Source organism: Scyliorhinus torazame, chromosome 5, assembly GCF_047496885.1.
Source record: "Scyliorhinus torazame isolate Kashiwa2021f chromosome 5, sScyTor2.1, whole genome shotgun sequence".
NCBI lineage: Eukaryota > Metazoa > Chordata > Chondrichthyes > Carcharhiniformes > Scyliorhinidae > Scyliorhinus > Scyliorhinus torazame.
The window spans coordinates 209,732,303-209,849,718 of record NC_092711.1 but is presented as its reverse complement, the minus strand read 5'-3'; the positions used below and the strand labels follow the sequence as shown (position 1 = coordinate 209,849,718).

The 117,416-nt window shown below is 47.9% G+C and overlaps 1 protein-coding gene across 1 annotated transcript; it reads right to left on the bottom strand.

Moving 5' to 3' along the window:
- Window positions 1-10,246: 10,246 nt before the first annotated feature.
- LOC140418104 (sodium- and chloride-dependent neutral and basic amino acid transporter B(0+)-like) lies at window positions 10,247-90,865 on the bottom strand. The gene is made up of 14 exons (XM_072501523.1): window positions 90,833-90,865; window positions 87,617-87,770; window positions 86,643-86,774; window positions 64,993-65,160; window positions 52,917-53,055; window positions 51,435-51,567; window positions 47,601-47,741; window positions 37,414-37,642; window positions 34,126-34,251; window positions 23,801-23,919; window positions 20,438-20,537; window positions 17,460-17,569; window positions 16,108-16,278; window positions 10,247-12,035 (listed from the first exon to the last, which is right to left on the bottom strand). Exons 1-14 carry the CDS (start codon window positions 90,863-90,865, stop codon window positions 11,943-11,945), a joined length of 1,848 nt encoding a protein of 615 aa, XP_072357624.1. The 3' UTR covers window positions 10,247-11,942.
- Window positions 90,866-117,416: the final 26,551 nt, after the last annotated feature.

Sequence of the window (117,416 nt, the reverse complement as noted above, 5' to 3'; positions counted from 1 at the left end):
TAAAGAATATTAGTGACCAGATGGGTTTTTACAAAAATCACCAATGGTTTCGTTGTCACTATGAGACTTTTAATTCCAGATTTTTATTCCGTTCATCTTTGCCATGGTGGGATTGGAACCTGGGTCCCCAGCATCTGTGGATCAGTGGCGCAATGTCACTACCACTATGGCACTGCCTCCCTGCGGGTGTGCCTACATCACCGGGACTGCAGCAGTTCATGAAGGCAGCTCACCACCACCTTCTCAAAGACAATTCAGGATTGGCAATAAATGCCAGCAATAAACACACCCTATCTATGAATAAAATAAGAACTGTGAAGGCAGAAAGGGCTCCTCAAGAGTATTTCCATGAGTGATTATTTAAATGTGGTACATGTTCCTCTAATGGACTTCACTGTCAATATCCTGCCTGAGAACTTAGTGATTATAAATGGGAGGATAATTTCTGTGATAAACATATGGGTTGTGGTAGTCACCACTGTTGTATATATCACATATGAGATGTAATACAGTAAGGCATGGGGGTAGATCCCTGCCTGCTGGTTCCGCCCAGTAGGCGGAGTATAAATGTGTGTGCTTACCGAGCTGCAGCCATTTCAGCAGCAGCTGCAGGAGACTACACATCTCTGCTGAATAAAGCCTCGATTACACTCTGAACGTGTCGTAATTGATAGTGCATCATGGGTTAAATATTTTTCTCTTTAATATGAATTGTTATGCACTGGATCAAACTGCAGGAGAGTCTGATTAGTATCAGGGTTTCTTATTCATTTGGAAATTAAAGGTGGGTAAAAACGAGACTGAAATTATTATCATTTCATTTTTCTTTCCACAGAAAATTTCTGCCACCTGCGCATCAGCTCTGATTGGGGTCTGTACTTGGCACAACATAGAGGGGAAAAATATAGAGAGAGTGCTAATTCTGCAGAAGCCTCTAAACATGTGCAACTTCTGGCCACTCCTGAAACATGAACATTGTCTGTTTGCAGGCTAAGATGACATTAATGCCGCACAAGTGGCAGGCAAAGACCATCTCCAATAAAAGAGAATTTAAACATGGCCAATTGATATTCATTGGCATAATATCTGTTTTTGGCAGGTAGGAATGGCAGAAGGGGGCGGGGGGGGAGGAAATCGAAGGCGAGTCCCAAAAAGGCTTTCAAGCAAGTACGATTTCTCCACTTGATTGTCCCACCAATGACGGGATGGGATATGAAAGGTCCAGAACCCAATTACCACCCAAACAACATCCTAGGGGTTACCATTGATCAGAAACTGATCTGGTCTAGTCATATTAATACTGTGGCTACCAGGGCAGGTCAAAGGCTAGGAATCTGACGGCGAGTAACTCACCTCATGACCCCCCAACATGTGCCAACCATCTACAAAGCACAAGTCAGGAATGTAATGGAATACTCTCCACTATCCAGGATGAGTGCAGCTGCAACAACACTCAAGAAGCTCAACAACATCCAGGACAAAGCAGCTCACTTGATTGCTCCTCCTTCCATAAACATTCAAACGCTCCACCACCAATGAACAGTGGCAGCCATGTGCACCACCTACAAGATGCACTTCAGTAACTCACCAAGGCTCCTCAGACAGCACCTTCCAAATCCATGAGCACTACCATCCAGAAGGACAAGAGCAGCAGATACCTGGGAACTTCACCACCTGGAGGTCCCCCTCGAAGTCGCTCACCAGCCTGACTTGAAAATGAAATGAAAATTGTTTATTGTCACAAGTAGGCTTCAAATGAAGTTACTGTGAAAAGCCCCTAGTCGCCACATTCCGGCACCTGTTCGGGGAGGCTGTTACGGGAATTGAACCGTGCTGCTGGCCTGCTTTCAAAGCCAGTGATTTAGCCCTGTGCTAAACAGTGGGTGGTTGCCCCACACACTCACATAACTAGTTGGCAGTTAAGTGTCAGTCACTTAAATTTCCCTTGATCTAAAAGCAGGTGGGGGAGGGAAGTCAATTCAGGACAGTTTAAAAAAAGCAACTTGTAAACTCACTCCCAGTGAGACAGAGAAGACACAACCAGAGTGAGACAGAACCAAAAGTGAGTTTGGGAATTTGAATCTAGGTGGGAATTCAAAGCTGGGTGGGGAGGAAGTGATTTGTATCACTGGTAAGTGACTGGTAAGTAGTGTTTCTGTTTTCTTTTTCTTTTCATTGGTATATTGATTTATTTTTTCTTCGTTGTTTATTTATTTATTTAATTTTTTTTTGGTAAATTGTAATTGTTGAAGTTAACCGAAGGTTTAAGACATGGCAGGAGATCTCAGACCCATGTCATGCTCCTCGTGTGCGATGTGGGAGCTCAGGGACACGTCCACTGCCCCTGGCTCCTTCACGTGCAAGAAGTGTGTCCAGTTGCAGCTCCTGTTAGACCGCTTGACGGCTCTGGAGCTGCGGATGGACTCATTTTGGAGCATCCGCGATGCTGAGGACGTCGTGGATAGCACGTTTAGCGAGTTGGTCACACCGCAGGTGAAAGGTACTGAGGGAGATAGAAGATGGGTGACCAAAAGGCAGATCAAGAGTAGGAAGGCAGTGCAGGTGTCCTCTGCGGTCATCTCCCTGCAAAACAGATATACCATTTTGGATACTGTTGAGGGAGATGGCTCACCAGGGGAAGGCAGCAGCAGCCAGGTTCATGGCACCGTGGCTGGCTCTGCTGCGCAGCTGGGCAGGAAGAAGAATGGCAGGGCTATAGTGATAGGGGACTCAATTGTAAGGGGAATAGACAGGCGGTTCTGCGGACACAATCGAGACTCCAGAATGGGATGTTGCCTCACTGGTGCAAGGGTCAAGGATGTCTCGGAGCGGTTGCAGGACATTCTGGGGGGGGGGGGGGGGGGGGGTGAACAGCCAGCTGTCGTGATGCACATAGGCACCAGCGATATAGGTTAAAAAATGGGACGAGGTCCTACAAGCTGAATTTAGGGAGTTAGGAGTTAAACTAAAAAGTAGGACCTCAAAGGTAGTAATCTCAGGATTGCTACCAGTTCCACGAGCTAGTCAGAGTAGGAATGTCAGGATAGATAGGATGAATGCGTGGCTCGAGAGATGGTGCAAGAGGGAGGGATTCAAATTCCTGGGACATTGGAACCGGTTCTGGGGAGGTGGGACCAGTACAAACCGGACGGTCTGCACATGGGCAGGACTGGAACCGATGTCCCAGGCGGGGTGTTTGCTAGAGCTGTTGGGGAGAGTTTAAACTAATGCGGCAGGGGGATGGGAACCGATGCAGGAAGTTGGAAGGTAGTAAAACAGGGACAGAAACAAAAGGCAGTAAGGGGGAAAGTGTAAGGCAGAGAAGCCATAGTCAAAAATCAAAAAGGGCGACAGTACAAGGTATAGTGACTGAGGGGAGCTCAGTGAATAGGACCGGGAATACTAAAAGGAATAAAACGGGAAGTGAAAACATTAATGGTAAGCGACGCGGCAGGTTGTTGCATGAAGATATGGGTTCAACGACAAGGAAAATTAGGAGAAAGGTTAAGAGGAAATATAACTTAGGAGACGTTACTGATCGAGGTGTTAAGATTAAGAACAGAGGTAAAAAAGCCAACATAAGTGTACTTTACCTGAATGCTCATAGTATTCGGAATAAGGTAAATGAGTTGATGGCGCAAATCATCGTGAATGACTATGATTTAGTGGCCATTACTGAAACATGGTTAAAGGATGGTCACGACTGGGAGTTAAATATCCGAGGGTATCAAACTTTTCAGAAGGACAGAGTGGATGGTAAGGGAGGTGGTGTAGCTCTGTTATTTAAGGATGACATCCGGGCAACAGTAAGGGATGACATCGGTGCTATGGAGGATAAGGTTGAATCCATTTGGGTGGAAATCAGGAATAGTAAGGCGAAAAAGTCACTGATAGGAGTAGTCTATAGGCCACCAAATAGTAACATTATGGTGGGGCAGGCAATAAACAAAGAAATAACTGATGCATGTAGAAATGGTACAGCAGTTATCATGGGGGATTTTAATCGACATGTTGATTGGTTTAACCAGGTCGGTCAAGGCAGCCATGAGGAGGAGTTTATAGAATGTATCCGCGATAGTTTCCTAGAACAGTGTGTAATGGAACCAACGAGGGAACAAGCGGTCCTAGATCTGGTCCTGTGTAATGAGACAGGATTGATTCAGGATCTCATAGTTAGGGATCCTCTCGGAAGGAGCGATCACAATATGATGGAATTTAAAATACAGATGGAGGGTGAGAAGGTAAAATCAAGTACTAGTGTTTTGTGCTTAAACAAAGGAGATTACAATGGGATGAGAGAAGAACTAGCTAAGGTAGACTGGGAGCAAAGACTTTATGGTGAAACAGTTGAGGAACAGTGGAGAACCTTCCAAGTGATTTTTCACAGTGCTCAGCAAAAGTTTATACCAACAAAAAGGAAGGACGGTAAAAAGAGGAAAAATCGACCGTGGATATCGAAGGAAATAAGGGAGAGTATCAAATTAAAGGAAAAAACATACAAAGTAGCAAAGATCAGTGGGAGACAAGAGGAAATATTTAGGGGACAACAGAAAGCTACTAAAAAAGCTATAAAGAAGAGTAAGATAGATTATGAGAATAAACTTGCTCAGAATATAAAAACAGAGAGTAAATGTTTCTACAAATATATAAAACAAAGAAGAGTGGTTAAGGTAAATATTGGTCCTTTAGAGGATGAGAAGGGGGATTTAATAATGGGAGATGAGGAAATGGCTGAGGATCTGAACAGGTTTTTTGGGTCGGTCTTCACAGTGGAAGACACAAATAACATGCCAGTGACTGATGGAAATGAGGCTATGACAGGTGAGGACCTTGAGAGGATTGTTATGACCAAGGAGGTAGTGATGGGCAAGCTAATGGGGCTAAAGGTAGACAAGTCTCCTGGACCTGATGGAATGCATCCCAGAGTGCTAAAAGAGATGGCTAGGGAAATTGCAAATGCACTAGTGATAATTTACCAAAATTCACTAGACTCTAGGGTGGTTCCGGCGGATTGGAAATCAGCAAACGTGACACCACTGTTTAAAAAAGGAGGTAGGCAGAAAGCGGGTAATTACAGGCCAGTGAGTTTAACTTCGGTAGTAGGGAAGATGCTGGAATCTATCAACAAGGAAGAAATAGCGAGGCATCTGGATGGAAGTTGTCCCATTGGGCAGACGCAGCATGGGTTCATAAAGGGCAGGTCGTGCCTAACTAATTTAGTGGAATTTTTTGAGGACATTAACAGTGCGGTAGATAACGGGGAGCCAATGGATGTGGTATATCTGGATTTCCAGAAAGCCTTTGACATGGTGCCACGCAAAAGGTTGCTGCATAAATAAAGATGCATGGCATTAAGGGGAAAGTAGTAGCATGGATAGAGGATTGGTTAATTAATAGAAGTCAAAGAGTGGGGATTGATGGGTGTTTCTCTGGTTGGCAATCAGTAGCTAGTGGTGTCCCTCAGGGATCAGTGTTGGGCCCAAAACTGTTCACAATTTACATAGATGATTTGGAGTTGGGGACCAAGGGCAATGTGTCCAAGTTTGCAGACGACACTAAGATAAGTGGTAAAGCAAAAAGTGCAGAGGATACTGGAAGTCTGCAGAGGGATTTGGATAGGCTAAGTGAATGGGCTAGGGTCTGGCAGATGGAATACAATGTTGACAAATGTGAGGTTATCCATTTTGGTAGGAATAACAGCAAAAGGGATTATTATTTAAATGATAAAATATTAAAACATGCTGCTGTGCAGAGAGACCTGGGTGTGCTAGTTCATGAGTCACAAAAAGTTTGTTTACAGGTGCAACAGGTGATTATGAAGGCAAATGGAATTTTGTCCTTCATTGCTAGAGGGATGGAGTTTAAGACTAGGGATGTTATGCTGCAATTGTATAAGGTGTTAGTGAGGCCACACCTGGAGTCTTGTGTTCAATTTTGGTCTCTCTTACTTGAGAAAGGACGTACTGGCACTGGAGGGTGTGCACTAGAGATTCACTAGGTTAATCCCAGAGCTGAAGTGGGTGGATTACGAGGAGAGGTTGAGTACACTGGGACTATACTCGTTGGAATTTAGAAGGATGAGGGGGGATCTTATAGAAACATATAAGATTATGAAGGGAATAGATAGGATAGATGCGGGCAGGTTGTTTCCACTGGCGGGTGAAAGCAGAACTAGGGGGCATAGCCTCAAAATAAGGGGAAGTAGATTTTGGACTGAGTTTAGGAGGAATTTCTTCACCCAAAGGGTTGTGAATATATGGAATTCATTGCCCAGTGAAGCAGTTGAGGCTCCTTCATTAAATGTTTTTAATATAAAGATAGATAGTTTTTGAAGAATAAAGGGATTAAGTGTTATGGTGTTCGGGCCGGAAAGTGGAGCTGAGTCCGCAAAAGATCAGCCATGATCTCATTGAATGGCGGAGCAGGCTCGAGGGGCCAGATGGCCTACTCCTGCTCCTAGTTCTTATGTTCTTATATCGGCCGCTCCTTCACTGTCACTGGGGCAACATTCTGGAACTCCCTTCCGAACAGCACAGTGGGTGTACCTACACCTGCAGGACTGCAGCGGTTCAAGAAGGTAACTCACCACCACCTTCTGAAGGGCAACTAGGGATGGGCAATAAATGCTGGCCTAACCAGCGACGCATACATCACATAAATGAATTTTTAAAGAACCACACACTTAGGTACCATTAGCGGGCCTTCCCCTGTATTACCCTCCATGTAAGGATTCTCTCTCCTAGCCGGGGTGATGCCATGTAGACAGGATTTACAGCAGGCTTTGACAAGCAAGGACCTGGCAAATGATCCTCATCCGGTGGTGCACAGAAACATACAGGCCCCAGGGGAGAGGAGTCACGCCTGGGCAGTATTCTGGCATTGCTCCCCAGAACTGTCCCCTGGCAGTGCCCCCCTAACACTGTGGGGGCAATGCCACAAGGGAGCTTCCATTGAGGAGGTCAGAGCCCGCCCTGCCAGTGTGAAAGTTGTGGGTCACGCCTCCATGATTTCTTTTGACCATGTACAGCTTTTCCCACATGACTGGACACATTTTCAAAGAAATAGAAAATCCTGTCATTGGCTGGGATTTTCTGACCCAGATTACGATGTTTCTCTGCGGAGTAAAGGAGATTTCAGCTTGGTAAGATTATGTAATTACTGGGAGAAACCAAGCTATCAGGCATCTTGCAGAAAAACAGTGTTAGTTGAATGTTAGTTGGTGATCTCAGTAGAAGTCAAGCATATCAATGCAGTTAATAGGTATGCCTGCAGATGGATTAGCAGTTTCCTTCCAAGCAGTTCAGAAGAGTGTGAATAGAAGATGAGCGGAATCAAGCTGAAACAGTTTCTGAACGAATACAGCCAGAGTTTCTGCATGGTTCTGACAGGATTTAGGTCTTTTATTTAAAGCAGCGTTACATCAGGTCTTCCTGAGGGCTAATTGTATTGAACAGTCAATTGAGAGTGGAGATGGTTTTGTGTGAGTGACAGCTTTAACACACAGCTGCCTGCATTGTTTCATTCATGTCCCTCCACACTTGAGTGACTTTCAAGTAGTCAGCTGTGAAACTAACCGCAATTTTTATAAACATCAAGTTATGATTGACAGCTCCTGGACCACATCAAAGAGAGTAAAGTGTTTTCTGTTACTTTCACTGCTGAGCACTTTAAAATCACTCAAGCATGAAGGGAGAATCCAAAATCAGAAGGCAAATGGAATGTTTCTTCAGAGGGGAGCTTCACTGGTACAGGGTGATTCACCTTTCCAGAAGAGAGACTTCCACCAGGAGGGAAGTCAGGTAGAGTTGAGTTGAGTTAGTCATGAAGGCACATGTTCCAGTGTTCCAGTAGATTGCGGTTTTGATGAGGGTTAAGAGTTACATATATAGATACATAGAAGATAGGAGCAGGAGGAGGCCTTTTGGCCTTTCAAGCCTGCTCCGCCATTTATCACGATCATGGCTGATCATCCAACTCAATCGCCAAATCCTGCTTTCTCCCCATAACCTTTGATCCCATTCTACCCAAGTGCGATACCCAGCCGCCTCTTGAATATATTCAAAGTTTTAGCATCAACTGCTTCCTTTGGTAATGAATTCCACAGGCTCACCACTCTTTGTGTGAAGAAATGTCTCCTTATCTCTGTCCGAAATGATTTACCCTGAATCCTCAGGCTGTGACCCCTGATTCTGGATACACGCATCATTGGTAACATCTTCCCAGCATCTACCCTGTATAGTCCTGTTAGAATTTTATAAGTCTCTATGAGATCCCCACTCATTACTCTGAACTCCAGTGAGAACAATCCCAATCTAGTCAATCTCTCCTCATATAACAGTCCCGCCATCACTGGAATCAGTCTGGTAAACCTTTGCTGCACTCCCTCGAGTGCAAGAACATCCTTCCTCAGAGAAGGAGACCAAAACTGCACACAATATTCTTGGTGTGGCCTCACCAAGGCCCTCTCCAATTGCAGCAACACATCCATATACCATTCGCCTTCTTTACCGCCTGCTGCACCTGCATGCTTACCTTCAGTGACTGGTGCACAAGGACACCCAGGTCCCGCTGCACACTCCCCTCTCCCAATTTACAACCATTCAAGTAGTAATCTGCCTTCCTGTTTTTGCTTCCAAAATCTCACACTTATTCAAATTATATCTGCCATTGGTTTGCCCACTCGCCCAACCTGTCCAGATCTTGCTGTAGGATCCCTGCATCCTCGTCACAATTCACCCTCCCACCTAATTTGGCATCATCTGCAAACTTTGAGATGTTACATTTTGTTCCCTAATCCAAATCATTAATAATCAGTTCTTTCAGCTGCCACCGGTTTGATGCTAAGATGGTCAATACTGCAGGCTGTTGCCTGGAGACACTGTTCTATCCGAGATACTGATTGTAAGATCCAAAAGCTGTATAATTGACGGAGTTCAGACAGCTTAAATCTAGGTCATACAATATCGGCTTCAGGTTGTTAAACAAGGTCCCCTTGATGAAAACAATTGTGATTTGGAACAGGTAATGCTCAGGCCATTAGCACCATATTGGAGACTAAGAATTGCAAACCGCTGCCTTTGTTCATAGCTGACTGGGGCATTGTGCGTGCTTGGCTGAAATGTTTGAATGATGCAAGGAACATTCCATTCCAGGAACTTTCTCTGCCTTTCAGTTGGCTCAGAAATGTCCAGAAGCCAGCATGTAGCCAACATGCCAGCTCAACAATTGTCCATTTTGAAAAACAGAGAAAAAAAATTATGAAGTAGCCCGGCTGAGGGAGATATAGGGCGGGATTCTCCCCGACCCGGCGGGGTGGGTGGTCCCGGCTCCGAGGAGTGGCGTGAACCACTCCGGCGTCGGGCCGCCGGGAAGGTGCAGAATCCTTAGCACCTTCAGGGGCTAGGCCGGCGGCGACAGGGTTGGCGCCGCACCGACCGGCATGGAAGGGGTTTGGCGCCGCATCAACCGGTGCCGAAGGGCCTCCGCCGGCCGGAGCGTGTTGCCGCATGGGCGGGAGTGCCAGCGTTTCTGGCATCACCCCAGCGCAAGTGCAGGGGGGTTCGTCTCTGCACCGGCCATGGCGGAGGTTCACAGCAGCCGGTGCGGAGGGAAAGAGTGCCCCCACGGCACAGGCCCGCCCGCAGATTGGTGGGCCAGGCCACTGTGGGGGCACCCCCCCCACCCCAGGCCAGATCCCTCCCGAGGACCCCGGAGGCTGCCCGGAGAGCCAGGTCCCGCCGCTAAGTACCAGGTCTAATTTACGCCGGCAGGACTGGCCTAAAATGGGCGGCCGCATGGCCCATCACGGCTGGAGAATCGCCGGGGGGCACTGCCAGCGGCCGCCGACCCATGGGGCGCGATTCCTGCCCCCGCCATAAGCCCCGTGCCGGAGAATTCGGCAGCCGGTGGGGGCGGGATTCATGCCCCCCCCCCCCAACGATTATCCGGCCCAGCGGGGGGTCGGAGAATCCCGCCCATATTTCTTCTCAACCCGACTGGGATTCAGTGGCATTCCTGGACATAAAACAGTTCCAATTATCTGTGTCTGATATTGTTGCAATTGTAATTGAACACGTCATTCTATCCAACCCATCGGCTCGGGAACTGAACTGATGTAACTCTTCAATAATGTGCAGGTGCCAGACTGAGACTTGCAGTGATCACAATATGGCACAATGTGTGAGACTGTCTTGTTAATATTTTCCATCCAAGTTTCAGAGGTCAATATTGATGCTCTTCAGACCAGTTTTAGCTTTTTCTAGTTTAATTAAAACCCACCACATCCATTGCGTGAGTAGTGTTTCAGATTATAACACAATTTAATACAGATTATTAAAAGATTCTCCAAAATTGTACAAATTTCACCTGTAAATACTCAACATGAATTGATAAAGATGACATTTAATGATCTGACAACCATTCAGTTCCTGGGGAGAGTTAAGGCCAAACAACAAGTCATGATTGATCTGTGTCAGCAGACACACCAACCATCAGCATTACACATGGACAGGCAGTGTTTTTGTTTTACGAATATTGTATTTCCAAAGCAACATTTATTGTTATAATTTCATAAATTTTGTACAAGGTTGAACAAAATACACAGTGTGCTTCTGATGATGGTCATTCTTCTGCAACATATTGCATTCAGCATTAGTTCACCCGATTCTGGTACAAGTCCATGTACGTCAGTAGTGATATCAATGCACTTGACTGCAAGATTTGTCTTTCACTGCCTTTTAACCTCCATATGGTATCCTGTAGGACAAGGCGGCCATGATGGCTGAACTCGGCCATAATTCCCATGGAGAAATGGCATAGGGTTTCATTAATGACCACCATTCTGCAATAGCAAGACAAGCCGTCGCCTCTTTGCTGCTCCAGTCCCAGGAAGGTGACCAACCCCTTACACCGCTTCAACTGTATGGTCGGTGCAAGAGTTGTCCACAGTCAGTGTTTGGAGTCAGTGTGTCAGCATTTGGTGAGTTAACCTCAGTGTGGAACAGGTCCCTCAGTGTCAATCTTACCCACATCCTGGGAGGGGAACCCAGCCATTGTGTACTGCAGGTGAAAATTGCTGTGAGGACAGGAGCTCTTGTCCACAATGTTCAGTGACTGGAATCCTCTGTATTGCCACCAGGACTGAGGTGGGAGAATGACTGAAGGTTCACAATGCAGGAGCTCTGATGATCATTAATTCTAATCTGCACCATCCTGCCTCAAATTAATGCCCATGTTTGCAGTGGTTAGAGGAAACTTCAAAGCAAGTTGTATCTGAATCCTGGCTGAGTTACAGACTATTCTGTAGAACTCGCAATAAAGTTACAGTGGGAGTATCATAGAACAAGTGTTTGAGCCTTTTGGCTCAGATCTGGTATGTCTCCCTTGTGGGGACCATGAATTGGATTCAATTTGAATTTGAATTGGTTTTTGGAGCAGGCAAGGAGCTGGAGTAGGGGTTCACCCCTGACCGCACTCTGAGCCCTGGCTTTGTAACTCAGAAAAAGTAATAAAGTTACAGTGGGAGCATCATAGAACAGCTGTGGATTTTAATTATTTACAAATTGAACAATTAAAATTTCACATTTCAGGAGGGGCCCAAAGTTGCACATGTTTAGGGGCTTCTGTAGAAACAGGGGCAGCACGGTAGCACAAGTGGACATCATTGTGGCTTCACAGCGCCAGGGCCCCAGGTTCGATTCCCCGCTGGATCACTGTCTGTGCGGAGTCTGCACGTTCTCCCCGTGTCTGCATGGGTTTCCTCTGGGTGCTCCGGTTTCCTCCCACAGTCCAAAGACGTGCAGGGTAGGTGGATTGGCCATGATAAATTGTCCTGAGTGATCAAAAAGGTTAAGAGGGGCTATTGGGTTATGGGGATAGGGTGGAAGTGAGGTCTTAAGTGGGTCGGTGCAGACTCGATGGGCCGAATGATCTCCTTCTGCACTCTATGTTCTAAGTCTGTAACAGTATCTTTTCCCTCTGTGTTGTTTCAAGTATGGACCCCAATCAGGAGCTGATGTGCAGGCGGCAGAAATTTTCTATGAAAGGAAAAATGAAATGATCAATAATTTCAGCTGGATCCTTACTCAGCATGAACTTCCAACGAGAAAAAAACAACCTGATCCCAATCAGGCTACCCTGCAGTTTGTGCCAAAATGTGTCAGTTCATATTATACTGAAAAACATTTAACCTGTATGTTTATCACAGGCCATTGTGTGTTGGGCCAGGTAACGCTGAGGCCATTAGCACCAGATTGGAGACTAAGAGTTGCAAACTGCTGCCTTTTTCCATGGCTGGCTGGGGCAGACATATCACCTGCTAAGCCGTTAAGTATGCTTGGCTGAAATGTTTGTACAATGCCAGGAGCATTACCTTCCAGGGCCTTCCAGACATACTCGCAGAAATGCCTCAGGGTGTAGACTGGCACTGAGGTACACTAAAAATTGTATTTTGCATCCAAATTATCACTGGTGAAAATACTGCTCATTGTATCTTAAATATGTGTGAGATGGGGAGAGAGGTAATTAGGTTTGGGGGTGGAATTCCAGGTCTTAGGGCCAGGCCAACTGAAAACAGTCACCAGTGAAGGAGCGATTAGGACAACAGCTACACAAAGTGTCAGAATTGAAAGAAATGTTGATGATTTATATGGCTGAAGGATATTACAGAGACAGGGAGGAGTGGGTCATTAGAAGGAACTCATACAAGAACGATTTTTTAAAACTGTGATGTTGTTGGCTGGAGAGCCCATGTTTGTCAGAAAGCACAGCAATGGCAGGTGTACAAGACGTGGTGTGGTTGAAGAGATTTAAGAGTATTGGAAGGATTGTTTCTTTGAGGAATATGTTATGGAGCAAACAAAGTAGCCGGCTATTTTTCAATTTAGTATTATGTAACAAAGAAGGGTTGATACATGGTCTTGTCATTAAGGATCCTCGTGGAAGGAGTGATCACAGAATGATGGAATTTCAAATGCAGATTGAACAAGAGAAGGCAGCGTGCCATACTAGAGTTTTAGCGTTGGGCAGAGGTAAGTAGACAGGCCTGAGGAAAGAGTTGGCTCAAGTAGACTGGGTATTGCAGCTGAGGAACAATGGTGGATGTTCAAGGAGATATTAAATAAATCTTAATTAAAGTACATTCCTGCGAGGAAGAAGAATTGTAAAAGGGAGAAAAACGTTCCATTGCTAAACAAGGAAGTCAAAGAGGATATAAAGGCAAAACTAGGGCATACCATATTGCAAAAGCTAGGAGTAAGCTGGAGGATTGGGAGATCTTTAAGGTTCAGCAAAAGGCTACGAAAAATAACATTAAAAGAGCAAAAATGAACTGCGAAAGGAAACAAGCAGAAAAAATAAAGACTGGTACCAAAGTAAATCGCGAACGATTCATCTGGGATTCGTACCCTTAAATTAAATTTGAATCTCTGGAGTATAACTGATGATTGAGGTTGCAATTGACCTCACTAAATCACAAGCTCACCAAATGATTTGAGGTTTGACATGCCTTGGGGCTGCAAGACTTCAAATAAGGTCCTAGGTCTGAGTTCCACAAATATTTGTGAGAATTGATTTGCCTTTCGCCTCCTCACCTATTTAGTTTGTTTGGAAATAATACTCAAGGCACTCGACATATTGTGCCCAGTCCTCCATGAAGGAATCAAATGGGTCTCTATGACCATAGAGAGGCATTCTGGTGAGTATCTTCTCTTAGACTTCAATTAAAACATGATACTCACAGGTATTGGAGCAGAAACAGCGTCGGGATAATTTATCCTCATCACCAGATATAAAACACCCTTTTGCACACTTCATTAGTGAAAATAAAAGGTGTTTATTAATAAGAATTGTACAGCAGCCTCATGGCTGTAGCTAGCTCCCAAAATATCTCTGCCTAGGAACCTGTCTCTCCATGGGGTGATGCCATACTCTGATCCCAAATGGTTACATAAGCCATATGGCACTTACTGTGCTGTGTTGCCCTTAAAAGCGACAATCACCACAGGGGTGGACCATTTGGGACTGAAATGAGGAAAGATTTCTTCACTCGAAACTTGTGGGGTTCCCGACCACAGAAAGCTGTGGAAGCCAAGTCACTAAATGTATTCAAAACGAGGTAGGTCATTCTTTAAGATTTAAGAATTCGATTCCACTGGCATCAAGGACTATGGAGGGAAAGTGAGAATTTGGCATTGAGATTGAGGGTTAACCATGAGCATATTGAATAGCGGAGAAGGCACAAAGGACCAAATGACCTAGTCCCGCTGCTAGTTTGTATACATGTTTCTATGACATGGTGAATGTGCAACAGGTATGTATAAAACTAATACGGATCTACTTTCTGTGTGATCTCAAATGGGATTAGCATGTGTATGAATGGCACTTAAGCGATAAGGAAGACTTCACATGCTATATTTTCTCAAACATCACAACTTACCTCAAATTGACTTATTCATTGTGACAAATAGTTACATCTGACTCATTGCTGAATACGTGTCGGTCCCGAAAGCTGATCTTAGAAAAGAGTATGTGAATATTCTCAACAGCGTTTGGAAAGGAGCATGAAATTAATCCCAGGGAACAGGGACTGAGAGAGTTGTCTGAGACAATTGTACAACTGAATTGTGTTCACTTGCTGATAGGCAGGAAATGCTCTGTCTGAATTTCACTTCTCATTGCCACTAACTGCAGCCACAACCACACAAAAGTGAACCTGCGTTAGAATTTAGGAGAAAAGACACCATTGTGCAAATAAGATATAGAACAAATTGACTACGAGACAGACCAATCCCCAACCTCATAAAATTCATGAATAATATGTAAATGATTAAGAATTTAACAAACGCAGCCTGACAATATACGGTTTATGGACAAAGTGCACAGGCAGCACGGTGGCGCAATGGTTAGAATTGCTAATTCACATCTCCATGGACCCGGGTTCAATTCTGGCCTTCGGTGACTGTGGAGTTTGCACATTCTACCCATGTGTGCATAGGTTTCCTCCAAGTGCTCTGGTTTCGTCCCACAGTCCAATGATGTGCAGGTTCGGTGGATTGCCCATTCTAAATTTCCCTTAATCTCCAAAGGTTAGGTGGGGTTATGGGGATAGGGCAGGGGAGTGGCCCTAAGTAGGGTACTCTTTCAGAGGATCAGTACAGATTTCATGGGCCGAAGGGCCTCCTTCTGCACTGTAGGAATTCAATATAGGAGGACTGCATTCTGCAACATATTGTAATGAGTGAAATATTCAAACTTGTGCAAACCTCCTATTATTTTCTACTTTGCTTTTATTAATTTTATTCTAATTATTATCGATAACTATATTATAAACTATGAATAGTTGATTTATTGATCTCGTCACAATTCAGCGTCTGTCACCATGATATTTTAATAAATCAATCACCTATCTCTGCAACAAGCTATACTCACGTTATCATTTTTCCTACTCTGACCTTAATTGATGCTTGTCCATATTGTCCAAATCACCAGATAGTATGAATTATTCATTCCCGTTAACATTCTAAATGACCTCACATTATAATCTCCCCACCTCCTACTTCTGGTGCATTTGCATCACACCTGCATTAATGCACTTACCAAGATCGCTTTCATAGAATGATAGAATTTACAGTGCAGAAGGAGGACATTTCGCCCATCGACTTTTCATCAGCCCTTGGAAAGAGCATCCTACTTAGAGCCAAGCCTCCACCCTATCCGTGCAACCCAGTAATCCCACCTAGCCTTTTGGACACTCGGGCAATTTAGCATGGCCAATCCACCTAATCTGCACATCTTTGGACTGTGGGAGGAAACCAGAGCACCCGGAGGAAACCCACGCAGACACGGGGAGAGCGTGCAAACTCCATACAGACATAGAATTGAACCTGGGTCCCTGCAGCTGTGAGGCAACAGTGTTAACCACTGTGCCTCCCTGCCACCCCATTAGTTGTGGATCAAACTGAAAATGAGGACCAAGAGCACAATAAGGACATTTTTGGCTTTAAAGTGACAAGCTCTATGCTTAACTGTGTACTTAACTCAGTGCTCCTCCTCGGCCCTAATGTGCCATGAGTTCCTACCCCTTTAAAAGATGTCAAGGTGTTTCCTTACCTGGCACAAGGTGGCACCCTCAGCTTGGACAACTCTCACAATGGCAACAATGGGAATCCACATAATACAGAAGATCGTCATACACCAGCCAAGTACTGTTGCCCAGACTGGGTACTCAACAGGTCCATATGTTGGAGAGGTAAATGTTGCGAAGGACCACATCAAGACTGCCTGAATGAAATAAATGCATCAAATAGAAGGTTCCATTCGATTGGGAAACAACTGATGTAACTTTATTCAAAAAGGGGCAGGCAGAAATCAGAAAATGATAAGCTTAATACCTGTCACAGGGAAAATTTTGAAAGCTATTATTAAAGAAATTTTCACAGTAATCAGGCAGAGTCAACATGGTTTTATGAAAGGGAAATCAAGTTTAACCAATTTATTGGAGTTCTTTGTAAGAGCCCCACGTGCTATGGAGGCAGTGGTGTGGTGGTATTGTCACTGGACTCGTAATCCAGAGGTGCAGGGTAATGCTTTGAAGATATGGCTTCAAATCCCACCAGGGCAGATGGTGGAATTTGAATTCAATCAAAATTAGGAATTAAAAGTCTAATGACGACCATGAAACCATTGACGATTATTTCAAAAACCCATCTAGTTCACTAAATGTTCTTGAGGGAAGGAAATCTTTCGTCCTTACCTGGTCTGACCTACATGTGACTCCAGACCCAAAGCAATCTGGTTGACTCTTAAATGCCTCTCAGAGATGGGAAACGAATGCAGCCCAGCCAGCGATGCCCACATCCCATGAACGAATAAAGAAAAAAATAAAGGGAAGCGGTGGATGGACCATACGTTTTCAGAAGGCATTTGATAAGGTGCCACATCAGGGGCTATTGCAGAAAATAAAGCTCATGATGTAAGGGGTAACAAAATTGGCAGATCTTCACAGGTGAGGCTTTTATCTGCTGGAGTAAGAGGCGACTTGATTGAAACATGTAAGTTCAAAACAGAACAGGGTCGATATGGGAAGGATGTTTCCTCTTGTGGGAGAATCTAGAACTAAGGGTCACTGTTTAAGACAAAGGTGAGGATTTTGTTTTCTCTCCGAGGGATGTGAAAAGGTGGTTGAGGCAGAATCTTTGAATATCTTTAAGGCAGAAGTGGATAGATTCTTGATAAGGGGGTGAAAGATATTCGGAGGTGGGCAGGAATGTGAAAATTAGGTTCAAATTAGATGAACCATGAATGGTGGTGGAACAGACTTGAGGGGACAAGTGGCCTACTCGTGCACCTAGTTTGTAAGTATGATTGGATATATGTAAAACCAGATCAAATGCTGATTGGAAGATTGCCTGCAGTTTGATTATTTTCAGTTCAAGTCACACAAAAAAAATCTAACATCTTACTGCCAGCAAACACGGGGCGATAAAAGTCCAACACGCTCTCCACCACAGCCAGAAGAGCCAAGTTCTTTTCCCAATCATCATCTCAATGTCCTTGATGAATCTGTTTACCCCTGTGAACAACAAGAAAGCAGAGAGACACAATCACTTGGTTTGTCCAGTCTTCAGGACAGTTTGTTTACTGCAGAAGTTCATCTCATACTGGGTGTCTCTAATGAACAGGTTAAATCAGAGAATCATAGAATCCCTACAGTCAGAAGGAGGCCATTCGGCCCATCGAGTCTGCACCGACCCTTGCAAAGAGCACACTGCCTTGGCCCACATCCCCATCCTGTCCCCATAATCCAGCAACCCCGCCTCACCTTTTGGATTCTAAGGGGCAATTGAGCATGGTCAATCCACCTAACCTGCACACCTTTGGACGACGGGAGGAAACCGGAGCACCCGACGAAACCCATGCAGACATGGGGAGAAAGTGAAAACTCCACACATACAGAGGTCGCAATTGAATCTGCGTCCCTGGTGCTGTGAGGCAAAAGTGCTAACCACTGTGCCACCGGGCCAGGATCACTAAGGATTTCCCAGTCAAACTATTGGCTGAGATCTTGGCCTCGAGAATAGAGGATTGTGTGCCAGGGGTGATAGGGGAGAACCAGACGGGGTTCGTGAAGGGGAGGCATCTGGCGGCCAATATCAGGAGGCTACTCAGTGTGATCATGATGCCTCCAGAGGGACGGGAGGTCGAGTGGGTGGTCGCCATGAACACAGAGAAGGCCTTTGATAAGGTGGAGTGGGAATATTTATGGGAGGTCCTGGGGCTGTTTGAGTTCGGGCAGGAATTTGTGGACTGGGTCCGGTTGATATACCACGCACCGATGGAAAGTGTGGGGCTGAATCGGATGGGTTTAGGTTACTTAAGGCTGCACCGGGGGATGAGGCAGGGCTGTGCACTTTCCCCACCACTGTTTGCCCTGGCTAGAGAGCCATTGGCGATGGCACTGAGAGCGTCGGGGGTCTGGCAAGGGACAGTGAGGGGATGGGGGTGGAGCACAGGATCACGTTATACACAAATGATCTACTTCTGTATATTTCAGAGATGCTGAGGGGGATTGGAGGGATCAAGGGGATATTTGAGGAATTTGATCGGCTTTCTGGGTATAAATTGAATATCAGCAAGAGCGAGGTCTTTGCGATTCAGGCGAGGGAGCAGGAGAAGAGATATAGGGAGATATCATTTTAAGGTGGAGGGGGTGTAGCTTTCGGATTTGGGCATCCAGGTGGCACGGGAGTGGGAGCAGCTGCACAAGCTAAATCTGGATCGGGAGGTCGAACAGGTGAAGGAGGCCTTTTGGACGTGCGCTGTGCTCCCGCTGTCATTGGCATGGAGGATGCAGACAGTGCAGATGATGGTGTTTCCGAGGGTCCTGTTTGCCTTTCAGAGCTGACCAATTTTTATCCCCAAGGCGTTCTTTAAAAAAGTGAATGCAGTGATCTTGGGGTTTGTGTGGGCGGGAAAAACCCCACGGGTGAAGAAGGTGCTGCTGGGGCGGGAGGGGAGGCGACAGCGAAGATTGAGAGATTTGGAGATCTCTTTATCGATGAGGGCTTCCCGAGCTTGGAGGAGTTAGAGGAAGAGTTTGAGCTGCCAGGTGGGAATAGGTCCCCGTTTCTCCAGGTAAGGGAATTTGTGCGAGGCAGGTTTCGACCTTTCCACACCTGCTGCCTCAGGGGATACAGGAGAAGGTAGTGTCGAGAGTAGGAGTAGAGGAGAGGAAGGTTTCAGAGATCTATCAGGGACTGATGGAGTGGGAAGGAGCCCCGATAGGGGAGGTGATGGAAAAATGGGAAGAAGAGCTGGGTGGGGAGTTGGAGGTCGGATTATGGGAGGAGGCCCTGAGGAGAATTACTGCATCCTCTTCGTGTGCCAGGCTCAACCTGATACAATTCAAGGTGGTCCACAGATCCCCGAGCCCAGGGGTTGAGAGAGGCTGATGTTCTGGCCTTTGCCTCCCTGGTGGCCCGGAGACAGATGGTACGAGGATGGAGGGACTCAGAGCGGCCAAAGTCGGGAGTATGGGTTGGCAAAATTGCAGCGTTTCTCAGATTCGGGAAAATCAAGTTTGCTTTGAGGGGATCACTGCAGGGGTTTGCTGGGAGGCAGCCGTTCATCGACTTCTTCGAGAACAATGAGGCTGTCAGCTGGGGGGTGGGGGCAGAAAGAGAGGCATGGGGGGTTAAGTCAGGTTAGATTTTCTGTAGAAGACGAGTGGAAAGGAGGTCTGGGGTAGAAGGTCCTGATTGTGTAAGCCATGTTGGCTGGAGTTTGTATTGGGTGGGTGTACTTTTTATCTTGTTTTCTTCCTTTTGATACCTGGTGGTTAAAATTAGAAATACCTTTACAAAATATTTTCTAAAAAAAAAGCAATTGGTAGGAAAATGGTTGCAACAAAAATAACCAGCTGTAACCCAGCTAGATGAAGGAGATCATGAGTGTAGAATGCTGAAGGCACCGTCTCAATTTGGACTCAAATGGAGAAAGATCTTCAACAGGTAAGCAGAACATTTGAAACCTACTCATCTTCAGATATGAGGAACTATCTGCCCCAGATCACCCAATTCATTCAATTTGATGTTTTAAAGAAACCTGAAGGTCCACGAGAATATCTTCAGGAGTCCTGAGTGGATTAAACAATGAAAGTTCATTTCGGCAAATAAAAGTAACGGCCGCATCTTAGCATACAGCAGATAAGTCCCAGCCGGGGCTGCTGATCATGCCAGCCCCAATCCTGGCCGGCTTTAATCCTGGTTCACGAGCCCCAGATGCCAGGCCTCTGCCCCTCAGTGAAGAGCTCGTATTCCACAAACCCCATGGGGGGATCAATTGTATCGTCCCCATGGGTATGGTGAGGGTTATTACATCCACCAAAGTACTTTAAAAAAATTATTTGATTTTGGTTCAGTGTTTTTCCTGTTTTCCTTACCATAGATCCAGTTGAGACCGATAACTTCCAGCAGAGCTGTTATAATGAGAATCCACCCAGTACAGAAATAATCCACGAGATTTAACCAGTAAATCCCAGCCTAAAATTAGATGGAGAATTAGAAGCAGTTACTGGGGAAAATCATAACACTCCAACATTCAGAATAAGAGATCAAAGGATATGTAAAATGTTGCACTCGCGCTCATTTGCAAAACATTCAATTGTAATTTGTCTTCAATTCTCCCTTATTATTTTAAGCTCTGGAATGAACTGGATGTTCACCAGACCCATTCAATAACTGAACATCCTTTTTAAAATGAGGAAACCCACAATGCATGCCGGAATTCTACAGCCGTTGCAATTCACTTTTCCCGTCAGCAGCGCACCGTCGCTTGCTCGGATTTTCCGGCAGTGTGGAGTGGCTTCCATGGGAAATCTCATTGACATGCGGCGGGAAGATTGAATCCCGCTGGCAGCGAATGGCGCGCTGCCGAGAAGAATCAGCTAGGGAACCGACGAATCCAGCACCTGATCTCACGAGAACCAAATATCTCTCTGGATTTAGATGGTTTGACCTTTCTTATATATTATCATGATCCTTGACTTGACACTTTAGTGTTTGGTGAGATTCGATTAGAGATCAATAATGCTTTGTTTAAATAGGCAAAATTTGAGATTAAGACACTTTCTCAATGAATAAGGCTATAAGATTCCATCGGTTTTGAGCAAACAATCAAGTCAGAAAAATGAAGTGAGTTGCAAAATCTACCTTATACTCTTACATTTAAGATTAATATGAGGTACATGTGATTTAACAAGCAAACTGTGGTCAAACATGCCACACTGTACAATGAAGAGCAGACCCAACCTTGACAGAGCTCAGGGCTGCCTCAACAACCCACACAGATGTCAGTAATACTGAGTCAACCAATCTCACTGAAAACCTGCTTCTCTCTTGAGTGGCTCCAGTCTTCACTTTCAAGGATCTTACCCGAGAATTCACTCCAAAGGTCAATCCAACTTGGAAGGCATCAACAATGGGTCACCTCGCAGAGCTTCAATACCATTTCCCAAGATTTTGTTCCCCTAGAATAAACTCACATGCACAATGTCAGCTCGTTGGCTGCGCCAAGCAGAACACTGCTGCTTCAAAGAGATATCTTTGCCCCATTGGCTGGCAACACAGATTTGGTTGCCTTATTGGATCTTCAGGCCTTTCTCAGAGTCCTTGAAGTCTGCGACCCGTAGCCTTTGTTCTGTTCGGAGCCTGTTTTTCTGCTTGTCTCTTTTTAACCAAACTGAAATCTTTTCCTGTTCCTATCCCTTCTCTGAAACTCGGCTTTTGCGACCTCTCCATGCCCCTATCTCCCTTTGGGGCTTGACCCAGTCCATAATCTCAATCCCGTGCCTACAACTCTTCTTCTCGATGGCTTTCCACTCCCGGTCGCCGAACTGAGTGGGAGGGTGAGCTGTGAGGAGGATGCAGAGATAGCACAGCGGTTAGCACAGTTGCTTCACAGCTCCAGGGTCACAGGTTCGATTCCCGGCTTTGTCGCTGTCTGTGTGGAGTCTGCACATTCTCCCAGTGTCTACATGGGATCCACCGGGTTCTCCGGTTTCCGCCCACAGTTGTGCAGGTTAAATGGATTGGCCATGATAAATTTCCCTTTGTGTCCAAAAAGGTGAGGTGGGGTTACTGGGTTATGGGGATAGGGTGGAGGTGTCGGCTTAAGTAGAGTGCTCTTTCCAAGAGCCGGTGTAGACTTGATGGGCCGAATGGCCTACTTTTACATTGTAAATTGCATAAATTCCTTGATTCAGTGTGATTTGGACAAGTTGAGTGAGTAGGTAAATAAATGGCAGATGCAGTATAATGTGGATGAAAATGAGGCTATCCACTTTGGTCAGAAAACGGGAAGGCAGATGATTATCTGAATGGCTGTAAATTAGCAGAGGTGAATGTACAACCAGACCTGGGTGTGCTTGTGCACCAGTTGCTGAAGGTAATCATGCAGGTGCAGCAGGCGGTAAAGTATACACAGGGTATGTTGGCCTTCATAGGGAGGGGATTCAAGTAGAGCTGCAGGGATATCTTGATGTAATTATACAGGGTCTTGGTGCGGTCATACCAGGGATATTGTGTGCAGTTTTGGTATCCTCATCTGAGGAAGGATGGTCATGCCAGGGAGTGGAGAGAAGATTTACCAGACTGATTCCTGGGATGCCAGGACTGATGTACGAATGATTTAGATCAGACATTGCTGACACAGTCATTCCTTGCTGTTGGGGTTTCTTATTCATTAATTTCATTTTTTGTCGCACTTGATTTGCCTGATTTTCTCTCACCTCAAACAACAATTAGATATTTTTTCTTTGCGCATTTATTAAGCATCAATGTAGTGGAACATCATATGGAGCCTGTGGATGGGCTGCAGTTGTAAAATGTACAGCACAATTTGAATGACAGCTTCTGTGCAAAGGGGAAATAATCAATTTCTCCAGTTCAGGAAGTACTGACTTTTTGCATTCTTCATTGAAAATTTTAGACCAGCATTTCAATCTGAATTTTTCTTGAGTTGTTGGTAGATGCCTAATTGGTTGACAAATCCTGGGGATAGTATCATTCATGCAAAATGGACAGGTGCCATTAATGATATGTTATAGGTTGGTGCTGGAGAAGTCAGAATGGTAAGGTTGTATTAGCTACAGAGTTGAATTGTTCTGTAAATGTAGTGATTTATTTGTAGTCACTTTGTTCACATAAGTTGATTGCTCCATGATTAATTATTCTTATATTGGGCCTCCAATTTCCCCATTTCTACAGTAACGCTGCCACTCCATGTAGGCATAATGAAAGAAAGATAGGTTTTAGGTGACACATGCAGCACGGCCGGCGCAGGCTTGGAGGGCGACGGGCCTGTTCCTGTGCTATACTTTTCTTTGTTCTTTGATAAAACATGCATTTATATAACACCTTTCACAATTTCTCAAATTGCTTTTCTACCCTCTATAGATTTGAGATTATCTTAAACTTTGTCTCCTGTGTCCTTACACCAGGTTTCATTCACATTTAATCCCTGTCTTTGTTGACCAACATTGGCTTCTGTGTTTAATATTCTTGTCCTTGCTTCCATTCCCTTTGCATGGCATGTTTGCTCCCAATCACTTTAACCTCCTTCTGGCGGACGATTACTCAATCTCACACTGTCACTGCACATTATTAAACAAATGGAAAAAAAAATGAGTGGTCTCACCATACCATAAGGTCATTCTTTTTTCCTTCAACCGATAAACTTTATCATCTTTTCGAGTTATAACCAGTAATAAATGTGGAAACGCCCAAATTGCTCAAATATATCATACCTCTGTCACGAATAGGAGGCCAAGGAAGTAAAATGCAAAACTAAGACCAGTTGTCAGGTAAAGCCGCCTTGATCGTAGGAACTTTGGAAACTGGTCCAGTAAGGCTGTCATAATTGTTTCTGATTGAAGAAAATAGTGAATGACATCAGTAATGAACGAATAATTTACATAATCCCAGAGAAATCCACCCTTACAGTCAAGGGAGCATAGGACATACAAACATGAAGATATATGAATTAGCAGCAGGAGTAGGCCATTTGGCCCCTCGAGCCTGCTCTGCCATCCAATAAGATCATGGCTGATCCGATTGGGGCCTCAACTCTGCATTCCTGCCATCCTCCAATAACCTTTGACCCCCTTGTTAGTCAAGAATCTATCCGTCTCAATAGTCATTGGCCCTGTCTCTACTGCTATATGGGGAAGAGAGTTCAAAGTTTGGGCAGCACGGTAGCATAGTGGTTAGCACAATTGCTTCACAGCTCCAGGGTCCCAGGTTCGATTCTCGGCTTGAGTCACTGTCTGTGCGGAGTCTGCATGTTCTCCCCGTGTGTGCGTGGGTTTCCTCCTGGGTGCTCCGGTTTCCTCCCACAGTCCAAAGATGTGCAGGTTAGGTGGATTGGCCATGCTAAATTGCCCTTAGTGTCCAAAATTGCCCTTAGTGTTGGGTGGGGTTACTGGGTTATGGGGATAGGGTGGGGGTATGGGCTTGGGTAGGGTGCTCTTTCCAAGAGCTGGTGCAGACTCGATGGACCCAATGGCCTCCTTCTGAATTGTAAAGTCTATGAAATGATTCACAATCCTCAGAGAGAGAAAAAATCTCACCGCAGTCTTAAATGGGAGACCCCTTATTTTCAACCTGTGTCCCCTAATTCTAGCTGCCCCCTGAAGGGCAAAGATACTTTCAGCATCCAAACAGCAATTCCCCTTCGGGTATTTTATGTTTCAATAAGATCACCTCTCAATCGTTTAAACTCTAACAGATATAGGCCCAGGTTGAAAATGAAAAGAAAACCAGAAAATCTGTCCAACCATTGGTTTTAGAACATTTTGAATTGGTTATTCCTTCTGGATTCCTTCTGGATAAGACCATCAGATTGAGTAGCAGGTACAGGAGTAGATATTGTCATGTGAGAGTGCCTTTAAGAAATGGATATTTAAGCAATGTACCTTTAAGAAATGCATTGATGGCAGATTGTGGGTGGAGCTGGGTTTTAGCTCAGCCATTTTGAAATTTTTAGTTTTTAGTGCCTGGCTGGTTTGAGGAGAGCAGCTGGAACGTGCCTGGCTGGTTTGAGGAGAGAAGCTGAAAAGTGCCTGGCTGGTTTGAGGAGAGAAGCTGAAAGGTGCCTGGCTGGTTTGAGGAGAGCAGCTGAAAAGTGCCTGGCTGGTTTGAGGAGAGCTGCTTGAAAAGGAGAAAGCCAGTTTGAGGAGAAAGCTGAAAAGTGCCTGACTAGTTTGCTGAGAGCGGTTTGAAAAGGAGAAAGCCAGTTTTGAGGAGAAAGCTGGGATGTGTTTTGCAAAAAGCTGCAATAAGAAAACACAGAACTGGTCTGTTGAGCCTATAAATATATTGAATGTAACCTCATGTCTGTTGTTAAAGGTGAAGTCTTTTGGAAGTTTGAAGGAACATTTTGAGGGATTATTTACTGTTGTATTATTTTCGGAGTTATCTTTGAAGTAAGGGGTGTTAAGTGATCCAATGTTTATTTAAAAGGTTAAGTTGAGTTCATGGAATAAACATTGTTTTGTGTATAAGAATCACGTGTCCATAATTGTAATCCCACTCCTGGAGAACAAGCCGTGTGCTTCAAAAGCTAACAATCCATTAAAGGGGGAGGTTGGTTAAACTGCATGATACATTTTGGGGTTCTGAAAACGCCTCTCCCATAACAATTGGGGGCTCGAGGGGGATAAAAGTCTATCTATGGGATTGGCTTTTGTGAACTTAAAGACAGTGAAGGATTGTTGCTTTTCCGGTGTGGTATTTTAGTTTAAGTGGGGAGTGTGTTGTGGACAATGGCTCTTTCAGAGGCTCAGAATTTTTTGGAGGTGGACACGATAACACGTGATACCTTACTTTCAGAGAGTAAAAACAGACTGTTACATTTGGCAAAAGCATTGCAGTTAACACTGCCTGGCAAAATACGAAAAGTTGAGGTACTTAACGAGGTATCTGCGCATTTACGTTTGCCTGTGATACACTCTGACTTATTAGATATGGCATCAATTCAGTTGTAAATTAAACAAATTGAACATGAAAATGAGTTAAAGCAGCTTGAATACGAGAGAGAACGAGAGGAAAAAGAGAGAGAAGGAGAGAGAGAGGAAAAAGAAAAGGAGAGAGAAGAAAGGCGAGAATGAAAGAATACCCCGAGCAGAACAAAAAGAAACAGAAAGGGAGATACTGATCAGGGAAAAAGATAAAGAGAGGGAGTTTGAACTTCAGAAAATGGCCATGAAACATGTCAGCCAATTAAAATTGTCAGGCGTAAATGGAAATGTACAGATGGATGATAGTGATGAGGATAGTGAGAAAATGGGTAATAGTCGAAGCCTTGGTGGAAATCTATTTAAATTTGTCCAAGCATTGCCAAGGTTTGACGAGAAGGAAATGGAAGCCTTTTTCATTTCATTTGAGAAGGTAGCTAAACAAATGAAATGGCCACAGGACATGTGGATGTTACTGATTCAAACAAAGCTGGTAGGTAGAGCTAGTGAAGTATTTGCATCACTACCGGAGGAGGTATCTGGAACGTATGAGGAGGTGAAGAAATCCATCTTAAGTGCATATGTGCTAGTGCGTGAAGTTTACAGACAAAGGTTTAGAAATTTAAGGAAAGAATTTGGTCAAATATACATGGGGTTTGAAAGGCTCAAACAGAGTAATTTTGGTAGGTGGATAAGGGCTTTGAAAATAGACCAAACGTATGAAGCTCTCAGAGAAATTATACTTTTGGAGGAGTTTAAAAATTCAATTCCTGATGTAGTGAGAACTTATGTGGAAGAACAGAGGGTTAAAACTGCGAGATTAGCAGCAGAAATGGCAGATGATTATGAATTAGTTCATAAATCAAAGATTGGCTTCAGACATCAATTTCAGCCGGTGAGGGACAGAAACTGGGGACATGAGAAATACTCAAGTGGTAAAGGTAAAGGTGATCTGATGGGAGACAATAAAGAGAGTGTACTTCAGATTGAAAAAAAATCCAGGAGGGTGGAAAAGAGATGAAAAGTTTCAAATGTTTTCACTGTAATAAACTAGGCCATGTAAAGTCACAGTGTTGGTAGTTGAAGAAAAGCACTGGGAAGGCTGATGTGGTAAAACAGGATAAGACAGTGGGATTTGTTTGAGTGGTAAAGGAAAGCCCAAGGGAAGCGACGGAGGTGCAAACGATTGTACAATCTGTTCAAGAAGCAATTGTTAAGAAGGTGTCAGATGTCTTTAAAGAATTTACTTGTGTGGGTAAAGTTTACTCATGTGTATCAGGAGGAGCAGGTAAAGAAGTCACAATTTTAAGAGATACGGGGCTGGACAATCTTTAATGGTAATAGATGAGGAATTATGTAGTTTGGGAAGAATGTTGCTAGAAAAGTTGGTGAAATGTGGAATTCAGGGTGAGAGGAGTAGCGTTCCATTATATAAGTTAAGGTTGGAAAGTCCAGTGAAGAGTGGTGAAGTTGTAGTAGGAATAATAGAGAAACTATCTTGTCCAGGAATAGTTTATCTTGGGGAATGATATAGCTGGATCACAGGTGGGAGTGATGCCTACTGTGGTTGATAAGCCAGTGGAAAATCAGACAACTGAAGTGTTGAAGGACGAATATCCTTGGATTTTTCCGGATTGTGTAGTAACCCAGTCGCAAAGTCACATGTTAAAAGAGAAGAGAAATCAAAGAATGAAGATAAAGTTGAAGTGCAATTATCAGAAACGATTTTTGATCAGATGGTTGAAAAAGAACAAGAACAGGTGGAGGATGAGGCGGATATTTTTAGTTCATTAAAATGGCGGAATTACAACAGAAAGATGTAGAAATAAAATGGATATATCAGAAAGCATATAAGGAAGAGGAATCTGAGAGTATACCAGAGTATTATTACCGTAAAAGTGATGTCTTGATGAGAAAATGGAGGCCTGTACATATGAAGGCGGATGAAAAGTGGGCAGACGTTCATCAAGTAGTATTGCCGGTAGGGTATAGAAAGGAGGTGTTGCGAGTTGCACATGAGGTACCAGTGGGAGGTCATTTGGGAATAAGGAAAACTCAAGCTAAAATACAAAAACATTTTTATTGGCCTGGACTACATAAAGATGTAGTTACATTTTGTCAATCATGTCAAGTGATAGGGAAACCTCAAGCAGTGATAAAACCAGTGCCCTCCATATCCATTCCAGCATTTGAGGAACCTTTTACAAGGGTCCTAATCGATTGTGTAGGACCGCTTCCTAAAACAAAAAGTGGGAATCAATATCTTTTGACTATAATGGATGCATCTACTAGGTTTCCAGAGGCCATTCAGTACCTAATATTGTGGAGGAGTTACTTAAATTCTTCACTAGATATAGACTACCCACAGAAATTCAATCAATCAAGGATCGAATTTTACTTCAAAGTTATTCAAAGAAGTTATGGATAGCTTAGGAATAAAACAATTTAAATCAACTGCGCACCATCCAGAATCGCAAGCAGCATTAGAAAGGTGGCATCAGTCATTAAAGACAATGTTGAGGGCGTATTGTCAAGATTATCCAGAGGATTGGGATAAAGGAATTCCATTCGTATTGTTTGCAATTAGGGATGCACCCAATGAGTCTTCCAAATTTAGTCCTTTTGAACTAATTTTTGGTCATGAGGTAAGAGGATCACTTAAATTGATTCAGGAAAAATTGGTGTGTGAGAAATCGGAAATTACACTATTGGATAACGTGTCAAATTTTAGGGGACGATTAAATAGAGCAGGTGAATTGGCTAGACAACATTTGAAAGTTGCACAAAATGTGATGAAACGGGTAGCGGACAAGAAATCCAAAGTTTGTAGTTTTGTCAGTGGAGATAAAGTTTTAGTGTTGTTACCAGTGGTAGGTGAACCTTTAAAAGCTAGATTTTGTGGACCGTATCAGATTGAAAGGAAATTAAGTGAGGTGAATTATGTGGTAAAAACACCAGATAGAAGGAAGACTCACCGAGTGTGTCTCATGTGAATGTGCTTAAAAGGTTCTTTGAAATGGAAGGAGAGAAAAAGGAGGTTTTAATGGTTCTAACTCAAAGTGATGAACCAAATCCAGATGACTGTGAATTTGACATACCTCAAATTCAATTGGAAAATGAGGATGTTCTTAAAAATTGGGATGAATTGTTAAGTTACCTTCCAGAGGAAAAACAAACTGACCTGACAGCGTTATTGATATCACATGAGCAAGTTTGCAGAGATAAATTGGGAAGTACTAAAATGGCTATACATGATGTAGATGTGGGAAATGCTGTTCCTATCAAACAACATCTATATGGACTTAATCCTTTAAAATTGGCACAGATTAACAGACAGATTGAGGGTATGCTGAAGAATGGCATAATTGAAGCTGGTTGCAGCCAATGGAGCTCACCCATAGTGATGGTACCTAAACCAGATGGTACCCAACGGTTGCGTGTGGACTATCGAAAGGTGAATGCAGTTACAAGAACGGACTCTTATCCTGTCCCACGTTTGAAGGATTACATTGAGAAAGTGGGACAATCTGCTTTTATTTACAACTTCCAGACATGGAAAGAACATTTAAAACATTGTATGGAGTTCTTCGATCGACTTCAGGAGGCGGGTTTGGTGATGAACCTAGCCGAAAGTGAATTTGGAGAAGCCCAAATCACTTTCTTTGCGGAGTTTCCGATACCCTAAAGACGAAGGGAAATAATGTGATTTTTTAGCATGAGTGGATTTGATCGAACATTTGTGCAAAAGCTTTGTGGCATGATTACTCCACTGATGGACATCCTAAAGAAACGTCAACAATTTCAATGGACAGCGGACTTTCGACAGGCGTTTGACTGCCTGAAAGCAGTGATCATCAATGTTCCTATATTGGAGAATTGCAAGGGGCTCTGTGGTCAGATTGAACTACAGTATCTGATTCTAAAGAGAAATGCCGAGGAGTAGAGGAATGGATGGATCGTGCAGAGACTTACTTGTTCAAAGAGACTGTCAATCGAGAAGGATTTCGGTTGGAGGAAGAAGAACAAAGAAAATGGACCATATTATTATACCTGTTTGCGTGTAAACAAAAAGTTATATTTACAGTGTGCATTTTTAGTGGATTGTGCAAAATTGAAACCATCTTGAAGTTGATGGGTTTTTTTTTCCTTGGGGGGAGGTGTCATGTGAGAGTGACTAAAAGAAATGGATGTTTAAGCAATGTACCTTTAAGAAATGCAGTAATGTCAGAGTGTGGGTGGAGTTTTAGCTCAGCCATTTTGAAGTTTTTAGTATTTAGTTTGAGAAGAAAGCTGAAATGTGCCTGGCTGGTTTGAGGAGAGCAGCTGAAAAGTGCCTGACTGGCTTGAGGAGAGAAGCTGAAAAGTGCCTGGCTGGTTTGAGGAGAGCAGCTGAAATGTACCTGGCTGGTTTGCTGAGAGCTGCTTGAAAAGGAGAAAGCCAGTTTGAGGAGAAAGCTGAAAAGTGCCTGGCTAATTTGCTGAGAGCGGTTTGAAAAGGAGAAAGCCAGTTTTGAGGAGAAAGCTGGGACGTGTTTTGCAAAAAGCTGCAATAAGAAAACACAGAACTGGTCTGTTGAGCCTATAAGTATATTGAATGTAACCTCATGTCTGTTGTTAAAGATTAAGTCTTTTGGAAGTTTGAAGGAACATTTTGAGGGATTATTTACTGTTGTATTATTTTCGGAGTTATCTTTGAAGTAAGGGGTGTTAAGTGATCCAATGTTTATTTAAAAGGTTAAGTTGAGTTCATTGAATAAATATTGTTTTGTGTTTAAGAACCATGTGTCCGTAATTGTAATCCCACTCCTAGAGAACAAGCCGTGTGCTTCAAAAGCTAACAACCCATTAAAGGGTTGGTTGAACTCCATGATACATTTTGGGGTTCTGAAAACGCCTCTCCCATAACAATATCAGAGTAAAATTAGGCCATTTGTTCCCACGGTCTGCTCTGCCATTCGATCATGGCTGATATGTTCCTCATCCAAATTCTCCTGCCTTCTCCCCAGAACCCCTGATCGCCATATCATTCAAGAAATCTCCTTATTAATCAAGGACACCAAATTTGTGCTTCAGGTGCTGTTGCCTACAGGTTTACAGACTAAGAGCTGGATCATGAAATCAGACAGAATAGTATTTTCTTAGAACATCAGAACTAAGGGCAACAGTAAGCTATTTAGCTCCACTGTTCAGTCCATTCATAGCCAATCTCATCATGACCTCAACTTCACCGTAAGATACTCCACACCCTCTCTGTAAAATAAAGTAAATTAGCGCGGGCAAGAAAAATGTAATGTAGAAACACAACAACTGTTTATATATATCAGTAAAGCCAATAAAAAGATTTTCAAAAGAAAAAGATACTCTACGCCCATCCCCCCACCACTACATCAAGCGTATCAGCTGAGTGGCCTTTCTCTGAAATGCTCCAAACTAGATTTATATCCTTACTTCAAGAAGGAGACCAAATCTGTACACAATGTGGTCTCACCACTCCATGTACAATTGCAGCAAAACATGGCTATTTTTAATGTTCCATTCCCTTTGCACTAAACAGCGGGCGAGATTTAACAAATGAAACAGGGTCCCGTGTCAAGTGCGTTTAGCCGGGTGTTTCCCAGCACTGGCTTCACTGAGAGTGACCCGGCTATTATGTGGAACTCTGGTTCATTTTTGGGCCATGGCGAGGAATGTCCCGCCAAGGCCGTACATGGTCTCGTTTTCTGCACTAATGAGCTTTGCTTGCCAGTGCAGGAAGTGATTGGAGCCCCAATCTCGAGACTCCTCCACCTCGGCCTCCAGACCCCTCAATGTCTCAACTCACCAATGAGGGGGTAACTGAACTCCCCGCATCCCACCTTATAAGAGCAGGGCACCCCAGGCCTAATCCCTGGCATGGGCATGATGCCACCTGGGCACTGCCAGGGTTCCAGACTGCACAGAGCCCAACTGTCCAGGAGCCGCAATCATCTGCGATATCCCTCCAAGTCTCCGGGGAGTGGCCATTAGGTCCGATGTAGACATATTCAAGTGAGACTACCTGTTCACTTGAATCAGCAATTCAGGATCCCAGCGTCAATGGGTAGGATCCAGATCACAATGCCTCGCGAGGTCTCGTTGGAGGCCTCTCGCAAGATTTACCAGTCTCTTTGCATCCTGAGTCGGGCGAGGCCAATAGATTGTGCCCAACAACATTCCATTTGCCTTCCTAATTGCTTGCTGCACCCGCAGACCATCGTTTCATGAGTCATGTACCGGGGCACCCAGATCCCTCTGTAGCTCAGAATTCTGCAATCTCTCTCTATTTAAACAACATGCTGTTTTTCTATTTTTCCTGCTGAAGCACTTTGAAAAATGCACTTCACCCAGTTCTGTTCCCATTACTCTGGTTTGTGGGAACGTTTTGGGGAAATTATATCATTATTATCCCTAGTCATCTGCCAGGATGTTTTAAAAAGTGAGTGAGGTTTATGACCAGCCTGCTCTCGGCGAGTCAGTCAGAGGTTTAAAAGTTGCCTCCGTGCTGCAGCAATATCAGCCAGAAAGAAATGCGAGAGAATGGAATTTGGGAGTAAGAATAGGGAAAGGAAATGTAACCTGAACACTTTAATGTTCTTGTCAGATGGCTTGATTAATATTACAAGAACACTTGTAGCTAAAGCTATGAACAATTTGTTCACATCAACTGTGGGTCCACTATATACAAAACAACAGACGAAGAATAGTATGATGATGCACAAGCAACCTCTCCAACAGCCCCCTCGTCCGTCTGCCTCTAATAGTCACTTCTACACTAATGAGACTCCTAGTGGTCAGTCAGTGAATTACAGTGCAACTATGATATCACTATAAACACAAGGGTTGAATTTCCCGGACCAATCAGGGCCCGCCAATGGTGATCCCCACTGTGTTGTAGCTGCCGAACAACGTAAAATGCATCCTCCTCTGTCCGCCCCCCAACCCCGCCACTGGAAACCCCCATCCTAAGATTCAAATCCATGGCAGCGAATAGCTACCGGAATTTGTATTCTGAGGCATTCCAGATACTAAGGTGACATTTCCTTGGAATGTTAGAGGGCGCAATTTAACAGAAATGAAACAGAGTCCTATGTCGAGAATGTTTAGCCGGCTGTTTCCAGGCACTGGCAGCGTCGAGAAAGACCCCGTTATCTAATGGACTCTGCGGGGAACGTTCCGTCGTGGCCACACTTAGTCCCATTTCCTGCACTGAGGAGCTCCCCTCCAGACCTCCAATGTGACCCCCAATGCCCCAACTCACTTTTAAGAGGATTATCGAGCCCCCACACACCACCTAACAAGAGTAGGGCACCTCTGGACCCAATCCCTGGCTCAGGCAAAATGCCACCTGGGCACCATGGCATTGCCAAGGTGCCACTCTGGCAGTGCCAGGGTTCCCAAGTGGCATCAGGGGTGCCACTATCCCACCCTGCCCAGAGCCCAGCCATCCTGAGGCCCCTGATTCCCTGGGAGATCTCTGGACGCCCCCCCCCCCCCCCCCCACCTCCTGAAGTGCCGGTACGCCTGGTCACCGTTTGTGGAGACCAGTGCCAACCGACACCTGGAGATCCCCTTATATCTTGTGAGAGGCCTCTCGGAGGATTTACCCAGCTTGCCACACCTCATGAACTGGGGCGCGTTGCGGCCAGTAAATCTCACGAGAGGCCTCTCGCAGGATTTACCCCGCTAACCACGCCTCTTATGATGTACCAGCCATGTCGCACCCCCATTCGGAGGCGGCCGTTACATTTGGCCAAGAGTTTTAATAAGTCAGGGAATCCAGGGTTACGGGCATAAGGCGGGAAAGTGGAGTTGAGGATTATATAATATCAGCCATGGTCTCATTGAATGGAGCAGACTTGATGGGCCGAGTGGTCTATCTCTGCTACTATGTCTTGCAGATTTATTCTAATGCAGTTGTTAACCCATTTAAGTGAAATAGGTTCGAGCTTCATTAAGACAACAGTTAAAGATCTGTTACAAATACATCCGATCACTCACATCACCAAAGTAATTTCTAACCCGATATGATAAACAGAATAATTTAGAATAGCTTCTTTCAGTAGAAAGAGATTGTTTAAATACAGCAATGTCATTCTTACCGAAACCTCCAAACTGCGTATCGGCTCCCAGAGTGAGCAGCATGAGGAAAAATAAAATGGACCACAAAGGTGCCCAAGGCAAATGGCTAAGAGCCTCTGGATAGGCGATGAAAACCAAGCCGAAACCTAAACATTGGATACAATTGGAATTATTCAATTAATGGAGCTGAGAGGAGACTTACTGTAAACTGATGTAATTTCCTTACAATCCATTCATTTATTCAGAATCCAGATTGTCAATATTTTTCAAAATTTGTTAAATTGATGATCAGATGAAATTTACAGTGATTCAATGATCTGTGTTTCAAATATAAATCACCGGCTCTACATTATGGCTGGAATTCTCAGGCTGTTGTGCTTCACTTTTCCCGGCGACAGCCCACCCCCGCCAGCGGGTTTCACGGGGGTGGCTTCAATGGGAAATCCCATTGACCAGCATTAGGAAGACAGAATCCTGCCGCCAGCGAATGGCTTGCCTCCGAGAAACATGCAGCTGGAGAACCCAGCCCTCTTTCTTTGTAACATAAATCACTCAAAATTAAGTGTTTATAATATTTAGAAGCAGCGACCGATTGTGAGTTCTGTACAATGTTCTTGTGCGAGATAGAATTCTCCAGATCTGTTTGGTGAGACTGGCATTAAAAAGCCAAGCCTCACGGGGGACGAGGGTATGGGGATTGGGAGGGTAATATCTGTGAAGCGAGTTTACTGTTCAGGTCCATGCTGTGGAACCAGCCAGTACCCAGTGTAGACTGTGTATTCATGTGTATAGTGTGATGATCTGCACCCAGGAAATGATGAGTTGATAGAGCAGGCATGGTCACACTCTTGACATGTAAGAGCTGCTAACGAACTTTAAGGAAATCATTTAAGTTATGAGTCTTTTGTTGGGCAGCACGGTGGTTCAGTGGTTAGCACTGCAGTCTCACGGCGCCGAGGCCCCAGGTTCGATCCCAGCGCTGAGTCACTGTCCGTGTAGAGTTTTCACGTTCTTCCCGTGTTTGCGTGGGTTTCGCCCCCACACCACAAAGATGTGCAAGGGAGGTGGATTGAATGCACTAAATTGCCCCTTAATTGGTAAAAATGAATTGGGTACTCTAAATTTTTTTTAAAAATGAGTCTTTTGTCATCGTTTCCATACAACCTAGCAACTTTGCACCCAGGATATTAGAATTGCCAAGCTGAATATGTGTTTGTGACATTACCTGGTCATCATTCTGATTACTTATCACAGCACCATTGACAGATAGAATTGGTATTAAGCAGAATGTTGATGTGGATCTCATTTTTCATATATATACATTATTTTGACAAAATGTTTCACCAGCAAATTACAATTTGAGTACATAATACATTGCCAGAAATTGATATTGTCAATCAATAAAACAACCTCTGATTCACTTGGAAACATCCAAGATGCGCATAATGGTTCACATTTGAAATATGTTAAGTTGAAATGTAGAATTCATTCAACATGTTCCTCACAATACCTGGCCCTACATCGTGTAATATAATGTTAATTGTTTGCTTTGTGGCTGTAGACAGAGTGGTCACCTAATTACATAACGCCGCAATGACAAAAGAGGTTGTGTGCCGGGGGCGCGAGAGTAATATCCAGGAGCGGGGGAAGAATACAAGTGTTGAAGTAGCTGCTGAGTTGGTGAATAAATTATTTTTTGCTGTTGTTTGTGATTTGGCAACCCAACACAGTTACATGGTATCAGGAGTTGGCAGTGTGGCACGAGGACTTCCCTGCATCGACCCACTCGTCTTTGATGAAAATATTGCAGAGAGTTTGGAAATGTTCCAGAAGGAGTTACATATTCACTGTGCTGTTGTACTCCCTGACAAGTCAAAAAAAGTGCAGGCTTACTTTCTATTAAACCTAACAGCACCCAACCAAGGCCGCGTAAATATTCAAGTCACTTGTTTTCCAGATTGAGGGGAATAAAAGAGGAAATAATCCCCAAAAAGTTTGAGAATATCTAGGCGGGATTCTCCAATAATGGGGCTATGTCCCCACGCAAGAAAATGATCCACGTCTTCATCTCATCCTCGACAGCAGCCAGAAACAAGGCCACGGAATCACTGTGCTGGTGCTCACTGTAGAGACATGTGGAGCAAAGTCTCCAGATGTGCACCATGAGACGTACTCGAGCCACATCAAGCATACAAACCACTGCAGTTCCCAGACCTCCCCTGGTCATTCACAGGAACTGACATCGTCAGATGGAAAGATAACAACATTTAGTCTTTGTCGGTTCATATTTCGTCTGGTTTGAGCACGACTACATACAATTAAAATGGGGTAAAGGGAGATGTGATGAACTATTCACTAGCTGCAACAGCTTAATCCGTGCCTCACTGGATATGTGAATAGTTATGCATTGCTAACGTGTTTAACCTGTAAGTGACACATTTTCAGCACATAGTTCGCTATTACTCACACTGTTCTATCTTATGCCACCGGATGATCCAACTCACCGGGGAAGATGGTCACGTGAGAATGTGATAACACGGCTGCAAAAGAGGTCCCATGTCACAGAAATTATCATAGTACAGTGCAGAAGGAGGCCATTTGGCCCATCGAGTCTGCACCGGCTCTTGGAAAGAGCACCCTACCCAAGGTCCACACCTCCACCCTATCCCGAGAACCCAGTAGCCCCACCCAAAACTAAGGGCAATTTATCATGGCCAATCCACCTAACCACATCTTTGGACTGTGGGAGGAAACCGGAGCACCAGGAGGAAACCCACTCACACACGGGGAGGATGTGCAGACTCCGCACAGACAGTGACCCAAGCCGGAATCGAACCTGGGACCCTCGAGCTGTGAAGCAATTGTGCTATCCACAATGCTACCGTGCTGCCCTAAGTCGTGAGTGTGGGACTCAGAGGATGTGATGAAGTAGCTGCTAAGCTAGTGAACAAACTACTCTTCGTCAAAAGTCTTTGTTGTCTGTGATTCTGTATCTCATTTACAGTGGCTTCCAGTTCTGTGCCTATTTAAAAAGCTGCATTTGAGAGGAAAGGTTAAATAAACAAGTCGGCCAATTTCCAGAAATTCCAGCTTATTGATCAGCTCCAATCGCTGTCCAGTATAATCCAAACCCCATTTCATTGTGTAGTTTTTCAGAACCTAACTATCAGTGTCCATCAGAATGACTGTTGTAAATTCAAGTATTGATTATCGTGTCTGTACATTGGAACAATCTCGGAATAAATCATTTGAGAGAGATGGTGAAAGCTTTGTGACCCTGCTTGATATTTTTCCCAGTTCTGGTTTACCTGACTGTGCAATCTCTGAAACAAGCTTGTCTTGTACATGAGCCATGTGTCCCAGGATGGAGAAGATGACAAATCCAGCAAACACACTCGTCGCACAATTAGCAATGCAGACAATGATGGTGTCGGTGCAACAGTTGTTGTGGAATTTGTTGTAGGATGACAGTGCGATTAAACTGCCCCAACCCACCGAGATAGAAAAGAAAATTTGTGTTGCAGCATCTTTCCAGACCTGGTAAACAGAAAGTAGAATTAGTCCATGGTGGGCAGCTGAAACACATTAACCATGAAAACTGTCAGCCGGTTAACCTAATGTGAACAGATTGGATAAAGCACCTCCGGTCAATAGTATCTCCCTTAAACAGCAGCACCTTCATTTTCCCTCTCTGTCTATTTCTTGCTGCTAAATTCTCTCAGGGAGTTTGAAATTCCGTCCCACTTGACATGTTTCTGGTGAGTGACTCAATTTCTTCATTTGCAGAGTACACACTGTCACGCAGTGGCGTCCGTTCATTTATTGAAAGCAACAACAAAATAAAGCCTTTCAGCGTGAAATCAATTTTCATATCTGAATTGCAATAAATACTGGACCAAATTTAAAAATCTCAACGTCAATAAATACCCTGGCATCTAGCTTTTAGTGCCAACTTCAGAGCCACAGTGTAAACTACATACACAGGAATCGATGTGGATCCTGTCAAAGGAGGTTAAATGTTTTAAATTTAAATCAAAATCAAAATCTGTCAGAATAACGCTGTCACATATATTGCTCACCAATCATTTATGTGCAAATGCCGCAACAATTTTAAATTAAACACAAAAGTTGCTCTCTGATGTGCACAGCTCCACTGTCAGCTTTGTGAAAATGGTGCAGCTTGCACAGTAGATACAGACTAAACTTAGAAGTTCACTTCAAGTCATTTCAAATTTAAGGAGTCTTTTGACAATGTGCTGACTGTTCTTTTCTGTCCGTCAATATCGCAGGCATCCAAAATTATCATTAGAATTGTGGTGTCAGGTTTTAATTGTGTTGGAAATTTGGATAAAAATTAAAGTTAACTGTTTTATTTATTTTTTCTGTCTGTCTCTTTTTCCACTGTCATTTAATCCAACCATTCTTTTCCTTGCTTTTAATCATAAAAAATCTTTATTGCCACAATTAGGCTTACATTAACACTGCAATGAAGTTACTGTGAAAAAACCCCAATCGCCACATTCTGGCGCCTGTTCGGGTACACCGAGGGAGAATTCAAAATGTACAAATTACATAACAGCATATCTTTCTGGACTTGTGGGAGGAAACCGGAGAACCGGGAGGAAACCCACGCAGACACAGGGAGAACGTGCAGGCTCAACATAGACAAGACCCAAGCTAGGAATCGAACCTGGGACCCTGGAGCTGTGAAGTAAGATTGCTAATCACTGTGCTACCATGTTGCCCCACCTCACTTCATCTCACTTTCCTGATTTAACATTGAATTCACCTGCTCTAACTTGCTCTTCATTCTCTCTGACAGTCGTTGTATAGTTAATTTCACAATACTGCAGCCTGAGTGGATAAGGAGATATGGAGTTTTCTTTTCCATCTGTTAAGATACTGGACCAGACCCCAAACAATTTTTTAAAAATTTGTAAAACTTTGAAGAAAGGATACTTCACCTCACGAGTAATGACCTTGATCAATAACATAGAACATAGAACATTACATCGCAGTACAGGCCCTTCGGCCCTCGATGCTGCGCCGACCTGTGAAACCAATCTAAAGCCCAACTACACAATTCCATTATCATCCATATGTTTATCCAATGACCATTTAAATGCCTTTAATGTTGGCGAGTCCACTACCATTGCAGGCAGGGCATTCCATGCCCTTACTACTCTCTGACTAAAGAACCTACCTCTGACATCTGTCCTTTATCTATCTCCCCTCAATTTAAAGCTATGTCCCCTTGTGCTAGCCATCACCATCCAAGGATAAAGGCTCTCACTGTCCACCCTATCTAATTCTCTGAGCATCTTGTGTGCCTCTATTAAGTCACCTCTTAACCTTCTTCTCTCTAACGAAAACAGCCTCAAGCCCCTCAGCCTTTCCTCACAAGCTCTTCCCTCCATATCCTTTGCACCTCTTCTGCACCCTTTCCAATGCTTCCACATCCTTCCTATAATGAACTGCACACAATACTCCAAATTCGGCCGAACCAGAGTTTTGTACAGCTGCAACATGACCTCATGGCTCCGAAACTCAATTCCTCGACTAATAAAAGCTAACACATCTTACGCCTTCTGAACAACCCTCTGAAGCTGGGTGACAACTTTCAGGGATCTATGTACATAGACACCGAGATCTCTCTGCTCATCCACACTACCAAGAATCTTACCATTAGCCCAGTACTCTGTATTCCTGTTACTCCTTCCAGAATGAATCACCTCACACATTTCTGCATTAAACTCCATTTGCCACTTCTCAGCCCAGCTCTGCAGCTTATCTTTTTTTTTAATTTTATTTTTCTTTTTTTTTTACAGCATGGAAACAGGCCCTTCGGCCCAACCAGTCCATGCCGCCCAGTTTTTTACCATTAAGCTAGTCCCAGTTGCCCGCACTTGGCCCATAACCCTCTATACCCATCTTACCCATGTAACCATCTAAATGCTTTTTGAAAGACACAATTGTACCCGCTTCTACTACTACCTCTGGCAGCCCATTCCAGACACTCACTACCCTCTGAGTGAAGAAATTGCCCCTCTGGGCCCTTCTGAATCTCTCCCCTCTCACCTTAAACCTATGCCCTCTAGTTTTAGACTCCCCTACCTTTGGGAAAAGATGTTGACTATCTACCTTATCTATGCCCCTCATTATTTTATAGACCTCTATAAGATCACCCCTAAGCCTCCTACGCTCCAGGGAAAAAAGTCCCAGTCTATCCAGCCTCTCCTTATAACTCAAACCATCAAGTCCCGGCAACATCCTAGTAAATCTTTTCTGCACTCTTTCTAGTTTAATAATATCCTTCCTATAATAGGGTGACCAGAACTGCACACAGTATTCCAAGTGTGGCCGTACCAATGTCTTGTACAACTTCAACAAGACGTCCCAACTCCTATATTCAATGTTCTGACCAATGAAACCAAGCATGCCGAATGCCTTCTTCACCACCCTGTCCACCTGCGACTCCACCTTCAAGGAGCTATGAACCTGTACTCCTAGATCTCTTTGTTCTATAACTCTCCCCAACGCCATACCATTAACTGAGTAGGTCCTGGCCTGATTCGATCTGCCAAAATGCATCACCTCACATTTATCTAAATTAAACTCCATCTGCCATTCGTCGGCCCACTGGCCTAATTGATCATCTATGTCCCTCTGTAACCTGCAACATCTTTCCGCACTGTCCACAACTCCACCGACTTTAGTGTCATCCGCAAATTTACTCACCCATCCTTCTACGCACTCCTCCAGGTCATTTATAAAAATGACAAATCAGATCCTTGTGGTACACCACTAGGTGTAAAAACTGAACTCCAGGCTGAACATTTCCCATCAACCACCACCCTCTGTCTTCTTACAGCTAGCCAATTTCTGATCCAAACCGCTAAATCACCCTCAATCCCATGCCTCCATATTTTCTGCAATAGCCTACCATGGGGAACCTTAACAAACGCTTTACTGAAATTTTACTGAAATAAGTATCTTTTATGTTCAAACAAACTTTAATTTAAACACATAATTAACCACATTAACATCAATGAACTAGCTTTACAATTATCAGTTAAGCAGTTCTTAAACAAAAGGAAAATCTTGAATTAAAATCTATACCTGCTATTAACTCCAATTAAGCAACACAGTACAGTTCAAACGCCACTTATAAATAAAGTTAACAAACAGGTTACTTGCTAAGCTGTGCAGCGACATTTGGAGAGGGACACGTTTTCAGGACCAGATCCAACACACTTTTGCTCAGCCGAGTAGCATTTGGCAAAACTGCTGTTCGACTTAAAATCTTATATCAGACTGAAGACCTGGCTCCTCCCATTAATTGCATCATCTGTATCCCGCTAATGTTTTGCTTAACTTGGACTAAAAAAGTTATCTACACTCCAGGGAATCTCCAGCAGTTGAAACACGATTCCACTCTCGTCTCTGTAACCAATGAAGTGGTTGGAATGAATGATCACCTCACCTTTTACACCTCTTAATTGCATCTTTAGCAGACACGTAATCTGGACACCTTAACTTAGGTTCTTTAATAATATTGCTGCAACAAATATATACCTTAATCCAGGCTTTCAAAACCTTACTGGAACAGATATAAAGTACTATAAATAGCAATTTCTTACATTCATCACATATGTTTACTCAGATCCGAAATGCAAATGATATTTTGACATTTACATCTCTCTCTTTTAGCGATTTGCAGCAGCAAATATCATAATCAATAAATTCATCTGGACATGTCTAAATCAAAGCAGACAGATTTCTTGGCTCTGCTGAGGCCGGGCTTGGACCAATATTTACCCTGCACCACAACCCAGAACATCCGTTCCATCCAGCTGCATCAACATGATAAAACATACGAACACACAAACAAGAAGCAGGAGTCGGCCATTCGGACCCTCGAGCCTGCTCCGCCATTTAATAAATCATGGCTGACCAGATAGTAACTCCAAATCTGAATCCCACCTACTCCCCCCCCCCCCCGGTAACCTATCACCCATTTGCTTGCCAAGAATCTATTCGTCTCTACCTTAAAAATATTCAAAGGCTCTAATTCTACCGCTTTTTCAGAAAGCGAATCCCAGAGGATCACAACCGTCTGAGAAAAAGAAAGTGCCTCATCCCCGTTTTAAATAGGAAACACATTGTGCGGGATTCTCCAGTCTCCGACGGCGAAATCTGGTTTGGCCGGAGAATCCCGGTTGGTGCAGAAATTGGGGGCGCTGCCGCTTTTGCAATGCCCTTCCCCCTACAAAATGACATACTCGCAGAGTACGCCGCATGCCATCGGGACAGCATCAGGACGTCACCTGAGGCCCTGTCATGTGAGAGTGCCTTTAAGAAATGAATGTTTAAGCAATGTTCCTTTAAGAAATGCAGTGATGTCAGAGTGTGGGTGGAGCTGGGCTTTAGATCAGCTATTTTGCAGTTTTTTTAGTTTCAGCTTGAAAAGAGCTTGGGAGTGTCTGTATTTGCAGTGAGCTGGAACTGCTGTGATCTCTGTCATGAAAGACTGTCTCTGGATCATTTGGGTGATTTAAACGCATAATAGTAAAGTCTTTAACCAGATGTGTTTCTGTTTAAAGGTGTTAAGTCTCTCTTGGATGTCGAAAGGAATAACTGAAGGATTATTTAGTGTTGTAATATTTTCGGGGTTATCTTTGAAGTAAGTGGGTGTTAAGCGATCCAATGTTTATTTAAAAGGGTTAAGTTGAGTTCATGGAATAAACATTGTTTTGTTTTTAAAAAACATTTGTCCTTAATTGCTGTATCACACCTGGAGAACATGGGGTGTGCTTGGAAAAGCAACAAATACATTAAAGGGGGAGGTTGGTTGGACTCCATGATACATTTTGGGGTTCTGAAAACGCCTCACCCATAACAATTGGGGCTCGAGGGGGATAAAAGTCTATCTATTGGATTAGCTTTTGTGAACTTTAAGACAGTGAAGGATTGTTGCTTTTCCGGGATGGTATTTTAGTTTAAGTGGGGAGAGTGTTGTGAACAATGGGTCTTTCAGAGGCTCTGAAGTTTTTGGGGTTGGACTCGGTGACATGTGATACCTTGCGGACAGAGACTAAACACAGACTGTTGGGTCAGGCAAAAACATTGCAGTTAACATTACCTGACAAAATGTGAAAAGGTGAGGTAATTATGGCGGTGGTAAAGCATTTAAAGATGCCTGAGATAGAGTTTCATTCATTGGGAATGGCAAAAATTCAGTTGCAAATTAAACAAATGGAACATGAGAAAGAAGTAAGGCGGTTGGAATTCGAGAGAGAGAGAGAGAGGAAAAAGAAAAGAAGAGAGAGAAAGGAGAAAAGAAAGAACAGCTCCAGCAGAACAAAAAGAAAATGAAAGGGAGATACAGATCAGGGAAAAAGATAGAGAGGGAGTTTGAACTTCAGAAAATGGCCATGAAACATGACAGTCAATTAAAATTGGCAGGCGTAAAGGGAAATGTACAGTTGGATGATAGTGATGAGGATAGTGAGAAAGAGCGTCATAGTCGAAGGCTTGGTGGGAATCTATTTAAATATGTCCAAGCATGGCCAAGGTTTGACGAGGAGGAAGTGGAAGCCTTTTTCATTTCATTTGAGAAGGTAGCAAAACAAATGAAATGGCCACAGGACATGTGGGTATTACTAATTCAAACAAAGCTGGTAGGTAGAGCTAGTGAAGTGTTTGCATCACTACCGGAGGAGGTATCTGGAACGTATGAGGAGGTGAAGAAATCCATCTTAAGTGTCATGAACCAGTGCCTGAAGCTGAGAGACAAACGTTTGGAAACTTAAGGAAAGAATTTGGTCAAACATACATGGAGTTTGAAAGGCTCAAACAGAGTAATTTTGATAGATGGATAAGGGCTTTGAAAATAGACCAAACGTATGAAGCTCTCAGAGAAATTATACTTTTGGAGGAGTTAAAAAATTCAATTCCTGATGTAGTGAGAACTCATGTGGAAGAACAGAGGGTTAAAACTGTGAGATTAGCAGCAGAAACGGCAGATGATTATGAATTAGTTCATAAATCAAAGATTGGTTTCCGACATCAGTTTCAGCCGGTGAGGGATAGAAACTGGGGACATGAGAAATACTCAAGTGGTAAAGTTAAAGGTGATCTGATGGGAGACACTAAAGTGAGTGTACCTCAGATTAAAGAAGAAATCCAGGAGGGTGGAAAAGAGATGAAAAGTTTCAAATGTTTTCACTGTAATAAACTAGGCCATGTAAAGTCACAGTGTTGGTGGTTGAAGAAAAGCACTGGGAAGGCTAATGTGGTAAAACAGGATAAGACAGTGGGATTTTTTAGAGTGGTAAAGGAAAGCCCAAGGGAAGCGAAGGAGGTACAAACGATTGTACAGCCTGTTCAAGAAGTAATTGTTAAGAAGGTGCCAGATATCTTTAAAGAATTTACTTGTGTGGGTAAAGTTTACTCGTGTATCAGGAGGAGCAGGTAAAGAAGTCACAATTTTAAGAAATACAGGGGCTAGTCAATCTTTACTGGTCAGAGATGAGGAATTATGTAGTTTGGGAAGAATGCTGCCAGAAAAGATGGTGATATGTGGAATTCAGGGTAAGAGGAGTAGCGTTCCATTATATAAGGTAAGGTTGGAAAATCCAGTGAAGAGTGGTGAAATGGTAGTAGGAGTAATAGAGAAACTATCTTGTCCAGGAATACAGTTTATCTTGGGTAATGCTATAGCTGGATCGCAGGTGGGAGTGATGCCTACTGTGGTTGACAAGCCAGTGAAAAATCAGACAACTGAAGGGTTGAAGGACGAATATCCTGGGATTTTTCCGGATTGTGTAGTAACAAGGTCGCAAAGTCACAGGTTAAGACAAGAGGAGAAATCAAAGAGTGAAGATGAGGTTAATGTGCAATTATCAGGAACGATTTTTGATCAGATGGTTGAAAAAGAACAAGAACAGGTGGAGGATGAGGTGGATATTTTTGGTTCAGGAAAATTGGCGGAGGTACAACAGAAAGATGTAGAAATATAATGGATATATCAGAAAGCATATAAGGAAGAGGAATCTGAGAGTATACCAGAGTATTATTACCGTAAAAGTGATGTCTTGATGAGAAAATGGAGACCTGTACATATGCAGGCGGATGGAAAGTGGGCAGAAGTTCATCAAGTGGTATTGCCGGTAAGGTATAGAAAGGAGGTGTTGCGAGTTGCACATGAGATACCAGTGGGAAGTCATTTGGGAATAAGGAAAACTCAAGCTAAAATCCAGAAATGTTTTTATTGGCCTGGACTACATAAAGATGTAATTAAATTATGTCAATCATGTCACACATGCCAAGTGATAGGGAAACCTCAAGCAGGTTTAGGTTTAGGACCCCACTGAACAGAGGATCATTGCAGCTTTTGCGCCATTTTTTCGGGAGTAAAATGCTCCTGTTCCCACGCCGCCGAAGCACTTAGTCTCCCAAACGGAGAATCCAGCCCTTTATTTTTAAACAGTGACCCTATTACAATGCTGGAACAGACCCCGACATCTGTTAGGGTATTGAACAGGAACCCCAATCACTTTTTATTAATTTGTAAAACTGTGAGGAAAGGATACTTCACACCAGGAGTGATTACGTGTGGCACGGTAGCACAGCGGCTAGCATTGTTGCTTCACAGCGCCAGGGATCCGGCTTGGGTCACTGTCTGTGCAAAGTCTTCAGAGTCTACCTGTGTCTGCATGCGTCTCCTCCGGGTGCTCCGGTTTCCTCCCACACGTCAGGGCAGCACGGTAGCATTGTGGATAGCACAATTGCTTCACAGCTCCAGGGTCCCAGGTCGATTCCGGCTTGGGTCACTGTCTGTGCGGAGTCTGCACATCCTCCCCGTGTGTGCGTGGGTTTCCTCCGGGTGTTCCGGTTTTCTCCCACAGTCCAAAGATTTGCAGGTTAGGTGGATTGGCCATGATAAATTGCCCTTCGTGTCCAAAATTGCCCTTAGTGTTGGGTGGGGTTACTGGGTTATGGGGATAGGGTTGAGGTGTGGACCTTGGGTAGGGTGCTCTTTCCAAGAGCCGGTGCAGACTCGATGGGCCGAATGGCCTCATTCTGCACTGTAAATTCTATGAAATCTATGATGTCCCAAAGGACGTGCTTGTTAGGTGAATTGGACATTCTGAATTCTCCCTCTGTCCCCGAACAGACTCCGGAGTGTGGCGACTCGGGGATTTTCACAGTAACTTCATTGCAGTGTTAATGTAAACTACTTGTAACACTAATAAAGATTATTATTATTCAATGCACCAATAGGGAAATGGCATATTAAAACAAACTTTATTATAGTTTGGTATATTATTAACACAGTATTATTATCATATAATTCTTAACTTCACAGGAATATAGCGTACAATTACCAGTTAAACAATCTTTCATTGTTGTTGACTGGGGGGAGTTTAAATGTGCTTTCCGTCTGGGGAGTTAATTTGTTTTCAGCTTAGGTGGAGCAAAGGTATTCAGACACTTTGAGAAAGATTTTGAGCTGAGCTCTAATCTGGTTAACCCTTTAGACCACAAGTAAGGTATTTTGCTCTCACCGTAGGATAAAAAAAGATTACTAGTATTTAAAGCAGTGCAGACTTGTCTGAAGACAAGTGGGAAGCTGAAATTGACTAGTGGGAAGCTGAAATTGACTAGTTGAAACAGCTTTTTGAAGACATCCAGCCAGAGTCTGCAAGGATTCTAACAGGAGCCAAATCTGTTCTGGAAAGCGAGTATTACTCTGTACTATTGGGATGTAGGATTGTTTGAGAGCTGTAAGTTTTTTTCTTTCTTGTTATTTAATTGGGATAGTAAATAGTGATTAAGGGTATTGCATTTACTGTAGTGAGTAGTATTGTTTAAGGAGCATTTGAAAGTGATTTTCGGACGTGATGTTAAAGAGTTTAATACTGTGTGAATCATAAAGTTTTGTTTTAAAATACTAAATCCATGTTACTTCATGCAATCACTCCTGGATGGAACGAAGTATTCTTTCCGCACAGTCTTACAAAGCAAACTAAATTATTGGGGTTTTGACCAGAATCCAGGCCATTGTTGGGGTCTGGCCCGGGATCGTAATAGTTAACCTAATCTGCCAATTCAAAAAGTGCCACCTAACTCATTAAAATCCACCATGAGGTTAAAGTTTGGGGGCAATACCACATTTGCACATAAATTCTAAACCAACACAGGGTGGAATTTCCCAGCCTTGCATGGTCAGCTTGCCATTGTGCCTGGCAGGACCTACCAGTCCCGCCAAAGTCAATGGCAATTTACATTCCTCACCCTTTGGGGAACCTGCGGTGGGGATGGACTCTGGCAGGATTAGAAAATTCCGCAGGTGGGAAGGGCTGGAGAATTCTGCCCTGTGACTTCAAATTGACTACCCAAAGCAAACAAAAAATAAATAAGTTCAAGCATTAAACAATTCAACTAAAATTAAATAAACACCAAATTATATCAATGGTATTGTTATATTTACCTCGGGATCAGCAAGCTTGGAGAAGTCTGACTGGCTTCCAATGTAGAATTCAATTCCTTTATAGGCTCCCTCCAGGGTAAGGCCTCGGATCAGGAGTATGGTCAGGACCACATAAGGGAACGTCGCAGTGAAATAAACCACCTGACCATGGAGAGGAGCTTGTTAGATTTCTCTGTATTGCTGGTACAATAGAAGAATAAAAGAGAGGGGAATAGGGAAAGAGACTGCATAAAATTAAGGCCACTATCTGATGAGCCATAATCTTATTGAACAGTGGAACGGGCCATTTGGCCCCTCAAGCCGGTTCCGCGGTTCAATAAGATTATGGTTGATCAGACTGTGGCCTTTAGTCTATTTCCTGTCTGCCTCCAGTCCCCAAAATTCTTGACTCCATTGCAGGTCAAAAATCTACCGAAGTCCAGTTTTGAATATCTCCAGTGACACGACCTCCACTGATTTCTTGGGCAGAGAAATCTAAAGATTAAAAATGCTCTGATAGAAAAGGCTCCTTGTCATCTCCGTCGTAAATGGAGGCCCCCTTGTTTCGAAACTGTGCACCCAGCTCTAGGTTCCCGCATGAGGAGAAAAATCTTCTCACCATCTATCTTATCAAGACCCCTTCAACATCCGTTTCAACAGATTACTCCACCTTCTTCTCAGCTCCAAGTATCATTGGGCCAGTCCCGCCCAATGTTTACTGAAACGACAACTCCTTTATCTGAGAAATAAGCCAAGGAAACTTTTCTGCACTACTTTCAATGCAAATATATCCCATAAACGAGGAGACCAAAACTGTATGCAGTGTCTTGTTGCGTTCAACAGGCAAGTTATTACATTATCCTTATTGTCATTTGTTCTCTTGTTCAGTTCACTTGCGTAGTTCCACCGGAGCATTGACATGTTGTCTTTGTCAAGGGGTTGAATATTTGACATAATTTTTGGTAGATAGAAATGTTTGATATACTCATTGGTGTCACCAGTTTCTGTGTTGGGTGTGCAGTGAATTTACAAGCTGGTCTTTTTAGAACATTGTTTTCTCTGGGTGGATCATATGAATATGACTGCATTTTACAAGAAGTTTGTTGTCAGCACATTTGGCTTTCCTTCATGCTTCGCCACCTTTATCCATCCTCGTCAACACTATTCAAAATTTCTCTTCATTTTTTAAGCCAACCCTCCCCCCCCCCACAAGTGTTCACTCAATTCATCCTATTTTGTAGTTTAAAGGGTTAATGCTAAACACGTAAAAAGACAGCCAACATTATCAATGATGCAAGATCAGAAGACAACAGAATATGATGAGAAATCATTCTATGTAGAGCCTCGTACTAAGCCTGTACTGTATATAATATGATGTTCAATAAATGGCAAAGTTTAACAACACAACAAAAACAGAAAATTCTGGGAAAGCTCAACAGGTCTGGCATAAGATGAGGAGGGAAAAACAGAGTTAATGATTCAAGTCTGTCTGACGCTTCTTCACAACTAAAAAGAGCGAGATTTGAGATGGGCTTTATAATGTATAAGAAGGGTGGAGCAGGTGGAACAATGTAGAAGGTCAGGGATGGCTGAGATCTGAGAAATATTGGACAAAGATGGCATGAGTACAAGACAAAAGAAATGTTAATAGTAATGTTGAAGACAAAAGCATGTGGTGATAGTGGCATCAAGGTAAGATAGCAGGATATAAGAGGGGGTGGAGCAGGTGGAACAAGGTAGATGGTCAGGGATGGCTGAGATCTAAAAAATATTCGAGAAATATGACATGGGTACAAGACAACGGAAATGTTAATAGTAATGCTGAAGACAAAAGAATGTGCTGATAGTAGCATCAAAGTAAGATAGCAGGGTACCTCAAAAGGAGAACGAAGATCAGTGTTCTTCAAAATGAGGTGATCAATGCTCAGTGAAAATGTTATCAACAGTCTAGACTCTAGCATTGTCTGTCAATACAGATGAACAATAACTTCATCAAATGTACAAAACCGATAATAAAATATATTCTTCATGAAACAAATGTTGGTCTAACCGCCTTCCTGGATCTGATCAATAAATTTTACTTTCTCGGCAATGATGTAAGATTACCTCTTCCATTTTTTTCGTCTATATGCTTTTGCATTGATCATTTTATGCATTTTAATGCAAGTATTTATACAGAGAAAACTGGCACCTTAATTAAACATGTTATTGTCATTTCATTGGCAAGTTCTAAACCATTTACAGACCATTTATACTTCAAACATATACTTAAATTACTCTGAATACTAAACACAGACAGAAATGTTGGTGTTCATGATGGACTGAGTTTCTGCTATACTAGGTTGAATTAGAGTAGGGTCACAATGCACTTAACCCAGAGCTGCACATTGTAAATAAATTTAAATAGCACAAATTTATTCCAAATTATTTTTAGGTCATATGCAGGAAAGCAAAATAATGGCAAGTGCCACAAGAGGGTTAACTAAGAACCCAGAAATCCATCAGAATGTTGAAACAGCAAAGCCCCAGGGAAAACATTGTTTGATTGGCATACTGCAAAATGTATATTTGCAAAACATAACCTAGCTTCAAGTGCTTGCAGCTTCAGCTATTGCCATATTAAAGGGGCTGGATGTTTGACACATATATTGGCCAATAAGAAAAAAATTGAGTTTTTTAAAAGAAAATGGAAAGTTAGCTGTGAACGACTGTTAACTTCACACGTTTTTTATTCAATCTATTATTCGCATAGGACTCATTGGTTTGTGCAGTGTAAAGTAGGTGAATGGGCATAGCGGTGCCATAGCTTTTCATGAGGGACCGTAGAGGTTTGGGAGAGAAGTGGTGCATGAATGGCATGGATGTAGCATGGGCTATGTGTGCTAGTAAGAGACCAAAGAGAAAGGTACAGGTGAATGAGAATGTCAAAGAAATGGGCACAGAGGTGGAAGTGACAGGTGATGAACTGGGTGTGACACTGAGCTCATCATTCATTGAGGAAGTGGAGAAAGTTGTGGCCTTTGTTTGACCATTTTTTTTTAAACCTTGTATCCTATCACAGACCTTCCTTTTTGTTCTTCCTGCCCCCCTCCTCCAAGCCCAACCTTCTATTGGATTAAAAACTCTTACATTTCGAGCCTTCTTCAGTTCTTATGTAAGATCATCAACATGAAATGTTGGGCAGCATGGTGGTGCAGTGGTTAGCACTACTGTCTCACGGTGCTGAGGACCCAGGTTCAATCCCAGCCCAGGGTCACGGTCTGTGTGCAGTTTGCACATTCTCCCCATGTCTGTGTGGGTCTCATCCCCACAACCCAAATATGTGCAGGGTAGGTGGATTGCCCAATCAAAATTGCCCCTTAATTGGAAAAAAATTAATTGGGTATTCAAAATTTATTTTTTAGAAAATAAGTTAAATGCCTTTGCAATGTTTTTGCTTTTACCTCATGTTTACTCTGTTTTTTTCATTCTCAATGTCCAGACAAATCTTATTTGACAAAGATTAAACCATGACCCGAATCTGCTAAATCACTGGGCCAGTCTGGCCCAGCCTTCCAGAGCAATTGAATATTCACCCAAAATCCCTGAATCAGGGACTGAAACACGTGGAATGAGGAGCACATTTCAGGGGTTTAGGGAATTGCTGTTGTTCTTTTCCTCAGCAGAAAGGTCTTCAGATCTCACTCAGGCCTGAAGTGCTCATGAATTATGGCTCTCCCACTCCCCAAAGAGTCACTGTTGCCGTGAGATAAACCTTCCCAGTTCACTAATGATTCATACATTCTAGTTTTATTCTTTCTGAAACTTGTACTTTATCACTAGTTTTAACCCAATAATTTTATCAAATAATTTTACCTTTCCTGAAGATTTGATTCCTTTCGATAACGCTGCTCCAACAATCAACCGGGCCAGAAACAGACAGAGGGCCAAATACCAGACTATCTCCCCAGTCTTATCTATTGAGCTGGTACGGCGCAAAACAACTTTACTAAATAAATAACATAAACACAGACATTATTAGACACAATACATCTGAGTAGTCCATGAAATGTATGGGGATTTGAACAATACCAAATTTAGATTGTGTTTTTTAGAAGCAAATTGTTACCAAGAATTGAGATAACATTTAATGTCCTTCATGATTTCTCCCTTTCTGTTGATGTTTTAAAAGATAAATCTTTGTTTAAACAGCGAGTGCTGATGAAAACTCTCGAGAGATGATTTGATTGAATTCCAGACTGTCCTTCACTGACTTTCTTACATTGCACTGTTCAAACTACCTGGGTTAGTTGTGTATCCCAATGAATTCAGCCCCTTCATATTGTTTAACATGCTCCCTGCTCCCAGGCACTTTCCCCCAATTCAATTACCAGGTCTAGGGGTTAAACGGCTTAAACACAACACCGGATTCAATTAAACACACAGAGAAAGGGACACCAGTCACTGATAATTGAAACCATTTCATGTTTAAGAATTTGAGTGGTTCATCTATTCTTTGTTCAACAAGAAAATAAAAAAAGTCCAAGAAGGTTTTCACTGCTGTCATGTGAGAGCACCTTTAAGAAATGGATGTTTAAGCAATGTACCTTTAAGAAATGGAGCTGATCATATTACTGAAGTGATGTCAGAGGGTGGGAGGAGCTGAGCTCACTTCTGTTTTTGGTTTCAGTTTGAGGAGAAAGCTGGGAGTGTCTGTGTGTTTTGCTGAGAGCTGCAGGAAGAAAACACAGAGCTGGTCTGTTGATGTCTGCAAATCCAAAGACTATAAATCTATTGAATGTAACCTCATGTCTGTTTTTGAAGGTTGAAGTCTTTTGGATGTTTAAAGGAACAGTTTGAAGGATTATTTAATGTTGTCGTCTTTTGGGTTTATCTTTGAAGTAATGGGTGTTAAGATATTCAATGTTTGTTTTTAAAAAGGTTAAATTGAGTTCATAGAATAAACATTGTTTTGTTTTAAAAGCCATTTGTCCATAATTGCTGTATCACACCTGGAGAGTACGCCGTGTGCTTCCCACACCACAATCTATTAAAAGTTGTGGGTCGGTTGAACTCCATGAAACACTTGGGGGTTCTGTAAACCTGGACCCACAACACTGCATAAATATTGTTAAAGTGAACCTGTAGTGTTAGAAACCAGGGAGCTGTTAACTCACGAAGGTGCCCCTGTTGTGATGTTATTTTGTTACAGGTGTATGATGTAAATGCTACCTCTTTCTAAATCAAGCAGCTTTCCAGTCATTAAACAGGACATTCCCCCAACGAACCTTCCCAAGAGGAAGCTACTGGTCCAGCTGTGCAGGTTCTAGGTGCAGCTATCTTTAGTCATTTACTTACTCCCAGTATTGCTCACTTGGACCCTGGTGAGGAACGTAGATTTCTGATCCATTTGGACAAGTTTCATTGTTTACATGTAGCCATGTTGTATTCACAATTTCAGAATATCCATCATCCAGAGTGAGATTGCAGAGTGGATCTAGAAAATGGGGAATGTGTTTTAGAATTCCATTTCACTGGGAATGATGCTAACATTTCTAGTGATATAATCAGCATAACTTTCATTCTGACTGAATCAGTCCAATCCCTTTTATTACATGGGGGAGGTTACAGGCGGGTCAAGTTCAGTCTATAAACTCCACGCAAGGCACAGTCCTGCTCTGGTGCTCACTGTGTGTGTGTGTTAGGATATTTTATTTGACAGCACCTGCAATGCTGGTAAGCATAAAAACATGTTAATACATTAAAGTATAAGCAGTCCCTTCAATATAATTATTGCAGATGTATTTAGGATATTAAAGACAGTCGGGATTATATGTTTCAAAAGTTGTTTCAGATTTAATTCATTCACTGCATAAAACTTTTACAGAGAATCAGCTGATGAGCCTATGGGGCACATGACTTATGGGTCTCACATGATCCTGTTCTGCCATCCTGGTGGATGACAGGCAAAGAAATGTTAACTGGTCCCCATATCTAGCTTTACATTCCATGGGGGTTAAATTGAATGGACTTGATAGGTTTAGAGTTTAGCCATGTAAAATGGCTAACTCCCGATTAGAATGGCCAAACCCCGATTTAAAATGGCGAACGGAAGAGGCTGATGGGAAAATCAGCCAAAAGGACTCAAACAGACAGCTGCAGGTAAAACAGTGTATTCGCCTCTGGGGAAGCCAGACCGAATCGATACCTGCAGCCATCAACATAACAACACCCCAACCATCTGCATATAAAGTAGCAATCCCGGGAACAATATGCTACAAATTAGCAACACAAAGCCGACCCAGACCTTTCGGCGCCAGCAGGAGCTGACACAAAGAGAGGTAAACGACCACCCCTCGATCAAGGAATCGCTCCAGCATTGGAGAATATCGAACTAAGTGACTGGGACCAAGTCCAATCACTTGGAACCACGTACAAGGTCCGCCCCGAGAGGTGGGAAGCCCCTGGGGACTATAAGAATAGGGGCCAAGTTCAAATCGAGCCGTCTTCCCTTCTCCTCCCGGCTGCACCCTTCTTCACTCTCTCCAGCAACAGCCGAACGAAACGTAAGTCTTACTCCAACGATCGCTACCAGATAGACACTCCTGACTATTGACCTGTACCAGCTTTGAATCCCGCAGGCTCAGAACCCATACGAAAGGCCATTTGTTTCCCTGACTTGGTGGGCCATTTCCAAAGTTAAGTATTGGCCTGTTAGTTGTAGGAAGTAGCTTAGAGGTAGAATTAATGTATAAGTATTAATTGCTGTATATAATAAATGAGCGTTGATTTAACTCTTACTAAGCGGTGTGTTGGATTATTAATCATTACTCAGACTTGAACCACGTGGCAGTATCAGAAGGATACCTGCCGACTCAAGAGCAAAGGTGACAGAATAAGAGCAATTAAACTAAGGCTAAAACGAGCAACAAGAGTCAATGCTGAGGACTCTCAGGGCCATTTCCTCCTAACGGGGAGGCGGAGGCATAGTGGTATTGTCAGTGGACTAGTAATCCAGAGACCAAGGGTAATGCTCTGGGTCCCAGGCTCGAAACCCACCATGGCAGATGGTTAAATATGAATCCAAGAAAATCTGGAATTAAAAGTCTGAGGATGACCATGAAACCATTACCGATTGTCTTAAAAACCCATCTGGTTCACTGACGTACATCAGGGAAGGAAATCTACCACCTTTCCCCGGCCTCCCCAACACGTGACTCCAGATCTACACAGCGATGCAGTTGACTCTGATATAGTCCAACAAGCCACTTAGTTCGAGGGCAATTAGGGATGGGCATCAAATGCTGGCTCAGTCAGTGACGTCCACATTCCAAGAAAGAGGAAAAAAAATCTAGACACCAATGTACCACCACTTAGAATCAGCAAATTCAGAGTTAATATAATAAAATGGCCCAACATGTCACAGCTTTGACAATCTCTTTCGGTAACTGAAGCCTCTCATCCCCAGAACTATTTACATCATTCTTTTTTGTCCCATTTCCAGTTCCTTGACACCCTTCCAAAAGTGTTGTTCCAGGATTGGACACGATACTCGTTAAGGTCAAATGTGTTTTCTAAATGCAAACCATAACATCTTTTCCTTCTTACTCAGAGCTTGTTTATGAAGACGGAGTTCCAAAGAACCATAGAATTCCTACATTGCAGGGGGTGGCCATTCGGCCCATCTACAGTGTGGAAGGAGGCCATTCGGCCCATCTGCAATGCAGAAGGAAGACATTCAGCCCATCTAGTCTGCAATGATTCTCTGTGAGGCACCCTACCTCAGCCCACTTCCCCACCCTATCCTTGTAATGGCATAGCCCCACCTAACCTACACATCTTTGGATTTTAAGAGGCAATTTTTAGCATGGCCAATCCATCTCACCTGCACATCTTTGGACTGTGGGAGGAAACTGGAGAACTGCAGGAAACAGACAGACACGGGGAGAAAGTGCAAATTCTACACAGGCAGTACCCAAGGACGGAATTGAACCTGGGCCCCTGACGTGTGAGGCAGCAATGCTAACCACTGTTCCGCCCTAATCAGCCTTCTTAACTAATTTGTCAACCTAACCCGCTACTTTCAATAACTTACGCATAAATACTCCTAATTTCCTCTCCCAATGCACTCCCAATGGATTTGCTTCCTTTATTTTATATTGCCTCTCCTCATTCTTTCTATCAAAATGGATCTCTATCAAAGTCCCTGCATTATATTTCATAAGTCACTTCTCCACACATTCCGCCTGTCTCTCTGTGTCCTCATGAAGTCCTCTCTTATTTCCCAACAGATAGAATCTTCTGGTGGGAGTAGTGTATATCCCAACATAAGCTGCTGATATATGACAGGATCCTGGGGAAACCCCAATGTGCACACATTCGAGGTACTTAAGTGGCAATTCTGAACTTCCAATTGCCAGTATTACGCTGCCTGGACTGCTCGGTGATCGGGATGAGGAGGTCATACAGACTTAGGCTGCTTGCCTTATACCTGCTGTGAAATGTTTACTGATTTACTCCAAAATCAATGGTGTGACTCTATCCAATCAGCAGATGGCAATCAGTTCCTCATGTGAGTCTCATTTATTGGGCAGAGCACTTCTGCAACCTCCTAAATCAACAGTGCACAGAGTGCAATGGTAAAACTACTGTCACTTCCACAGCACTGCAATGGGGGTCTGGATAGAAGATTGGCTAGTTAACAGGAAACAGAGAGTGCTCATAAATGGTCTTTTTCTGGATGGCAGGTTGTGATGAATGGTGAGCCACAGGGATTGTTCATCAGAAAACTGAATGTGTGGCTCAAATATTAGTCTGGGAGAAATGCATTTTGATTCACAGGGCACCGTCCTGGGACTGGGAAAAGAGAGAGCTGTACCTTTGAGAGAGATATCACCAGAGCTGTGCTGAGATGAGTGTTCTGGTGAATCCAGTACCCAGAGGGTTCTAAACAAAGTAATACGGGGGTGGGGATGGGAGCAGAAGAGGAAGATACTCAGGAGGGAAGGCTTGGAAAGTTGAAGACGAAGGACAAGGCACTAGTTTAAGGTAGCGATGTGGTTAATGATAATCGGGGTGTGACAGGAAGGAACTGAGTGCACAAACACAAGAGTGCATCAGCAATTAAGGTCAGCGTCGGGAAAATGATAAAAAAGGCAGAATGAAAGGCTCTTTGTCAGAATGCACGCAGCATTTGTACCAAGATGGATGAATTGTTAGCACAGGTCAAAATAAATTAGTGTGATATGGTGACCACTGCCTGGACCTGGATATTCAAGGGTAATTCGTCTTTTCAAAGAATAGGAAGCAAGGGAAAGAAATTGGGATAACTCTTTAAATAATGGCAGTGAGACATGATTTTGGCTGAGAGAATCAAAATGTACAATCAGTTTAAATGGAGTAAGAAATAGCAAAGGAAATAAATGACTGGTGGGGGTAGTTTAAAGGCCACTCGGCAATAGCTACAATGTAGAACAGAGCAAAACTCGATCACAATGGTAGTTTGTCAGAAAGGTAACACAATAATCATGGGAGACTTTAATCTTCATAAACATTGGACAAATCAAATCGACAAAACGTACTCTGGAGGATCTTTTTGGTAAGAGTGATCAAAACATGATGAAAATTTGCATTTGGTTTGAGAATAAAATAGGTGGGTTGGAATCTAGAGTCTTAAAATTAAATAAAGGCAACTACAAAGATATAAGGGCAGAATTTTCTAAAGTGGATTGGGTCAATAGGTTAAAATAATAAGAATTTATTAGTGTCACAAGTGAGCTTACATTAACACTGCAATGAAGTTACTGTGAAAATCCCCTAGTCGCCGCACTCCAGTGCCTGTTCGGGTACACTGAGGGAGAATTCAGAATGTCAAATTTACCTAACAAGCACGTGTTTCAGTACTTGTGGGAGGAAACCGGAGCACCCGGAGAAAACCCACGCAGACATGGGGAGATGGTGCAGACACCGCACAGACAGTGACCCAAGCCGGGACTTGAACCCGGGTCCCTGGTGCTGTGAAGCAACAATGCTAATCACTGTGCTATTGTGCCACGTTATAAGAGGCAGGATGACAGTTAAGCAGTGTCAGTCATTTAAGGAAATATTTCATAACTCTCAACAAAGATAAATTCCATCGAGAGAGCCTCTACGAGAAGGATGTACTATCCGTGGATAAGTAATGAAATTAACGTTGGAATCGAATTGAAGGAAATTATGTACAACACTGCAAAGATTTGTGATAAGTCAGAAGATTGGGAAGATTGGGAATTCCAACTTAAAACAATCACACTCTTAGAGACATGGAACTATGAAAACTAATGGTACGAAAGGTTAACGAGTCCCCTGGACCTGATGGCAGAGTTAGAGGATGTATTGGTTGCAATCTTCAAAATTTCCAAATTTTTGCAGAAAACCTCAAAAGTAACATCTGTATTTGAACATTGAGTACTAGTAAAGGAGAACTTAGTAAAGGAGAACTACAAAATAAAGAGGGATAAATTTGGAGTTTGAGAGAAAACTATCTGGAAATATAAAAAGCTTCCACACAAATATGAAGAAGGGGAAGGGGAGCTCTATCACTCTTCCGCTGTGCTCTATGTTAGCTTTCTAGTAATGTTTTTTTCTGCCTTTGCGAGCCTGCTGCTGGGAGCTGCCAGTGGTGGGGGGAAAGAGAGATAGAGTGACATGAATAGTGTTGTAGCTATCTGGAAGCTGTGTGTTTGTTTCCTGCCACCTCTTTTGTTTCTGTGGCCTGGAGTAAAGAACCTAAAGCCTATTCTGATGAAGGGGAAGCGTGGCAGCATGATTCAATGGAGCAACTTGCTAGAGGCATGAAGAATTGCTCTTGCAGCTTGCTGGTGACTTTGTTGTTTTGCTGATTGTTCAAGGTTTTAAGTCTGGAAATATGTTTGCTTGCTACCACCTCTTTTACGTCTGTGGTTTGGACCAAGAACAGGGCGGAACACAGGTGATCTTCTGCCAGTACTGCAGGAAGGCAAGGGTGATGGCCTGATTCAACTGAGCAACCTGCTGAAGGTATTGAGGAACTACTCTTGCAGATTATTGGTGACTTTTTTGCATTGCTGACCGTTCAATGTTTAATGTCTGGAAGTCACGTGCTTGCTTGCTACTGTCTCTTTTACTTCTGTGGCCTGGACCAAGGACAGGGTGGAAGTCAGGTGACCTGCTGCAGGTACTGCAGGAGGGGAAGAATAGTGGCCGGAATCCACTGAGCAATTTGAACGTCTTGAAGAAAGGTCTTTGCAGATTGCTGGTTGCTTTATTGTACTATTGACTGTTTACTGTTTAACGTTTGGAAGCCATGCAGATTAGTGGTTACTTTTTGTACTGTTGATTGTTCATCTTTAATGTCCGGAAGCTGTGTGTGTTACTGCTTACTGTTTAAATACCTGGAGGCCATGTGTTTGTCTTCTGCAGCCCCTTTCGCTTTGTGGCCTGTAGTCCGGAATCTACTGCCAGTGTTTCAGCGGGGGAAGGGGAACTCTCTGAATATTCAGCCACACTCTGTGTTGGTGTGACTTATCCGGTGTATTGTGATGCTCACCCCTGAGTCGCTTTCCACTGATGTGGGTTCACTGCTGGGAGCTGCAGGAGGGGGTAAGCAGCAGGTTGATTCAGATGCTGGTAACTTCCTTGTACTGTTGACTGTTTAATGGCTAATGTGTATTTGGATTTATTTGTATATCTACACTGTTGTAACTTTGTATTTCTCCCGATATTTTGTAGCAAAAAGGTGACTGTGCGTATGGCACAGTGCTTTTTCCTTGTCGATTAATGGTTAGTGTGACTGCTCAGTAATTTGTTTTTGTTTTTCGAAAGGTATTGTTGACAGTTAATAAACAAAATATTCTCAAGTGGTTTGCAAGTTGCGTTTGCTGTTTGCAGCTGCAAATGCTTGGAGGCTGCTGCTGTTTATTTCTTTTTCTGTAGCCTGAAATAAGCACACTTTTTTCTAACACACCTGGAACATAGACTACCGGGCTCAGAGAGGTGCAGAGTCCAGAAGACAATCAGATTTGAAAAAGAAGACGCTGCAGGACCTGGTGCGCGACATTGATCTAAATGAGCAACTTGATGAATATGTTGAAGAAATGCTTTGCAGATGGCTGATGATTTTATTGTTGGTGTGGTGAGTGACACATCACCGCGCTGGAAGTCAAGGATGTTCAACTACACATTGAGCGCCAGTGAAATATGTGGATGCATGCGTGGCATGGTGGCACAGTGGTTAGCGCTACTGCCTCACAGCACCTGGGACCCGGGTTCAATTCTGGCCTTGATTAACTGTCTGCGTGGGTTTCCTCCGGGGGTGCTCCGGTTTCCTCCCAGAGTCAAAAGATGTGCAGGTTAGGTGGAGTGGCCATGATAAAATTGCCCCTTAGTGTCCAGGGATGGTACGGGGATAGGTCAGGGGAATGAGCCGAAATAGGGTGCTCTTTGAGGGTCGGTGCAGACTCAATGGGCTGAATGGCCTCCTTCTGCACTGTAGAGATTCCATGATGCCAGGATTTGGTTCCGATGAGATTGGGTTGTGTGGGAGGGTCTGCACAGCTGCCGCTCCTGGAAGGAGAATGGCACTGAGACGCTGAACAATTCACACATTAATGAACAGATCAGTTCTGGACGTGATAACACATTCTCAGGCTTATCGTCCAATTGCGCTGAAAAACATGCAGGGGTGATACCCTGGGCTGGAATCTCCGCAGCCCCGTGCCGAAATCGTGGCTGGCGCCGGGGTGGAGAATCCAGTTTCACGCCATAATCGGGCCCGGCACCGGCCCGGCGATTCTCCCGGCACCGGAAATCGGCGTCGCCATGGAGTACACGGCACGGCCGGGGGCCCATTGACAGAGGCCCGCCCAGCAAACCTCCGCTCCCGATCAGCCGAGTTCCCGACGGCCTGCAACTATCCACCTATTGCCGGTCGGGGTGGTGGCATGGCGGCTGTGGACACAGTCCGCGGCTGCCCTGGTCGGGGACGGGTGAATCGGAGACCAGATGGGTCTGGTGGGCGGCCAGCGATTAAATGTGCGGGTTAGATGCTCGGGTGCGCGGCCGATCGGGGGGTTTATTATTTTGTCTGGCTCCGCGGTCCAGGTTCGCCATAGAGCACGGCCGCTGGAAGTCGCCACCGTGCGCATGCACGGCCTCTGACCCAGAAGTGCGGGGACCCATATCTGCAGCAAAAGCTGCAAGGCTCCGGGTCCCTGCTACCACTCTGCAGGGCTATGAATTCGTCTAACTTTTCCCAAGGAATTTCAGGAGTAAAACTCCACCGTTTGTATGCTGGTGTTTGGACATAGTCTCATTTTGGAAGAATCCAGCCCCATGTGTTTAGGAGGCCGCACACAGCCTGCAGACCCAGACGCCCAGAAAGCTGGCGAGGGGGGTGTTCCAGAGGGGAATGCGGACGACGGCCCAGGATGTCCAGGCGTTGTTGGTAATTTCCGAAGATGACGAACAGCATGTGACACAGGGGGCGTCATTCTCCGACCCCCCGCCGGGTCGGAGAATGGCCGTAGGCCGCCGTGAATCCCGCCCCCGCCGATCCCGGTACCGGAGATTGGGCGGGGGCGGGAATCGGGCCGCGCCGGTTGGCGGGACCCCCCGCTGGATTCTCCGGCCCAGATGGGCCGAAGTCCCATCCAGAAATTGCCTGTCCCGCCGGCGTACATCAAACATGGTATTTACCGGCGGGACCAGGTGGCGTGGGCGGGCTCCGGGGTCCTGGGGGGGGGTGCGGGGCGATCTGACCCCGGGGGGTGCCCCCACGGTGGCCTGGCCCGCGATCGGGACCCACCGATCCGCCGGCGGGCCTGTGCCGTGGGGGCACTCTTTCCCTTCCGCCTCCGCTACGGCCTCCACCATGGCGGAGGCGGAAGAGACTCTCCCCACTGCGCATGCGCGGGAAACTGACAGCGGCTGCTGACGCTCCCGCGCATGCGCCGCATTTCCGCGCCAGCTGGCGGGGCAACAAACGCCATTTCCGCCAGCTGGCGGGGCGGAAATCCCTCCGGCGTCGGCCTAGCCCCTCAATGTTGGGGCTCGGCCACCAAAGATGCGGAGCATTCCGCACCTTTGGGCCGGCGCGATGCCCGTCTGATTGGCGCCGTGTTTGGCGCCAGTCGGCGGACATCGCGCCGTTGGGGGAGAATTTCGCCCAGGATGCTTTGTCTCAACAAGGAAATGGCGCGGCACCTGTGCTATATCCGTGCAGACCTGGCATCCTGTGGAGGAGGAAGAAACCCGCTCCTAGTGACTGTGAAGGTCAATGCAGCTCTGAGCTTTCATGCAATGGGTTCATTCCAGGGCTTGAGTGGGGACTTGTGCGGCTACAGCCCATATGTTACAGGCCATAAGTCACAAGCTACAGCCCATTAGTGCATTTATGAAGTCATGGATGCTCTGTATGCCGGAGCAGCTGTCTGTATAAACTTTGAGCTGGACCATGCCCATCAAGATGCCCGGGCAACTGGATTCTCTGCCATCGCTGTGTTTCCTGAGGTCCAGGGCATAACTGATGGCACACATTGCAACTTACGCACACTGGGACATCAAACAGGAAGAGGTTCCACTCCTCGAATATTCAACTTGTGGACAACCACTGCGGATCATGCACATGTGTCCACATTTCCCAGGGAGCGTGGCAGCTACATCCTGGGACATTCAAATCCTCGGTATCTTTGAGAACCACCCCAGGATGATGGGTTGGTTCTTGGGGGATAAGGGGTACCCACTGAGATATTGGTTGATGACGCCAGTGCAGAAGCTGGAGACCGATGGGGAGACTCAATATAACTAGGCCCATTTTGCTACTTGAGCTGTCATTGAGTGGTGCAAAGACTACTCAAAGTATCTCCCGCTTTCTGATGTGCTCCACAACCTGGTGCAGCAGCATGGTGACATACTGGAGGAGGAGGACCTCATCTGAGGAATCATCTCGCTGGGGGACGAGCCTGGGGAGGACCTGTGGCGGAAGCCAGAGGAAGGAGGACAGGCAATGACGATGGTCTGGCAAGCCCGGAGGGCAAGGGAGGCTCTCATCCTTTCACGCTTCTCATAGGACGAGTCTTTGTCCATCATCTCACCCCTCCCTCCCTTATTGTCTCTTCTCCCCCCCCCAACTCCCTTCGATCACCTCCCCTCTCCTATTGGCCACCCCCACCCCCAATCCTCCCACCCATTTACCCCTCCCCCTCTTCCCCCAATTCTTGACCCTCCAGCACGACCTTCCCCTCCCCACCTACCCGGTTCCATCTTCCCAGGGTCTGTGTAACATCACCCCAGAGTAATGGGCCTGTGTCGGCACTGACACGGGGTCAATATACAAGTGATGAGAACCTGCTGTGAAACAAGTTCTGGTTCTCTTTATGCCATAGCCTAACTCCTGTCTTTCTGCTGACAGCACAGCCACACCCATCACCTACATGTAGTCTGCATCAGGGGCTCATGCTGTTGGTCCACTGTACCTGGGTGGGTGGGTGGGGGGGGGGGGGTAGCAGAGGGAAACGGGGTGGGGATCAATTGAGGCTTTGCATGTATCAGGTATAACAAGTTTTAATTGTGAACATTTGGTATCCTCATTGTCCCTAGGTACAGATGGGTGCCAGCCCCACACACCCCTCCCCCCACCCCCACGCCTTACGATCGTAGTTTCAATCTAGCGTTCAATGTAGCACCGAGAAACACCCTGCTTTTCAACAGCACTTTGCTGTTTATTTGGCCTCAATGTCGCACTTCGAGGAATTTTCTGCTGGTGAACAGGAAAGTCTCCTCGCAGATCAGGGTGCCATTTTGGTAGGGTCCCCTGATCACCCCCTTGCAGGCATTGCTAGGGTACCACCCTGTCCTGTCCACGACCAACCAGGGGTCTCCAATGGCCTGGAAGTCCCCACCATGATTGTGTAGACCAGTATTAAATGACACACTGGCGAAGCGAAGTGTCCCAGGCGCGGCTGTTGAATCCCGAGCACAGGTGATTCCGGCGAACGAACATTTAAATGAGTCTGATGGCTAGATATGCTGATCTGGATCACGTTCATTGAGGGTAAGATCCAGATCGCGACATCTGCCGGCTGAATCACGCACAATGTTTCCTCTCGTTCAGGAGTTTTAATCTGACCAATCACAATTAAGATTTTTGATCAATTCAAAGAGAATTAATCTTCAATATCTGAAGAAAAAATTTTGAGTCTTCAGTTGAACAGTGCGTCTCTGTGGAAGGATGAGAAGAAAGAGAAAGAGACAAGACTGAAATAACATGAACAAAAAGTTTGTGCAAGGCTGACAGAGTAAGAAATGCACGGAAGATGGAAGATATTTGGGGGAAACTCCCATGATGGGAAAAGTTTCCTGTACAAACACAGAGATACACAGACAAGAGAATGAATGTAAGAACAAATAGAGAAAGAGAGGGGGAGTGGGGGGATATAATAGACAGAATGAGAAAGAACACAGTGACTGGGATTCTCCAATCCTGCGGCCACGTTCTGACGCCTGCGTGAAAAGTGGCGCGAGCCACTCCAGCGTCAACGGGCCTCACCTGGCAACTATACACACCTTCCCAGGGGGCAAGTATGGTGCCGGAGTGGTCTCCACAGCTCTGGTGCCCGAAGGCCTGCCCGCCACGGGCGGCGCGAGTTAACGCATGCACGCCACGGACAGTGTGAGTTTGCGCATGCGCATAAGTTCCTGTCTCCGCGCCGGCCCCCGGGCAACATGGCGCGGAGCGGAGGAACATAGACCCCCACGGAACCAGGCAGCCAAGGAACCAGCCGACCCGCTGATCGGTAGGCCCCGAATGCGGGCCAGGCCACCCTGGAGCCTCCCCCGCACCCCCCCCCCCGCCCCGGGGTCGGATTTCCCCCCCTCCCCCCGCAGACAGAACTCTGAGGTACCACCGGGTGGGACCACATGTAACCCACGCCGGCGGGACTTGGCTGAGTGCCCGCCGATTCCAGAGAATTGACGGGGGGGGGCGCTTCCAACAACCCCTGATCGACGCGGTGGCGATCCCGCGGGTGCCCGAAAATCAGCGCCGGAGAATCGGTGAGCTGGCGTCGGGGCGCTGTGGCGCGATTCTCACGCCTCCCTGGGGATTCTCCGACCCAGCCAAGAATTTTCGAATGGGTGAACAGCTGAGTGATCAAGAAGAGTGACATTAATTCTCTTTCATTTTCCTCATAAACAACACTGGAAGATTTTCTTTTCTTTGTTTCTTCCCAATGTTCAAACTGATTGTCCTGCAATCCCGGTGACTCAGTGACATGATTGCTGCTGCTGATTTCTATTCCAGATGTGTGATCACAGTGAAGATGGTCACTGAAATGATTGTCCATTTTTCACTCCCATTTAGTCTGACAGAATGAACAGTCGATCTCTATACTTTACCCGATAGACGTTTAGACAGTACCTTTAGGAGTCCTGCTACATGTTTCATCTGCGCCCCACCAGCTGAAGCAGTCTGCCCACGGCAGGGGGGATTGGAAAGAGGCGAACAAGTAGTACAGGCTGTAGGCGATGATGACGTTGTACGAAATGTTGGAAATGGTAATCAGAAGGACCATAGTTATACCCAGACCTGAAAATAGAAAAAGGAGCAGGCAGTTAGATTGTATTACCATCCCAGACCAGGTCCTAACAATGAATACGATACTGGACAGAAACCCCAATATTTTCATTTAATTTCCTAAGACTGTGAGGAAAGAATACATCATTCCCGGAGTGATTTCACACAAAATAGGGATCTGGGGCGAAATTCTCCCCCAACGGCGCGATGTCCGCCGACTGGCGCCAAACACGGCGCCAATCAGACGGGCATCGCGCCGGCCCAAAGGTGCGGAATGCTCCTCATCTTTGGGGGCCAAGCCCCAACATTGAGGGGCTAGGCCGGTGCCTGAGGGATTTCCGCCCCGCCAGCTGGCGGAAATGGCGTTTGTTGCCCCGCCAGCTGGCGCGGAAATGCGGCGCATGCGCGGGAGCGTCAGCGACCGCCGACAGTTTCCCACGCATGCGCAGTGGGGAGAGTCTCTTCCGCCTCCGCCATGGTGGAGGCCGTGGCGGAGGCGGAAGGGAAAGAGTCCCCCCACGGCACAGGCCCGCCCGCGGACCGGTGGGCCCCGACCGCGGGCCAGGCCACTGTGGGGGCACCCCCCGGGGTCAGATCGCCCCGCCCACCCCCCCCCAGGACCCCGGAACCCGCCCACGCCGCCTGGTCCCGCCGGTAAATACCAGCTTTGATTTACGCCGGCGGGACAGGCAATTTCTGGGCGGGACTTCGGCCCATTCGGGCCGGAGAATTGAGCGGGGGTCCCGCCAACCGGCACGGCCCGATTCCCGCCCCCGCCCAATCTCCGGGATTCACGGCAGCCAACGGCCATTCTCCGACCCGCTGGGGGGTCGTAGAATGACGCCCCTGGAGTGGGATTTTCCGACACCCCCAGCGGGTTGGAGAATCACCGGGGGGCGGCGTAAATCCAGCCCGGCCGTCCCACGATACTCTCCGGCATGCCAAAAATCCCGTTATCATGAATCGCGCCGCGCCTCGGAGAATGTCGAAGACCGGCGCGATGCAACGGGCCCCCGGGCCGCCCCAATTCTCCGGGCCGGATGGGCCATAGTCCCGCAGACGTGACCACGGGTCATGCCGGCGTAAAACAAACCACCTATTTAACGGCGTCAACCAGTCGTGATGGTTGACACGGCCAGCGCGGAGGTAGGGGGCGGCCGCCGGAGAAGTGACGGCAGGGCCACAGGTGGTGGTGGGGGTGTCGCAGGAGCCGTTGGAGTGTGCGTGCTGGGGGGGGGGGAGGGGGGGAGGGGCAGGGGGGAGGAGCTAAGGGAGGGGAGAGGAGGGGGTGTTGGAGAGGGTGCGTGATGGAGATGGTGCGTGCCGGGGAGGAGAGGGGGTGGGTTGGCAGGGTGCATGCCGGGGAGGAGGGGGGGTGGTTTGAGGAGGGTGCGTGCCGGGGAGGGGGAAGCCGGGGAGGGCGAGTGATGGAAAGGGTGCGTGTCGGGCAAGAGAGTGTGGGGGTTTGGGGAGGGTGCGTGCCGGGGGAGGAGAGGGGTGGGGGGTTTGGGGACGGTGCGTGCCGGTGGAGGAAGGGGGCGGGTGTCTGCCTGGCCATGTGCCAGCTGACAACAGTCACGACCATGCAGCCCATGGCACATTGCTGCGGGGTGGGGGTATGGGCAATGGTGACATGTCGTCTATCCCCCACCCTCTCCCCCACTCCCCCACCCCCTGCAGGTCGTTATGTTTGGTCATCACCCAGCGAATTTGTTCGCCGTGGCGGGAGCCACACTTCTGCATGTTGCCCTGGGGGAGCTGAAGTAGGAGCGTGCCAGGGAGGTGGCGGAGGCTGACGCAGAGGAGCGTGCCGCAGGGAGGCAGGAGACAGCTGCCCAGGCTGGAGGGCCACCCGCACGACAGGACGAGGAGGAGGAGGAGGTGGTGGTGCCACGGCGACGGAGACGCACGATGAGGCCCCGTGTGTACCAGCCCCGCTCATCGTACGAGGACCTCACGGACAGGGCATGCAGGAGCAGACTCTGGATGAGCTGGGAAACCGTGGCACACATCTGCCTCCTGATGGCTCATCTGGCACCGGGTGGCACTGGGGGAGGACACCCTCTCCCTGTGGCCGTCAAGGTTACGGTGGCCCTGAACTTCAATGCCACGGGGTCATTCCAGGCGCCGAGTGGGGACCTGTCCGGCATCTCGCAGGCATCGCTGCACCGGCGCATCTGTGCAGTGATTGACGCCCTATGTACCATTGCGGACCGCTGCATCCAGTTTCCTGTACACTGGGCCAGCCAGGATGCCCGGGCAGCGGGCTTTGCTGCGGTGGCCAGGATGCCCGGGTCCAGGGGGCGATCGATGGGATGCACGTCGCCGTGCGGTCACCTGCGGATAACAGGGCTGTGTTCACATATAGGCCTATTCCATGAACAATCCAGGTGGTCTGCCTCCACCCCATGATGATCGTGCATGTCTGCACTGGTACCCGGGCAGTGTACATGACTCACTCGTATTGGCGCAATCTTTCATCCCCGGCATGTTCGAGGCCCCCCCCCCCCACCCCCCCCACCCCCCCACCCCCCGCCCCCCACCCACCGGCCGAGGGGCTGGTTGCTGGGCTACAAAGGTTACCCGTTGCGGCCGTGGCTGATGACGCCTATACGGAGGCCACAGACTGACGCGGAGAACCTCTACAACGGTGCCCGTGCAGTGACCAGGGGTGTGATAGAGAGGTTCTTTGGGCTGCTAAAGATGCGCTTTGGGTGCCTGGACTGCTCTGGAAGGGCCCTCCAGTACCCTCCTCCTCCCTCGGGATGCCTGATCCGAGTCTGTCCCTGGCTTGTGACTGCCCTGGAATGTCCTGGGGGCAGCGCCCACCTGATGGGCCGGGTCTGTCCCCCCTTCCCCCATATCCCCACTCCCCCCATATCCCCCTTCCCCATATCCCCATCTCCCCCTACACCCATCTCTCCTTCCCCATAACCCCCTTCCCCAACATCCCCTTCTCCCAAATCCCCCTTCCCCTGCCCCCATATCCCCCTTTCCCCATATCCCCTTCCCCCATATCCCCCATCCTCTATATCCCCCATCCCCCATATCCCCCTTACCCATATTCCCCTTCCCCATATCCCCCTTACCCCATATCCCCCCTTCCCCCATATCCCCATATGCAGGGATATGGGGGAAGGGGATATGGGGAAGGGGGATTATGGGGGAAGGTGGTATGTGGGGGAAGGGGAATATGGGGGAAGGGGGGGTTATGGGGGAAGGGGTAAGGGGGGATATGGGGTAAGGGGGGATATGGGGGAAGCGGGATATGGGGAAGGGGGATATGGGGAAGCGGGATATGGGGAAGCTGGATATGGGAGAAGGGGGGATATGGTGAATGTGGGATATGTGGTAGGGGGATATGGAGGAAGGGGGATATGGGGAAGTGGGATTTGGGGGAATGAGGGAATATGGGAGAAGGGGATATGGGATATGGGGAGATATGTGGGAAGGGGGGATATGGGGGAAGGGGGAAAGGGAGAAGGGGGGCAGGCAGTGTGGGGTCTCACTTGGCACTGCGTGGCAGGCAACCATTTTGCCGGGTCTCCGGGGGTGGGGGGGCGTCTTTTGTGCAGGGACGCCATGCGGCGTCACTGACAGCTACTGCGTCCGTGACGGGTGATGCGTCGCGAATGGCGTCACGCCGCTACTAGCCCATTCGGGGCCGGAGAATTCGCGATGTTTCGGGAGGCCCGACGCCAGAGTGATTTACGCCGTTTTTGGCACCGGTTTCGGGCCATCGCGCCGATTCACGGAGAATCGCGCCCATGGTATATTAAAACAAATTTCATTACTGACACAGTATGCAAATATCTTCAACATCACAGAAGAAAGTAGCTTAAAGTTACCGTTTAAACAATGCTCATCAATTCTGTGACACAATAACCCTTAACCTCTATCTTTACTTGACTCAAGCAACAGAACCATCTCAGATCCCAATCCACTTTTAAATACAGTTAGCACACAGGCGTACTTGCTGTCTAGTGGTGTCTTGAAACTCCATTTGGAAAAAGAGAGAACCCTTGAATCTGCTGTAAAGAAAGAGACTTAACCCTGTCAGAATAACGCAGGGCCTCTCGCTGAGGTCTTTAGAAACTGCCTTCATAGCTCTACTTGTAGCTCCCAACTGAAAACTCTGAAATGCTTGGAAAGAAACTGCTCGTCTGTCTCCCGCCGACAGAGCTTTAACTGAACTGTATTGAAAGCAGATACTAGACTTCTGTTCACAAGCCAATCTAAAACTGAAACCTTAACATCGCACAGCTTCAGCCCTTTGTTCCTCTCATTAACCATCTTACCAAGCTGGAAAACAATGCCTCGAACGATGTATTCCCCAGGGACCCCTTTAAGTCCAAACAAAAATCCATTAGCCCAAGCTTTTACGATGCTGTATTCGCACCTTTGGCTCCCAAAAAGCCTTGCTGTCATTCAAACTCGGATTTTTAAAAACACTACTGCAGCAGTCATACGCATACTAACTGAGGCTTTGAACCCTGACTGCACCAAATACATATAATACAATGTATCTGAAATTCCTACGTTCATCACAATTGAGAATGATTGATTTGAAATCAATTCTTCCACCTGGATTCTGCTGGCCAGACAAACCAATTGTGTTTTTCTGCAATCGAGCACCATGCAGACCAGAGAGACTGACTACACCTGGCGTAAATGTCACTGCCTCAACTTACTCCCAATCAGAGTCGCTGAGTTGGAACGTGAGTTACACACATTCTGGGCACAATCCAATGCCCACGCTGTGCTTGAAAAGCAGCTCGCTGTGGAACAGTGCGGCCGATAAAAGCCGGGAAACCCCGCTCCCGGGATCTCCTCGGTTTTCAACGCCTCACGAGATCCGCCATGATCTTGTGAGACGTTGCGATGTAAATCCTGCCCATTGTGGGCGGGATTACTTTTTGGCAAATCTGCATATTAGAGCAAGACTGCTCGCTCACTCTAACGTGCAGAGTTGCCAGGTACCTGAGACTTTGGGATTCATCCCTTCACCTCGGGCCAGCGCCGTTCAGCATTGGTGTCCAGAAACAGGAACCAGACGGAATTGCATTCATGAGGATCTCCCAGGGGATCAGAGGCCCCCAGCTGCATGCCCTTTGGGCACCCTGGCAGTGCAAGCCTGGCACCCTGGCTGTGCCATCTGGGTGCCAACATGGCATGACCAAGATGCCCAGGTGGCACTGGCAGCCAAGCTGGCATTTTTTCACACACGCGGTCAGGCTGGGGGTGCCCTATTTGGGTGTTGTGGGTGGTCAGGAGATTTAAAAATGCCGACCCGATTTCTCACTACACTGGGGCGTTCCGGCGAGTGGAGCTCTTCAGTGTACAAAATGGGACTATGTGTGCTGCCGCGCATTCCCTGCTGAGGCCCCTTTTACAATGCGATGTGTTTCAAGGCACTGCGAGCACTGGGAAACACACAGCTAAATGTGCTCGCTATTGGACTTTGTTCCCAATTAGTTGAATCATGCCCTCTGCCACATAAGGGGGAGGGGGTGATGATTGTCCCTTTAAGGGCAACACAGCAGAGTAAGTGTCTCCTGGCCTGGCTGACCATTCGTGATTCCGAGTAGGGCATCAGCACAGGTAGAGTAGTTCTCTGAGGCAGAGATATCCTGCTGCTCTTGTAAATCCCTGTAAATAAATCCATTGTTGTTCATTAATGAAGTCGCTGTAAAGTGTCTCATTACAGAGGGCCCAAGATTTATGGGTATAGTTACATTTAATATTAGGATTGAGAGGGAGAAGCAAGAGTCACCACCCAAGTTTCAAAAGAATTAAGAACTATCCATGAATGCAACCAAAATTGAAAACAGTAAACTTACAGGAAAACTGGAACATTTTGAAGTACCAAAAATAAGAATTCTACTTGTCCAGTGAAACAACTATGGTTGCCATCGTCCCAGAGGGCCATAGGCTGCGCTCCCCTTTTGATCAAAAGCTGACTGGTGAGGATTTAACCTGAGGGTCAGCAGACCTTAGACGAGGGGAAAAGTTGCAATGACCTCGGTCTGTGCGGGAATTGAACCTGTGCTGTCGTTGGTGTCGCTCTGCATCACAAACCAAGGGTGGGATTCTCCGACCCCCCGCCGGGGCGGAGAATCGCCGGGGGGGGGGGGGGGTGGCGTGAATCCCGCCCCCGCCAGCTGACGAATTCTCCGGCACCGAAAATTCAGCAGGGGGCGGGAATCGCGTCGCGCCGGTCGGCGGGCCCCCCCCGGGCGATTCTCCAGCCTGCGATGGGCCGAAGTCCCGCTGCTGTCATGCCAGTCCCGCCGGCGTGAATCAAACCACCTGCCTTACCGGCGGGGACTGGCGGCGCAGGCGGGCTCCGGGGTCCTGGGGGGGGCGCGGGGTGATCTGGCCCCGGGGGGGTGCGATCGAGGCCCACCGATCTGTGGGCGGGCCTGTGCCGTGCGGGCACTCTTTTCCTTCCGCCTCGGCCATAGCCTCCGCGATGGGCGATGTGGAAGTGACACCCCCCTCCTGCGAATGCGCGGGGATGACGTCACCAGCCGCTGACGCTTCCACGCATGCGCGGACTTCCGCCATCCGACGCAGTTCCTTCGGCCCCGGCTGGCGTGGCGCCAAAAGCCTTTCCCGTCGGCCGGCGGCGCGCCACCCACTCCGGCGCAGGCCTAGCCCCTCAAGGTGAGGGCTTGGCCCCTAAAGGTGCGGAAAAATCTCACCTTTGGGGCAGCCCGACGCCGGAGTGGTTCCCGCCACTCCATCCCGCCGGGACACCCCGCCCCGCCGGGAAGGGGAGAATCCCGGCCCAACTGTCCAGCCAAATGAGTGAAGCAACCGCATTTGTTTGGGAAATGCTGCCACAATAGATCATTGTGCTTATTTGGCTTATTGGATCCAAGGTCAAATACAACCCACAATGATGCATCTGCTGATGTGCGGTTTGAACCTGCATTACAGGAGAAATTAGCAAGCCAAACGAATAGACATCTGCAAATGTTAAGTGGTTATTTGCTCCTACTCACTGTCTGGCGAGAAGACATCCTCACCCACTCCTCCTGTCCACCCTCTGTCCAACCTGCTTTCTCGCCTGTTGAACCACTTCCCTTTTGCTCAGAGGCTGTTCTCCAGCCACCATCAACATCTGCTCGATCCAGAATATACCGCGTCTTTAGCAGATGCAGACTGGCTTTCAGTGGTGCTAGCTTTGCACAAACCCTGTTCAGAGGTGCAACCACTGAGCAGCTTGCTGAACACTGGGCTGCCTGCTGTAAATATTTCAATTAGCAGGAGGCATGAGTTTACATGCTCTCTGCATCACTGCAGTCAGGTGTGCGTTAACCTCAGATCAGGCTTCAGGGGTGAAATTCTCCGTTATCGGCGCAAAGTCCGCCGATCGGCGCAAAAAACGGCGCAAATCCGACCTGCATCACGCCGCCAAAAACGGTGCGAAGTCTCCGGCCCGAAATGGGCTAGCAGCGACGTGACGTGATCCGCGCTTGCTCACGTTCACGCCGTGCGGCGCCATACGCGCCGCACGGCGTGACGGCTCATAAGGACGCGCTGCTCCCCCCCACCCGACCGGAACACCCGACCGGATGGCCGTCCGCTGCTCAGCCCCGAGGTTCCAGTCACGGGATGTGGAGGCGCTCTTGGACGTGGTGGAGCAGAGGAGGGAGGCCCTGTATCCCGGGCACGGCCGCAGAGTTGCCCCACGCCACAGCCGGCGTCTGTGGAGGGAGGTGGCAGAGGCCGTCACCGCTGTGGCCCTGACACCACGGACAGGCACCCAGTGCCACAAGAAGGTGAACGACCTTGTCAGAGCAGCCAGGGTGAGCCTCCCCCATATCCCCCATATCCCCCCTCCCCCATATCCCCCCTCCCCCATATCCCCCCTCCCCCATATCCCCCCTCCCCCATATCCCCCCTCCCCCATATCCCCCCTCCCCCATATCCCCATATCCCCCCTCCCCCATATCTCCCCTCCCCCATATCCCCCCTCCCCCATATCCCCCCTCCCCCATATCCCCCATATCCCCATATCCCCCTCCCCCATATCCCCCTCCCCCATATCCCCCATATCCCCCCTCCCCATATCCCCCATATCCCCCCTCCCCCATATCCCCCCTCCCCCATATCCCCCCTCCCCCATATCCCCCCTCCCCCATAGCCCCCTCCCCCATATCCCCCCCATATCCCCCATATCCCCCCTCCCCCATATCCCCCCTCCCCATATCCCCCTCCCCATATCCCCCATATCCCGCCCATATCCCCCATATCCCCCCTCCCCCACATCCCCCCTCCCCCATATCCCCCCTTCCCCATATCCCCCCTCCCCCATATCCCCTCTCCCCCATATCCCCCATATCCCCCTCCCCATATCCCCCATATACCCCCTCCCACATATCCCCCCACCCCCATATCCCCCATATCCCCATATCCCCCCTCCCCCATATCCCCCCTCCCCATATCCCCAAGTGAATCCAGCCCTAACCTTAACCTCTGCAATACACGCGCAACCGATGGCGTGCATTCATATACCTGTCTAACACTGTTGCCCTTTAACCCTGCCACCAACCCCGCCCCCCCCCCCCCTCCCCGCCACAGGAGAAACGCGCACACAACACCAGGGAGCATGTGAGGACTGGAGGAGGCCCCGCTGATGAGAGGCCACTGACCGAACACGAGGAAAGGGCCCTGGAACTGGCTGGCGGACCTGAGGACCGGGAGGTTGCTGATGCAGAGGCCGGGGGCGTACTAGCAAGTGAGCCACCGACAGCCCGTCCCCATATCCCCCCTCCCCTATATCCCCCTCCCCCATATCACCTGATCACTGCCTGCGTGTCTAACCATGCATGCTTCATTGTGTATCGCAGGAGCAAACGTCCAGGCACCCATCCCCGCAGATGCAGACCGCCCGCAGGATGCCCCTCGGAGGCCACGGGAGACGGAGAGACCCGGACCCTCCGGCATGCGACGCCCGCAGGATGCCCCTTGCACCCCACGGGAGACGGAGAGACCCGGACCTTCCGGCATGCGACGCCCGCAGGATGCCCCTCGCACACCACGGGAGACGGAGAGACCCGGACCCTCCGGCATGCGACGCCCGCAGGATGTCCCTTGGATACCGCGCGAGACGGAGAGACCTGGAGCAACAGGGAGACGACGCCCCCGTCTCGTGCGGGTGCGACGACGCAGGCGTGTGCCACCCAGCGACGAGAGGGGCAGTCACAGGCCCTCGTCACAGCCGAGCCAGGACACCACTACCCAGGACACCACTACCCAGGACACCACTACCCAGGACACCATTACCCAGGACACCCCTACCCGGGACAGCACTACCCAGGAAGACGAAATACCGGAAGAGTGACTCAGAGTGGATGGGTGGAGACGAACCCCCACCCCAAAGTGCCATGGACTCAGAGTGGGACGAAGAGCACGACACAACGCCACTGCTGTCACCAACACCCTCCACCATCGCAGAAACACTCACCTCGGTTGGGCACTTTAGTGATGAGGCGTCTGGTACACTCACTGGTGCGCACAACACAGCCGTCCCGGTACAGCAGGCGGAGGTAGGAGCAGCAGAGGGGCCGGGCGGTCGGAGGGCAGCCCAGCCCAAGCGAACATCTGCCGCCCAGATGGATCCCGGGAGTTACCACACCCACCCATAGATCCGATGCAACCACCGAACCGGAGACGAGCGAAGAGGGTGACGGCCGGCTTGCGGCGGCTGCAGTCGCAGGTGGAGGAGTCCACCCGCGTTCGGGAGCTCGGAGTGGTGCCGGTCATACGTGCCACCCAGGCCGACACCGCACAGGTGGCGTCCGCGGTGGAGGCAATGGGTGCGACGGTGACAGACATGGGGAACGGTTTGCGAGGCCTGGGGCTTTCCGTGCAGGCGGCGTTTGTGGCCCAGGACATGGCTGCCCTCTCACAGGAGGCCATGAGCCAGTGCCAGCGCCAGATGGCAGAGGCGCTCAACGCCATGGCCCAGTCTCTGCAGGCCATGGCCCAGTCTCGGCAGGCCATAGCCCAGTCTCAGCAGGCCATAGTCCAGTCTCTGCAGGCCATCGCTGAGGGCATCGGCGCCATTGGCCATGTGCGAGCCGGCGTCGCACAGTCACAGACAGGGTTTGCCAATCCCCTGAACTCCATGACTGCAAACCTGCAGACCCCTGTCGATACCAGCAAGGGCCTCCAGGACTGGCAGCGCCAGATGTCGGGGGGCGTCGGATGGCCAGTCCGTTCGCATCCCCCACCCATGTAGAGGCCTGGGGGCCATCGGGCACCCCGAGGGAGGAGGAGGTGCTGTGGTCCGTCCCGGGTCCCCTTGTAGGGGAGGTCCCGGAACACCAAGACACCCCGGACTCCTTCCCTTCTGTCCCAGGTGCATCGGGTGGGCAACGGGCAGGACAGGCTGGCAGCTCGCCATCCCAGTCGCCCGGGCCGCAGCCTGGCCCATCTAGGCCAGGACGCCCAGGAAACGGCCGCCAAAGGGATCCAGTGTCAGAGGGCAGGAATCACAGAAGTCCACCTCCAGTTCTGCTGTACCGTCTGGGGAACCACGTAGACATAGTCATAGGGTCCGTAAGGCCAAACAATTAGACACTGAATAAGTTGGCACGGGTGCAGGGCACAGATGAGTTTTAGGGGCTAGGGCATGTGCATGAACTACTTTCGTTATTAAAGTCAATGTTACACCTACAGAAGCTGTCTTTTTGCTCTGTCCAAAGCGTGCGGGGGTGTCATGTATGTCGAGCGCAAGTGTGTGTGTGAGGGGTGGTCTTACCTCAGCCCCAGGTGAGTCTGCCCCCTTCCCCCTGGGCCGCCAGCAACATCCCCCGGGCAGAGGACGGGACCGTGCGCTGCAGTGTCACAGCCGCATGCAGGGATGGTCCGGGTGGATGGTGGTACTGTGGCCATGGGTCAGACATAGTCCAACGATGTAGAGCCAGGAGCTCATCGCAGGGCGGGTTGTCATCATCCTCCATGGCCTGCAATAGACACGCGTCCACCGGCAACTGTGTGAGCCCTGCCGTTGTGCCGCAGGTGGATCGGCAATGGTGGGGGTGGTGTGCATGCGGGTGGGGTGGGTGGGGTTGGGGAGGGGGGGTGAGGGCGCTGGGTGGGTGGATGGGTGGGAGGTGTGGGTGGTCGGCTGTTGCCATGGTGGCGGTCTGTGGCCGTACTACCCGATTCCCACGCCCATCTAGTCAGTGAAGCGGGCGGCTATCAGCCTGTCCCGTGCCCGCTGGGCCAGCCGGTAACAGTGGACAGCCACCCGCCTGTGTCTACCCCGTCTGCCCTGACCATTGCCCCCATCCCCCTCATCTGGGGAGGACTGCGCCTCTTCCTGCTGCTCCTCCACTCCGCCTCCTCTGCCTGTGGCTCATCGCCCCTCTGCTGGGCTACATTGTGCAGGACACAGCACACTACAATGATGCGGCCGACCCTATCTGACCGATACTGCAGGGCACCCCCAGAGCGGTCCAGGCACCTGAAACGCATCTTCAGCACGCCAAAGCACCTCTCTATCACTCCCCTTGTCACTACATGGGCATCATTGTAGCGGTTCTCCGCCTCATTGCGTGGCCTCCGTACAGGCGTCATCAGCCACGAGCGCAATGGGTAGCCCCTGTCGCCCAGCAACCAGTCCCTCAGCCGGGGATGGCATCCCTCGTACATGCCGATGATGGATGACCGCGGCAACACGTATGAGTCGTGTACACTGCCCGGGTAACGGGCGCAGGCGTGCAGGATCATCATGCGGTGGTCGCAGACCACCTGTATGTTCATCGAATAGGTACCCTTCCTATTGGTGAACACGGCCCTGTTATCTGCAGGTGGCCGCACGGCGACGTGCATCCCATCAATCGCGCCCTGCACCATGGTGAACCCGGCCACGGCAGAGAAGCCCACGGCCCGGGCATCTTGGCTGGCCCGGTCCACAGGGAAGCGGATGTAGCGGTGCGCCACGGCATATAGGGCATCTGTCACTGCCCGGATGCACCGGTGCACCGATGTCTGCGATATGCCGGACAGGTCCCCACTCAGTGCCTGGAATGACCCCGTTGCATAAAAGTTCAGGGCCACCGTAACCTTGACGGACACGGGGAGAGGGTGTCTCCCGCCAGTGCCACGCGGTGACAGGTGTGCCAGCAGGTGGCAGATGTGTGCCACGGTTTCCCGCCTCATCCGGAGTCTCCTCCTGCATTCCCGGTCCGTGAGGTCCTGGTATGACTGCCGGGGCCGGTACACACGGGGCGCCCTCGGGTGCCTCCGTTGCCGTGGGGCCGCGACGTCCTCCTCCCCCTCTTCGTCCTGTCGGTCAGGTGACCCTCCAGCCTGGGCGGCTGCCGCCTGCCCCTCTGCGGCAGCCTGCGCCGCCTCTCTGGCACGCTCCTCCTCCTCCTCCTCATCCAGGGCAACATAGACATTAGCGGCTGCCACCACGGCGGCCAACATCGCTGGCTGATCGGAAAACATGACGGCCTGGTAGGGGGGGGGAACGACGACATGTCATCATTGCCCATGCCCCCTCCTCCCCCCAGCCAGGTGGCATGGACCGCATGTGTCCAACTGTTGGAGGCTGGCACCTGGCCAGGTGGACCAACTCACTTGCCCTCGCACCCCCCGTTCCCATCACGGACCCCCCCATCTCCACGGCACGTACCCCATCCTCCTCCCCGGCACGGACCCCCCCATCCCCCCTCCCCGGCACGGACCTCCCCCATTCTCCTCCCCGGCACGGACACCATCCTCCTCCCCGGCACGGACACCATCCTCCTCCCCGGCACGGACCCCATCCTCCTCCCCGGCACGGACGCCCACATCCCCCCTCCCCGGCACGGACCCCCCCATCCTCCTCCCCGGCACGGACCCCATCCTCCTCCCCGGCACGGACGCCCCCATCCCCCCTCCCCGGCACGGACCCCCCATCCTCCTCCCCGGCACGGACCCCATCCTCCTCCATGGTACGGACCCCCAATCCCCCATCCCCAGCACGGACCCCACCATCTACCTCCCCGGCACGGGCCCCCCCATCCTCCTCCCCGGCACGGACCCGCCATCCTCCTCCCCGGCACGGACCCCCCATCCCCCTCCCCGGCACGGACCCCCCATCCCCCTCCCCAGCACGGACCCCCCACCCTCCTCCCCGGCACGGACCCCATCCTCCTCCCCGGCCCTCCCTGACACGGACCCACCCATCCCGCTCCCCGGCACGGACCCCCCATCCTCCTCCCCGGCACGGACCCCCCATCCTCCTCTCCGGCCCTCCCCGGCATGGACCCCCCATCCCCCTCCCGGCACGGTCCCCCCATCCTCCTCCCCGGCACGGACCCCCCCATCCTCCTCCCCAGCACGGACCCCCCCATCCTCCTCCCCGGCACGGACCCCATCCTCCTCCCCGGCACAGACCCCCCCATTCCCCCTCCCCGGCACGGACCCCCCCATCCTCTTCCCCGGCACGGACCCCCCATCCTCCTCCCCGGCCCTCCCCGGCATGGACCCCCCATCCCCCTCCCGGCACGGACCCCCCTATCCTCCTCCCCGGCACGGACCCCCCATCCCCCTCCCCGGCACGGACCCACCATCCCCCTCCCCGGCACGGACCCCCCATCCTCCTCCCCGGCACGGACCCCCCATCCTCCTCCCCGGCACGGACCCCCCATCCCCCTCCCCGGCACGGACCCCCCATCCTCCTCCCCGGCACGGACCCCCCATCCTCTTCCCGGCGCTCCTCGGCACGGAGCCCCCATTCCCCCTCCCCGGCACGGATCCCCCATCCTCCTCCCCGGCACGGACCCCCCATCCTCCTTCCCAGCACGGACCCCCCATCATCCTCCCCGGCACGGACCCCCCACCCCCCTCCCGGCACGGACCCCCCATCAACTTCCCCGGCACGGAACCCCCCATCCTCCTCCCCGGCCCTCCCCGGCATGGACCCCCCATCCCCCTCCACGGCACGGACCCCCCATCCCCCTCCCCGGCACGGACCCACCATCCTCCTCCCCGGCCCTCCCCGGCACGGACCCCCCATCCTCCTCCCCGGCACGGATCCCCCATCCTCCTCCTTGGCCCTCCCCGGCACTGACCCCCTCCCCCCTTCCGGCACTTCCCCGGAGCCCAGCCCACTCTAACCACCCCCCCCGCCGCACACACGCACACAACCCTACACACACCTCTCCCCCACACATTCAGACTGCGGCCACGCCATCGCCTGCCCAGCAGCCAACCCCCCAGGCCGTCACTCACCTCCACGCTGGTCGGCGTAAACCTGGAGCACAGGTTGACGCCGATTAAAAGGAGGTTTGATTTACGTCGACGTGACCCGTCATCACGTCGACGAGACTTCGGCCCATCCGGACGGGAGACTATCGGCAGGCCCAAAATCGGCTGCCTTGCGCCCACCCGTGCCATTCTCCGACGTCTGCAGCGCCATTAATGCCCCGCCGACTTTTCTCCCTTCGGAGACTTCGGCGGGTGGGTGGTCGGAGAATGACGCCCCAGGTACCCAATTAGCAGCCATCTCCTATTCTCCCCTGTTGGGAAAGTTACTGATAAAAGGATTATAATAAAAGTAAAATGCACAGAATCCGAAGTGACCCTGTGATATTGGTTTGCAATTGGTTCTGAGACGGGAGACAGAGCAGGGAATAAAGGGAGTATACTCTGATTGGTGGGTTGTAATAAGTGGTGTTTGCCAAAGATCTGTACATACACCTCAGCTTTTCACCAAATATACCAAAGACTCTGATGAAGGAATGAGGAATGGTGTAGCCAGCTTCACAGCTGACAATAATTCAAGAGCAACAGGACGCTGTGTAGATGGGAGCAGGATGTTACAAAGAGGTGTACCTAGGCCCAGCAAGGGGGAAAATGGGTGACCAACAGATTTCCGTGTTGGAGGGGATGAAGTCAGCCATTTTGGAACCAAGATAAAATTGTGGGATTTTCTTGATAGCAAGAGACTAGGAATTATGGGATCTAATTAGAATGTCCTTAGCTTAAGGGGGCCGCAATATAATGGGCGGAAGTTATGTTTCTGTTGTGCAGGGTCTTGGTGAGACCCAATCTGGACAGGCACATCCAAGTTGGGCACCAATCCTTGGAAATATATATTGGCCTCAGAGGTTTTGTAACACATATTGCCTAGAATAAGGGTTAAATTATGATTCCTGATTGTGTAACGTTAACTTGATTTCCTGTGAAGTTAGCGGCTTGAACAGGGGCGTTTAAAATGATAAAGCAATTCAATAATGTCAATGCAGTGAACCCTTTTCCTCTCATACAGAAATAAAATACTTCAGACGCTGGAAATCTGAGGTCAAAACAGAAAACTCTGGAAATATCCAGCAGGTCAGTCAGCAACTGCGGAGAGAGAAAAACAGAGTTAATGGGCAAAATCTAACAGCCGTGTCATGCCTGACTCAGGATGCACAATAGAGGGAACGCAAACCTGCATTTAAACTGGATAGTAAGGCACACTTTGATATGCACTCGCCGGAGTTACTCAAGGGTTGGGATCTAACCCTTGTCCTTTGGAGACTCTGAGCAAGTGCCGGTTAGTGTTGGTCTCCACCAACTTGAACCAGGCATACTGGCACTTTGGTTCGGTCTCCCAGATGTTTGAGGGCCCCTGGGAAGTTGGGCATTGGGCAGTGTGGTACCCTAGGACCCCTGATGACATGTGGGCACTCCAGCACTGCCAGCCTGGCAGGGGCAATGCCAGGGTAACATTTTGTCTGTGCTGGGGATTGTGCCTGGGGGCACCCTGCCCTTATGAGATGGAATGCGAGAGGCACAATACCCCCTTATAGGTGTGTGTGGGGTTTCCGGAGGTCCTAGTTGGGGGAGGGGGGGGGGGCGCACAAGATCCCTTCCTGCACTGGCGAGCGGAGTTTGTTAATGTAGAAAATGGGACTGAATGCGTTCCCCGCTGAGGCGTTAGATCTTGCCCAATATTTCAGGTTGATGACCTTTCTTCAGAAGAAGAGACAATCGAAAATAAAATCAAGATTGCAAGGAAAAAGAAGCAAAATGAAGGCAGAGGTTCCAGTTGAAATTGTTAACGAAGTGTCAATACCCAATGACTGTAAAGTGACTAATCTAAAGGTGAGATGACATTCTTCGAGTTTATGTTGAATTTCATAGAACAGTGCAGGAGACCAGCAACAGAGAACCAAGTGAGAGAATGGGAGGGGTTTAGAAGCTTGAAAGGTTCTCATGAGTTGACTGGATGGAAGTGTTCCACAAAGTGGTCATCCAATCTGCGTTTGATCGCCCTCGTGCAGATGGGCCGGCTTTGAGAGCAGAGAGCACAGCATATTAAATTGAAGGAAGTCGATATAAATTGCTATTTTACCTGAGAGAACGTGTGTCTTTGGATGTCGAGGAGATGGATGGGCAGGGGTTTTTCTTGGAAATTAGCCCTGGAGAAAGGAGGGAGTGTTGGGGCTGACAGAGGAGTGGACCAGGATGTTGCCGAGGGAAGGGCCCTTTCAGAATGCTGAAAGGGGAGGGGACGGAAAGTTGTGTTTGTTGATGATGTCACACTGGAGGTGGCGGAAATGGCGATGGATGATCGTTGAATATAGCAGTTGGGGTGGCAGGCGAGGGGTATGGGCACCTGATGACTTCAGCAGGGAGAGAAAGTGGTGAAATCAAAAACACACGAAATGGAATGGACACAGTTAAGGGTCCTGTCAACTGTTATCGGTGAATCTTTTTTTAAAAAGTTCTGTGGTGAAAGTTTGCATCTTGAATACAGATGCAATAGAGGCAAGTGCATGAGGAGATTGGACCAGACCCCGACAAAAAACAAGGGCTGGAGCTTTCTGGCTGTTTGCTGTCGGCGGGATTCTCTGGTCTTGCCGGCAGTGCATCCCCATTCGTGGGCTTCCTGGTGACGTGGGATGGCTTCAATGGGAATTCTCATTGAGAGTGGTGCGAGCAGAGAATCCCACTGCCAGCGAACGGACAACCGCCTCGCGCCGCTGAGAAACACGTAACTGGGAGGCCGGAGAATAATATAATAATCGCTTATTGTCACAAGTAAGCTTCAATTCAGTTACTGTGAAAAGCCCGTAGTCGCCACATTCCGGCGCCTGTTTGGGGAGGCCGGTACGGGAATTGAACCCGCGCTGCTGCCTTGTTCTGCATCACAAGCCAGCTGTTGAGTCCACTGTGCTAAACCACCACCCAAGGTGTGAGGAAATGTAGTCAAACCAGCTGTGGGAGTCAGCAGACTTACAGCAAAAATTGGTTTACAGCTTATCCCCAGAAATGAAGATGGAGAAGTCGAGGAAGGAATGGGAAGAGTCAGAGGTCAACAGCATGAAAGTAAGAGAAGAGTAGAAACTGGGAACATTGTTGAATTTCCAGTTCGGGCGAGAGCAGAGCTCAACCTAAAACTGTCATCACTATACCGAACAAAAGAGGTGAGTGTTATATTACATTGTGTAATATCTTGTTACTCATTTGCTTTCTGCCAAGATGGTCATATACTTGATGTTCATTAACACGAGAAGTCTTCAAATAAAGCAAACACTATTTATTGAGTAATGATAAGAATTTAACCTAGTGGTTATCTAAGCTGTTATTTCTGTATGTTAACCCTTACAGACATGCAGATCACTACAGTGAGGGAGGGGGGCCTGAGTAGGACTGGGGCATGGAATGTTCCAGATATCCCACAAAAAAGTTTGTATTTATTCTGCTCAGAATTCTGCTATTCCCACTTCCTCTAGATGTTTGATTTGTTTCTTTACTTGCCCCATTGCCACTCACTTTGACCTTCCACCAAAAACTCCTCCGTCATTTAATTTCTTCTTTTCTCCACCCGATATAAGACTTTCCATTTTTTCTCTTTACTTCCCCCCCCCCCTCCAACCCTTTCGCTTGCATTTCTACTTTTTTGCAGTTCTGAGGGAAGGTTGTTACCTGAACCTTTTAGGGTTGCAGTGTTCCAGTGCCTCCCCTGCTGGAGGTCCCAGATGGGCCCAAATCCATCTTCCTCCTTCGGGATGCACTCTTCATGGGTTGTAGGGGCAGCGAGTAAAATCAACTTCACTTGAAAGCCTTGCAGGTGAAAGATCTGAGGGGGTTTCCATCCAGCTGATGTGATTTTCTCTTTCCAGGAATTTACAGGTGCTGTTTCCTCTGCCTGAGCCAGCAGGTGTGGGGCACAGGTGAGATTTAAAGCACTGATTTTTTTTTTCACTGTCTCTGTCTGGACTGCTCTAGCTCCCAGGTACCCAGGTAAGGGTGTCACTTATGGGGGACTTCTAGCAGGAGTCTCTCTCTCATGGGGGTGTTTCTGGTGGGGTTCTCTGTAATGGGGATTTCTGGAGGGGGTCCCAGTATTGAGGAGCTTCTGGTGAGGTCTCTGTAATGGGGAGGGGTTCTGGTGGGGTTCTCTCTTATGGGGGGATTTCTAGTGGGGGTCTCTGCAATGGAGGGGGAGGGGGTTCTGGTGGGATCACTCTTTTCGGGGGTTACTTCCAGGGGGTCAAAGCAGGTGTCTGGTGGGGTGGAGTGGGGGGGGGCAGTCTTCCATTGTGGTGTGATGAGATTTACCCTCTGATGAACTTTGGGGGCATCTCCCTAAAAGAGTTACCCCCTTGGTCCACCGTGAAGTCCACTGTGCCAGGACCACGCTGGTGAATACCTGCACCAATTCTCGCCCACATGAATCCCGGCCCAGAGGAACGGAGAATCACACAGGCTTGGAGAATATGATGCCCAGCCTGTCAATTTGATTCATGTGCATCCTCCCGTTGACGTGCCGCGTGAACCTTGATGCTGCCGCCAGCAGGGGACCGGAACATCCGAACGGGATCGGCCATTCTTTTGCCCGATGCTGGAGTTAAACAGAGTGCTACCTTAGCAGCAGAATAACACCTTAAATAGTCTCATATCTCTGTCCTTATAAATTGTTGATCGTCTGTCTCGTGTCAGCAGTTTCATGGGGGATGAGCTCGGGAATATTATTAAATGCTTAAATTGTAAAATTCATGTTATCATTTTCAATTCTGGAACTATCTCATTCGATGAGTTTGCTGTCAGCTCCTCCTTGATTTTCCCCAAGATCAAACGCATTTTGAGGTTTTTCCGACTGGTGCTGTCCACATTGTGGCCTCCTGGGCTTCTTAACTCGAGAACCAACTCCGTGAACGTCATTAACCATTAACCAGGGAAGGGTCATTCCAGTTGAGTCCCGTCTTATCCTCACCCAAAGTTCATGTGCTACATGTTTATATTTTCACAGAAATTGATAATCAATGATGGGATACTTGGCTGATGTTTTCCTCCTTAATCTCAGGGATATGGTCAGCTCTATCACCCTCACTGTTGTTGAGGTGATGCATAGGTTTGAGCTACCCGCGTCATTTAATTTTTATTTATTTCTAAACAGCAAACAAGCTTACATTCTTTCTAAGAACTTAGTCTTCATTTGTGTTTATTTTCCATTATGCTTCACATTCCAGAGGCACACTATTTATAGAATCCCTACAGTGCAGAAGGCCATTTGGCCCATTAAGGAACCACCGACCCTTGGAAAGAGCACCCTACCTGACCCATCCCCCTGCTCTATGCCTGTAATCCCAACTAACCTGCACATCTTTGGATACTAAAGGGTAATTTAGCATGGCTAATCCACCTAACCTGCACATCTTTCGACTGTGCCAGGAAACCAAAGCGGTGGGAGGGAGCCCACGCAGACACAAGGAGAACATTCAAACTCCACACATCCAAGCTTGAAATTGAACCCGGCTCCCTGGCTCTCTGAGGCAGCAGTATGAACCACTGTGCCGCCATGCCACCCACTACCACACTGCAAGAGACTGAATTCACTCATCCACTTTATATCATTGGGCAATATTTATCCAAATCCTTTAAGAAATGCGATACGTTGCAGGTTGTACAAAGAAAAAGATACTGTGGTAAAGCTTTTCCCCTTTAAATGGGCATGGTCCGGGCCCCCTGACGCCATAACGCATGTGACATCATACGTAGGAAGCATTTGCACATGCGCAAATCGCTGTTCCTGTACCGGGGGCCGTTTTCGTGATTGTGCATGTGTGGCGTCTCGCTCATATGCAAACGGACCTTCCCGTTCTGTGTGCTTCTCGCGCAACTGTGCATGTGCAGTCCCTTTAGAAAGATGGCCTACTGCTAATCCTACTATAGCTCCCAGACTGACTAACCAGTTGCTGCAATCCACATGGTGGGTGTAATAGTGAATCAACCCTGTGTCTCTACTCACTGACTGTCTCCACTGGAAAGAGGCAGATCATTGTGTGGTGTCCTTTATATATGGGTTGGTGTAATGCCCTCCTGTGGTCGTGTCACCTCTGTGTGTATCGTGAATGTCCATTGGTCGTGTCCTATCTAACTGATCTATTGGTTGAGTGTGTGTGTGTGATGTCTCTGGTGCTCCCTCTAGTGTCTAGCGAGTCTACATGTATTTACATTGATGCACATCACCACACTCAGCTCCCACCATAATCTCGGACAGTGACAAATAATGAAATATAACCAAAGTCAACATTAATAACTGATTGAGAGATAAAGGGCGTCATTCTCCGACCCCCCGCTCCCGCCGAAGTCTCCGGTACCCGAGATTGGGCGGGGGAGGGAATCGGGCCGCACCGGTTGGCGGGACCCCCCGCCCAATTCTCCGGCCCGGATGTGCCGAAGTCCCGCCCAGAAATTGCCTGTCCCGCCGGTGTAAATCAAAGCTGGTATTTACCGGCGGGACCAGGCGGCGTGGACGGGCTCCGGGGTCCTGGGGGGGCGTGGGGCGATCTGAACCCGGGGGGTGCCCCCACGGTGGCCTGGCCCGCGATCGGGGCCCACCGATCCGCGGGCGGGCCTGTGCCGTGGGGGCACTCTTTCCCTTCCGCCACGGCCTCCACCATGGCGGAGGCGGAAGAGACTCTCCCCACTGCGCATGTGCGGGAAACTGTCGGTGGCCGCTGACGCTCCCGCGCATGCGCCGCATTTCCGCGCCAGCTGGCGGGGCAACAAACGCCATTTCCGCCAGCTGGCGGGGCAACAAACGCCATTTCCGCCAGCTGGCGGGGCGGAAATCCCTCCGGCGCCGGCCTAGCCCCTCAATGTTGGGGCTCGGCCCCCAAAGATGCGGAGCACTCCGCACCTTTAGGCCGGCGTGATGCCCGTCTGATTGGTGCCGTTTTTGGCGCCAGTCGGCGGACATCGCGCCGTTGGGGGAGAATTTCACCCAAGATTTGGCCAGGTATTGGGTTTAATACCTGATCAAATTTGGGATGAGGAAAGAAAGTATTTCACTCACTGTGTCTGTCTCTTCATTGTCTGTATCTGGTTTTATAAATTATACAGCAGATCAGAATGGCAACATTACTTTACCAGGTTCAGCTGGAACCTTTGTCCAATCGGGAAAATTCCAGCTATTTTTTAATATGAAGTTAGCACTATTACTCAGTTAAATTATTGATAGACTGTGTTACAAAATAAATGTTAACCTTGTAACATTGGCACGGCTTTCCACGCGGCAACAGGTCCAAGGCTGGCAAACTGCCCAAAGGAAGATTCCAAGAAAAACATTGGTATCCCAGTGAGTGCCAGCATGAGTGTGTAGGGAATAAGAAATGCACCTGGAAAATATAAGAAAGAACTTCAATGGAGGGTTGAAAACACTGTTAAGCAGAATCTCCTTGTTCACATCAGGCGTGTTGGGTTCCAATTACCTCTGAAACCTTTATGAAAACTCTTCCTTCTCTCCTTATTTCCTTTCTCTCACTCTTTTTCTTTCTTTCCTTCTTTCTTTCTTTCTTTCTTTCTCACTTTCTTTCTCTCTTTCTTTCTTTCTCTCTTTCTTTCTCTCTACCTAGCCATCACTTGTGCAGCAATATCTTTCCTTCTAATTATCCCAATATAGAAAATTAATTTGTCTCCATTCTCTCCTTTTTTTTGGCCATATCATGATCCCTATAAGATTTTTTACGATTTGATTGTACATTAAAATATTGGACGTGTTAATCTCGCAGTTTTAAATGTTCAGTAAATGAAGGAAGTTGTAGAGAAATTCACATTTTGTGAATTTCATTCTCTAACTGAATCAACATATTTTCTGTCCCTTTTTGCAATTGTGTTTTTACATGTTTGTTGGTGGTTTCCATCATTCCAAACAGGTTTGAATCCAACCTCCAAACCTGACCCCATGGTCTGACTGAGGCTAAAAACTGAGGGTTTCAGACATTGTGCAGTAAATGTGACTGAAGTGGACGATTCATGAGTTTTAAACAATATCACTTCAAGGCAAAAATGGATAGTTGTTTTAATAATTTTGAATATCTTTTAAATTGTCATCTATTTGATGCATCTCACTCTTACCTATAATTCTGAACTATCACCCACATCCCTGGTCAAATTGCATAAATAGTTTAATACTGTGAGATTGAATTTATCATTGACATTAAAAAAAATTCCCCTGTACCTCCTCCATTTTTGTAAACCAGGTAAGGGAATCTCCAGACATTGCCGTAACCCACAGCGTAACCAATCAATGAGAGCAAGTAGTCTGTCTTCGAGGACCAGTTGCCGCGCTCCACATTCTCGTCACTTTCACCCACATGGTCATTGGTGACCGCCTGGAGGGAAAGAGAGGAAATGGCTGACTCATAAATTAGACTTTCTCAGATTTGAACTCAAACTGAAAACAGCTTTGACCCACGACAGAAATAGGTGCGATTTAACCACCACGTTGTGATCTGAGCGTGCTGGTTAAAACGCGGGAATGGCCAAAATCGGGATTCATGCTGGGTGCAAATCAGTTTGCCATCTAACTGGCCCACTTCTGATGGCGAGTTCCACATCTCGCCCAAATGTGACGAGCATATTATCAGCCCCAATTTGTATTAATTTCCATCTCATTAGCGAAATTGAAGTCAAATACAATGGCCTCCCGGGAATTAACCGATTCCCCAGCAAGAAATTACGCATGCGTTGCATAGTCCTCCTTTTTAAAAAGGTGAAGCTGGCGCAATGGCTGCTGAAGGAAACTGAGAAGTTGAGGAGCCATTTCCATTTTCCGGCAGGAAGCTCAAGGGTACTGGAGCTGCTGCCCAGTGCTCGGGGGGCTGGAGGTGGGGGTGGGGGAACCGATCGGGAGATTGGGCTCGTTCGGACCCCTCAGGGGGTTGGGATCATTCGGGGGCTGAAGTGTTGCATTGCGGGGGCACCCCTGGCTGGGGGTGGGTGAGGGACTTTGTGTCTGTGAGGTCTTCAAGTCATCTTTAAATATTGTGGATACCCATAAAAGGGGCAACTACAGCTGCAGTCTGTCTGTCCTAACAGTCTCTTCCAGGACAGAGCACTGATCTTGGTTCTATGCTGAAGGTCAATTTGTTATGGACCAGGGTTTAAAGAACCCCAAAGTGTATCATGGAGTTCACCTGACCCACAACTTTTAATATTGTGGTATGGGGCGCACACGGCCCACTCTACAGGTGTGGTACAGCAGAAATGGAAAAGTATTTTTAAAGCAAAACAATGTTTATTCTATGAGCTCAAGTTCACCTTTTTAAAACATACAGTGAACATCTCAGCAACCATCAATTCAAATACAACCCCCAAAGAATACAACACTAAATAATCCTTTAAGCTTTCCTTTTAACATCCATACGACTTAAAACACCTTTTACCAGAAGCACATCAGGTTAAAGTCACTACTGTTATTAGTTTTAAATCACCAGGATTGATTTACAGTCTTTACATTACAGAGAGAGAGACTCTAATACACCTTCTGGCTGTGACTACAGCGATCCAGTTCTGAAAATGAAACTAAAACACACCCTGCAGCAAACATCCTAAAGAAAAGTAAAAAGCTGACAGACAACCCAGCTCCACCCCCTCTCTGACATCACTGCAGTAATGAACACTCATTTCTTCAAGGTACTCACACATGACACCACCCCCAAGAAAAAAAAAAAAACCATCAACTTCAAGATGATTTCATTTTTCACCTTTTCACTGTCTTTTAAGAAATGCACACAGGAAATATACTTTTTCATTTAAAAAAACAACACACGCAAACAGGTACAAAAATATAATCCACTTTTTTTTCATTCTTCTTCCTCCAACTGAAATGCGTCTCAATTGACAGTCTCTTTGGACAAGAAGGTCCAAATTTGTTTATTCAGTTGTCCTGATGATTGATGGTTTAACTACCTTAAACACATGAGTAGGTTCTGAAGTGCAATATTTCTTTATTCAGTTGTTCTGGGGATTGTATAATAGGTGATTTGGTTGCCTTCAATTACACTAATAGGTTCTGAAGCGCAAGAAATTTAACTGTCTTGGGAATATAGGTTTATGGATTTGACAGATATTTGGGATTCTGAAGAGACTAATGTTTTTTCAAGAGTTTATACAAGGGATGTAAATTTATTGTCCCTGTGAGGGGAGTAATCCCCCATTACAGGGGTTCTCATGGGGGGTCCCGCATTACAGGGGTCCCTGAGGAGCATTCCCCTATTACAGGGATCCCTCTGCAGGATCCCCCGATTACAGAGGTTCCTGTTGGGTATCTCCCTAGTACAGGGGTCCATGGGACGGGGGGGTGTCAGGTCACCCCCCGTACTTTGGTGTAGGGTACACCCAGACAATCTGGTGATGGGGAGGCTGCTGTGCAGTCCGGGAGAGCGGTGGTCATGACCAATCTGCAGTCTGGGGGGGGTTGTTGTTGATTTGTGGTGGGGTAGCTGGCCATGGGACTCCGCTATCGGACTGCCGAATTTCGGAATTCCGTGTGAATTCCCCCATATTGATGGGATCTCTTGTATAAACTCTTGAAAAAACATTAGTCTCTTCAGAAACCCAGATATCTGTCAAATCTCTAAACCCATATTCCCATGACAGCTAAATTCTTTTGTACTTCAGAACCCACTCGTGTGATTGAAGGGAACCAAATCATGGCCAGGATTCTCCGATCCCGCGGCCAAGTTCTGACGTCGGCGTCAAAAGCGCTGAGAGCCACTCCGGCATCAATGGGACGCCAGGCCCAAGTATTCACCCCTTCCTAGAGGGCTAGTACGGCGCCGGACTGGTGTCGCTGGTCCGTTGCTTGAAAGCTGGCGCGCCACGGCCGGCCAAGTCCGTGCATGCGCGCCACGGTCAGCGCGAGTCCGCGCATCTATGTAGGTTCCCGTCTCCACTCCGGCCAACGCGCTCTGTGGCCGAGCCCTACAGGGGCCCGGCGCGGAGGAACATAGGCCCCCCACGGAATTAGCCCGCCCGCCAATCGGTAGGCCCCGATCGTGGGCCAGGCCACAGTGGAGGCCCCCTCATGGAGTCGGATCCCCCCGCACACCCCATCAGGATGGCCCCCGCAGCCAGAACTCCGAGGTTTCGCTGGGTGGGACCATGCATAACCCTCGCTGACAGGACTCGGCCAAACTCAGCAGGCACTCAACCCGTCGAGACGCAGAGAATCGCCGGGGGGCCACTTTCAATGGCCCCGACCGGCGTGGTACTGACCCCGCGGGCACCAGAGAATCATCAGCCCGGCATCGGAGCGGCGTGGCACGATTCTCCCCCCCCCCCCCCCCCCCGCGCCTTTTCTCCGACCCGGCTCAGGATCGGAGAATCCCGGCTCATATATCTTACATTCCTCAGGACAACTGAAAAATAAATATTGCACTTCAGAACCTACTGGTGTGTTTCGGATAGCCAAACCATCAGTCATCCATTCATCACTGAGTGTCTTTAAGACAGAGATCGAGAGGTTCTTGATAAATTAGTGAATCAGGGATTATGGGCAGAAGGCAGGAGAATGGGGATGAGAAAATATCAGCCATGATTGAATGGCGGAGCAGACTCGATGGGCTGAGTGGCCTAATTCTGCTCCTATGTCTGATGGTCTTATGGTCTGATCAGGACAACTGTGGGCTAATTCTGTCGGTGGGCGGGCTAATTCCATGGGGGGCCTGTGTTCATCTGCGCCGGGCCTCTGTAGGGCTCCGCCACAGTGGGCCGCACGGTTGCACAAGTGGATAGCACTGTAGCTTCACAGTGCCAGGGTCCCAAGTTCAATTCCCCGCTGGGTCACTGTCTGTGCGGAGTCTGCACGTTCTCCCCGTGTCTGCGTGGGTTTCCACCGGGTGCTCCGGTTTCCTCCCACAGTCATAAGACGTGCAGGTTATGTGGATTGGCCATGATAAATTGCCCTTAGTGTCCAAAATGGTTAGGAGGGGTTATTGGGGTTTGGGAATAGCGTGGAAGTGAGGGCTTAAGTGGGTCGATGGGACGAATGGCCTCCTTCTGCACTGTATGTTCTATGTACGTTCTATGTCCAAAACAAAATTGGCATTGTAAATCTATTAGTGTCTGTGAAGATAGCCAATGCTGTTAACCTGCTTTACAAGCAAAAGTGGATCGTAAAATGAGTGCAATTCAGCTCCTGCGTGAAAACCCTGGGCGAGGTTCTCCATTTACCGATGCTGATTTTGTAATCGGCGATCGGGCGGAGAATCCATTTTTACGACAGAATCGGGGGAGGCGCCAGTTTTAAGCAGTTTTCGGATGCTCCGCGCCCTCCAAAACGGCGTTTACGACGGCGTGGACACTCTGCCGCGGGATTGGAGAATCCCGCCCCCTGATTTGACACTTTTCCGGATCATTTCAGTCATGAATACTGTGGACGAGATTGGATGAGTTTACTGCATATCGGAACATGTATTTGGTGATGGACGACGTAAAACCTATAACTGGCAGTTACCATTATATGGTGCTCACCATGAATTTGTCCTGTTAATACCGTCCACTTTGAGTTGTACAGTTGAAAACTCATGCTTTTGAGCTCAGTTTGAGTTTCTTCTAATTTGATCAAACCACGTTAAATCTATCACGTGCAGTGTTACGGATGATAGAAAAGATTTGTCCACATTGTCCTGGATCTTCCCTGAATTGACATTCACCATCAAGTTACCAGGGGCGGCACTGTGGCGCAATGGTTAGCACTGCTGCCTCACGGCATCAAGGACCCAGGTTCGATCTCGGCCCCAGGTCACTGTCCATGTAGAGTTTTCACATTCTCCCAGTGTCTGTGTGGGTCTCACCCCCACAACCCCAGAAATGTGGAGGTTAGGTGGATTGACCACACTAAATTGCCCCTTACTTGGAGAAAAAAAAAAGGGTTGGGCACTTGAAGCAAAAAAATCATCGAATTGCTGCTCTGCTCAAACTCTATTGCAGCACCGTAGCATTAGGTGGAATATTTGGCACGCTCCTATTTTTACATCATGTGCTGCCATATAGTAAATTTAAAGTTCCAATTTGTATTCGTTTGAAAATCAGTAGTTTGAGTGTAACCCATGCATTAAAGCTCGATTCAAGTTATATTCTTTGCAATTAAAGGCAAAAATGCTCATTTGTGCTAACACTGAGTTAAGAAGCAATTTTGCCGTAATTTTGAAGGCATTTAAAAAAAACGAAATCGGCTACTGCATTATTAGAAAACGGGCAGTTCAGTAAAATAAAGAGCCTTAATTGTGAGAGAATTAAATGCTAAGTAATTATCAATTGATGTATTAGAAAGGCTGGTAATTTTACCTCAACATAAAGTTTATAATATTTGATGTTTTATAATTACACATAATTACACTTGATTTTAGGCACACTAGACATAAATCATGTTAACTGGGAAATGCTGACTTTCCAGGCAGCTTGGAAAGAGAAGATGGAAGATCTTGAAATCTCAAGGACTTCATGGATTACATTAAGGTTTCCCCACCATGCCCACAACTACATCCTGCCCCTGAGGTTTTCCGCACCACCCTGACACGCCAAGGAATTCCTCCCTCCACTGGCCACATTCCCAACTCACCACAACCCAAACCAAACCACCCCCGAATTACGGACTCAACCCCACAACACGCCCCAAACCTACAGACATGAAATGAACGCCCCCCTTACCTGCGAACCCGCCAGCCCATGTACACGACCCCCCCCCTCACTAAATCCCACCCCTCTGACCTGTGGATGTGAAGGACCCCAATCCCGTTACACCTGACAGTGCCCCCACCGACCCAACACTCCTATGACCCGTGAATCAGACCTGGCACCCCCCCCACATTGATCCGGCGACCCAACCTGACCCCCTTATCCCAACCCACAGACCCATCCCTTAAACCCACTCTGACCTCCGAACTCCCACTCACGACCTCCAAAACCTACCCACCAATCCCTGACCCTCCACAGACCGTCTGAATCCCAACACCCACCCCCAACTTCCCCTGCATACTAACCTGGGCCTCAGATGTCCCCTTCTCCCAACCTTTGACCCCCTCATCCTCCGATTGCCGCTGGTCTCCTGAACACCAACCCCCTCCACCCTCCCTTCCCCGATCATTTTTTATCCACTTACCCTGGGCCCTGTAAACTGAGCTGCTTTACAGAGACAAGTACAGTGAAGACAGGACACACCCCTTCTTGAATCCACCAGAGCTGCAATGTGCTGGGGCATGTGAGGACTCTTTCCATGCAAGCCTGAAGCAACTCTGGCCATTTTCAATGCGGTTTTCAAGGCCAGCATTAAAATCTCCTAATCCCTGTAGACCATCTATTGCCGATGCTAGCCGGAAGCTGTGGCCCACTGCTACATAAGTGTATGGAACTGATAAAATGATGTGTCTCTGAACTTGTAATCTGCTGGTAGGCCTAGATCTTGTAATGATAACCTTGCCTGGTGGTTTCGTCAATTTCTCACAATGACCTTGGGATTGCCAATCCTGGACATTGTTCCTGGTTGGATTTTGGATCTTAGTTACAAGATTAGGTGGGAGAAGCTGAAGTTGCTCTCCTTAGAGCAGAGAAAATTGGGAAGAGATCTGATAGAGGTGCACAAGAATATGACAGGCTTAAATAAGGTAGCAAGGAAACACTGTACCGATTAGCTGATGGTGCACCGACTCAGAAGCAATAGTTTAAGGGGCTGGATTTTTACAGAATGTAATAATATTCGCTTGTTGGCACAAATCGGCTTCAATGAAGTTACTGTGAAAAGCCCCGAGTCGCCACATTCCGGCGCCTGTTCGGGGAGGCCGGTACGGTAAACCCATGCCTCAAGAATTTCTGTGTCACTGAGCCTGCATGACAAGTGGAGTTTTCTTTCAATGCAATTGCCCTTATTGAGCCAGCAATGAACTCAGTTCCCAATTATTAGTGCCAAGCGAGTTCCCAGTTGCACCCCACCCAATATCCCATTATAAGTCTGACTCTGGAAGTGTTAGTATCCAGGGCTGTCACTCTGAGACAGGATTTTAAAATTGAGCCCACACTGTTCCTCATAGAATCATAGAATTTACAGGGCAGAAGGAAGCCATTCGGCCCATCGAGTCTGCGCCGGCCCTTGGAAAGGCACCCTACCCAAGCCCACACATCCAGCCTAACCCCATAACCCAATAACCTTTTTGGACACTAAGGGCAATTTAGCAAGGCCAATCCACCTAACCTGCACCTAACGGAGATGGGACGCACTCCCTTTGTCGCTGGCCGGGAGGGTACAAACAGTGAAAATGACGGTCCTCCCGAGGTTCCTATTTGTATTTCAATGTCTCCCCATTTTTATTCCGCGGTCCTTTTTTAAGTGGGTCAACAGGCTTCGTCAGGGCAGGCAAGACCCCACGGGTAAGGAAGGTAATGCTCGAGCGGATAGGGGAGAGAGCGGGCTGGCGCTGCCAAATTTTAATAATTATTACTGGGCGGCTAACATAGCCATGATCAGCAAGTGGGTGGTGGGGGAGGGCGTCGGCATGGGTGCATATGGAGGGGGCTTCTTGTAAGGGCACCAGTCTGGGGCATTGGTAACTGCGCCTCTGCCGCTCCCGCCGGCGCGTTACTTCACCAACCCCGTGGTAGGGGCGGCCCTGAGAATTTGGGGTCAGTGGAGGCGGCATGTGGGAGCAGTGGGAGCATCGGTCTGGGCCCCAATATGTGATAACCACCGGTTTGCCCCAGGGAGTATGGATGGGGGTTCCGGGTATGGCGGAGAGTAGGGATTGGGAGGATGGGGGATGTGTTCATAGAGGGGAGCTTTCCGAGTATGAGGGTGCTGGAGGAAATGTTTGGGCTGGCGAGGGGAAACAAATTCAGATACTTGCAGGTGCGGGACTTCTTTCGTAAACAGGTGGCAACCTTCCCGCTCCTACCGCTGAGGGGGATTCAGGACAGGGTAATTTCCAGAGGGTGGTAGGGGAGGGGAGCATTTTGTAGCTATAAGGAGCTTATGGGGTCAGAGGAGACGCAGACCGAGGAGCTGAAGCGTAAGTGGGAGGAGGAGCAGGGAGGTGAGATAGAGGATGGTTTTTGGGCAGACGCGTTGAGTAGAGTCAACACGTCTGCAACATGTGCCAGGCTCATCCTGATACAATTTACGGTTGTGCACCGGGCTCACATGACAGTGGCCCGGATGAGCAGATTCTTTGGGGTGTAGGACAGGTGCACAAAATGCACGGGTGGACCAGCGAACCATGTCCAAAGCTTCGACGAGTTTGGCAGGAGTTTGCGGACGTCATGTCCAAGGTTTTAAAAACAAGGGTGGAGCTGAATCCAGAGTGGGCGATTTTCCACCTGTCAGAAGATCCGGGAATCCAGGAGGAGAAAGAGGCAGATCTTCTGGCCTTTGCTTCCCTGGTAGCCCGGAGACGGATACTATTGGCATGGAGGGACTCAAAGCCCCTGAAGTCGGAGACCTGGCGATTGGACATGGCTAGCTTTCTTTGTATGGAGAAAATTAAGTTTGCCTTGAAAGGTTCACTGTTAGGTTTCACCTGGAGGTGGCAACCATTCGTCGACTTCCTTGCGGAAAATTAATCAAAGAACAAAGAACAAAGAAATGTACAGCACAGGAACAGGCCCTTCGGCCCTCCAAGCCTGTGCCGACCATGCTGCCCGACTAAACTACAATCTTCTACACTTCCTGGGTCCGTATCCCTCTATTCCCATCCTATTCATGTATTTGTCAAGATGCCCCTTAAATGTCACTATTGTCCCTGCTTCCACCACCACCTCCGGAGGCGAGTTCCAGACACCCACTACCCTCTGTGTAGAAAACTTCCCTCGTACATCTACTCTAAACCTTGCCCCTCTCACCTTAAACCTATGCCCCCAAGTAATTGACCCCTCTACCCCGGGGAAAAGACGCTGACTATCCACTCTGTCTCTGCCCCTCATAATTTTGTAGACCTCTATCAGGTCGCCCCTCAACCTCCTTCGTTCCAGTGAGAACAAACCGAGTTTATTCAACCGCTCCTCATAGCTAATGCCCTCCATACCAGGCAACATTCTGGTAAATCTCTTCTGCACCCTCTCTAAAGCCTCCACATCCATCTGGTAGTGTGGCGACCAGAATTGAACACTGTACTCCAAGTGTGGCCTAACTAAGGTTCTATACAGCTGCAACATGACTTGCCAATTCTTATACTCAATGCCCCGGCCAATGAAGGCAAGCATGTCGTATGCCTTCTTGACTACCTTCTCCACCAGTGTTGCCCCTTTCAGTGACCTGTGGACCTGTACTCCCAGATCTCTCTGACTTTCAATACTCTTGAGGGTTCTACCATTCACCGTATATTCCCTACCTGCATTAGACCTTCCAAAATACATTACCTCACATTTGTCCGGATTAAACTCCACCTGCCATCTCTCCGCCCAAGTATCCAAACAATCTAAATCCTGCTGTATCCTCTGACAGTCCTCATCGCTATCCGTAATTCCACCAACCTTTGTGTCGTCTGCAAACTTACTAATCAGACCAGTTACATTGTCCTCCAAATCATTTATATATACTACAAACAGCAAAGGTCCCAGCACTGGGTGCTGAATTTGGTGCATTTTGAGTGCTATAGTAAGAGTTTGGTGACCGAGGGAGTGCTGAATTTGGTGCTTTTTGAGTGCTATAGTAAGAGTTTGGTGACCGAGGGAGTTAGGTGAGGAGGGAGTAAGGTGCTCCTTTCATTTTGTTTCTGACATTTCCGCAAAGAGTGAGAAGAGAGCCAGGAGTTTACAGAAAGTGTAGCTGACTGGGAGCAGAGTCGGAGGGCGAGATCTAGTTAGTCCACAGGGCAGCTATATTCTGTCAGGTAAGAGGGGATGGAGGCTAGGCCAGTTGCATGCTCCTCCTGTAGGATGTGGGTGGTCAGGGATACCACCGGTGTCCCCGCTGACTATACCTGCGTGAAGTGCACCCAACTTCAGCTCCTCAAAGACCGTGTTAGGAACTGGAGCTGAAGATGGTTGAACTTCGGATCATCCGGGAGGCAGAGGGGGTGATTGAGAAGAGTTACAGGGAGGTAACCACACCCAAGGTACAGGACAAGAATAGCTGGGTTACAGTCAGGGGGAAAAAAACAAACAGGCAGACAGTGCAGGGATCCCTCGTGGCCGTTCCCCTTCAAAACAAGTATACCGTTTTGGACGCTGTTGGGGGGGGATGACCTACCGGGGAAGGCCCTAGCGGCCAGGTCTCTGGCACTGAGTCTGGCTCTGGGGCTCAGAAGGGAAGGGGGGAGAATAGAAAAGCAATAGCTGTAGGAGATTCAATGGTTAGGGGAATAGATAGGAGATTCTGTGGTCGCGAGCGAGACTCCCGGAAGGTATGTTGCCTCCCGGGTGCCAGGGTCAGGGATGTCTCGGATCGTGTCTTCAGGATCCTTAAAGGGGAGGGGGAGCAGCCAGAAGTCATGGTGCACATTGGTATCAACGACATAGGTAGGAAAAGGGGTGTGGAGGTAATAAACAAGTTTAGGGAGTTAGGCTGGAAGTTAAAATCCAGGACAGACAGAGTTGTCATCTCTGGTTTGTTGCCGGTGCCACGTGATAGCGAGGCGAGGAATAGGGAGAGAGTGCAGTTGAACACGTGGCTGCAGGAATGGTGTAGGAGGGAGGGCTTCAGGTATTTGGATAATTGGAGTGCATTCTGGGGAAGTTGGGACCTGTACAAGCAGGACGGGTTGCATCTGAACCAGAGGGGCACCAATATCCTGGGAGGGAGGTTTTCTAGTATTCTTCGGGAGGGTTTAAACTAATTTGGCAGGGGAATGGGAACCGGATTTGTAGTCCAGCAACTGAGGTAGCCGATATTCAGGACGCCAAAGCGTGTAATGAGGCAGTGGGGAAGGGAACACTGACAAAGGAGAGTACTTGCAGGCACGGAGATTGGTTGAAGTGTGTATCCTTCAACGCAAGAAGCATCAGGAATAAGGTGGGTGAACTTAAGGCATGGATCAGTACTTGGGACTACAATGTGGTGGCCATCATGGAAACTTGGATAGAAGAGGGGCAGAAATGGTTGTTGGAGGTCCCTGGTTATAGATGTTTCAATAAGATTAGGGAGGGTGGTAAAAGAGGTGGAGGGGGGGGGGTGGCATTGTTAATTAGAGATAGTATAACAGCTGCAGAAAGGCAGTTCGAAGAGTATCACCCTAATGAGGTAGTATGGGTTGAAGTTAGAAATAGGAAAGGAGCAGTCACCTTGTTAGGAGTTTTCTATAGGCCCCCCAGTAGTAGCAGAGATGTGGAGGAACAGATTGGGAAACAGATTTTGGAAAGGTGCAGAAGTCACAGGGTAGTAGTCATGGGTGACTTTAACTTCCCAAATATTGAGTGGAAACTCTTTAGATCAAATAGTTTGGATGGGGTGGTGTTTGTGCAGTGTGTCCAGGAAGCTTTTCTAACACAGTATGTAGATTGTCCGACCAGAGGAGGGGCAATATTGGATTTAGTACTGGGTAATGAACCAGGGCAAGTGATAGATTTGTTAGTGGGGGATCATTTTGGAGATAGTGACCACAATTCTGTGACTTTCACTTTGGTAATGGAGAGGGATAGGTGCGTGCAACAGGGCAAGGTTTACAATTGGGGGAAGGGTAAATACGATGTTGTCAGACAAGAATTGAAGTGCATAAGTTGGGAACATTGGCTGTCAGGGAAGGACACAAGTGAAATGTGGAACTTGTTCAAGGAACAGGTACTACGTGTCCTTGATATGTATGTCCCTGTCAGGCAGGGAAGAGATGGTCGAGTGAGGGAACCATGGTTGACAAGAGAGGTTGAATGTCTTGTTAAGAGGAAAAAGGAGACTTATGTAAGGCTGAGGAAACAAGGTTCAGACAGGGCATTGGAGGGATACAAGATAGCCAGGAGGGAACTGAAGAAAGGGATTAGGAGAGATAAGAGAGGGCATGAACAATCTTTGGCGGGTAGGATCAAGGAAAACCCCAAGGCCTTTTACACATATGTGAGAAATATGAGAATGACTAGAGCGAGGGTAGGTCCGATCAAGGACAGTAGCGGGAGATTGTGTATTGAGTCTGAAGAGATAGGAGAGGTCTTTAACGAGTACTTTTCTTCTGTATTTACAAATGAGAGGGGCAATATTGTTGGAGGGGACAGTGTGAAACGGACTGGTAAGCTCGAGGAAATACTTGTTAGGAAGGAAGATGTGTTGGGCATTTTGAAAAACTTGAGGATAGACAAGTCCCCCGGGCCTGACGGGATATATCCAAGGATTCTATGGGAAGCAAGAGATGAAATTGCAGAGCAGTTGGCAATGATCTTTTCGTCCTCACTGTCATCAGGGGTGGTACCAGGGGATTGGAGAGTGGCGAATGTCGTGCCCCTGTTCAAAAAAGGGACTAGGGATAACCCTGTGAATTACAGGCCAGTTAGTCTTACTTCGGTGGTCGGCAAAGTAATGGAAAGGGTACTGAAGGATAGGATTTCTGAGCATCTGGAAAGACACTGCTTGATTAGGGATAGTCAGCACGGATTTGTGAGGGGTAGGTCTTGCCTTACAAATCTTATTGAATTCTTTGAGGAGGTGACCAAGCATGTGGATGAAGGTAAAGCAGTGGATGTAGTGTACATGGATTTTAGTAAGGCATTTGATAAGGTTCCCCATGGTAGGCTTCTGCAGAAAGTAAAGAGGCATGGGATAGTGGGAAATTTGGCCAGTTGGATAACGAACTGGCTAACCGATAGAAGTCAGAGAGTGGTGGTGGATGGCAAATATTCAGCCTGGATCCCAGTTACCAGTGGCGTACCACAGGGATCAGTTCTGGGTCCTCTGCTGTTTGTGATTTTCATTAATGACTTGGATGAGGGAGTTGAAGGGTGGGTCAGTAAATTTGCAGACGATACGAAGATTGGTGGAGTTGTGGATAGTAAGGAGGGCTGTTGTCGGCTGCAAAGAGACATAGATAGGATGCAGAGCTGGGCTGAGAAGTGGCAGATGGAGTTTAACCCTGAAAAGTGTGAGGTTGTCCATTTTGGAAGGACAAATATGAATGCGCAATACAGGGTTAACGGTAGAGTTCTTGGCAATGTGGAGGAGCAGAGAGATCTTGGGGTCTATGTTCATACATCTTTGAAAGTTGCCACTCAAGTGGATAGAGCTGTGAAGAAGGCCTATGGTGTGCTCGCGTTCATTAACAGAGGGATTGAATTTAAGAGCCGTGAGGTGATGATGCAGCTGTACAAAACTTTGGTACGGCCACATTTGCAGTACTGTGTACAGTTCTGGTCACCTCATTTTAGGATGGATATGGAAGCTTTGGAAAAGGTGCAAAGAAGATTTACCAGGATGTTGCCTGGAATGGAGAGTAGGTCTTACGAGGAAAGGTTGAGGTTGCTAGGCCTTTTCTCATTAGAACAGAGAAGGATGAGGGGCGACTTGATAGAGGTGTAGCGCACAAAGACTCCGTGAGACGAATAGAGTGAAGTCGATGAGGCTTTATTAAGCGTGTCTGTTCCCCCGCAGCTCAATGGTAGAGTGGCCTGCGGGGGAGGACTCCGGCTTCTTATACTCCGCCTTCAGGGCGGAGCTAGAGGTCAACGGCCAACCAGGACCCGGGATCTGTCAGCCAATGACATTAGGGCTTCCAGTCCCACATGACCCCCAATACATACTACCACATTCACCCCTTGTCAAAAATGAACCCGGCGGGGTGATGCTTCGTATGGTGGTAAGGGTTTACAGGGCTGGTCCTGGGAGGAAAAAAAACATTCACATGGCAATACAGTATTGTACAATTTTGTCCTGTTTCAACTATTTACAGAGGGTATAGGGAGAAAAGCAAAATGTTCTTGTGAAAAGTCCATATTTTAATTTAGATCGATGCCATAAGTCGGTCGGGCGGTCTGGTCGTCCATGTCGATCGCCTCGGCCCCGGTGGTGGTGGTGGTGCTTGTATCGGTGTTGTCGTCTCCGGGAGCCTTACGGTTTCAGCTTGGGCTTTATTCTTGGTCGGGCCTGAGGGGAGGGGAACCGATCCTCCTGGGAAGGGGGCTGTCGCGGGGTGCGGCGGTGGCAGGAAGGGGGGGGGTTGGGTGAATGGTGTCGGGGGGGTGTGTGTGTTGCCGGCGGGCGCCAGATCCCGCAGGGAGACCGTGTCCTGTCGGCCGTCGGGATACTCCACGTAAGCGTACTGCGGGTTCGCGTGGAGGAGGTGAACCCTTTCGACCAACGGGTCCGCCTTATGTGCCCGCACATGCTTTCGGAGCAAGATGGGTCCTGGGGCCGCCAGCCAGGTCGGCAGCGACGTTCCAGAGGAGGACCTCCTAGGGAAGACAAGGAGACGCTCATGAGGCGTTTGATTAGTTCTCATACATAATAACGACCGGAAGGACTGTAGAGCGTCCGGGAGGATCTCCTGCCACCGTGAAACTGGGAGGTCCCTGGACCGTAGGGCCAGTAGGACGGCCTTCCAGACCGTGCCGTTCTCCCTCTCTACTTGCCCGTTCCCCCGGGGGTTGTAGCTGGTCGTCCTGCTTGAGGCTATGTCCTTGCTGAGCAGGAACTGGCGCAGCTCGTCACTCATGAAAGAGGACCCCCTGTCGCTGTGGACGTATGCGGGGTAACCGAACAGTGTGAAGATGCTGTTCAGGGCTTTAATGACTGTGGCCGCGGTCATGTCAGAGCAGGGAATGGCAAAAGGGAAGCGGAAGTATTCGTCCACCACATTAAGAAAATATGCGTTGCGGTCGGTGGAGGGGAGGGGCCCTTTGAAATCGAGACTGAGGCGTTCAAAGGGGCGGGAAGCCTTAATCAGGTGCGCTCCATCCGGCCTGAAAAAATGCGGTTTGCATTCCGCGCAGATGTGGCAGTCCCTTGTGACTGTACGGACCTCCTCTAAAGAGTATGGGAGATTGCGGGACTTGATGAAGTGGAAAAACCGAGTGACCCCCGGGTGGCAGAGGTCCTCGTGGAGGGTTCGGAGGCGGTTAATTTGTGCGTTGGCACATGTGCCGCGGGATAGGGCATCGGACGGCTCATTCAGCTTTCCGGGACGATACAAAATCTCATAGTTGAAGGTGGAGAGCTCGATCCTCCACCTTAAGATCTTGTCGTTTTTGATTTTGCCCCGCTGTGCATTATCGAACATGAAGGCTACCGACCGTTGGTCCGTGAGGAGAGTGAATCTCCTGCCGGCCAGGTAATGCCTCCAATGTCGCACAGCTTCCACTATGGCTTGGGCTTCCTTTTCCACTGAGGAGTGGCGGATTTCTGAGGCGTGGAGGGTCCGGGAGAAAAAGGCCACGGGTCTGCCCGCTTGGTTAAGGGTGGCCGCTAGAGCTACATCGGAGGCGTCGCTCTCGACCTGGAAGGGGAGGGACTCGTCGATGGCGCGCATCGTGGCCTTTGCGATATCCGCTTTGATGCAGCTGAAGGCCTGGCAAGCCTCTGTCAACAGAGGGAAGGTCGTGGTCTGTATTAGGGGGCGGGCCTTGTCTGCGTACTGGGGGACCCACTGGGCGTAGTATGAAAAGAACCCCAGGCAGCGTTTCAGGGCTTTTGGCCAGTGCGGGAGGGGAAATTCCATGAGGGCGCGCATACGTTCGGGGTCGGGGCCTATTATCCCATTGCGCACCACGTAGCCCAGAATGGCTAGCCGATTGGTGCTAAAAACGCACTTGTCCTCGTTGTACGTGAGGTTCAAGGCTTTGGCGGTCTGGAGGAATTTTTGTAGGTTGGCGTCGTGGTCCTGCTGGTCGTGGCCGCAGATGGTTACATTGTCGAGATACGGGAACGTGGCCCGCAACCCTTGTTGATCAACCATTCGGTCCATCTCCCGTTGGAAGACCGAGACCCCGTTTGTGACGCCAAAAGGGACACTTAGGAAATGGTATAATCGCCCGTCTGCCTCGAAGGCTGTGTACTTGCGGTCACTTGGGCGGATGGGGAGCTGATGGTAGGCGGACTTGAGGTCCACGGTGGAGAAGACTTTATATTGGGCAATCCGATTGACCATATCGGATATGCGGGGGAGAGGGTACGCGTCTAGTTGTGTGTACCTGTTGATGGTCTGGCTATAGTCTATGACCATCCTTTGTTTCTCCCCTGTCTTCACTACTACCACCTGCGCTCTCCAGGGACTATTGCTGGCCTGGATTATGCCCTCCTTTCGTAGCCGCTGGACTTCGGACCGAATGAAGGTCCGGTCCTGGGCGCTATACCGTCTGCTCCTAGTGGCGAGGGGTTTGCAATCCGGGGTGAGGTTCGCAAACAAGGACGGGGGTTGCACCTTGAGAGTTGCGGGGCCGCAGATAGTGAGTGGGGGTATTGGGCCGCCGAATTTGAACGTAAGGCTCTGTAGATTGCATTGGAAATCTAATCCCAGCAAGGTGGGGGCACAGAGTTGGGGAAGGACGTTTAGTTTGTAGTTTTTGAACTCCCTCCCCTGCACCGTTAGGGTAACTATGCAGAATCCTTGGATCTGTACGGAGTGGGATCCTGCAGCTAGGGAAATCTTTTGTGCGCTGGGATAGGTGGTCAAGGAAGAGCGTCTTACCGTGTCGGGGTGGATAAAGCTCTCCGTGCACCCGGAGTCGACTAGGCATGGCGTCTCGTGGCCGTTTATTAGCACCGTTGTCGTCGTCGTCTGGAGTGTCCGGGGCAGAGCTTGATCGAGCGTAATTGAAGCGCGACGTGGTTGTAGTAGTCGAGTGGGGTCCGTTGTTGCCGTCCAAGATGGCGTCGGGGATGGACAAAATGGCCCCCCCATACATCGCACGTGGCTGGGGGGTCACAAGATGGCGGCGGGGGTGGACAAAATCGCCGCCCCCACGCGTCGTACAGGTCTGGGGCGGTCCAAGATGGCGGCGCCCTTCCTCCCCTCGTGGTGGTCGGGACCCAAGTTGGTGGCGCCGGCGGGTCAGACGTGGGACGTGGGGTGGGGGTTAGGGGGGCGTTAGGGACGCGCAAAACTCCCTCTTCTCCGTGGAGAGTGGTGGCCGGGACCCAAAGCGGTAGCGCCGGCGGGTCATACATGGGGTGCGGGGAGGGGGGTTGGGGAGCGTAAGCGGCGTGCAGGGCTCCCTGTTCTCCCGGGACCGCGGGGGTTGGGACCCAGAGCGGCTGCGCCTGCGGGTGGTACATTGCGTGCTGGGGGGGTTGGGGCGCGTAAACGGCTTGCAGGGCTCCCTGTTCTCCCGGGACAGCGGCGACCTCGCGGGACCGGCACACAACCGCGTAATGGCCCTTTTTCCCGCAGCTCTTGCAGATAGCTGCGCGGGCCGGGCAGCGCTGTCGGGGGTGTTTCGCCTGGCCGCAGAAATAACAGCGGGCGCCCCCGGTGCGACTCGGCGTTTGGACCGCGCAAGCCTGTGGGGTGTCCGGGGGGGGGGGGTGGGTTTGTCGCGACGGGCACGTACGGAGCCCAATGGGCTGCCGCGCAGTCGGGGCCGTAGGCGCGGGTATTACGCGCGGCCACGTCTAGGGAGGCTGCTAGGGCCCGGGCCTCTGAGAGTCCTAGCGACTCTCTTTCTAGAAGTCTTTGGCGGATTTGGGAGGAATTCATACCTGCCACAAAAGCTTCGCGCATTAACATGTCCGTGTGTTCATTTGCGTTCACCGAAGGGCAGCTGCAGGCTCGTCCCAAAATCAGCAGCGCGGCGTAGAATTCGTCCATCGATTCTCCGGGACCTTGCCATCTCGTCGCGAGCTGGTAGCGAGCGTAGATTTGGTTAACTGGGCGGACATAGAGACTTTTCAGTGCTGCGAACGCCGTCTGGAAATCCTCCGAGTCTTCGATGAGGGAGAAAATCTCCATGCTTAACCTCGAGTGCAGGACCTGTAGTTTTTGGTCTTCTGTGACCGGCCGGCGGTCGTTCTGAGGTAGGCCTCGAAGCAAGTCTGCCAGTGCTTGAAGGCTGCTGCCGCGTTCACTGCGTGGGGGCTGATCCTCAGGCATTCCGGAATGACCCTGAGCTCCATAGTCCTTTTTAGGCACGCTTAATAAATTGTAGCGCACAAAGACTCCGTGAGACGAATAGAGTGAAGTCGATGAGGCTTTATTAAGCGTGTCTATTCCCCCGCAGCTCAATAGTAGACTGGCCTGCGGGGGAGGACTCCGGCTTCTTATACTCCGCCTTCAGGGCGGAGCTAGAGGTCAACGGCCAACCAGGACCCGGGATCTGTCAGCCAATGGGCTTCCAGTCCCACATGACCCCCAATACATACTACCACAAGAGGTTTATAAGATGATCAGGGGAATAGATAGAGTAGACAGTCAGAGACTTTTTCCCCGGGTGGAACAAACCATTACAAGGGGACATAAATTTAAGGTGAAAGGTGGAAGATATAGGAGGGATATCAGAGGTAGGTTCTTTACCCAGAGAGTAGTGGGGGCATGGAATGCATTGCCTGTGCAAGTAGTTGAGTCGGAAACATTAGGGACCTTCAAGCAGCTATTGGATAGGTACATGGATTACGGTAAAATTATATAGTGTAGATTTATTTGTTCTTACGGGCAGCACGGTAGCATTGTGGATAGCGCAATTGCTTCACAGCTCCAGGGTCCCAGGTTCGATTCCGGCTTGGGTCACTGTCTATGCGGAGTCTGCACGTCCTCCCCGTGTCTGCGTGGGTTTCCTCCGGGTGCTCCGGTTTCCTCCCACAGTCCAAAGATGTGCAGGGTAGGTGGATTGGCCATGATAAATTGCCCTTAGTGTCCAAAAGTGCCCTTGGTGTTGGGTGGAGGTGTTGAGTTTGGGTAGGGAGCTCTTTCCAAGAGCCGGTGCAGACTCAGGGGGCCGAATGGCCTCCTTCTGCACTGTAATGATAATCTATGATTAATCTAGGACAAAGGTTCGGCACAATATCGTGGGCCGAAGGGCCTGTTCTGTGCTGTATTTTCTATGTTCTATGATCCCCGTGGAACACCACTGGTCACAGCCCTCCAATTAGAAAAGCATCCTTCCATTGCTACTCTCTGCCTTCTATGACCTAGCCAGTTCACCCCTGATCCCGTGTGACTTCACCTTTTGTACTAGTCTATCATGAGGGACCTTGTCAAAGGCCTTACTGAAGTCCATATAGACAACATCCACTGCCCTACCTGCATCAATCATCTTTGTAACCTCCTCGAAAAACTCCATCAAGTTAGTGAGACACGACCTCCCCTTCACAAAACCACGCTGCCTCTCACTAATACGTCCATTTGCTTCCAAATGGGAGTAGATCCTGTCTCGAAGAATTCTCTCCAGTAATTTCCCTACCACTGAAGTAAGACTCACCGGCCTGTAGTTCCCTGGATTATCCTTGCGACCCTTCTTAAACAGAGGAACAACATTGGCTATTCTCCAGTCCTCCGGGTCATCACCTGAAAACAGTGATGATCCAAAAATTTCTGTCAAGGCCTCACCAATTTCCTCTCCAGCCTCCTTCAGTATTCTGGGGTAGATCCCATCAGGCCCTGGGGACTTATCTACCTTAACATATTTTAAGACACCCAACACCTCGTCTTCTTGGATCTCAATGTGACCCAGGCTATCTACACACCCTTCTCCAAACTCAACATCTTCCTTCTCTTTGTTGAATATTCAGCAAAGTAGCAAAGTATTCATTTAGTACCTCGCCCATTTCCTCTGGCTCCACACATAAATTCCCTTGCCTATCCTTCAGTGGGCCAACCTTTTCCCTGGCTACCCTCTTGCTTTTTATGTACGTGGAAAAAGCCTTGGGATTTTCCTTAACCCTATTTGCCAATGACCTTTCGTGACCCCTCCTAGCCCTCCTGACTCCTTGCTTAAGTTCCTTCCTACTTTCCTTATATTCCACGCAGGCTTCGTCTGTTCCCAGCCTTTTAGCCCTGACAAATGCCTCCTTTTTCTTTTTGACGAGGCCTACAATATCTCTGGTTATCCAAGGTTCCTGAAAATTGCCGTACTTATCCTTCTTCCTCACAGGAACATGCCGGTCCTGAATTCCTTTCCGCTGACACTTGAAAGCCTCCCACATGTCAGATGTTGATTTGCCCTCAAACACCCGCCCCCAATCTATGTTCTTCAGTTCCCGCCTAATATTGTTATAATTAGCCTATCCCCAATTTAGCACATTCATCCTAGAACCACTCTTATCCTTGTCCACCAGCACTTTAAAACTTACTGAATTGTGGTCACTGTTCCCGAAATGCTCCCCTACTGAAACTTCTACCACCTGGCTGGGCTCATTCCCCAATACCAGGTCCAGTACCGCCCCTTCCCTAGTTGGACTGTCCACATATTGCTTTAAGAAGCCCTCCTGGATGCTCCTTACAAACTCTGCCCCGTCTAAGCCACTGGCACTAAGTGAGTCCCAGTCAATACTGGGGAAGTTGAAGTCTCCCATCATCACAACCCTGTTGTTTTTACTCTTTTCCAAAATCTATCTACCTATCTGCTCCTCTATCTCCCGCTGGCTTTTGGGAGGCCTGTAGTAAACCCCCAACATAGTGACTGCACCCTTCTTATTCCTGATCTCTCCCCATATAGCCTCATTGCCCTCTGAGGTGTCCTCCCATAGTACAGCTGTGATATTCTCCCTTACCAGTAGCGCAACTCCACCACCCCTTTTACATCCCCCTCTCTCCCGCCTGAAACATCTAAATCCTGGAACGTTTAGCTACCAATCTTGCCCTTCCCTCAACCAGGTCTCTGTAATGGCAACAACATCATAGTTCCAAGTGCTAATCCAAGCTCTTAAGTTCATCTGCCTTACCCGTAATACTTCTTGCATTAAAACATATGCACTTCAGGCCACCAGACCCGCTGTGTTCAGCAACTTCTCCCTGTCTGCTCTGCCTCAGAGCCCCACTGTCCCTATTCCCTAGTTCTCCCTCAATGCTCTGTGGCGGGGGGTGGGGGGGGAGTAGTTTAGGTTAGAGTAGGGGGGTAATAAGGGTGGGACCTGTACGGAAGATAAATGGTTTTTGCACTATGTTTATGGTTTCATGCATCTTGTCTATTTTGTTGTTGTTTCTATACCAAAAATACCTCAATAAAATGTTTATTAAAATAAAAACCGTGTTTGACCAGGAGAAGCATAGGTTCCCGCCAAATGGGAATCCATTTTACAACAATTTGTTGGTAGTTTGGAATCACCCTGAACTCCACAGAGAGACTCTGCAAGTCACAACACTTAAAATCCCCAAATCATCAACACCTCCCAGAGTTTGACATGAGTTAACTGTCATGTTTTCATAAAATGACTCACCGTGTCCTCTGCAGGGTGGGTTTGATGGTCATTCTGTGAGATTTCGGATAAAGTCAATTCTCTCTGATTCATATTTAAACGATGATGAATGATTCTTCCACTAAAAATGTTCAAAATTTGTACTGGGACACTGGCTAAAGAGCATTCAGCCCTTCACCGTGTTGGCAGTTCCGCAGTCAGGTGTCAGTCTGTAAAAGCTTTGTAGCTATGTTTTATCAGAGTCTGCTTTCAACCAAGGTCCTTGATTATTTCTCCTGCTGATTCATCTATTTTGAATATTAACTGTTCCTATTCCAGGTAATTTGCATTAATTTCAGAATATCCAATATCAACTTGAAGTTGTTTTGCCAGTTTTGAAGGGAACAGCTCCAAGTGAACCTGTATCACTCAAGATGGTTCTAATGTCTAAGAGTCCTTCCTGCTTATTTCCTTTGCTCCCATTTCTTGTACATTGTTTTTGTCCATGGGTCCATAATCAGAATGTGTCTTTAAGCAGAAGACTCAAGTTTGAAGCAACCAGCTTATCAGGACATGATGGTCCTGGGTTTTGACTTCAGCCAGACTCCTCGGTGCAGAGTGGATCTCAAGAACCAGGGACGAGATTCTCCGACCCCCCGCCGGGTCGGAGAATCGCCGGGGGCTGGCGTGAATCCCGCCCCCGCCGGTTGCGGAAGTCTCCGGCCCCCCCCGCTCGATTCTCCGGCCCGAATGGGCTGAAGTCCCGGCGCTAAAATGCCTGTCCCGCCGGCGTAAATTAAACCACCTACCTTACCGGCGGGACAAGGCGGCACGGGCAGGCTCCGGGGCCCTGGGGGGGGGGCGTGGGCCGATCTGGCCCCGGGGGGTGCCCCCACGGTGGCCTGGCCCACGATCGGGGCCCACCGATCCGCGGGCGGGCCTGTGCCGTGGGGCCACTCTTTTCCTTCCACCTCCGCCATGGTCTCCACCATGGCGGAGGCGGAAGAGACTCCCTCCACTGCGCATGCGTGGGAAGCTGTCAGCGGCCGCTAACGCTCCCGCGCATTCGCCACCCGGAGATGTCATTCCCGCGCCAGCTGGCGGGGCACCAAAGGCCTTTTCCGCCAGCTGGAGGGGCGGAAATTCGTCGGCCGCTGGCCTAGCCCCTCAAGGTTGGGGCTCGGCCCCCAAAGATGCGGAGCATTCCGCACCTTTTGGGCAGCGCGATGCCTGTCTGATTTGCGCCGTTTTGGGCGCCAGTCGGCGGACATCGCGCCGTTTCCGGAGAATTTTGCCCCAGATTTGGAGGGAATCAGATCGACTGGTTAACTGGCAACTGGTGGGTTGGCCAGGGACAGTGTTCTGCCTGACAATGGTCAGTGATTCGTTCCTGTGTGATGCTTTCTGAGAAAACTGGGGAGAAGTGTTTAGACCTTGGAAGTGAAAGGTACCTTCTCTCTATCTCTCTCTCATGCTTGCTGAAGTGTAAGTATGACTTTAATGTTCTGAAAGAAGTGGGTGCCTGGCACAACATTTGCTGTGAACTTGAAATGATGCGGAGTCCACAGACAAGATAGACAACCTTGCCAGAGAAAACCATCTGAAGGCTGGAAGGAAGCAGTATCAAAACGATAGCTAAAATTCAGAAAGTCACAAAGTGGAAGTCATCCTTATGCATCAAACCTTTTGTTTTTTTCCCCTTTCCAGCACACTTTTGCCCCTGTGTTGTTTGTCTTGGTATGTATGTATGTGTGTGTGTATATATAGAGAGAGTGGGAGTAGTTAGGAAGGGGGGGTTGGCAAAGGGGTAGTAGATAGTCAGTTATATTTTCTGTCCATTTAATACTGTATATCATAAAAGGCTAGTGTGTTAAAGTTACAAACCTTGTGGCAGCAGTTTATTGGGGGAATCAAGGACATCAGGTATTTTAAATAAAATCTTATTGCACTTGTGTTGTGATGCAGGGTCGAGTGGGGCTGGCTTTGACTGCACTCTCACCCAGGGTGTCGTGACAAATGGCAGAAACACAGAAACGGTTTACTGGTACCTGAGTTCATCGTTTTTAAAATATATTAATTTATGGGATGTGGGCATCATTGGCAAGGTTAGCATTTGTTAACCTTCCCTAATTGCCTTGAACTGAAGGGCTTGCTCAGCTACATCAGAGGGCAGGTACAGCACAGTGGGTCTGAAGTCTAGCCGGGTAATCTTACCAGATTTTCATCCCGAAAGGATTTTTTTTTGAAAATGTGAACAATCATAAATCTCTCTGCGCTCTCGCAAGAAGCCTCATGAACACACTGGATGAAATGCACTATTTTTTAAACACCTTCAAGGCATCTGGCATTGCTGGCTAGGCCTGCATTTACTGAAGAGTTTGTGGTGAGCTGCCTCCTTGAACTGCTGCCGTCCCTGTGGTGTCGGTACAATCACAGTGCTGTTCGGGAGAGACTTTCAGTATTTTGAACAATGACATTGAACTCATCGTCAAAAAGCGTGAGACATATCAGGAGAATATGTTGGCTCAGCTCACAGAATCACTGATTCCACAGAAAGGTCCGATGCATCCTTGGTCCAAAATGGCAGGTGAGTTGTTGCAAAAATCAATGAGAGTTTCTCAGTCACCAACTTCCAATTCCAGATTTATTCATTAGACTTTAATTGCACCAGCTGCTCTGTTGGTTAGAACTGTGATTACACTGTGATTTCATCATGTGACTTGCTCATACAGTTGTCATTAACCAGCGAACTCATCTATCCATATAAGACACTGCCTTCCTGCACCAACCGGAAAACAAAGAGACTCATTAACTGATTGGGTGATTGTTGTGTATCATCCAAACTGCCTTCTTCCCCACTACTAATCTGTTTATATCTGCCAATTGAATATTGTAGAGCGGTTGGTGAGAATGTGATGATGTGTCTACAAAGCGATGGAGTGAGGAAAGTGTGGGAGTTATCCCCGGGAGCGTGGACAGAACACAAGTATTGTATAAAGCTCTTGAATTTAAGAATAAACAACTTTTGTTGGAAGCCATTGTTGTCATTGATTTAGAGAACCACAACATTCTCATGGTATCAGAAGTTGGCAATACGACAAAAGGAATTTGCCACATCGACCCTCTCAAAGAAACAGAAATTAGGAGCAGGAGGAGGCCATTCAGCCCTCCAAGTCTGCTCCACCATTCAATATGATCATGGTTGATCCTAGATCTCAATGCGATATTCCCGCTTTCTCCCCATACTCGACTTTGATGAAAATATTGCAGACAGTTGGGACAGGTTGCAGAAGGAGTGGCATATTTACTGCAGTGCTGTACTCTAACAAGTCAATCAAGGTGTAGGCTTTTACTCTATTAAACTTCATGGGCCCTGAGGCCATCGAAACACTTGCACCATTTGTTTTCCAGACAGGGGAGAAAAAGAAGACCCCGAGATAATCCTGAAACAGTTCAAGAACTTCTGTCTCCCGATAAAAGAGATAATCCTTGATCGATGTGCTTTCAATTCAACAAACCAAAGAGCAGATGAGTTAATGCAACCTTATATGACCACCCTAAAATATTAACAAAGGAATGTGTGTTCGGAACTCTCACTGAAGAGCTAATCAGAGATCGAATAGTTTGTGAAATATACAGCAATTCTGCCGGCAAGCAGCTGCTGCGAGACAAAAAAGACTTAACGTTGCAAACAGCCATCAACATCTGTATGTTAAATCAGAGATATGAAGCAGAGATTTTGGGCAGGAAACTGAAGTGTTCATAGTCTCGGGGGTGTCCTGCTTGACTGCAACGGCCAGTGCCCACTGCACAGAACAGCTTATTTTGCATGTGATGAAAGTTGTAACAAATGTGGGAAATTAAACCATTAGCTAAATGCTGCAGATTCAAACAGCAGCCCTTCTCTGCCATCAGCACCAAAACAACTGTTAAATCCTCCAAGGGTAGGAGCATCAGTAAGGTGAATGAATTGGAGTTGAACCAAAGCAGTGAAGCTACAGACCCTCTAACGACACTCTAATGTTGACAAAGTCACAGGAAAGGGGGGGATTCCTCCTCCATTGAATAGAATTGGCAGTAACGCCAGACTTAAAGTCAAGATTGACACTGGAGCGACGGATAATGTACTATCCAGCCTAAGGTTATAGAAAATAGATCCACGTGCAGTACCAGATACCAACATCCAGAAGCACCTCGCAGCTTATAGCAGGCAGACAATCCAAACCAAAGGTAGAGCAACTCTCCACTACACACAAGGAAATTTCAAATTCCATATAGTTGACCAGAACATAAAGCCACCATGAGAGCTTCAGGACAGTATTTCATTGGGGCTCATTCGACTTGATCCAGAAGTGCATGCTCCACAACTGCAAAGCCCCAGAGTTGAGACTATGTACAGACCACTTCAACTAACGTCAGTGGTAAGCTACCAGTCGTATGCCACATGAGACTAAATGATTTGCTACCACCAACAGTCTGTGCTCAGAGAAGAGCACAGTAGCCACGAAGCAGAAAGTCATTGATGAGCTGTATTGGATGACAGCACTAAGTGACATAACTCCTGTACACAAGGTCACGGAATAGGTTTCACCAATTTTGGCCGCAGTAAAGAAAATGGCACAGTCAGGATATGTGTTGACCAGTGCACTTGAACAAAGCACTGCTCAGACCACATCACCCTATGAAGACAGTGGAACTTGTAGGAGCAGATATGCCAAATGCCAAGGTATTCAGCATTCTCGATGCAAAATGGGGATTCTGGCAGGTCCCATTTAATTAGGAATCCTCAAAACTAACCACATTTATGTCTCTGGCAGGCAGATGTTGTTTCCTTCTGATGCCCTTTAGGATCTTCACCGGCAATGAGGTTTTCCAGCAATGCATTGAGCAACTCTTTTCATGTCATCATTGCGTGATCGTTGTTGATGACATCCTTGTTTGGGTCATGCTATGCAAGAATATGATGCATGTCTTCGTCTTATCCTCGACAGAATTAGAATCATCCAATTAAAGCTTAACCCTTTGAAATGCAGATTTTGGGTCAATGAGGTTCCCTACATGGCCACTTAATCACAGTCGATGGTGTAAAGCCCGATTATGACAAGACAACGGCTATATGATGGCCATTCCTGTGGACAAGCACGATTTACTACGCTTTCTTGGTATGACAAGCTATCTTTCAAAGTTTATCTTATGTTACAGTCAGGTCACTGGACCTCTTCGGCAACTACTCCATCAGGATGTCAAATGGTGCTGGCAAGGGCACCAGACTGTAGTCTTCAACAGACTCAAACCCACAACCTTACCAGTGCAACAACAGTTTGATGTTCCAGTACCCGTACTTATGTCAGGAGACACCTCCCAACATGGATCTTGGTGCAGTCTGCATCCAGAATGGCACACCAGTAACCTTTGCTCAAAGGACCCTCGCTTAAACTGAAACCAGCTATGCTCAGCTCGAAAAGGAATGCCTCGCTCTAGTCTTCACCTGTCAGAAATGTCATTATGGCCGTCCTGCAAGTGTTGGAATGGGTCACCAGCTCATTACTTTCTTAAAGAAGCCGCTGCATGACTACAACGCATGATGCTAAAGTTACAATGCTGCAAGCTCAGCGTTGTCTACAAACATGGCAAGGAGCTGTACTTGGCTGATGCCCTTTCCAGAGCTTTCTTACCCACCACAGATCAGAGAGATCTTGAGGAAGGCATAGACGTTATTGCAATGGAAATGCTGCCTTCCCATTGATTTCAGGAACTCAAACAAGCCTCCCTGGTGGACATCACATACAAGTAACTACACAACATCAGCAAGAGGGGATCCTCAAGGGAGCTTCCTCAGGAGCTCCGCACATTCCTCGCAATGAGAGGTGGACTCACCATGCAAGATGGACTAATACATTCAGTAATTCATCATTCCTACTTCCCTCCAGAGGTAGGGACAACTGCACCAAAGGTACCTTGGGTTGGAAGCAACTAAGTACAGGGCCAAGGACTCACTGTCCTGGTCCTCCATGTAGTCAGGTAAGGAAAGGGAAATCTCCAGAGGTGCAGAGTGCAATAAACTCAAGCCGGATCAAGCAAAGGAACCGTTGCATTTACATGAGTTCCTGGACATCCCATGGCCGTTCATGGCAGCTGACATTTTTGAACAGAATGGGAAACAGCATTTAAGTTTAGTCAATTTGTATTCCAGGTAGTTTGGACTCGACTGCCTGCCAAACATGATGAATAAAACAGTAATCATCAAGCTTAAGAGACACTTTGCCACACATAGCATTGAACAGAGACTCATGGCAGACAAATCCCGCCAATTCGTCTCCACTGAATTTTGCACTTTTGCACGCACATGGGACTTTGAGCATATCGTGAACAGCCCACTATTGTGATGGTCTTTGATTTCTTAATGAGGATGGCTTTGAAGTGTAGTGTTTCACAAAAAACATCAAAGTATGTTTTGAACAAAGCTAATTTATTTACACTACAAAATAGATAGATTTGTCTTGCTGCTAAGATATAAAAGATTACAGATAGACTAAAACTATGATACTAACTGCAGAGCTCCTGATAACACAACTATTCACTATCTCGCCGAACAACCTACTCCCCGAATCAAGAGTATCAGGTCATCCCATGTTTATCATCCCATGATCGCCATCGAGTGGTTGGATGTAGTTACAGTAAATTGTTAACCCTTCATTATTCTTCCAATGCACATATTGTCACATCTATATCCACAGTCAAACGGTTTGACGAAAGGAGCGATTCGTTCAGTGAAGCATCTTCTGGAGTAATGTGTGTGGGGTCGCACAAAACACTATGCTTCACTCCCCACTAAAGTGACAAATCCAGTCATGCTACAGAACATATACTGAAAGTAAGTCAGGAAAGGGGATGGTGCTCAGGGGTTTATCACAGAATGCACACTTGGGAAACTCACAAAATAATATGATAAAAGATGGCTGGATATCAGGGCAACAAAATGGAGGAACTTGTATTTCTGTTGCTCTTGGTGTATTTAGATTGTTCCTGTTGGTAGGAAGCTTAAAAATGTCCTTCGTTCCTCACGCGCATGATGTTTCATTCGGTGTATATTTTGAGAATATTAAAACTTTATTGTGTGAAATTACTTTTCCTTTTAGTTAGAAGAACAATTTTGTTTGAAGAAAGAAGTAACAAGACCTCCTTTCTTAAGGTGTGTGTGTTTATAAGGTTATATGGTTCAAGTTGAGAGTTCTGGCCAGAGAGTATACAAATATGTGTTCCTAAACTTTAAATCTGATACAAATTCACAGAATGTGAGAAGAGGGTTATTTTCATGCTCGGTGTAAATTGAAATTTTGAAACAACTGATCCTAAGTTGGATTGATCTTCGGGTGAAAACTTCTTACAAAGTTTAAAGGTTTAAGGATTGATTCCTGACAAGCTTTTCAATAGAAGAAAAGGAATTGTTATTACATTTTTGGTAATATTTGAGATCAATTTAAAATGCTGCAGGTTTCTGTACTGAGAAAGAGGTAGGGTGGGATTTAGCAGCTGTGTTAGCCATGGATGCATGGCGTGATTTCGGAACGCAATCTTCCCAGGCCATTGCCGATGTTGTGATCAGGTTCAGGAAGATAATATACTTAGTCGCATCCTGAGCCCTCATTTCTTCCCACGCACCGAGTGTGACATCATGCTGGCACAAATTACTTCTGCTTTTTAAAAATGGTAACCATGCACTGTGACCTCCGAGAGGGAGGAAGGAGATGAGCACCACTGTATCTATCTAGCACAAGGAGTCCAAGGGGACAGAGCTCGCCGGCAAGCTCTGGAAATGGGGCAGGGATTAGAGGAGTTCGCTCGACGGGGAACGGGGGAGATTTTGGGGGGAGGTGCGCTGTGGGGATTCTAAGATGGAGGTCGGGGCTGGTGTGGGTGGTCCTGATGTCTGCTGTCTGTGTTATTTAAAAGTTCTTAGTGGATTTTCGAAGATCAAATATTTACTTCAAGAGCTGTATATTGCTTTTGGCATCTTGTTCAAATGCAGATAAATGCATTTTGGTTTCCAGACAATGTTTTCACTGAGGCCCTGTAATCAATCTTAATTACTTTAGTTTACAACTTTTGAGATTGGATGCAAGTATTTTGGAAAGGGATGGGAATTGATATAATTGGATAGAATATCAAGAGATTATGGAATTGGATGAGGTGATATGGGATAGACTGGGAGAGATGGAGATAGGATTGGATGCGATGGGAAGAGAAAGAATCCAATCAAGCAGGAGGAGACAGAAAGGAATTAAATGAAATAAAAGTGGATAGGAAGGGACAGAATAATAATAATCTTTTATTGTCACAAGTAGGCTTACATTAACACTGCAATGAGGTTACTGTGAAAGGTCCCGAGGCACCACACTCCGGCGCCTGTTCGGGTACACCGAGGGATAATTCAGAATGTCTAAATTACCTAATGGCACGAATTTGGAGACTTGTGGGAGGAAACCGGAGCACCGGGAGGAAGCCCAGGCAGACACAGGGAGAATGTGCAGACTCCGCTCAGACAGTGACCCAAGCCAGGAATCAAAACTATCACGCTGGCGCTGTGAAGCAACAGTGCTAACCACCGTGTGACCTTGCCACCCCTATAGCTTCCACATTCTCCTTAGTGTCAACTGTTTTTAATATCTTCCAGAAAGTGAAATTTTCTCGTGGTTCGCAAAATGCTCCAAATTGGGCAGGGATGGCTGAGATTGTTATGTGTGTGGAGTCAAAGACCCTGTGTGGGAGTTCGTCAGTGATGTAAATCCCAATTATTCACTCATTTTGG

Coding starts and splice junctions, on each gene's coding strand:
- LOC140418104 (XM_072501523.1), bottom strand. CDS start 90,865: ATGACTGATGGTTTGGCTATCCGAAACACACCA. Junction 34,252..37,413: donor TTCAGAGATTGCACAGTCAG/GTAAACCAGAAC, acceptor TCCAATGTTTAG/GTTTCGGCTTGGTTTTCATC. Junction 17,570..20,437: donor CGGTCTCAACTGGATCTATG/GTAAGGAAAACA, acceptor TGTTGTTCACAG/GGGTAAACAGATTCATCAAG.